Genomic DNA, 121,896 nt, shown 5'->3' with positions numbered 1-121,896 from the left:
TATAACCACTAAAGAGCTGGCTGTTTTTTATTCTAACACGATCCGATTCATTTTCCTATTATAACAAAGAAGGCAGAAAATTGAATTATTATACAACAAATCACTGTTCTGACGTCACAATTATTACGTCATGGCGTCAAACGGCATAGCGGCTCGCTGGAAAAGAAACCGATTGAAAACGTGCAAATATTTAATGCATGTCATCAAGGATGTACTTAAAATCCTTGGTAACGTGTTAGAATCGAAATAATATATCTCAGTGATTTGCTCTTGAATAAATCATTGTTTGTCGTTCAGATGCGCCCTCGTGATATAATTCCTTCGCATCTGAACTCTAAACAATGATTTATTCAACCACAAATCACTGGATGAGATACATTATTTCTTAAACAATCAACTTTAACGGCATAATATTTAATTATGAATGTGATTCTATATGCAAATCTAATTTATATATTGAATAAAGTTAAATACATTAGATGAGGTTTTTATACATTTGACAAATATTCAAAGAAAATACTTTAGTGAAATATTGCCATTTGATGTCCTTAATAGATCTTAAGAATTTGTTTTTAACATTGTACCCTCTTTTGTAAAAAGAGAGGGTACGCACATTCTATACACTTTTGATAATTTTAAATGTTTCGTCAGAATTTCATGAACGCTGTCCTATGAAATGCCCACTGATGCAGCTATCTGGGGAGCTGTATGTCTCGAGGTTTTTTGATACAATGACTGCTGCAACAATGTTATGAGAGGATGCTGACATGTTAGAGCGCCCTACACGAGGTAGATCTTTGATTCTAGATTCTGAGTTGATAAATACTCTTACCCGGCTTTGAATTGGTTAGAATCTCATACACTATGCCTGACTGGTACATTCAGAGAACGACACATCTTTATGTAGGACCTAATTTCCTTCCTACCTGGAACCTCCATGCTTGTGATAGAATACCACCTGTCTTTACGAGTATGGTGTGTACAAACGCTTGTACCTCTGCTATATAACGAAGCCAATTGTACTGCATGGCAATTGAAACCTAGAAGTCAATGAAACAAGAGCTGTCGGAGGACAGCAACGCTCGACTATTCAACAGCCTTGTCGATAGAATGAATACGAGTCGTAAAAGGGACATAATATAGTAAAAAAGCAAAACAGGGTTATGGAACCTGCATAGTGCTTATCAGCTCAGGACAGTGGACAAGTGTGTGAAGTTTCAATCCATTCCCATTAGTGGGTACTAAGATACCAGCTTACATAATAGGAATTTAACCAAAAACTCCTAAGTCGAAAAAGGGGCATAATTTTGTAAAATGCGAAGTTGAGTTATTGACCCTTTGCATTGCATGTCATATCATGACAGTGAACAAGTGTGTGCAATTTCAATCCTTTCCTATTAGTGGATACTGAGATACCAGCTTACATACAAAAACTTAACCAAGAATTTCTATGTTGAAAAAGGGGCATAATTTTGAAAAAAAGCAAAATAAAGTTATGGGACCTGCTTTGTGCATGTCAGATCATGACAGTGAACAAGTGTGTGAAGTTTCAATCCATTCCAATTAGTGAGTACTGAGATACCAGCTTACATACAAAACCTTAACCAAAAAATTCTAAGTCGAAAAAGGGGCATAATTTTGTAAAAAAGCAAAATAGAGTTATGGAACCTGAGCAATGTAAGTCAGTTTATCACAGTAAATAAGTTTGTGAAGTTTCAATCCATTCCCACAAGTGGTTACTGAGATACCAGCTTACATACAAAACCTTAACCAAAATTTTCTAAGTCGAAAAAGGGGCATAATTTTATAAAAAAGCACAATAGAGTTATGGAACCTGTGCAATGTAGGTCAGTTTATCACAGTGAATAAGTGTGTGAAGTTTCAATCCATTCCCACAAGTGGTTGCTGAGATACCAGCTTACATACAAAAACTTAACCAAATCGGGACGCGGACGCCGACGCGGACGCCGACGCAGACGCGGACGCCGACGCATGGGCGAGTCCAATAGCTCTACTATTCTATGAATAGTCGAGCTAAAAATCGTTCTTGTACCTGTAATAGTTTCTTCGGAATTGCGTCTATTTCAGAATTTTCTGAATTTCCCTCGTACATGTATATGAACAGACCATGTCCATTTATCTTGCTGCAGTTTTTTAAAGCTGGTCAATCCATTGAACAATTAGGTCACAGGGTCAAAAATGTGTATAAAAACATTTTATTATATTTCTGCAATGTATCAATTTCTTTCTATTTTTGCACGAACACCTTTGTAATGACTTACCTATTTAACAATCAAAGTAAAACTTGGTCACTTGTTTTCTCATCTGTCATTGCATACGTACCAGGCAGTTTCGTACATTGTTTTATGAAAGTTCACGTGCATTTTCTTTCAAAACGGTGAGTGAGTTGGGGTTTTACGGCGAATCGACACAAAATGGTCATATATCGCCGAGTCTTTCAAAACAAGCCAATCCAAGTACATGATTATTACGGCATGGATATCGAATAATAAAATAAGGTCTAACTTTACATGAGCCATTCTTTTAGTGGAAGGATCACATGTAGTTCTGACAATACAAGCAAGTTTGAAATATTGACATAAAACACATTATTCAATATAATAATTCTAGCTTTTCCTGTGTATAGATAAAATTTGAAGTAGCAGTTGCCCTAACCACACCGCTCCGGACGGTATTTTTGTTTGTTTTGGGTTTAACGCCGTTTTTCAACAGTATTTCAGTTATGTAACGGCGTGCAGTTAACCTAACCAGTGTTCCTTGATTCTGTAACAGTACAAATAGTCTAAAACATGTTCTTCGCAAGTAACTGCCGGTGCTAGGGGGTGAAAGGATCTTTTTACAGATTTTATGAAATGTTGCCTGTATCTCCACCACAACCAGGATTGACAACCTATCTCAGTACGACATGTTTTAAACTCTTCACTGGTTTGTGTGTGTGTTCGGGTTTAACGTCTTTTTCAACAATTTTTCAGTCATATAAACGACGGTTCACTGGTTTGTTGACATACTCTCATCTTTATGACTAAATAAACGAATATACTGTTGTCAGGTTCCACTTTGATTACATTCGAACTGCCGAGACAGATCTTTATATATGTACACCTAAATGCTTGGATCATGCTGAGTTACACTTGATACTATTTTCTTCGAGATGCTGATATAGGCTATCACTGAATGGACATTAGTTTCTAGCATATATTTCGACCCAGTTTCAAATATTGGATAGAAAGTAAATAAAACAAATGTTAGTTCTACAATTTAACGAATTTATTTAATATCACTATAAAAATATATGTAGTATGTACAAAAATACAAGCAAATAAATATAAATAACAAAATCATTCATTAATCTATTGAATCAATAGCTACTGGCACTAGCTGATCAAAAGAGGACAGAACTCAGATCTACAGAGCACAGAGTCGTTAGTTCGATCACCGGGAGAGTCGTATGTTCTCTGTGGTAGTTTGATGACCGTGCCAGAAATCATTTGTCCTACACTTTTCATCCATGTGAATATATGGGGAACAGGTCAATACTGTTACAAAAACTAGAAAAATTGGTTGGGTTAACATGTAGTTACATTACTGAAAAACTCTCTCTCCGTGCGTGCGTGCGCGCGCGTGCGCGCGCGTGCGTGTGTGTTCGGGTTTTACGTGTTTTTCAGCATTTTTTTCAGTCATATAAACGACGGTGTCTACTTGTAGCAGTGAGCTCAATGCCCAACTTTATAGTGCTGCCTCACTGGAATATCACGCAGTAGACACGTGACATGATACCCCACCGAGTCACATTATACTGACACCGGGCTGACCAGTCCTAGTACTATCTTCTTAATGCTGAGCGCCAAGCGAGGAAGCTGCTTGTACCATTATTTTACGTCTTTGGTATGACGCGGCCAGTGATTGAACCCACGACCTCCCGCACTCGAAGCGGGCGCTCTGTCACTAGGCTACCGAGGCGGTTTGAAAATCTGTTGAAACGGCGCTAAACCCCAAACAAATAAACATATGGCAAAATTACAATGTCCGAATGCGGTTAAATTATACAAAGCTACGCAAAACAATAAATGAGGATTTCTTAACAATGGTTTAGATACTGGAGGGAGAATACCCCTGTGACCACTACGCTTCCAGTAAATAAAATAAAATTGAATTTGTACAAATTACATGTAGCAATATAATAGCATACTATAATATATTAAACTAGCAGATAGATAAATAATTAAAGATAGTTCGGCACTTTTCCCCACATTTTGTCCAATTCTATTTCATTGAATCAAAAGCCAGTCTATTCTAAAGTTTTTATTAACATTATGATATTGGACGTAGGATATAGACTGACACAAAGTATTACACTGAATCATAAAAAAAATACAAAAAAGAAGAAAATAGTCATAGTCTTGGAGCCAGTCTAATATTGTCTGCAGTCTGAGAATATTACACGAATCTAATTACTTTTTTTCCTTGTGGTCATACACGTCCAAGTCAGATGCTACCTTATTTCTATTGTTCTTTCCCGGCATATTTGTGTTGGCGTAGGTTGGGTCGGCTTCGTTCAAATGGTTGTAAATATTCACAGCACTTTTTGCAGTGTTTTCATTTTTCTCGTTCAAAGTATTGTACAATTCATTCGATTCGTTGTCGGGTTTATCAGACAGTTTAGATTCTGGAGATAGAGTGTTTTGTGCTGAGCATGTGTCGTTTGTAGGTTTGTTGACTTTAGAATAAATGGCAAGTGAACTGTCTGTTTCGATATCAACCCCTTCGTCATTAAGGAATTTTCCGTCTTCCTTGGAAACCTTGTCAGAAGCGCTTTCTTCAAATCCAGCGTTTGTAAATGATTTGTCCATGGGTCCGCTGTTTAGTTTGTCGAGTCTGTCATTGACATTGTTTTTCTCTGTCTTCGCATCTTTGCTGTTTGCGGGTTGATTGTCCTTAATTGGAGTTGCCCGTCTCCTAGAACGGTTTTGTTTAGAGTAAATACGCATAGAAATACATGGAAGGTACATACGTATACGAAATATTCCTTTCATTGCACTTCACCAAGGGAGTATCTAATTTATACACAGCACAGTTTTAAGTATTGACAAAGTTTCTACCATTCATTTCTGCTGTTTAAAGCAAAGTATTCGTTCTGCGATATAATATAATTGATAGTATCTTAGAGATATCTTCCAAAACTAAATTAATGTCTAATCATACGAGTTGATTTTTTCTTGGAATGACTGTTTATATGTTTTTGTATATATACACCATAAAAAACAATTGAAAATATTTTGAAAAAAAAAAATGAATTCTACAACTGAAAAAGTTTAATTATATATAGAATAAAATAACTGAACTCTATTGTATTCACCTTTTGCCACAAAGAAACCCTCCAATACAAGACAACACCAGCAGAAAAATTACACCAGCAATAAGCCCTGCAAAAGCGCCATCTACAATAAAGAGAGAGGGAGAATGCACATAAAAAAACAAGGATCAAGATCAAATAGGAAAAACTATTTTCTTAGAAACTGTAGCAGTGTATGTGCATGCAGATGTATTCACGAGGAACATATACATAAAATTCATGGACAAAGTAACAACGCAAAATGAACGAAACAGATACTTGGTAGTACGCGTATATGTAAAACACAAACTGCTCTTGTAAAAGATTAAAATATTAAAAACAGATGGAAAGAACTATAAACGCATGTCTCAGTCCCTATGTAGAAGACAGTGCATCGACCGAAACACCAGTAAGGGTCTGACGAACCAAGCCAGAACATTATTTTAAGAGAAACTACCCAACTGTAAAAGTGCTGAACGTTAAAATTGCTTTGTGTCCCAAAGCAGATGTCACATAACCTCTTTAAATAAAACGTTTTATAATTTTACTTTTAAAATACAATTGGAAAGTAGCAATCTTACTCCTTTAGAAACAAAGGTTTGGAAATGGCAAATGCTTTATAAACCTTACATGACAATCCTAATATGTGTTCTGTTTTGTCCTGTATGTAAAGATCTTGTTGAGGAGATGTAGATGAAGTGGTTGCCGTTGATGTTGTGATAGGCTCTGTAAAGAAAAACCACACTCTTACAGAGGTTTCAGCAAAATAGAAATAATTAAAAAATCTTCTTAAAGAAAGTCAGTATTTTTGGGAGGACACTTATTTCGCAAAATTGTTTTTGTAATTATGAGGGATGGTACATTTTCATGCTAGTTGATGGATATACTGTGTTTTAGCAGTGAGGTATGATACATATTACATGAACTCATTGTATATCACTCACTACTCATTGTATATCACTCGCTGTGAGTGATACAGCTGTGTCAATCTTCTTGTAAATTGAATAATAATAATTTCTAATTGTTTGCGTAAGACATGATGAAAACTGTAGTCGCGCTTTGTCCGTTGTAGAATATTTTCTTGATAAGAGAATTACATAAAGTCGTATAAAAAGTAAAATGAAATGGAACCTCGGGCCGAATGCCTTCTCGTAACACCAGAAGACACGTTCGTAAAATATTTGAAATGTTCACACTTTTTCTAAGTTGCCACTCAAAACAAACAAATATCCTCTGTCTATTAGCTTAAAATGCCCACATTCCATACGCCATACTCGTACTTTTCTTTACCTACAGATATTTGTCTGTCTAAATCTTGTCTTAATCTGATTAAGTTTGATTTTTGTTTTTGTTTGGTTTAACGTGGCACCGACATAATTATAGGTCATATGACGACTTTCCAGTTTTGATGGTGGAGGAAGAACCCAGTTGTCCCTATGGGCATTGTTTCATCACGGGCAAGAACCTGATAGAACCACCAGCCTTCCGGAAGCAAGCTGGATGGTTTCCTCACATGAAGAACTCTACGCCCCGAGTGAAGCTGTAACCCATATTGATGAGGGGTAAGCGACCTAGGAGACTCCAAAATATGAGTAAGAGACAGATGAATGAAATATTATAATACCTATTGACCACGTGACAAGAATGCCACTCGAGTTCTCAGAGTGGTCTGACTGGAATTCTAATGTTACATTGGTCTGTGTATTGTAAAACGTTTTATTAAATCTTCCGCACAGGGTTGAATTAGGGAGACCATTTATTGATGAACCATAGTATATCTGAAAAAAAAAGAGATTAAATCGTCGGTATCCATTTATTAAAAGTTAGTGTTGAAGCTATATGAACACATTACTTGTACATGTTTTATAGCAAATATTTGAATTAAACAACATGATTACGAACTTAAGTTTTTTCCCGCAGATTTTGTAAAATGTACAAAGATTTAAATGATCTCACGTTGGCAATGGTATGTATTTAACGGAACTTAAATAAAAGCGTAGAAGAAATTCGGACTACTTTTATATATTCTTATTGCCTTTGAATTTGCAGAAGGGATAATCGTATGTTTTTATCATTTACAATTACGCTGTATTTATTGAAGGTCTGAAATTTTTTACAACAAAGGACATGATATTTATTACTGTGAAATACATGTATATATGATAAAATGTAGTTTTTCATATGATACCAAAAAATAGAATGTAAAATACAGACATTTTGATTTTACATTCTGTATTTCCGTAACATAGCGACATGTTTTGCTGTGCATTCCAATTTATGAGAAGTCCACCATAGATCCATGGCAAACAACCAAGGAACACTGGTAGACCTCTGACATGCAAGGACGGTGTATGTGCAGACTTTGTAATGCCCATATTACTACGCCTGGCAAACCAGTTAGTTACATTCTGCAAATTTTGTATAAACTATTATCTGAAAGGTTCAGAACGTTTGCCTACAAGGATCAAATTAATTTTCACAAAAGAACTTTTCCCTTAAAACTATAATAGTACTATTACAGTTTAAAGGCATGACCTCAAAATAACAAATATATTACAAAAAGTATATCAAAAAGTACATACGCTGAGATAATCATTTTGACACGAAGGTGAGTTTTCTATGTCCACATTGACGCTCCATGTCATGTAATGGTCCACAGGTACAGTTATATACCATACACAATGTAGGAGAACGCCATATCCGTTTGGATAATTTGGTGTACTGAACGAGTGATTTGAAGAAATGTCAAAATGGCCTCCACATGTAACGGGGACTGAAAAAAGAGACCAGTTGTCATTAAAACATGTATGATGTTGATAGTAATAATAAGTTTAACAAGAACCAACATTATGTTGTTCTTGAAATCAGACGACTAAAAATAACGGTACACAATAACAATAAGGACCGCATTCTATTGTAAGGTTTACGCTCATAATTTTCAACCCTTTAAAACAACCTCTGATTCCTTCGCGTAAAACGTGTTATGATATAAATTAGTTTGTGTGTGTGTTGTTTTTCTACACTATTTTTGATGACTTTGCGACTAAACGCATTTTTAAAACTACAAAAATTGGTTAGGACATGATTGTGAACTATTTACCACTCTGACATATAAAGTTTCTTTTACTGCTACAGTCAGTCACTTCTTCTCCTTGATTCCCATCCTTATTTGAGTAGGTGTAGCATTCTTTATATTTCTCTTCCAGACCTGAAAAAAGGAACTACATGAGCTGACTGCAAAGTGAAATCAAATGTTAGTTTTCTTGTAGAGAGGAATGAAATCCGAGTGATGTATTGCAACAGTATTCTAAGCACCAGTAGGAAGTAAAAGTAATACGCACGCACGCACGCACGCACAATGATTCGCCGCATGTAAAAGAGACAATGCTTCATTCGAACTAGGACCTGTCATTATGAAAATTTCCGTCGACCTACACTAGGCTCATTTCTCCCACACTGCTATAACATTGTAGTCCGATTATCTTGCGAATGCATTTCCAGTTTAATTTGAGAATATGATGTTACATTAGACTTCTCTTCAGTAATTCAATCCACAATGAGGTAACTACATGAGATGTATGTGTATAAACCTAACAAATAAAAATATCACGATGTGAAAAGTAACTGAAATCACATAACAATTTGTACGTCCGAATAATATATACTTCGTGTGTCCTCAAATGGCTCTCACGACATGCATACATCTCTACTTCATCGACAGCACGTAGTTCCTGATAACCCATTGAGGAATATTCCTCCATTCCGATATAAGAGCCTGTTCCAGTTCATGGAGATTCCGATGAGCTGCCGGTCGACTCCGTACGCGCCTGCTCAGCTCGTCCCAAAGGTGCTCAATAACATTGAGATCCGGTGACTTAGGCGGAAAAAGCAGCTGCCGACCGTTCTGTTGTTGCAGCAATATCGGGGTCGTACGAGTGGTATGGACCGGTGCTCTGCCTTGCAGCAATTGCGTGCCAGGTCCACCGGCTCGTAGGTGCAGGATTGCGACAGGCGCCAAGATGCCCTGCTGGTATCTAGCTACATTAAAGTTCCCTCGAACAACTACCAATTTTTTCTTGGTGTGTAACGACACTCCGACCCATACCATCGCGGAATCACCGCCATACTGGTCTCGTTTAAACACATACGCGTCGTTCGATCTTCCAGTTCGACGTTTTTAACTCGCATCCTTCCGTCGTTGTGGTACAAGTTAAACCGACTCTGGTCCGTGAACAGGGCACTTAACCACTTAGCCCGTGTCATCCTCTGGTGCCGGCAGGCCATCGATATTTTTGCTTCCCAAACATTTCCTCGTGTAAAGTGTTGACATCGTGCAGTAACCAGGCGCAAAACTGCTGGGCCGCCACGTTTTAAAGATTTTATAATTTTTGTACAGTCAAACAACTTTATTCATAGTTTCAAACTTATACATTGAACCATAATCGAGAAAACGGAATTTAAAAAGTGACGGATTAGAAATGGTCCGAAGTGTATGTGCTTCTATTTACAGAGAATCTCGTTTTCCAGGGGATCATGTGTTTTCTTCGAGATAACCGAAATTCGACCTAAAAGGCTATTTTGAGCACGTGTTTTCGGGTTTTCGAGAGTGGTGGGGGCGGAAAAAATATGAAATTTTAAATTTTAATCGCTACGACATCATGCATTCCTTTCTTGTATGGGTACTATCTTAAATGGCAAATTGATGAATAACAACTAGACAAATACATGATTAAACCAAATACTAGTAATATTAACTGGCCATTTTAGCATCCCGTGATCTTATCACCCTGATCAAACATTCAATCGTTTATCAAGAGCAAAGTTGGAAGAAATCGTTTTTATTATTGTAACTGTCCCCTATAAACAGACGTAATCGAACCGAGACTGCCATAATGTGGCTTGGTTACGTTCTATGCTTCAAAAGTTTCCTTTCACACATTGAAATAACGTGTGGTGGCTGTAAAATGTCTCCCCGTACTTGGGCTCAGTGCTGTAATACTGTCTGATCCTTTGTGATCATGGAGAGCATTTATTTTTACTATAATAGAATTCAGCTTAAGCCGGTGCTATGTGGCGTGAGGGGTGTTGCGTATTTCATTACATCTCATGAACAGACATAATCAAACCACAGGTGTCTGAAGCTCAATCAATAAAATATATATGCAGGTTAGATCTCTTGAAGAGATCGTAGATCTGTACTATTTCATAGTATATTAGGTGGGTGGGGTATGGTAATGCATATATCTATTGATAGAGCTTCAAGCGCCTGTGATCAAACCGATTCTCCTATTGTGATTGCGTTGTTGTGTTCTATGCTTCCAAAGGGTCGTCTTTAGCAAGAGTTCACTCTATGCGCTTATGAGAGATGCAGATCTGTCTAATTTTAACAGATTTTAGAACTAAAATATAAATACTAAGTTTGGTAAGATATATATTTTCACAAAATTAAGCAAAGTTAAAAAACGAAAATTTTGTAATACAGACCATTCGTTTAATTGTATTTATCATAATATTACGAGGGATGCCATATTTTGTATTGACTATATAAGGGAAAAATGATGACGTCATAGTGTCCAAAATGACCGCCACTACACTATAGAGATGTTGTCATTCAAAAGCTCTATCGTTTCTTTATCTGTAGTCCGACGTTCGTATATTTTTTGCAAACCCCGTTGTTTTATCTAGTCTGTCCCACGCAATTTTGGACCTCGACTTTGGACTGATATGAAGAAATGGAACGTGATCAAAGAACATAAAACATGTTTTTGTGAACTAAAAAAGTCACCCTCGGGAATTTCAAGGATTTTTGCAACAGTCGTCTGGTTTCCCGTGCGACTGAATTTCATTTTCTCTACGGGAATTCGCTGTTGTTTATTTCTGTTTTTAACTTCATTTTACATTTTTTTTTTCAAAAAAAGAAAAAAAAAGGAAGGTGCCTAGAAATATTAACCTTCTGGTATTAACGATGTCATTTTTGACAATTTTACATACAGTATAATTAAGTTATCGGAGGTCAAAAATTAGGTGGGACAGATTTTAGTTTTATCTAAATGGTGTGTACATGTATATTAATTTAATATGCAAATTTCCTTTAAACATCTGCGAGACTGGCGTATATATAGTTTTGGTATATTTATTACCTGTTTCTGTGGCCATTGTATCACTCCGAAAATATCCAATCCAGTAAGCGTAATCTTTGTTTAGTATATTACTATCAACGAGAAATATGCTTGGTCCTACTAGTGTCCTGCACTGTGAAGGGTCATTTTGCCAAAAGTTTTCCCTATGTTGCTTCCATGTTAAACGGTTATTTACAGCATGATACTGTTGATCTGAGAAAGACATTATGAATACGTTGAACATTTAGGAATATCTAAATTGCCAAATAACACTGATCCAATTTTTTAAAAACCTCTTTCTGTCTGACTGCATTTGCGATTTATCTACTGACTGGTAAGTAGGGCGTTTCTAATTTACTTAACATTTCAAATATGCTACCTTTAAAAAGTCGGAAAGATATCATTTATCGTTCTTTTTATTTAAATAGGTTGCATAAATTTAGGAAGTCAGCAGATTTAGTTTAAATACGTGTTTAATATAAGATCAACTATACTAGGAATCGATCTATGTATAAATACACGTGTACACGTGAAGCATCGTTTGCATGAAGCATTATGTCAATATTACTTTACTCGCACTATTCGTGTAACACGTAAGTTGCAAATCAAAATTATGACATTGTCTAGGCAGTGGAACTTAAAAATAAACTTTAAGTAGGCACAACCTATTTTAAATAGATATGTGTAGCTAAGTATCAAAGTACACAGTCTGAAAAAAATATAATTTTCTGAAAAAGAGTTATTTGTGCTGATAAAAATCATCCTTGGTAATTTATTTGGAAAAAATGGAGACAACACTACTGATTTACTTTATTGCAGGCTTATGTGTCGTACCACAGAATTTCACAAGGTAAAATATATTGAAAAAGTTACTGCTCGAAAGAGAATAATGTCTGCTACTCATATATATGCGTCAAAGTATGGGAAAAATATCTAGAAATATGAAAACGTCAAAGAAAACAATTTCAAGACTGTTAGATGCATGGCTGTCTTGTCCTGCATAGCATTTAACATAGACAGCTTACTTTTCAATTGCATTGGTATAACATGGACAGGATTAGGTTTGACAAATGGTGTTCGCTCAATAATATCACTTTTATAAACAGATTGTTTCCCTTGTGTAAAGAGGGCTTAGGGTAAATCTCCACATTGCCTATTAAAACATAGATATGACAAAAGAAAACTGTCATCGATCTAAATGATTCGTTTATGAACACATAATATTTATTTATTTTTTTATACTTTTATCCAGCTTTTTTTTTTTGACAAACTATAATTTAACATTACATGTTAAATTTTCTACATTTACAATGACAACGTTGAAGACATAAAATCACCCTATTTACATTAATAACTAGAAATGTGTCCATGGGACACAGATGCCCCCACTACATGACAAAGGACACAGATTTTTTCCTAGGTCAGGGGCCATAACTCTTACAATACTGAATGAATCTGGACACGAAACCCCAGGTGCACAACCGCAAATGCTGACCAACATTCCTTTAAACTTTGGTGACTCTAGGTCAAATACTTTTGGAGCTACGCGCGACACAACATTAAAATGATCAATTTTTAACTAAGTCAGGGCAATAAATCCTACACGACTGAATGAATCCGGACGCGAAACCCCAGGTGCACAATTGCACATGCTGACCAACATTCCTGTAAACTTTGGTGACTCTAGGTCAAATACTTTCGGAGCTACGCGCGACACAACATTAAAATGATCAATTTTTAACCAAGTCAGGGGCCATAACTCCTACACGACTGAGTGAATCCAGACGCGAAACCCCAGGTGCACAACTGCACATGCTGACCAACATTTCTGTAAACTTTGGTGACTCTAGGTCAAATACTTTCGGAGCTACGCGCGACACAACATTAAAATGACCAATTTTTTACTAAGTCAGAGGCCATAACTACTACACAACTGAATGAATGCGGACGCAAAACCCCAGGTGCACAACTACACATGCTGACCAACATTCCTGTAAATTTTTGTGACTCTAGGTCAAATACTTTTGGAGCTAGGCGCGACACAACATTAAAATGACCAATTTTTACAAAGTCAGGGGCCATAACTCCTACACAACTGAATGAATCCGGACGCGAAACCCCAGGTGCACAACTACACATGCTGGCCAACATTCCTGTAAAGTTTTGTGTCTCTACGTCTAATACTTTTGGAGCTACGCGCGACACAACATTTTCGGAAGGACTGACGGAGGACGGACGGAAGGACGGAAGGACGGACAAGGGCAAATCTATATGCCCCCTCTCCCAAAAAAGTGGGGGCATAAAAATGAATATATCTCACCAACTCCTGAACAAACTGCATAAAAAGCATTAGCACAACGAGCCGCAGCGAAATGGAAGCCATTCTGATTCCCATAAGTAAAGTACATGCAGAATTCTTTAGCGTTTTCTGAAAATTGTTACGAAACAGAGAAAATAAGTGAATGAAGTATTGCCATGCAATACAAAGTCCCCTATTGGAATGCACCTAATATTCTCTACTGCAGTATAACATAATGAACTGATATCTGTCAATGATATATAAACAATATTTGTACTATATATACAATATGTTATAACAAAACACTTGGATTAAAATTTGCATATATAAAAACCTACAGTTGTTTTCTTATGGAATTTTTTGGCCTATTATAAAAAAAGTTACCATAGTAACAACAAAGAGAAAAAAAACAAAGAAAAAAATTCTATACATTATAAGTTCACAAGAAACTCTTTACCAGGTAGAGACAGGTCAAAATACACCTAACAATTGGATGTAACATGCATGTTGTACCACGTACAGGAAAGTGGTCTCGATTTTTCCCTACGGCCAGTAATAATAAAGTTATTAAAAAGTTATAACAATATAATCTAATTGTAGTAACAACAAAGGGACGTAATTCTAAAAACACGGGTGCCTCATGGTGGTGAACATTTGTGCCAAGTTACATCAAAATCTCTCCATGCACGAAGAAGAAATGCTCCAGGCAAAGTCATTCTTGAATTTGACCTTTGACCTCTATGTGGGACCTTGGCCTTAGACCTAGGGACCTGGTTCTTGCTCATGACAATCCGTCTCATGGTGGTGAACATTTGTGCCAAGTTACATCAAAATCCATCTATGCATGAAGAAGAAATGCTCCGGACAAAGTCATTCTTGTGTCTGACCTTCGGCCTCTAAGTGTGACATTGACTTTAAACCTAGGGACCTAGTTCTTGCTCATGACACTCCGTCTCATGGTAGTGAACATTTATTTAGTAATTTTAAAATCCCTTTAAGGATAGTGGAGTTACAGACTGGACAGGAAAAAGCCCATTTAGCCTTTGACTTCAAAGTGTGACCTTGACCTTGCAGCTAAGGGCCCGGGTTTTGTGCATGACAAATTGTGTCATCTAGGGGAATATTTGTGCAAACTGATATTTAAATTATGTTTTGCATGACAAAGTTATAGACCGGACAAGAAAAAAATCCTATTGACCTTTGATCTCAAGTGTGACCTTGACCTTTAAGCTAGGATTCTGTGTGTTGCGCATGACACATTGTCATATCATGGGTAACATTTATGCGAAGTAAAATTGAATACCTTTGATGGATGACAGAGTTCTGGGCCGGACAGGAAAAAACCCTATTGATCTTTGACCTCCAATTGAGACCTTGACCTTTGAGCTAGGGGTCCGGGTTTTGCGCATGACACGTCGTCTCGTCATGGGGAACATTCGTGCCAAGTAATATTAAAATCCCTTTCATGGATGGTAGAGTTATGGACCGTACAGGAAAAAAAGCCCTGTTGACCTTTGACCTCCAATTGTGACATTGACCTTTAACCAGGGGTCCGGAATTTGTGCACGACACTTTGTCTTATCATGGAAAACATTTGTGCCAAGTGATATTAAAATCCCTTCATGAATGACAGAGTTATGGACCGGACACGAAACAGACCCTGTTTATGCCATGTTAACATATGACTGCCAAGTGTGACCTTGACCGTAAAGCTAGGGGTCTGAAAGTTGTACAGGACACATCGTTTTATTATGAGGTATATTTGAGCCAAGTAATATTAAAATCCCTTAATGGATGGCAGACTTATAGACCGGACAGGAAAAAAAGACATTTGACATCCAATTGTGGCCTTGACCTTTAAGCTAGGGTTCCGGGTTTTGCGCGTGACACGTCGTCTCATCATGGGGAACATTTGTGATAATTAATATTAAAATCCCTGTATGGATGACAGAGTTATGGTCCGGACACGAAACTGCGGACGGACGGACGGACGGAATGGCGGAAAAGCGCATTCCTATAGTCCCCAAAACTGGTTTTCAACCAGTAGGGGACTAATAAGCATCCTTTTTGCTATTATCTTAATGCATTTTACCACTGAAATTGGTAAAACAAATATTTACAGCCTCAAATTGTGGCAGATGTGTTTCTACCAAGCTTTTTAAACAGAGGTTCAATATCAAATTTTAATGATATGTGATTACTGCACGGATGCCATTTATGCATACAGTGTCACCTAGTATTTGTTTATATATAAAATTGTTATAGCTACTCTATGCAGAGACATCAGGCATTTTAACTTACTTCAGGCAAGCCTATTAATCACTCAATTCTGAACTTCACTACCACCTTCATAACTCTCGTGTCTGCAGCACTGATTCAACTGAACTTAAGAAATGTTGCCGTTAAACTGATTTCAAGTCTAAAAGCCGAACTCTCAGCGAAAACCTGTATACATGTATATAACTGCATAGATGAAGTGATACTATCAGTAAATACGCACCTTTATCTATGCACGGTGGTATGTCACACAACTCGGTTTTGTCTTGACTGACGTAGCACCTTAAGGCCTCGGAACCGTTCGGATTCCTGCAATAATTGGATGCATTTTGTGCTGACCCATCTGGAAATGCCAATGTGCTGTTTACTGTAATCGCTGTGATATTTCCCCAAGGTAAACAAGTGTTACCGCTCCTTGTTCTAGATACATTTCCTTGCCATAGACTTGAATTCTTGAAGCATATATCTATGAAATTCATCCAAAAGACACATGAGGTCACATTTATGACATGAAAATAAACTGACATTTTTTGTATAAGAACATCAAATCAACAATGCATCTGTGTGAACTTTTGTCTGATTTAACACGGTACAAAAAGGATTTATCGTTGGTTAAAAGTTCGATTGTCTACATGTTACATTTTGAAAATTTACACTCATCAAATAAATTTTTTGTATGACAGCAGTCGTGTAACTTGTGTTCAATCATTTTACACATCTAGACTGACATGCAAAAAGAAACGTTTAGCATGAACAAGATATTGATAACTGACGTATGCTTTACCGAGTATTTAGGTGTTCATTGAATAATATGGAACACCGGGGCTGTCTTATGTTAGAGAAATACGATGTATCTTCTCGAGCTAGATTAGTATCTTCTCAAGATCCTGTTATGTCTTGTTAATTGCTGTGTTATCATGTTGACTTGCAATGCTATCATGTCTAACGTATGAACTAATTTTGACAGGATCACGTATTATTTTGTTGAACGACCATCCCATTTTGTTAAAGCAAAATGCTATCATGTCCAGTGAACATACTTCCTTCTAAGGGTGATGTAACATTTTGTTAAACGACGTTGTTAAAGGAACGTGCTGTTATGTCCAGTGTATACATTGTCTTGTCAGAGTGACGTATTATTTTGTTAAACGACCATCCTATGCTATTATGGCCAGTGTATATACTATCTTGTCAGAGTGTTTTGTTAAACGACCATCCTACTTTCTCCAAGTAACATACTATTTTGTCAGGGTGACGTACTATTTTGTCAAACGACCATCCTATTTTCTGAAAGTAACGTGCTATCATGTCCATCAGTGTATAAACTATCTTGTCATAATGATGTATTATTTTGTGAAACGACCATCCTAGTTTCTCAAAGTAACATACTATATTGTCACTATCACTCTAACCAGACAGTAAATGCACTGGACATGATGGCATATTACTTTGTGAAAATAAGATAGTCGTTCGACAAAGTAGTATATCATAGTATGTCAATCTGACAAGATAGTATAAACAATAGACATAATAGCATGTTACTTTGAGAAAGTAGGAGAGTCGTTTGACAAGATAGTATGTCAAACTGACAAGATAGTATAAACACTGGACATGATAACATGTCGCTTTGAGAAAATAGGATGGTCGTTTGACAAAATAATACTTCACTCTGAAGATAGTATGTTCACTGGACATGACAGCATGTTGCTTTGAGAAAATAGGATAATCGTTTAACAAAATAATACGTCACCCTGACAAAATAGTACATACGTTAGACAAGATATCATTGCAAGTCAGCATGATAACACAGTAACCAACAAGATATAACAAGATCTTGAGAAGATACTACTCTTAACTAAAGAAGATACCTGGTATTCATCTAACATATAATAGCATGATTTACAACTTGATTGGTTTTGGGAAGTTGGTGTGTACTCGTTTAAGCACTGAGTAGACTAAATAAAATATCATTAATGTTTCAACGTTGTTTTGTATCATAGCTCGGTGATTTTTCTTAACAAATTTGTTGCATGTAAATCGTATACACTGAGTACAGGGTGCGGTAACTAAAAGTGTGCAGGTATTTAATACCCGCACGCTAGTTACCGCACTGCTGGATAGGAAAGTATGCCAGCGTGTCTGGAACAGTAGACAGCGAAGTTTATTTTATTGATTTTCTGCTCTCGCATTGGTTTATTTTACCCGGGCTTTACACATCACTCACTTGAACTGCTGTATATGGCAATGTGGAACGCCTACAACTACCATATATGGATGGCTATGATACAAAACAGAAAGAACATTAAAACTCTCGGGTGAACGATTTTTACTCGGGGTCTACGCCCCCTCGTACAAATCGTTTACCCTCGAGTTTCAATGCTCTTTCTATTACATAGAGTGGGAAATTTATACTGCGTCTTGTTACCCACTGGCGCATGACCAGAAAGAAAATACCACTGTACATGTTAAACCCTACCCCTAGGAACCACATGAGGGAAGTTCATCTCAGCTTTTTTTGTAACGTTGACGAAGGTATAGAATAAACGGAGTGTTTCTGCGATATGTTACATTGAAACAATGTGACCGGTTCACGGAAGATAAATTACCTCTTGTTCAGTATGCATAGTACCTATTTACCGAACTGCGCGTTTTAGGTGAGATGCGCGATTGAAATGTTTAGTACATTTTCCCATTCATGACCATGGTTAACATATACAGTGTTCTATTATCTTTCTGCTCTGCTGCCAGTGATGTTACCAACCGTTCATATATATGGTAAGACTACTATTTCCACCACATCTTTCGGACAGGTTACCGGGACAAGTCGTAGTACAATCGTTGTCTGTAACCACAGGAACGCCGCCAAACGTATCAAAGCAAAAACACTTTTCCCTCTGAAACGTGGAACAAAGGCTATGCAAAAAACAATTGTTTTCATTGTATCTATGATATTTCCCTTATTCTAGACTTAATATAGATAATTTCAGGAGTAATTAACCATTTATGAATATTATGAGTGTCGATGCAAGAACTGACAAATGTTTTATATTCCAAAGCATACTTACTAAAGTAGCACTGCAAACTTATATTACACATATTAAAGGGTTGAGCATACCGGTATTGTATGTACATTTTGTATTTTTCATACATTCTGTTTGAAATATATTTAGCGAACTGTATGACATTTTATACAAAAGAATATAATAATCTGTCATCAGTTGTAGATTGAGATGAGAATATCCAGTTCTTGGGTAATTTTTGGAGGTGACGAGACACTTTCCGCCAAAACATTTATCAAGGAGTCGGATATTCCGATTTTTCTTACATGCCATATTCTATAAATGATAGAATGGAAGAAATATAACGAATGACTTTGTTTATAGCACCGTTTTCTTATAAAAATGCACATAAACAAAGCCTTTAACCTTTCACCTGCTGTTGGCAAATGATACTGCCTTTGCGAGCAATGCAGACTAGGATCAGCATGCATCTCCATGCAGGCTCATCTTATGCACTGTTCGCTATGCAGTCAGTAAATTTTCAGTGAACACCACTACGAATAAAAAATGATATTGCCCAAACTGAATGATGGACCAGTCCATTTTAGAAATTTAGTAGGCTAAAGGTAAAGTTTCGTAGACCACTGGCAACGTCGAAATACTGTTTCTTGTCTGTCTAGTAAATGGGAAAAAATTCACTTTTAATACGTGCTGAAACTGTAACAAAATTATTATATGATCTTCCCATATGTTCGATTTGTGTTAAATCTAAAAGATATTTGCAAAGAGTAGACAGGGGAGTTAGACCACCAATGTCTTTGCTAACATATACATTGTGTACTAAAAAGTCAGCTTGTATTCAATTTAATGTATATTCAATTACATAATTTATATTGTTGTTTATAATCTAATTACTTATGCAGTGGAAAAGTCCTCAGAATCCAGACAACTCTTAAAATTAAAGATATTTAAGGCAATTTCCTTAGATTTAATAAAACAAAGTATTGAAAATCTATTTAAAATGAAACCAATTAATATTAGTATCTCTATTCACATGCATGCATTACATGATAAAGCAGTTCATGAAACATTTTGTAAATAATTACTTTTTAATATGACTTTCGAGCAAATATTAATGTTATCAAGTACCCAACCATCTGCAGTAACATTGTGAAAACATTTTTTTTTTGTTTTACAAACCCCCTTTGAATGTTCTGAAAGACACATGTTTGATGTTAACCCCCTTTTCATTCATGAGTGTCGCGGAATCTGTTTTAGACATACGCATATATAAATTTTGTTAGATTTTCTATGCCCTGAGTTTTAACATCTATGCTCTGAATTTTGACATGCCGATGCTTTTTGATAATGATCATTAAGATGGTAAAATACTAAACGTAGTCTACCAATATTTGCTAGAAATCTTAAAATATCTTTATTTTCTATTATTCAAAGCAAACATTTATGTAGTAGATTAATACAGCATATGGTCCACAGTAACTGCCTCAATATGTATCAGGCGTTTCTTAACAATTTCAGATGCAATATCGCAAACATGTGCTATGATAATTTTGAGAACTTTTATTCTGTGTTTCATTTTCCTATATAGATCTACAGTGCAACCCCTGAGGAGTAACACCCTTTGACTGTTATATAGAGGTTGTTGTTCTGAAGAGGTAAATTTGATAGTATATTTCAGCTTAAATTTTGATAACATTGTTATAGAGAGGTTTTTGCTTAAGAGAGGGCCACTCTGGAGAGAATGTACTGTACTGGTTATTTCAAACCAGAAGGTTTATGCTGGCATTAATTCAACCACAAACGTTAAAGTGACCAGCCTAGTATTCATTGCGCAACCAAAATAGACAAAGGGATGCAACTGATACAAATGTAAAATAAAACATTCATTTCAAGGAATAGAAATATTGTATGAATAATTTTTCTTTTTTACTCAATCAAAATTGAAGTCAGCCTTTACAGGATGATCTGAATACTGCTAGCACTTCAATGCTGAATGTACACGCTTTCTTTGAAAAAAATCTAAGCAAATTCACCAGAATAACTTCATATTAAATTTTGCATACTCATCGATTAGTACTGAAATAGAAGAATTCATAAAATGAAGCACTAGGTCTTTAGACATACATAACACAAGAGAAATATACACACTTGAAGCCCGAAGTAACTCCATCTGCTGCAGTGCTTCATGCATTCTGTCATTTGATTTTCCTTTAGTCTGACGGAAGTTTGAAATTCGTCCAGGTCATCAAAGTTGAAGCAACCTGAAATTATGTGAAACTACAAAATTAATTAAACTTCTTTTTAAATGTGTATCTGTAAATTTTATTTTAGGCCTTTTTCACTAAAAACCATACACACACACACACACACACACACACACACATACATACACACACACACGCACACACAAAAACAAAAAAACACCAGAAATATTCTATTCTTTTCTAACAAAATATTAACTGTTAACCGTAAAAAGGTGTATTCTATTTAAACAAGTCATGTTAGTTCGCCATCTATTCAAAAGGTCTCTTTTATGTCTTTGAAAAGAAAAAAAATGTGTTGTTTAAAATTGCAAAATTCTTGAATGATGCTTTTAAATTAAGAAAAAAAAATATTCCTAATTATGTATGTTTATCTGTTTATCTATAAATGTTTAGTGTAAGGTAAGCTATGGTAGGAAATGTATTGAATAGTTATCTCCAGAATATGTATTCTTATTTTGTCTTGGCCATATTTGTTTGTACGCTTTGTAAATGGTCAAACGCATTGTACGACTAACCAATAAATGAAATAAATAAATGTTATACCTAACCTTTTATCCAAACCCAAGGTGTTATGTACTTCCCCAGCCATATTGAAGTCACATGACGTTCTTGCATTGCCTCAATTATATCTTCCTCATATTCAGCAGAATTATCAATCAAGGTCCCTCCATTCCTTTTGCAAATGGCTTGCGCCTCGGGGAAGGAAACGAAGTCTGAGTACCATGTCAACTTTCTTTTTACTACAATTTGTCAGTTTGATAACATAAATTGCAATCATCATATTTATTTTTTCATTGAAATTAACATGTTACATGTACTAATAAAGAAGTATGTCGTGAAGCAGATATAACAGTTTGGACAGTCCGCTTTCCGTAGCTTAAATGTCATTAATTCAAGAAAGAAATACTGCATATTTCTCTTTCAACACACTGAGTGTTTGATTTCGATTACGAATTCCTACAAGAAAATATAATAAACTTTCATTAAAACACGGCAATTTTGACGTCACTTCGACATATTATTTAAGCGCCAGAAAGAGTGCTTCCGCATTTTATATACAAAGGGCTTCTCAGAATCTAAAAAAAAAAAATGAGAGAAATGTCTTACGCTTAATTTTCCCATACTTTGAATCAATTATTAGAATGGAAGAATAACTCATTAGACGTCCAGGCACTCCTAGATTATGTTGCAGGACGTGTTACCTCCAGTGTTTGAATATCGTTAAAACATGACTACGTTGACGTGACGTCGACCTACTGTAATTAGTGCTATACATACCCTATGCGTCATGCATCCCTAATGTACCCATTTTATATACTAGAAATTATTTAAAAAGTAAGCTATGTCCGTTAATCATAACACCACTTACATTAGTGTCTTAAGATTTCATTGAAAAAGAAATTATAAAAATTGAAAAATAGGGTGAAAGATGCACTATACATTTGCGCTCTAGTATGGATGGTATAAAATATCATTATCACCACCAGTCTGACTGGTAGAGAACAGGTTAACAGACATCTCTTACATTATCATAAAAGATAGATCACTATCACTTGTTTTCATGAGATACAGACTAAACTGATATAAAATAAAGCGCACCATGTTTTGATATATTTTACCTCCAAATTGGCTTAACGCCGCATATAATAAACCAATTCGCTCGGGCAACGCCCGCGTGAAGTACTTGTCTCTTCGTCATATTAAAACATTGTTCTGCTAAATATTTTTTGTTAAATACCAAATATTCGTGAGCATGAAATCGTTGTATATACAGGCTGACATACGCATTTTTTTCAAATTAATAAAGATATAGCATGACTTAAAATAAAATTATGGTTTAGATTTCGAAGAGTTAACATGGCATGCGCATGTGCAAGTTTCAGTGAAACAAATAATAATAAATACAAAAGAACAGTTAATCCAATGGTGTCAGAAAACAAATAAAAAAATAGATAAACACGTGTTACCTCTCCAAGCAAGTTTGAAGCCACGTGCATTTTGGCGGTCATCACTTACAAAGCGGATTTGTATTCTGTTGCTAACTGTGAACATGTTCTGTGGGAGTAGGGGGTTACATTTTTTTTCAAGACCGGGCAATGTCGTATTGTTCGAAAGATCTGTCACCTGGGGTGAGAAAATGAGCTGTTTCAGATAGTTGTATCGAATTTTCACATAATTGAGCCGCACCATGAGAAACCCAACACAGTGCGTTTGCGACCAGCATGGATCCAGACCAGCCCGCGCATTCGCAAAGTCTGGTCAGGATCCATGCTGTTCGCTGCAATAGGATCCATGGTGTTCACTGCAATAGGCTTTGGAAGCAAACACCATGGATCCTGACCAGATTGCACGGATGCTTAGGCTTGTCTGGATCCATGCTGGTCGCAAAAGCACTATGTTGGTTTTCTCATGGTTCGGCTCAGATAATTATAGATTAAATAAACTGAATAATTACACGTTTCTCCGTGAATTATCGAAATATTGAATACATTATATTTGGTTTTTTCAAGGTGAAGAATACTAAATATACTTTTCATTAGTAAGAAACTAGAAATTGGGTAAATTTAGTCAAAACTTGAAATAAAAAGGAAATTTGAACACCGTGAAAAGCTTGCATCCGGTGTTCACTCATGAAAGATGTTTCAATCTTACTCTGAAACAAACAAATATCATCTGCACTTTTACTTATAAAATGTTCAACTAAAGTTTTCGGGCAAGTAAAATACAATGCTAGGAAAGAAAATGTTCGAAATGTTTTATCTAACAGTTGTCAGCATACAGAGGTAAATGAATAATTATTTGTAATAATCAATCGAAGTGGTTTAATCAAAGCCTTGAGATGTCTGGTGGTTGCGGGTTTTGCTAGAGTTATTTTCATTTTAAATGCCAATCTATAAATATACATGTATTTGAAACAAATACTAATGTGCCTCATATCTAAGATAAACTCTGCCTGACCTTACATGAACAGCTGGAAGTCAGTGATGTAACCATGGACTGGAATACCTAATCATTGACAGATCTTATATAATCTAAATGGCCAGTGTGAATGGATAGAGGATGAATAAGAACTGCTTGATCATTGATAATTCATCCGCATTGTTCATGAATGGGACTACTTTGTGTAGCACATGAACAAATTCCTTTGGATGTGATTTGGAATCAAATAAAGATGCTACATGATTGTCAGAAATACACTTAACTTTGGTAGCGGGATAAACCCGAAACCAAAAACTATGTAGCTCTTTCTCATACCTACATGCTATAGATGGCTTTGCACGTGACCATTATTTTGAAGACTCCTTTTTGAGCGCTAAAAATACTACCGTGTAGTTATGTAAGCAAATTATGTCCGAAGTTACGTATTTTCCAAACTGTGATGCGGCGGCAAAGGTGAAAGCGGCAATATCTATCAGCTCTTGCTATTTGTCACATAAACAGAATCAAAGCCTTGAGACGTCTGGTGGTTGCGGTTTTGGTAGATTTATTTTCTGTTTAAATGCGTATCTATAAATATACATGAATCAGAAACAAATACAAATGTGCCTCATATCTAAGATGAGCTCTGTCTGACCTAGCTTGTGATGTAACCATGGGCCGGAAAACTTTATCATTGATGGATCTTATATAATCTAAATGGTCAGTGTGAATGGATACAGGTTGAATCAGAACTACTTATTCACTGCTAATTCATCCGCATTGTTCATGAATGGGACTATTTTGTGTAGCACATGAACATCCTTTGGATGTGATTTGGAATAAAATAAAGATGTGATTGTCAGAAATACATTTGTAAATCTGCGACATACCTCGATATAATCGCCACTACACCTCACATCGAAATCTAGAAATGTAAGCACAAGCGAGGTCCCCTCTGAGGTAGAAATTGTCCAGTTGCAATCGCTATTTGTTGGATACTGTCTACCGTAGTCAGGGGAGGTTAATACGCCAATACGGTCAGTGTAGGTTTCTCCACAAGCCGAAACTAAAACAGTATTACTAATGAAGTCAGGAATAAAAATGCATATCTTTATATAAATATAGTTCTTGACTAAAATGAGCAGTTGCTTTTAAATGCTATAAAAATCTATTGAAAAAAGTTTGTAAGTTTAAGTACGGTGTCCGTAAAGTGAAATGTGAAACTTTAATTATTTCGTTTTTACGAAATGAGATTTCGTTTTGACGAAATGATAATACGCTTTACGAAATCTTATTTCGTAAAAAACGGAATGTATTTTCGTAAAAACGAAATATAAAAGCTTCACATATCATTTTACGGGCACGGTATTTAAGCACAAATACTGGAAATACTACAGCTGAGGAGAGAAGAAACGCATAAAAATGTTTACTTACTAAAAGACAGACAGCCAAACAACAAGACGGAGATCTGCAAAAGATGTGGAAACATACAGAAACAATTATAAAACTACACCCATATTTCATCACAAGTAGGCTAAGATGATTTTTTTCATAGTTGACATCACGTTATATTGCGTCATTGAAAATAGGCATTGTGCTAAAGGGATCACATGCGGCAGCAAAACTTTTCATCTGCGTTGCTACTGATTTCAGGGGAAGAGCTATCAAATCAAAATTTCGAGTAAAGTTAGCTAAAACTTCTAGCACGACATTTCGACGCAGTAGTATCTTTCCTTTTTATACACTGATCTTAGTCATGTAGGGTAGTCTAATTTTCCTTGCCATATAGGCTAAAACTGGGTCGAAAACTTCCCGGACTTAAACATGGTTAAATATGCGCAAACGAGGCCTGATCATCTTATATGAACCTCTACGACTACCAGAGGGATACACAAGTTAACTAATCTTGGCCAGGAAGTACACAGTTACATGTAACATGGTAGGAAATCTTTCGAAATTTCGAGATATGAAACTTGAAATTTCGACTTTCTAACTCCAAACTAATGTCACTAATGTCTCTCGAAGTTTCGAGACAGTAACGTCGAAATTTTGATGTGAACAAACCTTTTAATGCTTTGCTGTAGGTTACGGGTTCTTAATTACGCACTTGATTTTAATTAGTCTTTTGTTACGATTGAACTATACCTTCGTTTTGCATAACATTTGTTGAAAACTCAAGGCATAGAATAAGATAAATATTGACAATCTATTTAAACATAACCGGTTAAAATTTTAACTCTGCGTAAAATATACATATCACGTTAAGTTTATATTTCCTGACGATTTTGTCCGATGAAGCGTTGTCATAACTAAATATCTTAAAGGAAGTAAGGTAGATATAATCAGACATTAAAAGGTAGATACTCCCATTTGAACAAGGTTCATATTAAAACCCATAGGTTCTTAAAATTGCAACGGTCATTACCTTGTCCTCGTCATTGAAGACGGTATGTGTGTGTCTGTGTGTGTGTGTGTGTGTGGAGGGGGGGGGGGGGGGGGGGGCAGGGATATTAAAACCAATAGGTTTTTAAAATTGCAACGGTCATTACTTTGTCCTCGCCATTAAAGACGGTGTGTGTATATGGACGGGGGAGGGATGGAGAGCATTTTGATGTCGGGAGCATATAGTTTTACATATGTGCGTGCGTTCGTACATGTTTCTTTATGTGTGCACAAAATCGGTATCCATCTATAACTTTGATTCATATTGTCAGATTTTAAAATACCAGGGCACAATCAACCAACATAAGACAACATGTCGACCTCTAGGGTAAAGGGCAATGTCACACTTATAGCTAAAAGTTTAAAGACATTTTTGCCTGATATATAACTGTTTATTTAAGCATGGGTATTCAAATAATTTGGCAGAAACATGCACCGTAACAAGACGATGTTCCGCGCTTCAATTATTAAATAGTACCGCAGACAAAAGTCAGAGCCAAAGACTGCAAAGTAGGCCAACCTGATATAGAAACTGTTGTGGAAAGGAGTTGTAGACGAGTTGTTTGTCTTATCCGTCAACAAATACATTTTAATGACATGAAATATATTAAAAATGGAGGTAGGTTAAACGGACTGAATGGGAAGGGTACGTTAGAATGGAGACGCGTAATTGGGAAGTCGGAGTGGGGGTGGGGAGCGGGTTGGAAGGCATAAAAGGTGGGATAAAGGATAAAGGGAACACATACAATATACAAGATATTATATATAACATATCAAACAAAACGGAGAGATAGCAAATGAGAAAATGAGAAATAGGGGTACCACATTAGAATGGCCAGTATCTTATACATTTAAACGCGTTTGGGGAATGTCAACCTCACACTTATTGTAAGACAGTGTAAAGATCAGTTCCCACTAAGAAAAACTCTAACATGAGACAAAATACCAGACGGTATAAAGCAAAATATATAAAGGGTGAATCTGTGCCCAGTTGTTCCAAACTTTAATAGGCGATTAAGGATGTAGGAACGATTTTTTTCTAATGTTAAGATTGTTTTTTCATACTCTTTGAGCTTGAAGAACATTTGTTTCCAAGACAAACAAGAGAAGAAAAAACATAGGTCACCGAACTCCTTTTAATTTTTTAGGGCATTTTCTTCACCCGCTATTTAAGCATTTCTGAAATTTTGTAAAATTTGATGGATATTCCGATATAACTTGGCATAAATGAGCCGTGCCATGGGAAAACCAACATAGTGGGTTTGCGACCAGCATGAATCCAGACCAGACTGCGCAACCGCACAGTCTGGTCAGGATCCATGCTGTTCGCTTTTAAAGCCTACTGCAATTAGAGAAACCGTTAGCGAACAGCATGGATCCTGACCAGACTGCGCGGATGCCACTATGTTGGTTTTCCCATGGCACGGCTCAAATATTCACCATTACTAGATGATTCATCGCTTGAGGGACTTTGATTCCAAGCTGTTAAGTCAATGTCCATCTTTGGGTGTCAAAATTTTACTTCATTTTTGTAGTTTCATTTAGTTACATAGACGGATTTTGAAATAACTTGGCAAAAACAGTCAACACAATGAGACTATGTGTCAAGTGCAAGACTTCTGTAGCTCAAAGGTCAAGACAAGGCATAGAATTTAATTCATGATTTCTTGTCTGGTCGTTTATATTATCACCACATAAAAGTGTGAAATTATTCTCATAACAAACAATGTAACCAAACGCGATCTATTTAGAATTTATCTGGTTTTATTTGGTGAGCCATGTAAGGTATTTTCCACACCCATTATTAGCTCACCTGAGCACAAAGTGCTCAAGGTGAGCTTTTGTGATCACCCTGTGTCCGTCGTCCGTCGTCGTCAACAATTTGACCGTTAACTCTCTAGAGGTCACAATCTTAATGAAACTTGGTCAGAATGTTACCCGCAATAAAATCTTGGAAGAGTTTGATACTGGGTCATCTGGGGTCAAAAACTAGGTCACCAGGTCAAATCAAAGGAAAAGCTTGTTAACATTCTAGAAGTCACAATTTTGGCCCAATCTTCATGAAACTTGGTCAGAATGTTACCCGCAATAAAATCTTGGAGGAGTTCGATATTGGGTCATCTGGGATCAAAAACTAGGTCACCAGGTCAAATCAAAGGAAAAGCTTGTTAACATTCTAGAGGGCACAATTTTGGCCCAATCTTCATGAAACTTGGTCAGAATGTTACCCTCTATAAAATCTTGGAGGAGTTTGATATTGGGTCATCCGGGGTCAAAAACTAGGTCACCAGGTCAAATAAAAGGAAAATTTTGTTAACATTGTAGAGGCCACATTTATGACTGTATCTTCATGAAATTTGGCCATAATGTTAATCTTGATGATCTCAAGGTCCAGTTTGAATCTAGATTATGTAGGGTCAAAAACGAGGTCACCAGGTCAAATCAAAGGAAAAGCTAGTTAACACTCTAGAGGCGATATTCATAATCATATCTTACTGAAACTTGGTCAGAATGTTTAACTTGATGATATATAGGTCAAGGTCAAATCTGGATCAGATAAAATTAAAAACCTGGTCGCTAGGTCAAATCAAAGGAAAAGCTTGTTAACACTCTAGAGGTCACACTTTTGGCCCGATCTTCATGAAACTTGGTCAGAATGTTACCCTCTATAAAATCTTGAAGGAGTTTGATACTGGGTCATGTAGGGTCAAAAACTAGGTCACCAAGTCAAATCAAAGAAAAAACTTCTTAACACTCTAGAGGTCACAATTTTGGCCCAATCTTAATGAACTTGGTCAGAATGTTATCCTCAATAAAATCTTTGACGAGTTCTATATTGGGCCATCTGGGGTCAAAAACTAGGTCACCAGGTCAAATCAAAGGAGAAGCTAGTTAACACTCTAGAGGCGACATTTATGACCATATCTTAATGAAACTTGGTCAGAATGTTACCCTCAATAAAGTCTTAGAGGAATTTGATATTGGGTCATCTGGGATCAAAAACTAGGTCATCAGGTCAAATCAAAGGAAACGCTTGTTAACACTGTAGAGGCCACATTTATGACTGTATCTTCATGAAATTTGGTCAGAATGTTAATCTTAATAGTCTTAAGATTCAGTTTGAATCTGGGTCATGTGGGATCGAAAACTAGGTCACCAGGTCAAATCAAAGGAAAAGCTAGTTAACACTCTAGAGGCGACATTTATGACCACATCTTAATGAAACTTGGTCAGAATGTTTATCTTGATGATATATAGATCAAGGTCAAATCTGGGTTACATGGGATCAAAAACTAGGTCGCTAGGTTAAATCAAAGGGAAAGCTAGTTAACACTCTAGAGGCCACATTTATGACTGTATCTTCATGAAACTTAGTCAGATTGTTAATTTTGATGATCTTTAGGTCAAGCTGGAATCTGGGTCTTATGGGGTCAAAAACTAGGTAACCGGGTCAAATCAAAGGAAAAGCTTGTTAACATTCTAGAGGTCACAATTTTGGCCCAATCTTAATGAAACTTGGTCAGAATGTTACCCTCAATAAAAATCTTTGACAAGTTCGATATTGGGTCATCTGGGGTCCAAAACTAGGTCACCAGGTCAAATCAGAATCAAAGGAAAAGCTTGTTAACACTGTAGAGGCCACATTTATGACTATATCTTCATGAAACTTGGTCAGAATTTTAATCTTGATGATCTCAAGGTCCAATTTGAATCTGGGTCATGTAGAGTCAGAAACTAGGTCACCAGGTCAAATCAAAGAAAAAGCTAGTTAACACTCTAGAGGCCACATTTATGACCATATCTTAATGAAATTTGGTCAGAATGTTAATCTTGATGATTCCTAGGTCGGGTGAGCGATACAGGGCCTTCATGGCCCTCTTGTATATTTTTTATTGTTACCATTTTGTTATGTGAAACGCTTCAAGTAAAATTTCTCCATAAGTAAATCAAATGAATCAAAGAATGCAAGCACGTTATAATGGTCCCCTCGAGTTACGTATTATCATGATAAAGATAGAATACTTTGTTACTAGATCGAAGTGATCAACACACTTACCAATATTAACTTAAAGATTTGCTTTGTTGATACCGAAATTAGAGGACTCGGGTTGTGGCGAGTGATTGTTATAAATGATATGATGACGATATAGCATTTTAACCGTGTCAATCCATTCAAATGTTTTAGATATCCTACCTGATAATGTATAAAGTGTTACAGATGATAATGTATTTTTCCATTAAACAAACAAACATATGAAATAATTGCTAAAGTACCTAATAGTATATTAAAAGTAAACTAAGTTTGAAAGAGGTGGAATTGTGAACTTACAAAAACAAAATTAACCAAACATCCAGTTTATATGCATTTTAGCCTTTGCTTTCTTTACATAAATTGCCGTTCCATATTTTATGCTTAGCGCTATACGAGCCGTCTATATTCTAACACATGTTTGCTGGGCTAATAAGTCAAAATTTGACAAAAAAATCCGTAAAAATGTCAGATGACATGCAATAAAGTTTGCCTCCTTTGTCGGGCAGTAGTTAAGACTATTGACCGACAAGCTATGCAATAAACGTATACTATTACACCTAAAGCAAAATCATCCACTTAAGATTCAATATTAACCATAAGTACTCAAACGCAAAAGTATAACCAAGATGAACCATTAATGCATAGATTCGACAAGTTAAAATAGTTGATCACTGATTTGTATTCGTTTTGTCAGGTGGCTGATAAATAACAACTTCTTTGCGATTCTTAAATACGTGAGTGTCCATACAAGCACTCGAGATGTAATTCGATCTTCCGTTATAATAAACTTTAAGATAGTCACGTACTTAATAAGTATTATAAAGATATTCAATGCCCAAGTTTACCTTTATTTATTTATTTCAATTGTAGAAAGTCCTCTTAAAATCTTCACTAAACGTATAAATTGATTTATGTCGAGATTTCATAATTAAATGCCATGCTGTAACTGTCGATTCTTAAAAAAAACTTTGAGTAATAAATGATAGTAAACATTTACGCTCTTTTAGTTTTTATTTTATTTTAAACCTCGTGACAGGTTGCACTCATCCGCGCTAGTCCTTAGTACATTCGTTTATAATACTGTATGTGTACGAAATATAAATGTTGTAGGCCATATATTGCAACAAATTCCAGAAAATTGCAAAACGTTTACTATTGATTAAACTACACGGGGATGCAAGTTATTAATGGGGAAAAAACGACTTTGCGGGAGGACAACTTGATGACATCTAAGATTAAGGATTTGCTAAACAATACATCTGACTTGTTTATCTGAACATTTAGGATAAAAGTTTTTTGGTAAGTGCATAGGTAATAGTCTTGAGTACTGCAAGTAAAAATTAATGCTTGACACTATACTCTGTAACTTCTGAAAATAAATAAGTTTATCCTTAACTGGCTGTGCACTGAAAAAATCTTATTTGTTACCTGTATTTTAATATAAAAATTCAATATTTACTTTTCCGATACACATTTTGACAAAGTTTTGGTTTGGTATTATATAAAGTACATGGAATATTGCCTTTTGAACAGGGTAATAACAAAACCTAAAAGTCACTTAAACGTGTCATATTTTCTTTGAAATTGAGATTAGGCATAGTCTCTACGGCACCGGTTCATTTTCTAAAGAAATAAAATAACCATTACATGCACCAGTATACTTTGCTTTGAAAACATTTGTGTGGTTGTCGGAATCATCAAAACACATGAGCTAAATTTATACTTTTAAGAGGTCAAGTCAAGTTGAGCGTTTATTCTCAAAATCACCTCGCGACTCAGTATTAAGATGCCATCTTTGTGTATTTGCTTTATTGCTTCTAATTATCGATTTCCTATATTAAAGGTCTGGAAATACATTTGAGCCGCGCCATGAGAAAACCAACATAGTGGTTTTGCGACCAGCATGGATCCAGACCAGCCTGCGCATCCACGCAGTATGGTCAGGATCCATGCTGTTCGCTAACAGTTTCTCTAATTGCAATAGGCTTTGAAAGCGAACAGCATGGACTGCGCGGATGCACAGCCACTATGTTGGTTTTCCCATGGCACGGCTCATTTATCAAAGAAACTGGCATCATTTCTGTTGAAATTACCAGGATCTTAGCCTAATACGATATGTACATACAAAATGGAGATTTGAAGAATAAACCGATAAAATGACCAGTTCTAGATTTTGTTATAAGTGTATAGTCGAAACTGAAGTAAGCAGCTATGTGACGCAGTAAACATACCTATAAAACGAAATAAATGTAAAAAGAAAATTGATACTTTTTCTGGTTAAAATTATTTACTGTTAAAACACATAACGTTTGGGTTAATTTTTGTTGTCATTTTTTTGTCATAATTATTGTTTTCAGACTACTTTAACCACGTATTTTAAAGCAATTTTTACTTATCATAGATATTGTGCCAATGTTTTTCCTTCCGCCTTTCGATGATTGTTTAACAGGCTGTTGAAAAAAATCTATTTCAACCAACCATGAATAGTTTCTATTTTTGCTTGATCTGAATTAATTGCAAACTTTCCTTGTTTGGACTAAGCATAACAATATTTTCTACATATAATTACATAAGAACTAAAACATTGTAAAGGAAAATGTATAAAATAATTACATTTACCTTCATCAGAAACTCCATTGTTTTGGTATGTCAGAGATTTCAAGTTTTAAGCAGGAAATAAACTTGTGATCAGTTTTCATTCGATCTTTTCGGTAGGTTGAACATGCAAATATTTTTATCAATCATTGATCATTAGAATACATCCGTAAACACTAAATGTATAATAAGTGTATGATGGTTTCATCCGTGACGGACTGAAACAACATCAATGGTTTAATTTGTTAAAGAAAACAAATTTGATTAAACATAAACTCAATTGCCAAATTTCACAATAAAAGTTACTTAAGAATAATTTGTTTACTCGAAAATGTGTGAGAGCGGATGCAGTGGTCCAGAGGTAACACTGCCTGTATATGTAACTAGGGGCTCGTTAGTTTGATTCCTCGCTCTCACAACTAAAATACAGTACAACTTGTAGAGACCACCTTAGGTAATGACAAAAAGTGATCTCTTAACACGAATGATCGATCTCTTAATAGAACATAATTTGTTCTTTAACAACACAACTGAGAACTGAAAAAGTGGTACATCAATGCAAGTGGTCTCTTATTACAGGTGGTCTCTCGAGCAAGTTAGACTGTATTCATCATCGGGTTAAGAGTACCGTGCTTTACACCTGTTACGCTAAAGAAACAGTGAAACTTCTGGAATTGGATCGTCTTCTGTACATAACACTGACCTTCTTGAGGAAGCGTCGCCTATTTGAATTTTCTGTGGCCACTATAAACATGCTTACAAGCAAACATTGAACGTGAGTGTATGCTAGTTTATGTTTTAGTAACCTCTTGTTGCGCATATGGAAAATATGTCATTTTGGATATTTTCAGACAGAAGATACTCATTTATAGATATTGCCCTGGTTCTTTCCTTGCAATGTGTAAAGTACCCTACACGGAAAGATTTAAAGTCACATCCGAAAGAAAGTTAACAGTAGTAATTTTAGTTGGAGGAGCGGGAATCGAACTCGTGACTCTTGCTTTCATAGTACAGCGTCTTACCACCGCCCTTACCAGAAATATCCAAGAATCGGGAATGATTGTAAACCCAAACCCAACACCATCTTAAAGATGATCTTTAACCAGGGTTCATAGCATCATAAAATTTATCATTCTTTTATAGTTTCCCCGTAATTCAAGGAAAATGTTGTTCAACTACAAAGATTATGTTGACAATACATTTAATTATTAAAGCATGGATAAATATTTACATAGTTTGATATATGAACAAGAAAATGCATCGGTAATTGTGTTTTTCATGTTACAGAGCATTTTGCTCTTGGTGGATTTTAGTTAGAAATAAATATTATTCATTGGAGGCTTTAAAATGTTTCATTTTCAGATTTATCGTAAAATTCTCGCCACACATGGAAATTATCACTCTTCAAATATCAAAATAGTTTTAATTCAGTTTTAATTTTACAGGAAAGGCTTACAAATCATAAATCACAAAAGCTTGCACGTGGAACTTTTGCTAGATGATGCGCGCCTACTAACACCGTCAGGATCGCATAAACAGTCCTTTAGGATACTTTGCACGATGTTTACGCACTCATAAAGGTCTAGATTGTTCCGCTTTGACACAGTTGTCGTAGACGTCCTTGCCTTTTCAATCTGTAAGTAAAAATTAAACTTTTTTTTAAAATTTGTTATTATGTACACGTCTGTGTCATATATGATTAAAACGAACTTTGAGCGCCTAGAAGAAAAGAAAACCCCGTCGCTATTTTCAGTTTAACATTGGAAAGACAAGAACGTTTATTTTAGACGGATCTTAGCAAAACTTTCAGTTGGACGTACATTATCAGATGTCTTGAAACCTTTACCCTGCTACATTTCTAAAATGAACTGGTCCATCGTTCAATTTGGACAATACCATTTATTATTCAAATGGGTGTTCGCTGAACAGTGCAGGCTAATCTTAGTTTGCACTGGTCGCAAAGGCAGAATAACTCGCCGCCAGCAGTCTAAAGGTTAAATAGCGTGTATGCTTGTGGAAAATGGTAGAGCTATAACCTAAGCGTTGAGAGTCGTCCCGTTTCTTACTTTTTTGTCCACAAGTAGTATATTGAATTTGGAATCTTTTCCAGCATATACATTTAAACAGACCTTTACTTGCCTCCAAACACACGCTGGGTGATCAGATAAAGGAATAATTGTGCTTTTAAGATATTTTATGTATGTTAAGGATTAATTAAGAACAAAGCTTTTGGCTGTGTAAACTGGCACAGCAGCCCGAGGGACTAAGAAAAGGTCTACTCACAAGGTTTTTGTACACAGTCCTTCTATCAGTATTTATTGACTTTTCAAAAAAGTTTATAACTCCCGTAGCCATGGCCTCAGCAACAAGTTTCGTGGCCGCGTTCAAAATTTCTTCCTCGGCAAGATCCTTGTCTCTCATTCTCTCATTAGTGCTATCGCCCATCGAATCGTGTAAAGCCAAAAATGTTTACCACCATTGCCATGCACGTTTTTAATTCACATGATTTATAAATCCTCAATAACTTGTTTCTGTGCCTTTAAGTTCTGTATGACGGCGAATACAACTGATAATTCAATCAATTATTCATATAACTATCTAAAGCATATAAAGCTTTTGTTTCCATAGTAATTCCGCATTTGATAGACAGATATAAGCTTTTATTGTAGCCAGGAAACACGGTTTATTAGGATATGTTATTAATTAATTAATCTATTGTTTCTGGCAGGTTTAACCAATAAAAACTATCAGCGTACATTATCCAAAATTCTGAAGACCTTTACACTTTGGTACTAAGCTTTTGTTTTGAAGAAATGCATCAACATAACAGAACTGCCATACAAGTGATATTTGGTCTTGTTAAAATACATAGGAATGTCTAGAAGTGTTTCATAAACATGACAATTTATGGCGATATCGACCAGGAATACGTCCCGATATATAAAGTTGTATACATGCTTATTAATTATTATTGTCATTCCATTGAGTATACTCGAATATTTACAGATTTATGATCCAAAATAAATAAATTATAAAGGCTTTATTGTAGGTTTGAAATGACTGTCAATAATGTTTAATTATTTATTATTCAATGACAATAACCTGATAAAGGTTTACTCTCAATAATATCTATTACTTGTAATCTTTCGATCGAGTAAACTTCACCGCTCTATGGAAGAGTACCAGTGCCACATTCGTAAAACAATAATTGGAGTTACTTTCTCCTAATTAGAAGTTAGGACTAGATTATTCATAATTAAAACTGAGCAGTCTTTAATTCGGACTTATATAGTAACTCCTAAACAGGACGCAGTAATTTAGAATAAATCGTTTCATTTTGGAAAATAACTAAATTTGATCATATCCATGAGATGTATGATAGATTTTAGCGACTGCATAAACTGAACATGCTGATTATGGTCACTAAACTGACGCCAACAGTCATTCCGACGGCGACAGAAACGTTTTAATGATTGTTACATAGAACAGCAATAAAACGGCGGAAGCAAGACCATTAATTAAATCTAAGACTTACATGTAGACGTCGACGTGTATACCGACGACGACATTACCGACGGCTGCAATGTTGATAATCAAGTTAATGATCACGATGCAAACGACCACAGTATTACAATAAATGAACGTTGACAACGTTGATACATTGACGCTATATCTACGATGACAGCAACGTGGACGAGGATTCCACGACTGCATAGATGATAACAACAGATAAACGGATTCATCTTTCAGTCTGAGTCTTTAAGTCCTAATAAGGATACGCTAACTTCCTTATTAAGAGAAATTATCAGCCCTAATGTGGAGGAACCATTTCCTATTTAGGTGTCATTACGTCCTAATTATGTGTTACTTCGTCCTAACGAGAAAATACTAGGTCCTAATTATTAGATACTCACTCACGCACGCAAACTCTATTCTCTTCACTAGAATATAAAAAAATGTCGAAGAAAAACATAATTTATAACTATGCCTTCCACTTTTTTTGGTACCTGGTGTTTCATTATATGCACTGATAAACAACCATGTTGAAGGATTTTATTTATTTTGCTGGATTTAACGTCGCACCGACACAATTATAGGTCATATGGCGACTTTCCAGCTTTGATTGTGGATGAAGACACCAGGTGCCCCTCCGTGCACCATTTCATCACGAGCGAGCACCTGGGTAGAACCACCGACCTTCCGTAAGCCAGCTGGATGGCTTCCTCCCATGAAGGAGCGACGTACGTATGTTGCTCTTGAAGCAGACAGTTAAATTCGCGTACGATCACCACTGTTTAAAATAATTCTTAAATCATATCTAGATTAAATTACAACAAAAAAAAAAATAAATAAATAAAAAAAATACACGTTACCATTTATGTCATGTTAAATAAGAAAACGAAAACACACTTATTTCAGTATCTAAGACTAAAACGATGTCGTGTCCATATATAGTCGTAAATACTTACATATCGGACGCCGATCACGTGACGAGCAAAAACGAAAGTAGGTTGTATGTACCCGATATGATTAAAAGTCATGTGTACTATATATTGAGACAATATGGACGCAACATGTCTTACCAAAACCGTTTCATTTAAAGATTTGATAGACAAGAAAGATGTATCAGTCACTGGATGTGGAACCTATTTAATAGGTATGGATTAACTCTCTATACATTTATATGTATATATAGGCAAGTTTAAACAGTTTAATAATATTAAGCTATCTAAGTAGTTTATTAACACAGTGAAGGAAGTATGCATTCGTATGTACAGAGTTTACTAGATCTATCGGCGATTTGATATTTTAAAGTCAACTTTCTATTTCTTAATCTGCTTTATCTCTGCGATAAACTGATCCCATGAAACTAACACACTTGTGTTAATAAATTACATTTGTAAATATAAGTTATTTATCTTAACCCAAAAGGACTTTCAACAAAGGGAGATGTTGCTATAGAAACAACGGATGATGACTTGTGTATGATACTGTTAACCTTGACATTGCAAGAGAATGGAGGCTGCACTTTATCTCCTGCCAATACAGATCTAGTCTGCTACATGAACTCATCCGAAGAGCCCCTTTCCGCAGAAACACATTTGATAGATGGTTTGCATATTAAATAATTAATTGGTTTTGTAGTCACCTCATTCAAAACAAATTATCTCAAAATAATTATCTGGATTTTTTAAACATTTTTAATTTTGATATTGTAAGTGTTATCTTACAAATGTTGTTAGGGTCCTCTGTGGCCTCGCTGACTTTGAATCACTTGCCCCTTACTGTTGTGGGTTCGAGCCTCACTCGGGGTGTCGAATTCTACATTTGAGGAAGCCCTCCAGGTAGCTTACGGAAAGTCAATGGTTCTACCAAGGTACCCTACCGTGATGATATAATGCACTGAGGCACCTGGGGTCTTCCTCCACCATCAAAGCTGGAAAGTTGCCATATGATCTAAACTCACAAAAAACTGGCTCTAGAAAATAACCGCGTCTCGTCTGCTAGATTGTTCAAGTAATTCATATACGATTTTGGTATAAACTCAACATGAAGTAGATTGTGTTTAGTAACGACTGAGATAAATATTCAACTTCAGGTGCAAAACTTGAGGTTGCAGATAAGAAACTAATGTTTATTGATGGACCTATCCCTAAACGACGGAGAAAGCTGCCACCGACACCTGGCCTTGCATTTGGCGACCCGCCAACAAAACCAACGAGGAACTCGAGCACCAGTTCGGTAACGATTTAAAATCATAATTGGCAATAAATCCACGTTAGATACTTAATAATATCAATCAAAACCATAAAAGCCAGATATGTTTAAACTTCAAGATTAATATATATTCAAAGTTAAATAGCAATCTTGCAATATTGGAGCGTCTGAACCGCAATTGTGAGGTCGAAGGTGAGAGTTTCATCAGAGGCGGGTCCTGTTACTGAAGAGAGACCGGTTGGTTACAAAGTGTTATAGTATGTTCGGTCGTAACATTTAATTTGACAATTTACAGTAACACAACTATTATTCGGAAAACCAAATATTTTTGTAGACAGGGAAAACAGAGACAAAAGGATCATCAGAAAGTAGGTCTGCTGCCGATGCGACAGTTCCAAAAACGCATGATGATAAAGTCGAAGCGGAAGAGGAAAGTGCCGACAAGAGATGGCTAGAAACGAGCTGGTGCATGCTCGATCTGGCTGACTCGGAACAGAATTTGTTTCGCAACCTACAGACACCTGAACAGATCAGTATACTGTCAGCGAGCTACTTTGCCAAACAACTTCGGATGTTTACTGATGCAACTATCACCCCCAAGCTATTAGATGATGTATTTAAATTGTTCATGGTAAATGATAACAATTTTATGAAGATGTTATTATCTTAAACAGTTAAACAAACGCATTAAGAATATTCATTATCATATACTTTGTGTTTATTTGGTTTAAAGTATGCTGTATCAGGTATTAAAGCTACTCGCCCACAAATCGGATGAAAATTTTCAACATGTTCATTTCTGTCAAAATTGGCATAGAATGTATCTATGATACTAAAAAATAGTGAGCAAACTTTATTGTTAGATTAAGGTAAAAATGCAAAAGTGACATTGACTTTTCTCCATTATTTCAATCTTCTGCACAGTTTGGTTTTGTTAATTATGAACTATCTTTCAGGAATCATGCCTCAATAAGTTTGTATCTTTCACTTTCACATTAGCCACATTTAAAGGATTTTAAAGAAGAAGGAATGTTCGCCTAAAATGAGTGAACGAATCGCTTTAATGCAAATGAAAAGTATTAATATGAATCGGAAATACGGGGCTTACACTTTACTGTACATGAAGCGGATAATGCAATGAAAAAAGTAGAAGCTTTAGTAAAACCAAAATTTAGCTTGTCCCAAATAAGATCGGAAGATACGGATCATTTGCTTTTATTAATTCACCGTTCATGCATCTATTTTTATGTAGTGACCAAAGAAATGATGGTGACGAGAAAAATGAACTTCAGAGGGGTTAACTAAACCCCATAAAAATGTTAAGTTTAAATGTATGTTAATATGAAATAAGGCAATGCGTCAACCGGGAATCGTTACAGTCCATCAGGTTGCCCAGAAATATGTATTTGTATCCATTTAAACGTAGATTTTTGGAATAAAAAACAATACTGTCCATAATTGCACTGGTGTGCAAGACATTGTGGTTCAGATAAGTTACGTGGACGCTTATTAAGCACAAATTTGACGCTCTGTGCACGTGCCGGACGACTACTTTTTTTTAAATCGATAGTATATCTAATTCGGTATATATCGCATTTTACCGTAGAGGGATCGCGACGAAAATCTGTAGGACCGATTCCCTAATAATATATTAATTATCCTCCAAATAAGTTTCAGGCACAATGTCATTTAATTATCTTTAGCAATTTGTTAAACATTTGGCGAAGAATAAAATGTCAGTTTCAGACTATATATCTCATCGTATTCTCTTGCGTCACTTTTGTAATTTGAGCTTAAAGACCCACCTTAACCTAGTGATCTACCTTTTTCCCCCAACATGAACTTCGTACAAATTATTCTGATGATACTGGTAAAATACAGCTATTCTACAAGATGTATCAATCAAATCAATTTATGACAGGTGGACAATTTAGGCTCTCCCTGATTTAGTGTGTTTTCACAACTTATTCAGTCATTGTCTTTTCAGTATAGTTTTTAAAACATAGAATAATAACTATCTTGCACTGTAGAAACAAAGTGTGGTCTAAACTCACCTTAATACATCAAGTACTGTGCTTACTACTACATTAATTTGATTTTTTTTTATATTATTTGGATATTAAACAAATAGTATTGGCCTTGTGTATGTCACTGTCAATTTGTAACTAGATACTTGTCATTTCTCTTTTTTATGCAAACCATATATAATTACCATCATGGAAATACAGTTATTTTGTGGGGCGTCTTTAATAATTTTAGTATTGGTGTTGTTGTTGTTGAAGCAAAATCATGAAACTATTTATATTTCAGGATACTATAGAATACTGCAGGGATATATACATGAATTATCTCTCTGATATATCGCAAGCTCTAGCCAAAGTCCCTGACAGATCAAATACACGTCCAATGCACGGACCTGCCGTTAGGTTCCTCACCGAACTCCTCAAACAATGCATTGTAAGTTAGTTTTTATTCTTTTATCACCTTGTGTTCAGGAAGTTTTATTTTGTGTTAAAATATATTTTGATGATAAAGAAGTAAAGATATAAGTGAAGATTTATCAATAATTATTCAACACAAACATTACACCACGTGTAAACAGTGTTACATTTTTGTATAGAATTTAATCAGCCATTAAAATTGAACTGCCTTACCAACAGTCTGTGTCCGTTCCTTTTTCAAAACCATTATCTTTTAAAACAGTTATTGATGGGATACTTACACTTGAACTTGCACAATGTATTTATTTTCGCTCCACACAGTAGGCCCTATGATTTATTATAAAATAATCAAGACTTCGGCGTTGTTTATCGTTCGGTTTACAATGGTTCAGTGTTCAGATTCTCAGGAATTCAACATTATCAAATCATCTGAAGAAGACCGGTCGTAGATCGGACGATAAACTACAAGAACGTCTCCTTATTTTTATTCTTAAACGCTATTTGAAAGATTACGGTAAAAATATGCCTAACTTCATTTATCTGAGTAGTAACGTGGTAATTTGCCGTCATAACTGACGTCAAAATGTTCCCACGCGTCAGTTGTTGTTTATCGCAGATTTCATCACTGTTGTTCTCCTGTTTTATTTAAGTAAATGACAAACCAGATTATGCTAGCTTAAGAACTGTTCTGCTCAATTCAGACAGAACTAATCACCATGTTCAAACACAAATATAACATTGTTTCTTTATAAGGTTGCGTTTGTCACACAAATAATAACGATACCTTACTTTTCTGAGCAGACTAGACTTAGTACAAGCGTGGTTTTATATCAGTTAAATGCTAATAATTAATCGTACGTAGGTTCTTGTAATTTTGAAAATAACAAAATTATCATAGTTTATGGTTATAAATTGTTTCGTAAATTTAGTGAAGTAATCTTTCAGTGCATCTTTATTTAAATACATGAACAATAACAGAAACAGAGAGTTCAGCTGAGTTTTTGACATAGGGGCCTCCGTGGCTAAGTGGGTAAAGTCGCTGATATGAATCACTTGACCCTCACATGTGTGGGTTCGAGCCCTGCTCAGGTCGTCGTGTGATGGGGCTGTCCAGCTGGCTCACAGTAGGTCGATGGTTCTATCGAAATGTGCCCACCGGTGACTAAAATAGGTGACCAGTAATCACGTGATTGTAAAGACCGCAAGTTTCGAGTGTAATGTAACCTTAATTCAAACCCGGTTGGTTCTTGGTCTTTATTCGCAGGTTGCGCTGTTTCTATTTCGTTAGTAAGTAAGTTATTGAAGAAGGAAAACAAGAATATAAAAGGGAAAGAGTATTCAAATATCGATAAACAAGTAGTTTCTTCATTTTCTGTCTAACAAGAGCTTTAATGATTTGTCTTATATAACCTATTTTTATTTTCTAACGAAGGAAACCTTCAGGTGAGTTAAAAGCAAAGATGATCGCAATACTGATATTTGGTGATTGTACTTAAGATCATGTATTGTTTTGGTGTTTGATGCCTTCGTACAAGTTGACACTTTGCAAGGATTGTATTGTACAAGTAAATATGCAATGCAGCTGACTAAGTTACTTTGTTGTGGCAGTTTTAGTTTGCATGACAGTTAACACGTAGCAAGGATGAGTTACTTTGTTGTGGTGTTTAAGTTTGCATAGATGAGATTTATCAAGAGATAAGTTACTGTAAAGTTACTTTGCTGTGGCGTTTTAAGTTTGCATAGCAGTTAGCATGCAGATGGGATGTATCAAGATTTAAGTTACTTCATTGTTGTATTTAAAGTTTGCAAATGTACATAAAAGTTAATTGGCAGATGAGATTGTATTGAGATTTTAGTTTCATTGTAACCTGACATTGAGATTCAAGCATTATTTTATGAAAGAAATTCATGCTATCAATAAACCATTATCATGGTTAGTTTATAAAATAGTAGAATTAACTCTTTTTATGGAAATAAAACCTGGCTATAGCAGTCTCTATTAAATATAACGCATTATGTGTAAAACATCTAACCATAGTTATTTATCTCGTTTTTGTAATGGTTTAGTACGAGTTCGCAGTTTAATGCAATATAGTTATGTCTGACATATAACGTAGCCACCTCTACATGATCACATTTAAGTGTCAATAAATATGTTATTATGGATATGAATACATCAAGGAAGATATATTTTACCTTAGTGTAAATGATGTGTACGTTGATTTACTTCAGTGTTTATCATTGTAACGAAGTTATCAAGGACGGTTGCCTATTTACACATGCAATTTCATGCGCGGATCCAGCCAATTTTTTCAGAGGGGGTCCGAACCCTTACTATGACAAACATGTGTCTTTATACACTATATATTTTTGCTATATAATTTGATGTGATTCGTGTGGATGTAAGCCGTATATAAGTGCAAGGTTATCAATAAGTTTTTGTTGAACAGACTCAAATAGAAAAGTAGCCGACCAGCTAGGGTGGTCCGGGGGCACGCCCACCCGGAAAAGTTTGAAATTCAGCGCTTCATTTCCTGCATTCTGGGGCATTTTAGGAGCGTATAAGAACACCTTTTCCACGGCAATTTTATATATAATAAAATTATAAACCCCTTACTTTCACATTTTCATGAGCTCACCTGTTAAATTTAGGAAAAATAATGAAATTAAACTTTCTTAAAGATAAAATTCCTTGTTTCTTTGAGATAATTCACATAAATACGAATTACGTCAGGGTCGTATGCAGCAGCAGCCACATACACTTTGAATGCGGTCCTAGTGTTGCCTTTCGAAAAACCATTTGTTTCCTTCTTCTCTTCTTTCCTGTTTTAGGATGTTCCAGGGGGATGGGGAGTCCGGAACCGCGCATGAATTTACATCAAACCTAAATATCCTAAGTCAGAATGTGCACGTATTTGTAATTTACAGTTGAATATTAGGAGATTTAAGTCTATTGGAGAAGGCATGTACATATAAAAAGAAAATACTAATGTTTAGATGAACCCTTTCACGTACACATATGATATATGGTAATAATAAGTGTCGGCTGAGTTTAACATGTGAATCTACACGTCGTAATCTTCAATAACTATACGTATTTATTTATCATGTAAATTATGCCAAAATAAGATATAGTGTTATCATGAAACATAATGTGTTCTTAATACAATTTAAAAGTAGAAGATATAATATGGTTGAGATTTAAAGAGGCATGCCTGTAAACGAGTTAAAATCCCTTTACTTATCAATAAGCTGAAACTTGTTTGAAAAATTTAATCGGGTTGATATTTTTATGTTACAATTACATTCTGACTATACTGTTCATTGCTCTCTGGAGAATTTGATATATTAGGTGCTGAAATGAAGAAAACATTCATACATTACTCGTATCGTTACCATAATTATAACTTTTAGTAAGGCATGCAAGCGATATTAACGTTTCAAGTGCATCTGTTAAAAATTGATTCAAGTGTTCAAGCTTTATTTTTCCAATACGTCTCAAAACGTTAATTAAAACTGATGTTTTACTGCAGTGTATGAGATGGACATAGTTATTTGTTTCTAAAAATGCTGTATGGAAGAATCTAATTCGAAGTTTTGTTTTGCTGGACCATTGTTAGAGGGCAAAGCTTGTTATCAGGCTTTTTAAAGTAGGACGAAACGTCTTCAAAATCCCGCAAATCGTATATATACTAGTATTTTGTAAAAATATTTTTTTCCAGTTCGCTATTTAGCACGGTTATTAAGTCAAAATGTTAAGAGCCAACACTATGGATAAGCTTTCTCCTTACTGACAGCACATGTGTCTTTTCTAAACAGATACTGAGCCGAAGTAACAACTTTGGACTTGCCTCATACTTGCATTAATCTTGCAATAAGTTTAGGGGCGTGTCCATTTACATAATGGAATACGCTGCTTTAAAAGTAAAACTTGATGTGAACCCAGGCGTTATTACCATTGCTTTTGTGCTTTTTACTTTTGAGTGTCGTAAATATTTGCAAATTATATGTCAGAGAATTGGATGTTACTCAAGTTTACCAGAATTTGACTGTTTTAGGATCCAGTTGAGAGAGTCATTCTTATCTTGGACCTACTACGCACTTTCAGTCATTTTGACAACAACCTTGTTACCATGGTACGTTACCAGACAACTGCGGCAGTTCTAGGGAGTATATCAGCGTATTTGGATGTGGTTGAGGTACAACAGTGTGGTGTAGATATCTTGGCAAAGATTGCTACATATAAACCAACTCTAGATAAAAAGGTAACTTTAAAATGGGTAAAGATCTACATATTGCTCACCTCTGCTCTTAATAGAGACTTATTTAATGATGTCATGATTTCGATAAATAGGTATTAAAAAGCCGGATTAAATCTGGCAAAAGTGTGATTGAGCAGAAAACTCATTCCTTTTATGAACGAATAAGATCATTGTTTAAACCTTTGCTCTTTCATTTTTTCAATCTATTGTTTTTCAACCTCAGTTGAAGCAAGTAATCCAGATAAACAGCGGAATACATAGACACAAGCTAACACAAAATGTCGTCCGTTGTAAGCTTGCGTAATTTCTTAGTACATGTATGTTAAGTAGATCCCTGTACATAACAAGTGAATGAAGTATTGCCATGCGATACAAAGTTCCCTACTGGAAGGCACCATATTTTCTCTACTGCAGTATAACGTAATGAACTGATATCTGTCAATAATGTATAAACAATATTGTACTACATATACAATATGTTTTATCAAAACACTTGGGTTAAAATTTGTATATATAAAAACCTATAGTTGTTTTCATATAGCATTTGTTTTGGCCGATTATCAAAAAGGTATCATAAAAGTTATTTATAGTAGAAAAAAAAATCTATATTAGTCTACACAAAACTCTTTACCAGGTAGAGATAGGCCTAAATACACCTAAAAATTGGATGCAACTTGCATGTTGTACCACAGAAAACTGGTCTCGATTTTTCCCTACGGCCTGTAATAAATAAGTTACAGTATAAGCTATTTATAGTAATAATATAGGGACATAATACTAAAAACAAGAGTGCCTCATGGTGGTGAACATTTGTGCCAAGTAACATCAAAATCCCTCCATGCATAAAGAAGAAATGCTCCAGACAAAGTCATTCTTGAATTTGGCATTTGACCTCTAAGTGTGACCTTGACCTTAGACCTAGGGACCTGGTTGTGAACATTTATGCCAAGTTACATCAAAATCCCTTTATGCATGAAGAAGAAGTGTTCCAGACAAAGTCATTCTTGTATCTGACCTTTGGCCTCTATGTGTGACCTTGATCTTCGACCTAGGGACCAGGTTCTTGCGCAGGACACTCCGTCTCATAGTGGTGAACATTTGTGCCAGTAATATTCAAATCCTGTTTTGCATGACAAAGTTATACACCGGACAGGAAAAATGTCCAATTGACCTTTGATCTCCAAGTGTGACCTTGACCTTTAAGCTAGAGTTCTGAGTTTTGGGCATGACACGTCGTCTTATCATGGGGAACATTTTTGGCAAGTAATATTAAAATCTCTTCATGGATGACAGAGTTCTGGACCGGACAGGAAAATAACCCTATTGACCTTTGACCTCCAATTGTGACCTTGACCTTTAAGCTAGGGGTCAGGGTTTTGCGCATGACACGTCATCTTGTCATGGGGAACATTTGTGCCAAGTAATATTAAAATACCTTCATGGATGGTAGAAGTTATGGACCGGACACGAAACAGACTCTGTTCATGCCATGTTAACATTTGACTGCCAAGTCTGACCTTGACCTTTGAGCTAGGGGTCTGAAAGTTATGCATGACACACTGTCTTATTATAAGGTACATTTGTGCCAAGTAATATTAAAATCCCTTCATGGATGGCAGAGTTATGGACCGGACAGGAAAAAGGCTCTGTTGACCTTTGACCTCCAATTGTGACCTTGACCTTTAAGCTAGGGGTCCGGGTTTTGCGCATGACACGTCGTCTCATCATGGGAAACATTTGCGCCAAGTAATATTAAAATCTCTTCATGGATGACAGAGTTATGGACCGGACACGAAATTGCGGACAGACGGAAGGACGGACGGACGGACGGAATGACGGACGGATGGAAAAGCGCATTCCTAATGCTGTTCGCTAACAGTTTCCATAATTCCAATAGGCTTTGAAAGCGAACAGCATGGATCCGCGCAGGCTGGTCTGGATCCATGCTGGTCGCAAACCCACTATGTTGGTTTTCTCATGGCACGGCTCATATATATTCATTTCAGGCACCACTGAGAGAGGCTGGTCTCGATTTAGCTATACGGTCTGTCAAATACCACAACACGAATCTGTCGCTGTCAAGGTCTGTTTGTCGCATGCTGGCTAACCTTGCCTCTACCCTGATAAATGTTTTAAACAGCTGGCTGGATACAGGTGAGAACACTAAAGGATATAAAGCTGTATTTGACATCTTTTTAATCCACACTGAAAATAATGATGTGCATACGTTTGTTAAAAACATATTTGACGCAACATTGTTTTATCGCCCGAATATCCCTACGTGCGGTACAGTCAGGATCCAGATTAAGCCATTGTGTTATATTTTAATGACCCTTAAGACCACACAGCCAACACGCTGAAGCACTCGATGTTTTATCGCCTTACAGCAGACAGCATCCTGATGCATTCGTTGTTTTTTCCCTTCGAATTGGCCTACTTGCTACATAGCTGATATGCACAGGCACTCATCGTTTTATCGTCCGAATGGTCCAAAATATCACACAGCCAGCGTTCAGATATAGTCACTATGTAGCTTTAGATTTTTGATTATCACTGTGTAACTGTCGCGGCTTAATGAATTTTCTTTCAGCTGTTGTTGTTGTTTAGCTTATAATAACAGTTTATGATCATTACACAGCTTGTTTCTAATTTTTCACATGTTGAAACTTGACAGAGCCACAAAATGTATCAATGTATGAACATTACCAAATTGTACAGTAAATACAGTCGATAAGTGTATGATTAACCATAGTATACAAAGCATAATAAATTATATGCTGAATAAAAATAAAGATCTATTTGTCTGTTTTGTAGTTATACGAAGGCTTTTAATTATATTGTAAGGGATTATCATTGGCTAAGATTAATTCAGATAAATGAGGGAAAATAATGTGCGTCCTAAAATCAGTGTAAACGATTAAGTAAAGAATTAAGATAAAAATTCGCTAAGTGAAAGCTTGGTATATGTGTTAGGGGTTCGTCAAGAGGACTGCCTGTCACCTTTCTTGTTTTTCTTTGTAATCAATGATCTAGAAGATACGTTAGTGCTAAAGAGGTTTCATGGCATTACTCTAGGAATGTTCAAATTATTCTTACTATTGTATACTAATCTATATCGCCATTATATACGAAACAGCACATGAACTCCATTATGTTCTAGATATGTTAAAGGATTATTGCGACAAATGGGAGCTTAATGTAAACGCAAATAAAACAAAAGTAATAGTTCTAAAATAGGAGGAAAGAATAGTAGAAATATTGGATTTGTATAAGGAAATGTAGAAACTGAAAGAGTTAATAAACTCATATATTTAGGACTTGTTTTTTACCACCAGTGGATAATATTCTAAAACATATGAAGCTTTATTAGGCCAGGCACTAAATGCAACTTCAAAGCTTAAAATGCATATATAAAATTTTAATATTTTGCCAGTGTCGCATACAGTAGATCTTCTTGATAAGATATTATTACCTGTTTTAAACTATGGAGGTATGGGGCATAATATGATCAAAGAAGTTTGAAATATTCATTTGCAGTTTTGCCAAACATTTCAGGTGTACGGTTACAAACACATAATTCGTTTATAAATGGATATATGGAGAGTTAGGAAGAGAACTTTTACTAAACCATAGACTGTGTCAGATAATAAAATTTTGTTTGAAATATTGAAGTTGGAAAGAAACGGATATATTAGAAAAGTTTATGACATAATGGAATACGAGATAGAACTTATAGCCAAATAAATTGTTTGGCCAAATAAGTCAGTCAATATTAGATCAATTAGGATTTCATTATGCCTGGCTAAATCAAGGAGTAGGAAATGAAACTTTACTTTTGTCCAGCTTCAGTCAAAGTATCAGAGATGATAATTTCACGCAACACTGGAACGAATCTTTAGACAATTCTTCAAGGGCCTCCTCTTATAACCTGATTTCAATTTTCGTTTTTAAGTCCAATTTAGATTGTTAGCGCATAGGTTAATAATAGAGACAGGTAGATGATACAAGCCGAACAAAATTCCAAGAACGTGGTAATGTGTAATATATGATGTACAAGAGGATGAACTGCATTTTGTGTTAGAATGAAATTTATAAAAAGGCCTTAGAACGAAGTATTTACACAAATATTATTGAATTACCCAAACATACCAACATTTACAGATTTGTTATCCGTTGAAAACTCTTTGACAAAAACTGTGCACCTTTGTTTACAGGGCTTTTGAACATCGCAGAATTATTTATTATTCTTAACTTTTTTCTCTTCTCTGACATTTATCTACACTGTTACATGTCTGATACAGCCACCCATCTAATAACTAGCTTAGTATGTAGTAGATATGTTTAGTACGTTACAAGTGTACTGACAGAACTACTTCGGGTGAAGAAAATCGTTTCTATGTCAGATTGCGTAGATATACATTTGAGTGTAGGTGTATATGTAGGAATCATTTATTCATTTACACCGCCATTGTATTATTCAAATGTAATATGATTATATACCATGTTTACTCATGGTTTGTAACCTTTTGTTGATAATCTACTTTCCTACCTACCTACCTACCTGCATGACATTGGTACAAGCACTGAGTTAGATACGTACATACTGGTTGGGCCAAAGGTTATTCCATTCTTACAGTTATATAGAATGCGAAAAAGGGACGGAAATATGGGTCATAGAGCACCAAGCCTGTCACATTTTTTTTTAAATACTACCTGATAACATCGGTATAAGAATAATTAATTTGATAATAAATTGTCAAATGCCTCTCAGTTAGTACTGATGTTTAGCGAACAGATTAATCCGCACAATCTAATATTATTAGGTAAATCTGTGTGATAAATCGAAAATGACCGAAATATCAATTATTTTTGTTTAAAATTACGTGTTTTATGATTTTAAAGTCTTCTTGGCATATTTTGTCAGTTATAGATTTTATATGAATATTTCTCAACACTGTCTGGACTCCAGTTGCACTTTAATGCTCTGCAAAAGTAAAAGTGTTTATTGTTTTTAACGCCATTCTAAAAAGACGCCAGTTTCAAAGCGCATGCTCAGTGAATGTCTTGTTTAGAATTTTCTCAACAGAACTCTTTTTTTTCAGACTCAAAGAAAATACATCTGTTTTTGTTTAAAGTTTAGTAGGCATTGTATTTTATTGGAAGAAGTCAATTTGTATTGTACGATACTGTATATTGCACTGTTACGCGCATATAGCCAATCTGCGCATTTGGTAAATCGCGCAGCGCAAATAACCAATTTGTTATCTGCGCAACGATTTGTAAATCGGGCAACCTTATATATTTCTTATATGCGCAGGGCAACTGTCTTGCGCGTTTGGTAAATGAGTCTGCGCTTTAACATATGGATGATATCTCCCGATAAAATTGAATATCATTAGAGTGTTAGACTTGTAGGCCTACATAAAATTGTAAAACTGACGGTGATCAGGCACGCGTAAAGATGTGAATTTGTAAAGAAAAAGAAAAACATTTTTTAAAGTAAATGAGCGTATTTATGCGGTAATTTCAATGAGATTCTCACGTCCCTGGTAGTTTATGGCCTATAAATTTCTGTTGACGACAGTATTAAGAGTCATTTGTCATAGGTGTTAAAAACATTAAAATGATACAAAATATCCCAAGTATATTTAATAACACAAGTATTTTTTTATTTATGTTCATACTTTTTTTAACTTTTAAACGCCGTAGCCTGTGCGGGATGTCGATCCTGTGCTAATAGAAATTCTGGAAATTACTCTGATAATATGCATATCTGCCATAAACCATGCTAACTTTTACATTGTTTAACAATTATTGCAAATCTTGGTTTTAAAAATGTGTCATAAATTTATTTCAACATCATTAAATTCATGGGAGTCGGTCACCTGGTTTCAATACCTGCAATATGATACAATATGCAATAAAACTCAAACATGCGTGAAGGTGTGATTTCCTTAGGATAGCCACATCGTCCTCTCTATTCTTTTTATAACTAAAGTATTTTACTTCATTCGATCACACGCAGTCATTTTATACCGAATATAGAACATAAAGGAGACTTACATAACAGACTGAATTGCCACACACTTACCACATTTCACCATATCACTTTTCATTTCATCATATTGAAAAAGAGCAATTCTTTTTACCGACGTGAGCATATCTCTTGACATGGCCAAGATTAAAAATAAAACAAAAATAAGCAGAATTAAAAGACAAACTTACAGATCTTTTATACTTATACAATTGTTTAATGTTTTATAGTGAGATAAATAGAATGAATAACTAATAAAATTCCTCAAAATGTGAACGAAATTTTACATTTTGTAGGTGTGCAAGATATGTGTCCTGCGCTAATAGAAATCTGAAAATTACTCCAATAACTTGAATATCTTTTATAAACCATTTTAATTTTTACTTCGTTTTTCGATTACAATCTAAAAATGTAGCTTTTGAAAATCTGAATATAATGTTTCATTCGTAGCCTGCGCGGGATGTTGTTCCTGTGCTTATAGCAATTTCTGAACTGACGTTGATCTTTCAAACATATTTCAATTCTAAAAGATACTATTTATGTAACTTCATAAAAATGTTTTCGGAGTAGTAAAAAAAAAAATAGAAAGAAGCGTGATTTCCGTCATAACGAGAAAAACCCTATAGTTTTAGTCTGTAATCTAAAATCAAAGTAAAAGTTAATATGATTTATAAAAGATATTCGAGTTATCAGAGTAATTTCCAGATTTATTATTAGCGCAGACACATCTTGCGCAGATAAAAAATGTAATATTTCGTTCTCGTTATGACAGAAATCACTCTTTTTCTATTCATTTTTCTACAGTATTCATTTGAAAGTTACATAAATAGTATGTTTTATGAATGAAATATATCTGAAATACAGTGTAATTTCAAACTTTGCTATTAGCGCAGGACCGACCTGCCACGCAAGTTACAGGTGTAACATTATAGATCCATTTTGATTTGTAAAAAAACCTTATAGTTTTAGTCTGTAATCGTAAATCAAAGTAAAAGTTAATATGATTTATAAAAGATATTCAAGTTATCAGAGTAATTTCCAGATTTATTATTAGCACAGACACACATCTTGCGCGGATAAAAAATGTAATATTTCGTTCTCGTTATGACAAAAATCACTCTTTTTCTATTCATTTTTCTACAGTATTCATTTGAAAGTTACATAAATAGTATGTTTTATGAATGGAATATGTTTGAAATACAGTGTAATTTCAAACTTTGCTATTAGCGCAGGACCGACCTGCCAAGCAAGTTACAGGTGTAACATTATAGATCCATTTTGATTTGTAAAAAAACCTATAGTTTTAGTCTGTAATCGTTAATCAAAGTAAAAGTTAATATGATTTATAAAAGATATTCAAGTTATCAGAGTAATTTCCAGATTTATTATTAGCGCAGACACACATCTTGCGCAGATAAAAAATGTAATATTTCGTTCTCGTTATGACAGAAATCACTCTTTTTCTATTCATTTTTCTACAGTATTCATTTGAAAGTTACATAAATAGTATGTTTTATGAATGAAATATATCTGAAATACAGTGTAATTTCAAACTTTGCTATTAGCGCAGGACCGACCTTCCACGTAAGTTACAGGTGTAACATTATAGATCCATTTAGATTTGTAAAAAAACTCTATAGTTTTAGTCTGTAATCAAAGGCCTACTCTTTATTCAATCGATTTTGTACTATAAAATAATAATAATAATAATAATAATAATATAGATAAGATCTGTAAGAATTTTCTTTTAATTCTGTGACTTTTTTATTTCATCTTTTATCTTAGACATGTTGAGAGATATGCTCCCGTTGGTAGAAAGAATATTATTGGGAAATTTCAAGATATTTCAATATAATAAAAACGATATTTTGCTAAGTGTGTGCTCGGGTGAAGTAGAAAAATATCAAAATAGCATAAAACATACCAGGGGACGACGTGTGCAAGCTGGAGGAAATCACACCTTCACGCATGTTTGGGTTTTATTGCATCTTGTATAAGATTGGAGGTATTGAAACCTGGTGACCGACTGCCGTGAATTTACTGATGTAGAAAAAAATTTATGACACCTAATTTAAGTACCGAGATATTCAGCATTTGACATCTATATTTATTAATAAATTGACCAACTGCATGATTTATCAAACACGAAATGCAAATTTTTGATATATAAAGTTACATTTGTTATTTGCGCTGCGCATTTGGTAAATCGGGCAGGTTAAATTTATCCTGCGCAACGATTGGTAAATCGTTGCGCATATAACCAACGTACAAAAATTTGTTATATGCGCTGCGCGTTTGGTAAATAGCGCAGATTGGTTATTTGCGCTCAACAGCACCACTATATATGCGGTATTGCACTATCTCTGCGGACAATATACAACATTATAAAAGAATCCGAAACGACAGGTAACTGTGTAAATGATTCTTGCTTCTGTTCATTCAAGAGACTACTGGGCTCCAATTACTCGCCTATCACTGCTGCGGATTAAGAATCTTCATGAGATATGTATTTGTTTATTATATGTGGTTGAACCTGTGTGCCCGTTTGTGTTCAAGATAATGTTCAGAGTGGCATTTATAGCAATATGAAGATCGACCTTGACATAAGTCCGTTTGAACACAACAGAATAAACAGATAAATAACTTTAACTGGCCTTTGTAGAAAGCCCCGCTGACAGCAATGTTGCAAACATCATAGAGCAGTGTGAAAACCTTTTGGAGTATGTCTTCAAAGAAGGAATTCCAGTTATCCAGTTGATCATGAAAAATTTTGGAAGAGATCTTGGTGTTAACACAGAGGGAAGGAAATTCATATTTTATTATGCGAAACTACCACAGCTACAGTAAGTAGACATATAGATATTTATTAAAAATGTTTCATTTTGACATATGGACACATTTTTAAGAGTAAACTATGTGAAAGCAAGATATTTTGCGAAAAGACGCTTTAGTTAATAAATGTCGTAATATTTTTGTAAAAATTATATCTGGAATAGTTGTCAAATTTTCAAGTTCGTATGAGAATTGTTTGTTTTCATTGACGGCAGAGATAATTTTACAAATCTAGAAAATATATCTCAAATCTTCCTATAATGTACATGTACTTTAATCCTTACAGTCACAAAAGATATCACTTATCACTCAAAAATATTGTCATGGTCCTTAATCTTCCAAATAAGTTGAAAAGTATTAAAGTTTTGAATTAATACATATATGATACAGACTGAAGAAGTCAAAATGGTCCAAAATGCTTGACGAGAAGACTGAAGAAGGTGATCAAGAAACAGAATCTATACATGAACAGATTGGGGATACTTATGACAATGTTAGTGTGTCACAGACGATATCACAGAATCAACTTCTCTCGGGAGAGGTGAAGACAGAAGAGCCTCAAAGCATACTGAAGAGGGTTGGTTCATATGAAAATCTTAAGTCTAGTGAAAAACGCTTAGTGTTTGCTGACGATACAGTCGGTGGTTCTGACACAGAAACAACATATTCCTCGGTTAGCGAAGATGATTTTGAACAATCAGTAACTGCAAGTGTAGCTGTGCCTTCAGAAATTGATGGAGATTTTTCATCTAATGTTGTTCAACATTTGGTAAGGAAAACAATAAAGAGACGGAAACGAAGTGTTACAGATAGTTCAGAAGCAGGTGTTTCTGACAGTGAAAGCGAAAGTGAGTTTCTACAAAGTCTGTCAGTGACACAAAAACGTGATGAAACTGACAGCCCTGTTCAAAATGTTAGTGCTGGTGCTAGTGGTGTAGAGAGACAGAATGGAAAAACAAAGAACAATAATTCTTGCGCAGATGACAGCATGATGAGGCAGATTAGCAAAACAGATGTAAACGAAACTCATTTAACCGATAATGGGTATGAAGTTGTAAGATACGAAGATGAAAAGGAAAATGTTAGTACGGACATGAGTGAAAACAGAGTAAACGAAATTGTAAATGACAAAAGTGATTTTCCAGTAAAGCACAAAAATTCTCAAGATGCTGGTAATGGCAATAGTAAGATAACAAATAACGAAGCACCTAGTCAGTCTGAAAGAGAAAGTCATTTCAAGGATGATATGGGAAAGTCTGCGGTTATAGATGTAACATTTCTTGGAAAACTTGTTCGGACACAGGTATATTCGATGTAGTTGGTAGTTTTGAAAATTATGAAGGATTTACAAAAGGTGTAATAATATTTAAATACTTTCAGGTTCATATAATGTTAAAGTTTCGTTGGTTCGGTCTTATATATTATGACATCTTGATGCTTAAATTGTGAACAGGTTTTGTAACAAATTGGGGTAGTTATTTAGGTAATAAATTTTGGGTAGTTATTTACTGTAATTCAAAGAATCTTTTTTTTCGAAAATGTTGAACTTAAATACATAGAAAGTAGTTTTGAATCCAGTTGATTTAAATTTAAGACTTATGATGCCCCAAAAATTGACTTGTTAATGCCATGCCGCCATCACCTAGTGTTCTTTTATTCATACCATACCAATTCAAGATGAAATTATGTTACAGATAGTTGTATATGTTGGTTCGTTAGTATTTCGAGGTGAGGATTCAATGGTTCTTATGGTAATTGATAAACCTATCCCCAACCTGCTTGAAGATGCATCGGCGCCACAAGGACTCGTAGAATTCGCGACCAGCCAGTATGGTACCAACATGACTCTAATGGATCTTGAACCTGCAATAGTCATTAGCGTAATTGACGCAGTTAGATATAGGTGGGTACATATTACAAGGTTTTGCTTAACACATTTAACGTAAGTCGGTTAAAATGCTGAGAATAAGATTTAGCGCAATAAACAGCACATTGTGTTTTAATAGCTTTTAATGTATATCATACACTCCAGAGAGATTCAGATTGTTATTCATGTATTTCCGTAAAAGTATCCAATGCCTATTTTTCATTGAAGCATTTTGTCTCTAGATATAATATTTACTTCTAATCTAGAAAAATTTAACTTTACTATCTATATGAATTAAATTTGTATGTAGAGAGCTGCGTTTATAATAAGATGTGGTAGCACGATGTAATACTAACTTTAGCTATACATGTATCCAGTGCGGTCTATTTTAAACCTAATGTATGATACTGTTCATACACATTACCTTATTATATTTAAGTTCACATAAACTATATGAATTGTACATTTTTTCATATATGAGCTTTGAGACTAGTATATGTTTAAGTAAATTTTTTAAGAACGGTGCTTAAAACAACAAAAATATGCATTAGTTTCGTACTATTATAGTATGTTTGTTTAAAAGTGCTTATAAAGTATCTCCACAATTTAAAACGTTATCATCTATCTTCAGGTCTGTGACGAAAGATCTCGTGCAATCTGCAGTTCTGAGTTTAACCCGGACTATGAATGAAAAGCTTCAGACAGCTACCCTGAACACAGCCATGTTATTCTTTAAGGCTATGTTTTCTGACGAACACCTTCGACCTATTCTTACAGGTAGGTACCATTATAATGATGTATAACTTTATCATATGAACAGCCAATTTTTTAAATGATCAGTGTCTGGATGTTGAGTATCTTTTTATTTATGTTGTGGCACGATTGAGCAGAATTAAAAACTTGAATTTGAAGATTGAATACTGTTTAAGCCGGTGCTAGGGGGCGCGGGCAGTGTTGCTTTTTCCATTACTGCCCATGAACAGACTCAATCAAACCGAGTCTGCAATTTTCACTATTTGCCTTGTTCTCGGTGCTTCCGAGGGATCTATTTTCCAGATTTTATTGAAATATGAAACGTTTTTCAATTATTAAAAATTTCTACCCCCAGACTTTTGAAATATTTCAAAAAAGTCAAATCTAGCTTTGCAATTTGTGTGGGTTCACTTTTGGCATTGTGACCAGATTCCTCCTGACTTGAAGAAATAGTCTGATTTTGTTTGTAATTCAGTCTTTGCGTCTATCATTTCAAATATTTTCTCCACAAGTTTCAATTTATGCTGTTAAAGAGGCTTCAGTAAAAATTCAACATATATGTTGTCATGTGTTATTTACTGACTGCTATTTTGATTTAAAGTCTTGGTTTTCATTCACAGATGAAGAATTTTTGAAAGAGTTCAGACCATGTTTCCATAATGCTACAGAAAGAATGGAGAAATCTCACAATGTGGAAGACTTACGTAAAAATCTTACTGCTCAGTGTGTTTAAGTTTGTGTAAAAGAGAGAACCCCATTATGTATTATAAAAATCAACCTTGGTCAGTGTTGTCTAAGCGCTTGAAAGATATATTATGTGAGTGACCACAGAGACAACAAATGTAGTATCAATGATTTTACTGTGTCTTTCTGTAGGAGTCTGCTTCTCGCATGTTGTGAAGTCACACATGTCTTCATTTATACTGAAAGTAATATACTGCTCTTGATTTAACACAATTGGTCTAAACATTATAGGCATATTTCACTGTCATTCCATAGGTGTTCGAGATATAATTAAGCTGTTTTTCTTTACTCTAGATTTTCCAAATTTAATTGATTGCATTGTCCTTATGATACTTATACTTTGTTTCGAAAGTGTTATAACGCACATGCGAAAATAGGTGATACATGATGCTTCGACTTTTGAAGACTAAACATTTATATAGAAATACTGAAAAAGAGATAAATCCTGTAGAGTATTAAACTGTTCGTTAGAATAGATACGAACTATTCGTCGTAAATGTGTTTTAAGTGCAAAAAAAATGTTTAAGGAATGGCAAAAAAGACGTTCCGAAAAATGACATACAGCGACCACAAGTGCGGTTATTATGTCTACAAATTGTATGATCTCGAAAAGCAATACCATAAAGACAGATATCAGCCAAGTCAAGAGTTTCTCTTCGAACTTTTAACTTTCTAAAATATTGGAGTGAAATTAAGAAAAAAACAAGGTTCAAAAGTTTACACTATACAAATCAACAAGTAAAGGATATGCTCCAGGAGGATGTGTAATAAATTGCACGAATTGATTTTGGACAAACGTTATTACTGTCTAATGAGGTTATTTTCTACTGAGATGAAACATGTAGGCGTGAACCATTTTTCTACATGAAAACAGACTGACAATGAACGTTGGGAACTGGAGATTGTTAATCATAAGTCTGTTGCGACAGAATTCATGGCTGCGTCACGTATAGAGGGATTTGAATTAAAAAAAAATTATCTCTGAATTTTGAAAAAGAAAGGTATAAAAATTCTGAACATTGTTTTAGAGCAACATGGGCCTAGCCTATTTCCAGAATAATGGCTGGATAATTTGTGTTCCATTAAGATTTCACATCAAACCGTACGAAAAAGAAGATACCAAATTGTTTAAAAACTGGGGAAATCATTTTCGTAACTCAAGAAACCTAAATCTGGGACGATGCCGTAATGGACACTGACACATGGAAACTCCATAACAGTTGACTGCAGAAACCCACTGTAAATATCTAAAATGACACAAAAAGTAATCTAAAGTTCATTTTAAAAAATGGAACAATCAAATATAAAATGCAACTTTACAGTCTCAGAATGGCTATTTGTGGTCGAATCATTTTTTTATAGATCAAGTATTTGTTACGAGGAACTGTAGATCAATGTACCTATATTAATGTTCAGTGCTAGCTTTGGCTGAATTAAAATTATAGCCATCAGATTTTCAGGAACAAAAATAATAGCCAAAGCCTGCGCGCGAAAGCGCGCGGAACAAAAAATAATTTAGATTTTCAACACTATTTTAATTATTGTTCTAAAAACTATTATTAGTTTAATACTGACATCAGACTCAGTGATCATGTCATCATATCATGCACAAACAAAGGTATCTTTAGTAAATAATCAAGGGGAAATCAATTCGAGAATCATATTTAATATTTTCTACTTTATTTTTCATTGAAGTCGAGTTTAAAAGAAAATATCGATTGTGATCTTTTTTCTTGTATTAATTAAGGTTTTGCAAAAACGCATTATGTTTGTATATATTGTTCAATTGTAGCATCTCTTGTATTAAATACATTATCTTAGTGAAGTTTATATGGTTTATCGTGATCACGGTTTCAAACTGTCCACTATGTTCTATCACTTTTTCTTATGCAGCTCAATATTGAAGGTATCAGTTTAGAGACGGTCCCAGATTGAATTCTAAAGCCTTTACATCGCTTTTTGTGATGAAAATTATAGAGTTGTATAAATTACCAAAATGATTGTATCAAACTTTACACATACTTATATAATCGTTAATCCAACACTTGCCATACAGAATTGCAAATGAATGTTTTACATTTATAGAAATTTCATTTTTTAATTTTTTTTTCACAGAAAACACTTATTTAACCCTTATCATACTGGACACGATTGATTCTGCCTTTGCGACTAGTGTACATCATGATCAGCCTGCACATCCGTGCAGTCTGATCATGATCTGCCCTGTTCGCTATTCAGTCAGTATATTTTTGTTAAGCACTTCTTTTAACAGTTAATGGTATTGTCCAAATTAGAAGATGGAAAAGTTCATTATAGAGATTTAGCAGGGTAAGGGTTAAGCATACGTGAGTCGAGAGATTGTACTGTATATATCGGTCATTTCCGTCATTCAGCATTTGTTTAAAATAATTTCGTCTTGTAACGTCTAGATCGCTTTTCTTTTTCTAAACGTGCTCTGAACAATTCTTACATCAAAATGTAATCTCGACAGAGGTCATTTTATCTCCGATTAAGGTGCTTATCAATTTATTTTTCAATTTCAAAGATCTGTCTCTTCAAACATGCAACCTAGACTCGCTTGCCCTAATAATGTGGTAGAATAGCTCCAATCAGAGCAACTTAGACACTTATGCACTAATAATATAGTAGAACCGCTCAGATCTTAGCAACCTAGACTCGCTTGCACTAATGATGTAGTAGAATCGCTACAATCTGAGCAACTAAGACTCACTTGCACTAATAATGTAGAAGAATAGCTCCGATCTGAACAACCTAGACTGGCTTGCACAAATAATATAATAGAATTGCTCCAATCTGAGCAATTTAGACTCGCTTGCATTAATAATGTAGTAGAACCGCAACCTAGACTCGCTTGTACCATTGATGTGGTAGAACCGCTCCAATCTGAGCAACCTAGACTCGCTTGCACTAATAATGTAGTAGAACCGCTCAGATCTTAGCAACCTAGACTCGTTTGCACTATAATGTAGAAGAACCGCTTCAGTCTTAGCAACCTAGACTAGCTCGCACTAATAATGTAGTAGAACTCCTCAATCTGAGCAACCTAGACTCGCTTGCACTAATAATGTAGTAGAACCGCTTCGATCGGCGCAACCTACACTTGCTTACACAAATAATGTGGTAGAACCGCGCCGATCTGAGCATCCTAGACTCGCTTGCACAAATAATGTAGTAGAACCGCTCCGATCTGAGCAACCTTCACTCGCTTGCACAAATGATGTGGTAGAACCGCGCCGATCTGAGCATCCTAGACTCGCTTGCACTAATAATATAGTAGAACCTCTCCGATCTGAGCGACCTAGACTCGCTTGCACTAATAATACAGTAGAATCGATGATATCACCGTTATTTTCAAATAGCGTTGAGATTCTTATCATCTGAGACTTTTTATTTTCTGACCATTTGTACAATAATCCAAGCACAGTCAATAAATTAGTATTTCCCGCGAAATGTAGGAATATGATTGTTATAAAGAAACAGACTTGAAGATGAGAAGCTGTCGTTGTTTTATAGCTATTTCAGGGGTTATATCTGTCATTAAACAGGGCGAAAGAGAAGACATGATATTATGCTGTGATATATTTGCTAGAACATAAAACCATTCACATAACTCATCTAGATTTGGCAGGAAAGCAGGGTAAAAACTATATTATTAATGTGAAGAGTTTAATCTAATTTGCTTCAAAGAATCTTCCAGATAGCCATATGATATCCGCTTATATTCTATGTCAAAGACATCAGCAAAACGCTTGTTTTAACCCAGTTAGTGGCAATATCTCCTATAATACAAAGCTGATTTTAAAAACATTTGCAGGGAGGCAGCTATGAGAAAATATAGACATTCACACCATTGACTTATATCGGCTCAATGAGACTAACAAATGTGGATGCCAAAAGACAAAAATCGCTGTTTTTAATTAACCCAAGGACAATAACTGACGATACTATTTTGACAGTTCATAATTGAGTTTTAATGTGAGTAAATACAAGCACCCACACCAATTTTCTACTCGACGCGACTAATTTATTATGCATGGTTGCGAATGAACAGGCGGATGGACGAAAGCGCGGACACTCAAACAGTGCGACAACAATATCCCTCTGCATTTGTTGGACGTTTTTCAGAAAGACAAGTCTGCACAGAACACGTTTAAGATACCTTAACAAATATAACTGACCGTTCCAAGGGAGGCTGGGGTTCTCTAGCTTATACTTACTATTTTAAATGTTATACATTGTACCTTGTATTTCTTAGTGTAATCTTTACTCGTTTTCTTCTCCATATTTTCTATTGTTACGTTTTAATTAAAATGTATTTATGGTGGGTATTTACATCAGATATGTTCTATCTTTCCAATACACTGTCCATGGATGGCTAGTTTTGCGGTCTGTGATTCTACGTAAATTGTCTTTGCCCAGTGCTTTCAGAGATTCTTCACATATTTGCTATTTTGATATACAGTCTGTGATTTTGTTTTTCATTAAAGGCGTTGTACCAATTATAAGACATATCATAAGGGTTTTTTCCATCCTTTTATCAAACGAAAGTGATTAACAACGGGAATCAAGATGGGGTAGGGATGGGGACAGGTTTCTGATGACCCCTTAAACCTGTCGTATATTCATCTTATGTAGATCTTGGTCATTGTTTTAATATGTTTGACCGTTCGTTCAACGATTTTTGTATTATTCTAACCAAAATATAATTGGACCCTGGATAACGAATCCGGTGGATTTCAGACATTAGCAATGTTCAATCAGACATAAGCCACAATGAAGTTGTTCTTTTGTTCAGAAGAAACATTTCTCAGGACCTTTCTAGGTACATCTTCATCATCAAACTGAATTTCTGGATCCGCTCCTGCTATAGCTCTATTGCTATTCTGTTATTCAGAAAATACATCTCAATTGAAAATTATTCTTTATCTGTCCATACATCTCATTTGAAAATTAGTCTTTATGTGTTCATTTTGTGAAAGATATTTTCACTTATAATAAAAATGAATATTTATCTAAATATTAAAGGCCCGCGCATTTGATTGATTACTGATGGCACAAACACAGGCAATGTGTCTGCTAACCTTGCTTGTAGACTCTTGGAAAAATATATCCACTTACCGTGTAGAAATACGTTTTTTCTCTGTTTATATAGGAGGAAGAGGCAATGTGGCAGTGGATGGGGGGGGGGGGGGGGGGGGTATTGCGCGGCGATAGAATACGAAGACAAAAGAAACTAAAAGTGATTTGAGAGTGTGGGGATGGTCAATATGTGAATGGGGGAGGGGTGGAAGGGAGAGAGTAATATGAACTAGATTTGGGACCTTACTTCATGTGTCTCATCACCACCTACCAATATGATAGCCAATCAGATTCTGTTTACGGTTTACGGTGATTCTTCCCCATCCAAAGCCACTGTTCATATGCAGGTAAGGATAATAAGGGAGAATCTAGAGTCCAAGATCTACTTCGTGTAGGGTTGCCATAAATATCAGCATCTTCTGATAACTCCACTGCGGTAGGAGTCATTGCAGCAGAAGACTCGAAATAAAATATTATTTAGTTTCAAATTACTGCATCAGTGGGCATTTCGTAGGGAAGTGCTCATGAATTTCTCAGGTGAAATTTTCAAAGGTATATGCAAGGTGGGTACCCCATCTTTTGACCAGTAGGTAATTGACGTCGCCCTGAAACCGGTTTACGGGCATCTGCCTTATTCATGACAATGCATCTGCATACAAGAGCAATATTGTGCAGCAGTATTTACACGACCAGCAGGTCAAGCAATTGCCACACTCTCGATATTTACCCGACTTAAGTCCCTTTGATGCTAACCGGACGTCGCTACAATTCCAGAAGTGCCCTTTTTAGGGTAATGTATCAGTGTCTGCATCGTATACCAAGGACAGACTACTCTGTGGCTTTCAGATCATGGATAGCCCGGACAGAAAAGTGTATTTCTGCTAAGGTGAATATTTTGAGGAACTTGTGTAAACAACATGCTTAAATACATGTGTTTCTATATTTAACATGGACAGTCTTAAACTGTAATGAATCCCCTCGTGTACGAAATTCTGTGGCCATAACTTTGATGTTAACTGAGCAGCCCTGCCCATAATCAAAGTTATATAAACTATGTGGCCATATAAGTCTTTGTGAGTTAATAAAGAGTTGTGAAAAAATATAGCATCGAATGTACTTATAGTAAACTGTTGGGCGGACGAACAGTGATCAAATTAGCTCAATATTGAACATTTTATATTCAAGAGAGCTTAAAAAATAACGAAGAATGAAGTAGATAATATATTTTATTATACTAATACAAATATAAGGTCTGTAGCAAATATGATAAAATGTGATACATGGTAAATTCAAAGGGGCATACCTCTTGATTGATGTTAATTGTTTTCTAAAAGTCCTTTAATTTTTTAGTCTCTATGAAAATGATACTACAGAAGTAAGGAGGTAGGTTACCTTAATAAATGTATGTGCGCATGCCCAACCGGAAGCTAACGTAAATATTTACGACAACGTTTATGACAATGTAAATGTGTTTGTATATTTATTTTTCTGGAAAATAATCATTTACCTGTGTCTGATCTGATGCTTAATGGTTTACTAATGCGGAATTGATTAATTAATTAATTAATTACCACAGAAACGCTACAAAACATTGTTGCCTGAAAATGACGTCATCGATGTCATTATGTTACGTGTCAATCACCGCGAAACGTTAATAGCTTTTATCTAGAAAGTACGTTATTTTTAGCATTTTTTTTAAATTGAACTATTTTTAAACAGTCATTATTTGCCAAAATATTTTATGTGTCTTTTTCTCCGAGTAATGATCAATATTTTGCGGTATTTGTGTAGTTATGTTTAAATGTTATGAGGAATATAAGAAAATGGATTATGGTAACTGATGTTATTGGGAATATAGCTGGGTGAAAATTTATTTATCATGACCATTTTCAAATAAAAGTTGAGGCGTTTGATTTGTGAAACCTTTTTCTCTATTTCCATTGATAATTTGGTACTTATATACGTAAACTATGCTCTAAAACTGTTCAAATTTCAGTAGAAAATAGTGATTTCTTGAAATAAATTAATGTTACCATGTAAAGGAAATCTATGTATCTAAATGTAAAATTCAAAGGCGTTGACACTGGTCTATTTAAGGAACACAGCCTCAGCTTTTTATCTGTATTTCAATACCAGCCATGGGAATAATAATTGCAAGCACAATGATTTTTCTATAAAAAGTCAGACGAGGAGTACTACTGTAATTATTTTAACCTTTGAGATATGTTTAAATAAATGCAAATAACGTGAATATATAACTAACAGAAGAAATAAAATATTTTGAAGCTACATCAAACAAGAAAGGTGATTTCATTGTGTTTTTTTTTTCAAATAAATTGTGATAAAAAGCAAGATATAAGATATTTTAAAAATTTCTGTTACCATAGTTACTTCAAACGTTAAGATAAATAGGGTACCATGTAAAGTGTTTAGTATTTTGCTAATAACATAACCATAATATTTCGTGTTGATTATTAATTTTACAGAATGGCACTGGAGCCGTCGGAATTCCCGTTTTTGATACATATTTTTTAAAAAATGAGAGAAAATGCGTTAATATGGAAACATGAGCCCCGCGACATATGCATTTAAAGTTTAATTAGAAAGCTAGCGGGCATACTGATAAAATTAACAACTATGCAGACTTCTACAGATAACAGTGAAACCGAAATACATTGAAAAGTCTTACATATCTGTATTTTCCTTCTTCTTTCAATATAAAATACCTTTGTATGGTCATTTACTTCAAATCTGGATAAAACTTGTACTCAAAGAGACAAAGATAATCAAACTTGAGATTGCAGCAGTTAAAACATTAATTTACACGAAATACAATAAATTGCTACGGTTTAAATAATTTGAATTTACCCTGGTAACAAGGTAGCCTACCTCCTTAAGATTTGGTATACTTGATTATAACGGAATTACATGTGCAGCGAATAAAACATGATGCAAATAAACAATGTGTTTTTAACTTTGGCTCTAACTTTATAAACAAGTACTAAATGATTTTAAGCTATTCTATTACACATTGTGAAAGGTAGAAGGTATCACTTGAAAATGTTAACAATTTTGTTGATGACAAATATTTTATATAAATATTCAACGTGTGTTAGGTTTCTGAGCATATGTGTTTATTCCTGCAATTAAAAACAAATCCGTTTTAATGCCGACGTTAACTCGGTGATTTGTAAAAAATTATGAAACACAAAGAAAACAACTTAGGGAGAGGGTTCATATATAACATCTAATACCGACTATATGATATTAATGTCTTGATTAGATCGTTTTAAAGCATGTTATTTAAGCTTTTCTGAAACTTCTAATTTAATATCCATGTAGTACCTCTTGTAAAAAGCCCTACCGATCTAGCCATTGATTAAGATGTAATCCCAAATTTTGATTTGATAACTGTGAGAAGACCCTATCTGACTGTGAAAAAGTTTTCAAATACATGCGTATTGTGTGAAGTCAGAAAATGTTTTACTCATATAAAATAAATTCAGATCCACTGTTTAGGCTGTTAAGTGTCCTATATCAAACATTTTATGTAAAACACGAGGAAACCTCTTAACTTTTTACCTCGAAAATTGATCTTTAAATGAAATAAGTTCATTGTTCCTTTCAAGTAGTGTCAAACAGGTGCATCGATACAAACCTGGAAGGATTATTGTTTGTGTCATTGATTGATTTCTAATACAATGTCCTGATCAAGTAATAATTATGATATGTTTGACTTGTTTGCAACATTTACCTTCACTACTTAATTAAACTAAGCTTATGAGTTGACATTTGGTACAGTTTTTTTTTACATGTGATATCGCTAGGTGTATTGATATGTTAAATATCTTTCAATTAGAATACTAAGAACTTATTTTAGAGAAAAATGCAGCTAAAGAGTTTACTCCATATTAAATGAAGCTTTGTACAAACTAAATATTTACGTTATTCCCGAGACTAACATTTAAAGCATGTTTGGGTAAAACAACGATCTTGATAATACTATATAACCCAGTATCTGCATATGCATTTTTATGTAGAAAAACATTTTTAGTCACGCAGAAAAATGCATAGATCCGACCTGTCAATAAAACCAATAATATTGGCCAAGGTGTAATGTATTGTCCGTCGATCCGTTATCTTTGTTGCTAAGGCGCTATTGTATCTCACAAGCTTACCGTAACTACGTACCTGTAGATTGTGAAGTTTCTCTTAACGCTATATGTGAAAAAAGATATGCTTTACATATAAAATGTAAACCTTACATTGAAAAATATGAAAAGAAGTGATCACATAAATTACAAAAACTCACGTAGAATGTTCATTTATCAGGTTCATCATTTCAAAAAATTACAGCTATTTTTATTTGCATGTCAGACAGGTGTCACAGGATTTTCATTAGGCGTTGCGCCCGAGAAAAGGAAATACATTTAAGGTAAATAAAACTTCTTATGTAAACGGCTATCTGCAAATTTCGGCCACACTCTACAGATTTGATTACGAATTATGATGCTAAATATCCGTGAACCTAATTTGTTTTTTTACTTAGGAATGTTAGAAATAATGTTGAATGCATTATTTATTTTTCTTGCCTTATTGAATGTACCAGATAGTGCAGTCATTCAGTATTCATCTCCATTTGACAATGTTTTTCTACAATAATAAATCATTTTTATCTTAAAACTATCCCGATAGTTTCACAGACGGTGTCAAGTTATGATCACACTTGTAATTCCACATCCAAAGAAAGATTGTATTCTCTGAACCAACTGCTGTTTTGAAGAGAAGAAAATGAAGTTTGTTGCGTTACCGTTAATAAAAAAGCATTGATTGATTAAATAATAAGATAAATTAATTACTGTTATTAATACATATGTCGTGTATTGAAAACCCTTTACAGCTACTGTTTTGGTATTCCTTCTTTTTAATGAAATCATGTATTATCAATTACACCTTAACAGGTACCCCCAACTTGTAATTAGCACTGATCTGACAATCGATCTGTTACTTTGAGTGACAACCGTGATACCTACTGACACAAGTTTAACCTTTTCAACCCGCGCAGGTATATACATAACTTCTGTTCATATTGGATGTTGTAGCGAACAGTACCAGTCGAGTCTCATATTGAAATAAAATGCAATGATACTCATTTATTTTTATACTGGTACGTATTCGCAAATATAGAAAGGAATGAACTTTTGAATAATAATCGGTGACGTAAAAACTAACATAATTATTATGCACAAAATACAAAATTTACAATGCGCAAGTACTATTCAACAGAAAATTTATACTGTGTTTTTCAACTTTCAATTTAGATATAATTTATTTATAGACATATCCCTGGTTCCCAGAACACAACTGGGTCGTGATTTTTTTGATGAAGCGAATTATACCTTATACCATATGTGTGTGTACACCCAAAATAAGCAAACTTATGTCTATATGTAAAGACCTTATTAGCATCGACATTTAACAGCACTATTTCACCAGTTTTCTTCACAGAATTAATGTAACCTGAAATTTAATTATTTAATGATTCATTTAGCGTATGATCTGACAGGATTTTGATTTATTTTTATAATAATAGTACAAGATTTAGATTCTTTATTAAAGAGATCCTTCATAGCGGTAACATGCGTATCCGCCATTTTTGATGAAGCTTGTGAGACATAGCAACAATATCCAAGAGTGTAGGGGTGGGGGGAGAGGGTAGGCGTTCCCTTTAGGACAAATCGGATCTATGCATTTGGTGTGTTAGCTGTATTCTAAAATGATGTTATTATGTGTTATACACATCTTGAGGTATGCTCCTTAGAATAATTCAACATGATAAAACCAAACAATGCGCATAATATATCAAATATATGTCAGTGGAAAACTATGTTTTTTTTCTATTGGAATTTGGGTACTGTATAAGCAAAAGTAGTCTTTGAAAAACAAATATCCCCTCGACACTTTGTAACAGCAAAAAATATTCCTTGAAAAACATCAATATATCCTTTGTTATAAGCTTATGTGCATTTATCTAAAAATAATTAAAAAATAATTGATTGTAAAAATAATTCATATTTGCGTATTTCAGTTAAAAATAAAACGAAATGTAAATTATAAGCATAGGTTGACAGATTGACAGGTATACATGTTGTCGTGCTGAAAAGTTATTGTATTGACAGGTCGACATGTAGTCGTGCTGAAAAGTTATTGGTATTTTAACAGGCTTACATACTGAAAATATTGACAAGATCATAACCTACAAGGTGCCTGAATACAATTTGTAAGATCAGTAGATATATTACACAGTAATAGTAATATTTTGGGCTAAAATTATTTAAGGAGTTTGTGTGATCATGTAGTAAAATACATCTTGAAGCCTTGAAACAAAACAACGTAATTTATTTCTAGATGTTTACAGCATTTCCGCGATTTATTCCTTGTATGTATAGTATTGTTTACTCTATTTGGACATGATATTTTATCTAATGTTATTTAATGTTGCATGATACTTCTAAAGTAACTCGTAAACTAAGTAAACTAACGATGGCTGTTATATAGAAAAAGTCTATGGGCAACTTCGGAAAAATGAAGATTTTTTATCTTACAATGTTACGTATGTAAACAATTTTTCTTTTTGGTATCTCTCACATCCGGGGTCATAAACGCCGTGGTTATTAGTATGCATCGACTGTGTATGGCTATTCATGATATGTAAATACTGTGGAATCATTAATATTCGTGGGGTGCTAATTTTCGTGGATTTCGTGGTTGAGTCAATCCACGAAATTTAATCCCAACGAACAAGTAAAATTCCCATTCATTTTATGTTCAAAAGTTGAAATCCACGAATTCTTATCCCCACGAAATTGCCGTTTTGACCAAAACCACGAAATTTCATGCCCACGAAATTAAATGATTTTACAGTATTTGTTGCCTAAGATAATCTCTTCATAAATCTTAACATCCATTTTAGTAATCCAAACATTTGTCAGAAAAATGTAGGTTCTTCAAAAAAATATAAAAAATCTAAATAAATACGTTGCTTGTTAAATTTAAAGAAGTCGTATTATACGTCACACAGAGACGTTGACAAATCAAAACTGTCGACTGTTAGCCGTTACAACACCCCAGTGCCTGCACCAGTGTTAACTTGCAACAGTTTTACGAATCGAAATGGCTTTTAACAGTTACCAAAGGAACATGTCTGCTGTTTCAAAATCGAAGCAGTGGTTTAGGCGAAACTGACGATTGAAGATTTTTCTATTTTTAGCTCTGGGTGGTCATCTCGGAAAATTGAATATTCTTGGCAGATGGTCACTAAAGAAACATTTCAATGGAATTATTTCAAAATCGGCGAAAACGTTTAGGAGAAGAGGTTGTTTGAAGATTATTTTATTTACAGCTCGGGCGACTTTAGTTTTTGAGCTTTTGATTTGTGTTTTGACGAATCGGAATAATTGGAACAATTTTGACAAAGGCTCACCCGCCGAAAAACATTCTGTAAAAATATTTTAAAAATGTGCTGACAGTTCCTAGTGAAACGACGTTAAACGTTTACCTATATAAAATAAAAGGAAATGTAACTACACCCTTGGCGGCATGTCTTTTGAGGAATCATGTCACCAAAGATACAAATATTGTGATATTATTTTAAAATCGGACCAATATCATAGAGGAGATGTCGTTTGAAGAGTTTTCTTTCTTTGCGCTCTGCGCACTTCGACAAATCAGAATAATTGCAACAGTCTGGTAAAGAGTCAACCAATGATCAATTAAAAAAAAATCATTATTTGACCAGCTGTTTTAGACAGCAGGGTTTTAGATTTTCCACAGTATACATATAGGGAAAAGTTACCACGTCCCCTGGCGGTATGGTTTATACGAATCGGACTTTAGGAGGATATGTCGTTTGAAGTTACAATTATGGCCATGTTTTTGGAGAATCAAAATAATTGGAACACATTTTATAGAGCATTTATGTAAAATTATTTTCTAATCGGGCCAGCAGTTTCTGCCAAGAAGATTTTCAAAGTTTCTACTATATACATATAGATAAAATTACAATTCCCCTTGGCAGACATTGTTTTTTCATATATCGGAGTAATTTGAACAATCATGATAGAGGGCCAGCCAAGAAATATTCCTGTGAAATTATTTCAAAAATCAAACTATCAGTGGAGTTAGATATATCGTTTGACGACCTTTTAGCTCTGAGGGCCATGTTTTTTTTAAAAATCAGTATTTATGTAAATTTAACACACTGCAGGGTCACCCGTGGAAATTTTGCGTAAAATTATTTTAAGTTCAGACCACATGTTCTAGCAAGATTTAAAATATGTCACTAAACACATACAAAAGTGACCACATATTTGTTGACGAAACAGAATAATTTGGTAGTGTCAGCCATGGAACTATTCTATGTAATTATCTCAAAGTTCGGTCAGCAATATTTGAAGACTACAAAATTCAAGTAGGGAAAGTAACCATGGCCCCCAGGCGGCCATTTGTTTTTGACGAATTTGAATAATTTGAACACATTTTGTAGAGTGTCGGTTAATGATTTTCCTACTTTACGCTTAGGCTTTCCGTTTGTGCCACCAAGCGGAAGCGTTTTAATTAATTTGGAAGAGGACCACCGAAAGAAAATCAAGGCTAAGATTGATTAACTTCCACTTTCAGAGGAAATGCCGTATGATTTAATTGCACTGACGGACTGGCAATGTACAGAAGGCGGAAAAAGCTAATCTTTTAGCATGTGTTATGGTGGAATTATTACATAATGTAAATTACTATAGTTCATTTAAACTGTAAAATGTTTGAAGCTAAGACAAATATTTTTTACTACCTTGATCCAATTTGTGAGATTAAACTAGGCAGAAATATTTTCATACTAGTAATTGAAAAGTCGAGTACAAAAATATCATTTTAGTGTCTACACAATGGACAGCTTTTGAGAAGATTAAATTGCATTTGTTGTCATAATAACATGGCCAAAACCAAACCAAAATTTTGACTACTAATTGTTATTTTCATTGGCGCGAATACAAGTTAGCAGCATTTCAAAATTACTAGAATCTTCATCTGATATTTTGTATTGAGGTTTGTCTTCCATGCAAAATTATCTCAAATATTCCTATTTTTAACCTGTCAATCTGCCAACCTATTAAACGGTCGACTTGTTGGCTTTTCCAATAGTCGACTTGTCTACATTTGACCTTCTGTCAACCTGTCGGCATATGAATCTGTCAGTTTTTCCCAAATACTAACCCAACATATCCTACAGTGGAATAAATATTTATACAACTGATGTTTTCCCATTTTTCGTAACTGTTAGCAAACGTGTCAAAACAAAATACTAAATACTTTTACCTAAATTTTAAGGAGTGTTGGTTTAACCTATGTTTTTTGCAGTAAGTTCGAAATTTTTGAACATTTGCTGTGCTTTTGTGATTTGTTACAAATCCACATATAGGAAAAGCTATGACAGAGAAATAAAATAACCTACAATTTGGACAATATCATTAATTAGATAAAAGCTATTCCGGTAAAATTACACAGTTCTAACTATCATAACTTAAGTTTTGCAATTTTATCTAACATCAGAAACGTAAAATATACACTGTTGTTAACGTGATAATACACATAGCTGCATTAACATAGCTTATAAACTGAATAAAGGAATAGTATATCTAAGACATAAAAATGAGTTCTATTTCCTTACAACACTTATGAAAACTGTATATCATATAACAAGGTCATAGTTAGATTTTTCTAATTTTTCATTGATCCTTTGATTGAAAAAGATACGTGCATTCCTAATTATGTCATGTGCGGACAAAGTTTCCACAAAGAATTAGTGTTTCCAGTGTTTAAAATAATATGATACGATATGATATGATATTATATGATATAGAACTAGAATTCTGTCAATTGGATACGGATGCCCCCACATACTGTGCCATCCTCTAAATAGCAGATAATTTTCACATGAAAAATGTTCGACTGAAAATTTGAAGCAAATTGTATTCAGATGAGGTTGTGCATCTTTGAATTAATTCTTTCAAGTGTATGAGGAGGAAACATCAAATTACTTCACCACGGCCTATTTTGTGAAATGTGTGGAATGAAGAAAGGACCATAATTCTAGAAAAATAACAACAGACAAAGGTCCATTATTTATGGTCATCATCATATAAATGTCCTTCATCTATGAAACTGTTGGGCATATCCTTTGAAAAGTGCTTGAGGAATTGGACACACAACATTTTTCTCTACATTCTTTATAGCAAAACTATAACAGGGTCACGGACATCAGCAACGCTATATGCCCCCATATAAATGTGGGAGTATAAAAAATGAAAAACTACAGGTCGCCCAACACGACTGAAATGAAAATGTCACAGGCTCGGTTTGAATGAGCCTCTTTAATATACGTGTAATTTTACTTTAATTGATAGTATACTTAGCTATAGTATATCTTTAAAAAATAGCCCAAAATTTCCAGATATTTTGGACAATAATGAAAATATGTAAAATCATTAGATAAATTGCTCACAATGATACCTTAAAATGTTACATAAAGCATAAATATCTCAGTAACAGTAATATAAAACGTTTACAAATACCACAGATATAGACATGTTCGCCATTTGATTTGTGTGTGTCAAAACACTAAGACTAGCATTATTTCTTTAAAATTCGTTTAAAAGGAGAAATCTGTAAACTATTATTTTCCTTTCAAAAGTTATACGTTCTCAAAGAATGATCAAGGAATGCTGTCACACAAAGGGCGAAAGCAGCTTACACATGGCCATTTTGGGTTAAAATGAGAAGATTTGTATTTGGATCGGTTTGCCAAAATTTCGTTTTTGTGAACACGAAAAAGACTAATTTCTCTTCAAATGAACTAAAGTTGGTGGAATTAACAGAATACCTAGAGATTGGTTTTCACGAAAATCGTCTCCAACCACAACTTCAGAGAAAATCAAGGAACCATGATAATGACATACCGATGATATGTATAACAAAGATTGGCAGTAAGAACGTCTGTAAAGTTTGGTAGAAATCTGATCAATGGTGTAAGGAAAGTTTATATAATATGTTGCATAACATTTGACTAAAAAGGGTCGTAACTCCGCTGAAAATCACTTAACCGAAACATGCCGACAACATACACACTGATTACTCCTGTAAGATTTGGTTAAAATCCAACCATTATAACAATATATGAGAAGTGGCTAAAACATTATTTCACTTGATGATCCAAGGGCAATAACTCTACTTAAAATCATTGAACTGGAACTTACTTGTGGTATGCACAAAAAAATTTTATTGTTGGGTTTAACGTCGCACCGACACAATTATGAGTCATATGGCGACTTCCCAGCTTTGATGGTGGAGGAAGACCCCAGGTGCCCCATTCGTTCATTATTTCATCACAAGCGGGCACCTGGGTAGAACAACTGACCTTCCATCCTCACATGAAGAATTCAACGCCCCGATTGAGGCTCGAACCCACATTGATTAGGGGCAAATAACAAGATTTGGCAATTATCATTTTTAAGAAGTTTTGTGTAAATCCTCCTGTTGGGCAGAAAATGTAAACAAAGACAAATCAAGGGTCATAATTCCACTGAAAATCATTGAACTGGAACATGGCGGAATTATGTATAATTAGGCTTGGCAATGATCACTCATGTAACCGTCTAATAGTATAAGAGAAACTGCCAAAACATCAGAAAATTTGAATCCAGGACCATTCAAAATCGCCGAACCGCGACATGCCAACGATATGCACAACTAGGTTTGCCAATGATCACTTTTGTGAAGTTCGGTGTAAATCCGCCTGGTGGTTTCGGAGGTGTTGCGTGGACAAACTTGTGACAGACAGACAAACAGACTGACGGACAGCACACAATCAGAATGTCTCCTCCACCACACGCGAGAGACATCACTATTACGATCCTTAGGTTAACATACATACAACAATCAACATAATTTCTAATTGGTCACCCTAATTGGTATTTTCATAAGTTAATATAATGATGACTAAAAATCGCATAATGAATTTATTCCATGCTTTTGACAGATCACCATACATAAAACAAAATATATTTTCGTGAACGCACTCAATCGAAACAGTGTTTTTTTTTTAAAACATCTTTTCAGTCCATGAAATTCGCTCGAATAATTTGTTAGATACAAAATGAGATATGTCAAAGTTGGTCGGAAAGTAGTTTCAGTTAACCAGCCGAGTTGAAAATTAAGGCAAATGCTTGCTAACAGTGCCTACCGACGTCACAAAATTGCTGCGATCAATAGTCACTCTTTAATCAGATAATAAGAAATTAAGATTAAGGAAAAAAGAAAAAAAAATGTTTCTCGTAAATAGGCGGTGATTTTGAAATGAACGCAGCTACGCTTTTCTATGATGATTTTGATTTGTTAATGTTGTTTTCAAAGATTTGTCGCAGCGTGCCTCTGACTGGCTGGAATCTACATATATCGTCATGTTTAAGAGATTAAACCTGGAAACCAGGGTAGACCTGTGGTATTCGAAAATGGCTTCCAGATGTATGCTCACAATCCCGTAGCACCAGAACGGGTGTGAAAAGGGCTTTGTACACACATCCACAGCCGCCTTGAAGAGCGTTACAGAACCAGATTTGGAGCAGACAGGTTTGATGGCGGCCCCGTTATTGTATAGAGGAAGATTTCCATGTACACAGAAACAGATGTCGTAAAATCATTGTTTTTAAACTCAGATTTAAAAAAAAGTGACGTTTTTTCCTACTTTTTCTTTGTTGGAAACTTATTCTATCCCGTAAATACTGACGCGGTGGGTACTAGGCAGCAGCAGATTATCTCATTTTTCTTTTCCCTTATCTCCTTATCAAAGAATCATCCAGGTAATAACTTGAGCTAAGGATAATGCCCACTGACATACTGCACACAGCAAGATCACCCTAACATAGTACTGCACAATGAATTATGATATGACCTGCAAAAATACCAGACTTTATCCCGATCGAAAACGTGTAGCACAAGTAACACTCTTGCAATAACAGCAAACTTTTCGAGGTCCTGTTGCGATTGCTACGCTTGCATAGTGGTATTTTCAATGTTATATTACAACAAAGCGAGTCAGTTCGTGTTCGTGTACTGTATTATTTGCTTCATAAGGAGGCAATACCAGATATAAATGTATTTAAAGGTTGTTTTCGTTGCTGTTGATCTAGTGTTAAATCCAATTGTTGGAAAGAATAGATTTATACTTTCAGGGAAGTTATACATCACACTTATTTGTACGACAGATGTAAACAATTTTTTAAAACAACATCAATACAATAGGTGACCAGTTAGAATTTTTATGCAATGTATATACAATTACGTTTTCAGTCATGTTGGGCGCATTCTGTATCTTTTTTGGTTGTTGAAAATATACCAATTAATTCGAACTTGTATTTACAAACATTCAAATTACAAATTCATAACTCTGTAAAATATGCTAAAACAATATACATGCACTAATAAGTGTTTATAATAAAAATTATATTTTGATACACAGTTAAAGTAACATTATTATAAACTAATATATCACGGGATTAAAGCCAGAACAGTATAAATACATGTTCTACCGAGGATCACTTTTTGAGACGTTTTAATAACATTTTAAGAGCTCTTTCATTTGCCCTAATCTCTGGCACCATATTATGTATAAGAACCGTGCCATGAGAAAACCAACATAGTGGGTTTGCGACCAGCATGGATCCAGACCAGCCTGCGCGGTTAATAATTTCTTTAATTGCAATAGACTAAGAAAGCGAACAGCATGCATCCTGATCAGACTGCGCGGATGCGCAGGCTGGTCTGGACCCATGCTGGTCGCAAACCCACTATGTTGGTTTTCTCATGGCGCGGCTCAATTATGTTAAATACAGTTTTGATAATTCCACTGTATAAAACTGAAATCATCAAGGAAAGGAGCTTCTAAAAAATCTGAGTTGTCGAGTTCTACAAAACTGGATATATTGAAAGAAAGTATTGACTCAGATATTGAATAGTTTATAATAAGTACAAAAGAGTACTTTTGTTTTAAGAGGTACCATGTTGTAGCAACATATGTAAACATATTCTTTGCACTAATATCTAACATGGATAATTAAAATTTGTGGAGTAATTGTTGATACAATTTTAAACATATTTCGTAATTTTATACAAATTTATTGAATATTTCTATTTGTACTTAGTGCACATATTTCCTACGTCTTTTTAAATTATGTCATAAGATTTGGCAGTTTTGTTATAAGGGCACTTGTGACAATATGGCATCCAATAAAATTAACATTATTACAATATTACACCTTTGAACCCTAGAATTAAATATATATATTATTGACTATAATATAACCAAATCTTACATAAATATTCTCATTCAATGATAAGATTTATGTGTCTAAAACCTTCTTTTGCGTTTTTCTCCACTATTTGAAAAATGGTGTTATACGGTCTGACTTGAACCCCCAGATATATTTGAATATTACAGTATAATTTTATAAACAACAAATAAAGAAAAAACCCTAAGGAATTCCAATCAGATAATTACTAAATAGCCAAACACACATACAGTATAACCTTTTTTTTTTTTGGTAGTGTATTTCTACTCTTTTTCCAAATTTTACGTTCAGATTAATAGGTAGAAAGTTTATGTGTGTGTTTAAACCGATTTGAGAAAACAAAAAATATACATTAAAGGTTGAACGCAATACTGTAGTAATTCAACATAAATTTAAAAACAATGCAGAATATAGTTTTAAGTTAATTATGATGATAAAAATACATTGGTTTATATACAGAGCCGTTGCTAAAGGTATTTATAAACAATGAAAAGTGTATCACTCATCCAAAACTGATTGATATCCGATATAACCACCTCTAATTAAGGTAAACTATCTAAACGGCTCAAATCCGAAAATATTTGTGACAGACATATATCAAACAATTATTAATATTCCGTATATGCGATATAATGTACGATACAAGAAAACAAAACAAATGAGGAAAAGTAAAAACTGTAAATCCATGACTGCAAAGATGTGTATTAAACATGAGCGATAATGATATAAAAATAGTTGTAGACAAACATCGCACTGTAGAACAAATGTGTCTTACATTTCATAACTGGCTACATCCAACAAGAGGCCATGATAGCACTTTAAATCTCAAAATAATTTTCAGTGCATGTAAGTCATAAAACCAGAGCCGGTATTACTCCGCATGCATTTCCGCAACCCTGTGGTAGCTTTTCTTCTTTAAATAAAAAACTAAAAAATGGCTCAATATTTCATAAAAACTTCAGGTAGAGAAGGTTTAAAATTTGTCATAAGATTAAGTAAGCAACTTTATTACAAGGTTGAATGCATTACCCTTTTCATAATGCAATATTAACTTTGGCAACTCTTCGTGATATATTAAAATTGTGGAACTTATGAAATCTATCTTTGTGTTGGGTTCTCATATAAAGTTTAACAATTTTCGTACTAGAAAGAAAGTAATACAGTATTTAAAACACATAATTAAAACAAATGCATACATAACATGAATTTAAAAACAATGCAGAATATAGTTTTAAGCTAATTATGATGATAAAAATACATTGGTCAGCGGTAGCCGATTTATATACAGAGCCGTTGCTAAATGTATTTATAAACGGTCGAAAGTGTATCACTTGTCCAAACCGGATTGATATCCCATATAACCACCTCTAATACCGTGTTCAGACTACGTTTTTAATCCTACATTAACTTGGGTTTATTTTTTAAACTCGTTTGCGTCCACACTATATGTGGTGTAAAACGTGAATTTTGTAAAGGTCAAGTGGTTTCTGTAATGTAGCATTAAAACTACCTCGGGAGGTGGTTTTAATACTACATTAAAAAGTAATGCTACATTATTTTACAAATGTGAACGCAAATGTGGGTTATAACTGGTTTTACAATCCCAAATCCACATATCTTACCTTTTGGAGGAAGAATACCATGTGTTTCTCTTTTGTATCAAACAATCGATGCTGTGACTGGCAAAAGTAATTGGACTGTTGTTGAAACAAAAACATTAAATTGCGATATGGAGTCATGCTGACGCTCAAAATGGACAATAGATGGAATGAACAGAAATTCTTAGATGAACACAGAAGTTTAGATATTGATGACCCCTTCTTGTTTCTGTTAGCCTCAATTCTTTGTAACCTTTTTTGCTTATTGCAAGATATTTGTTAACTTCCAACGTTGCATGTATATATTTAAACCACATTTCTTTGCCTAGTGTGGACGCAAACTAGATTATATTTTGATGGGTTTTGAATGTCAAATACCAATTATAGCCAATTAGTGCCTAATAAAAATAAAACCGTTCTGCTAGTGTGAACACGGTATAATTGAGGTAAACTATCTAAACGGCTCAAATCCGAAAATATTTGAGACAGACATATATCAAACAATTATTAATATTCCGTATATGCGATATACTGTACGATACAAGAAAACAAAACAAATGAGGAAAAGTAAAAACTGTAAATCCATGACTGCAAAGATCGCACTGTAGAATAAATATGTCTTATATTTCATAACTGGCTACATCTAACAAGAGGCCATGATAGAAATTAACATCTCAAAATAATTTTCAGTGCATATGAGTTATAAAACCAGGCGCGGTATCACTCCCCAAGTATATCAATTACTCAAAGAAGTGTATCTTTAGTACAAGGCTCGCCACTTTAGCTTTTAAATTGTATTATACAGGCATTTCCGTACACTAAAAATCACTTACTTTTGTGTTGAGTTCATTTAATACAGGAATGTTAAATATATTGCGAATAAGGAAGCATGCCAAATTATTGATATTATGGTGATCAGCAATTTACACTGAACTATTGTCAATACCTCATATAAAGGAGGAAGAAAACAACAAACAAAATAAATTTGAAAAGCAAAAACGGAAAGAAAGAAGTCTGAATATTTGTCAAGTTTCACATATTTATATACAATTAAGTTTTGGATCATCTTGAACGATACCTTGAGAACATACACAATATAGATAACTTGTATTCAAATTATAGTAAACTTACAAAAATAAATGATATAAAAATGCACTCACATAGTTGTCTCAATATTTTACATGGTTTAAATGGTATATAATTTTGTTATAATGATGTTTTTTTTGTTTGTTTTTTTGTTTTTTTTTAATCTGATGTATATTACTTTTTACAGTCTTTTCAACATTCTTTAAATCATTTAAATAACAGAACATGTTTCTCTTAGATTTAATCTATATTTGATAACTAATGATGGTCAGCAAGGTAAATACAATTAAAATTTAAATATGTTTCATGCAGGTTTCTAATATTACTGAAACACTCGGTGCTCTCTTCCAAGTATTTTCATTCAATTCCATAGCATGTCCAACATCCGACGGACCATCTTTAATTAAGTTAATGTTCCCCTAATGACAATACATTTTCGTTCGTTTACGTATTTCCCATATGCAATTTCGGCATGTTTCGGCAAAATATCTTTCATACCATTTGGAGAATGAATGCCGAAATTGCATAATGCAAATACGTAACTGATTGTCATTACGGCTCCACTACCGTAATTAATATAGATAACATCTTTCGGATTTTTTAAATTTTTATATAAAAAAATGTAGAAGATCAGCTACCTATGTACATCATAACAACAAATGTGAACAATACATGATACAATGGCATATTGTCCAATCTTTGTACAATTTGTAAAATACGCATATAAAGAAATAAAACTCCATAAAGAAAGATCTAGCGTAACACTAGTATGTGACTGATGTACGATTAATTCAAGTTCTTCAAACCTTTACGTCGTTACAACTCTCTTTTGTCATTCGGTCTACAGGTTATTTGCACTCCCTATTAGAAAAAAAAAACAACATTTAGTTATTATCCTTTAAATATGTGCTGTAAATGATATAACTTTTGATCATCTTCATTAAGTTCAAGTGCTAACAAATGAAAGGAAAAATCTTACACAACAATTCTATTGAACAAAGTAGTCGACAGACATCATGCAATAGTGCAGTTGATTCTTGAGACATGTGTAAATAGAAAAAAAATGTCACAAATCCTGAGATACACACAAGAAAAAATTCCTGTGAGTATAGTCTGATTTCTTATCTAAATATATGACAGGAAACCTCCTTTCTACGGAATAACTGAGTCTTATCGTCATGACATATTGCACAATAATGGATGTTAATTTATCGTCACGACATACTGCACAATAAAGGATGTTAGTTAGAACTACGGAATAACTGAAGCTTATCGTCACGACATATAACACATGAAGAATGTTTATTAAAATTATAGAATAACCGAAGCTTATCGTCAAGACATACTGAACAATAAAATTGCTAGTTTATAAACTACAAAATATTAAGAGACTCATCGTTACGCCATACTGTACAGTGAAGGGTGTTACTTTAAACTACAGAATAACATAGGCAAATCGTTTCGATATATTGCAAAACAGAATTACCAAATTATACAGACTCAGTGTTACTATTTCCCCACTACAAATGTCAACAGTTTGAAATACCTATTCTAGCACATTCATAACACAATTGTTATATTCATTTGCTGCAAATATAATAGCTATTACCAGTGCCTTCTTTTTACTCAAACCATATTAAGTCATTTAATTCGACTGCAGATTTCGCCAACTAACTTTCGCCGGGCTAATTCGCGCATTCAATTTTAGAAATGAAACACTAGCAATTAAAAAACTAGGCGGTCTTATTTTGCGCATCGGTCCTAGCGAAATACGCGAAAATCCGTCCTCGCGAATAAATGATTTCACAGTATTTCAGCTTCAAATTTAACAGTTTTGTAATTACAATTCAATGTAATCAAATCTTTGCACTATTCAGTTATCGGAATTCCATATACATGTGATACTGACCACCTGATTAACATGACGTGAAACTCTTCTATCTTGCAGGTAATCATTTGTTTTGTAAACCAAAGTGAACGTTTTATGTCCTTCCAGTTTTTACATAATGTAAAGATTCATTTTGAAATTTTGATTAGACCATTGTTGTTGATTTTAAATATACAAATTATTCAGTCCAAGATGTAAAGTTTTATTTATCCCGTATAGTATATTTCGACTATCCATGGTCTATGTCGTTGCGATATAAAAATCTCTTTTAAAATCGTTTTTAAACTAACTATAATAATTGACTTTCTAACATAGTTCCAAAGTTAATAATAGGATTTTATAAAATGAGCAATATTTCAAACATTTGTAAAACTTTACACCGTAGGAATTTAGAATTAACGAAAAAAGTGCAGTTTATCATTTTCCTTAACATTAAGTGAGACTAATTTAAAGAAATATATAATCAAAATGACTATATTCTGTCAAGTACAACAGTTGCTGCAATATGGTTCAGATTATTACTACTAGTGTGCAAAAGTATTATCCTATGCATTGAGCAGTTTTGAAGTGGTGTTCCGGACACAAAATACAAAATACAGATTTGACATTTGAACTCACTTTGTGATATTGACCTTTGGCCTACTCGATATGTTCATGTACTCTGCACATGGGCTCATCGCCACCAATCTATTTGCCGTGTTTAACGTCAATACCATGAATGGTTATTATTAAATTATGCTCCGGACTGCCAGACGGACAGACAGAATGATGGCCAAACGCACAAACCATTACATCATACGTTCGTTTTACCATAACGGATGTATAAAAAGGTTATGGAAAATACTAAAATGTTATGCTCTGGACAAGAAGTATGACGGACATATTTTGATTGCACTGATCTTGACTTTTGTCCTACTCACCGCCACCCACCAGTATGCCAAGATTGAAGTCAATACCTTGAATGGTAATTAAGATTTGCTCCGCACACGAAATACGACGGACATATTAGACGCTTCAGCTCCATTTGTAACATTGACCTTTCACCTACCATCCGGTTAGTAAATTCGGCACATAATTGCATCGCCAACTCCATGTAAGCTAAGCTTTAAGTCAATACCTTAAATGGCAGTTCAGTTACGCTCCGGGCACGAAACATATTGGACAAAAGTTACATTTGAGCTCCATTTAAGTAATACCTTGACATTTGATTTGCCAACTTTGATCATGCATTCTGCTTCGTTATATTGTCTTTTTTATTACCTACCAGCACGCACCATCATACGTCAGATTTTTCTAATAGACAGTCAGTATTGTTTTAATCAATACCTGTATCTAGTTTTAACTTACAGATCAGAGAATGTAAAAACAAATTCAGGGAGTGAATCTTATTGAAATAGTGTAAGTTCTGATGTTATGTAATACCTGGAGGGAAATATCCCTTCGACTGTCATTTCCTCGAGTTTTCCTTCGTTTTCCTTTGTCTCAAATTCCTGTCCGCAAATTGTAACAGTTTTCTCCTGACATGTCCCATATGCAAATTCTTGGTTCTCTTCTGGATGCATTTGTCCATCGTCCTTGTCCGAGAAGAAGTCTGCTAGATTTCCATTATTATATAATGTTAAAAGTTAACATAATAGTTTAGCAGTTTTAACTGTATTATTTATCCCGTTTGTCATAAAGTACACTAGAAAGAAGTAAAAGCTGACTCATTATTGGATAAACGTATGTCACCGTACTTACACGGAATATCACTGTATAACGAACTTAATTTAGATATTATATTTTCTAGTTTATACCTTTCTTAATTCAGTTCCAGATGTGAATAATTTCTGTGAAAGTTAACAAGTAGAAACATACAAAAAATACAAAGTATTTATCTTAAAAATAAATAAGTATATTATATCGGATAATCCCTAGTTCTTCTAAGAAAAACTTTATGCAGCCACTGTAAAAATATTAAATTTTTGCCTGACGAAAGTGTCCAATCTATGTTGGAACTACAATAAGTTGAAAGACATTATTAAGATTCCGAAATAAATGTGTCTGTATAAAACTTGTAGCACTAGAGTATTACCCCTTGTTGAGAACGGGACACATAATTATTATGGGTTTTCACAACTCAAAATAGGTATAACAAGATACAGTTCTGCCAGATTAATTTTATTGGCCATAAAAAGTATACTTGGTGCAGGTATTTTTACTAAAAGTATTGCCATAGTCCCATATATGTACATGAAATCATGACATATACATTTTATATATTTTGGGAGTTTGTTCATTATTCTTATTCAGTTTTTGGAACTAGGAAATAATAAAAGTGAGGAACAACACGACAAACACTGAGTCAAGCTTAACTAGATTTAATAGACCGGTTTCGGTTATTTACCATAAACTTCATCAGGATAAAATATTAACAGAAATTCAGACATCAAGTATTCAAAATCAGGACGGCTTTTTTTGTGAAATGTTACTAAAATATTTTTATTTGCAAATCACATCTAGAAAACTTTATACTTCGACACATCGAGACATAATTACATAGAATTTTGACTGACATTATTTAAAATTTTCTTCGACATAACCTAAGTCGGAGTCTGTCGAATTTAGTTGAAACAGAGAGAAAATAATTAAATTAAAACGAAACTTTGAGATATCTTGAATTTTGGGAAAAGTGAGTGCGCGAGATTGAATTTCAACTGTATATAGTATGTAAACTAGTGGCCATTTATTTTTACAAATCTTATCAACTTGAACACGTTTCGCAGAGGATCACCAAAAAGAACATGTGTGTGTATATGTTTTATATTTTTAAGTTCTACCTCATACAAATACGAAAACTGGTGGTCATGTTTTTTTGACAAAAAAGGTTATCGAAAGAATATTCCTATGACTTCTTTTTACAAGTTGACCCCGAAGTTACTGACGAGAAGATTTTTAATTTCCTACATACACATATAGCAAAAATAACTACGCCCCATAGCGGCTGTTTTTGACGAATTAGAATTATTTGAATAATGCCAACAGACGGTCACCAAAAGAACATATCTGTGAAATTGTATTGAAATCAGACCAAGGATTCAGTGAAGATGTTGTTGGGATTTACTGTTTCTTTTTCTAACTCGGGCAGCTAGTTTTTGACAAATTGTAATAGTTAGAATAATAGTGGTAAAGATTCACCCAAGGAACATTAAATTTCATGTGAAATTATTTCAAAACCCGACAAGTAGGTATTGACAATGAGATTTTACTTTCTCACTGTATACTTATATGGATACGTGACCATTCCCTCTGACTGGCATGGTTTTGAAGAATCGGAATTACGTAATTTTGAAAAAAAGGAAAGATTTTAACACTTTTAGGAGAGAGTAATCCAAGGTTCCTTTGTTTGAAATTATTATGAAATCAGGCAAACAGTTTCTGACAAGGACAGTTTTACTGTTTCGTCTACGTACACATAGTGAGAGGTGACCATATAGATTTTGAAAAAATCGGAATAATTTGAACATTTCTTGTTAAGTGTTACCCAGGATAAAATGTGTGCAATTATTCTTACAACAAGACAGCAGTTTCTGAGAAGACGACTGTAAAATTTGCTACAATATACGTGCTGGAAAAAGTAATCACGCCCTCTGGCAACCCGTGATCTTTTTAATGAAAGCTGATAATTTAAAAAAATCTTGGTAGGTCGCTAAGGTCACCAAATAAGTATTAGTTTGAAAGTATTTTAAAATTGAACCAACACTTAATTACAAATATATTTTGAAGTTTATGTTAATATATCTAGGGAATAGTGACTTCTCTACCTGGCGGTCATGTTTTTCTTGTATCACAAGTAATTTTGAAGAATCTTTGTAGAACCAAATGAACAGTTCAGTTAAATTATTTTGAAATCGGATAAGTGGTTTAGGGGATGTTGCTTAAAGAAACATTTATTTTCTATTTCTAGCACTGGCAGTATCTATGTACAAACAAGCGGAACCGTTTCAACAAATTTTGAAGGGGACCACCCAAAACATGTCCTAAACAGCATCAACTTCCACCGTCCAGTTCAGAGGAGATGTCGTTCCAAGAAAATGGCTCACAGACGGATGCCGGCAGGTGAATGATAAAAATAGCTCACACTGAGAACACTGTGCATCTTGTGTTTGACCTATTGACTCCTTAAATGTTAGGGATCATCAGCTTTACAAGCACACTCATTCTATCAAATTCTTGGTCAAATGGTTCTCAAGTCATTGAGGAGAAACCGTTTTCAATATTCAGGTCCCTTCTGATTTTTACTTTTGACCTATAAACTCTCAAAACAATGGAACTCATCTACTTCATAAGCCAAATGATGCCGTCAAGTTTGAAGGTTTTTAGTCAAGTGATTCTAAAGTCATTGGGCAGAAACAGTTTTCAAGGTTCCGACTCCTTTGACCTTGACATTTGACTTAATCGACCACAAACATAATAGGGGTCATCAGCTTCATAGCCAAACATGCACTGACCTTCGACCAATTGACCCCAAACACTGTAGGGGTCATCTACATCTTAAGCCCTATCATTACCTAAAAATTATAGGGGTCATCTTCTTGCTAAGTACTATCATGCCATCAAGTTTAAAGGATTTTGCTCAAATTATTCTCAAGTTATTGGGCAGAAATCGTTTTCAGCTTTTGACCTACTGACTCCAAAAACTATAGTGATCATTTATGTTTTAAGTCCAATCATGCTATTAAGTTCTTGGTCAAGTGGTTCTCGGGTCATTAGGCGGCAACCGTTTTCAAATTTCTGCCCCTTTGACCATGAACTTTGACCTACTGATCCCAGAAACTGTAGAGGTCATATAGTTTACAAATCTAATTATGCTAGCATGAATGAAGGATCTGGGTCATGTGGTTCTCAAATTATTGGGCAGAAACCGTTCGCTCTACTGACAGACGGATTGACAGACCGACCGACTGACCGACATACCGACGCAACCAAGTGCAAAGCAATATAGCCTCACTTCTTCGAAGTAGGGCATAAGAAAATATTTCAATCTCGAATTCTGTTTTTCACATTTTACGTAAGAGAGAGAAAATAATGTATGTTCTTATTATAAAATGAGATAAAAATGATTCAACAAATTTTTTACTCATTTCTATTATTCATATTTATTTATGATTATAACATCAATGTTAATACGTAGAAAAAACAATTCCAATTTTCATACAATTAAGATAATCAAGAGAAATTTTATATCAATGATAGTGAAATACTTTGTCGGGTTTAACGTCACATCAACACAATTATAGGTCATGTGGCGACTTTCCAGCGGTTGGTAGTTGAGGAAGACCCCATTTGCCTCTCAGTGCATTATTTCATAACGGTCGTGCACCTGGGTATAACCACTGACCATCCGTCAGCCAGTCCGATAGCTTCCTCACATGAAAAATTCAACGCCCGAGCGAGGTTCGAACCCACATCGGTAAGGGTCAAGTGATTCCATTTCAGCGCGACTTCAACCACTCGGCCACGGATGTAATTACACGATCTTCACAACGTCAAAAATTAATGTGAAAAACATTTCGTTAGATTTCCCTGACAAGAAAGAAATGCGTGAACAAATTGAGAACAAAGAATTATTTTCAACTAAATAATCAATACATTGTTATAAACGACTTGAGTCTCAGACTTAAAAATAGTTTCAATCCAGTATATGTAGTTGTACATACAGATACTTCTTTAAAGTTTAGTGCACGCACAATTTTAACCAAACTGTTTCAGTCCAAAATAAGCAACAATTTACATTTAATTCGACTAATTCCATTAAGAATTATCTAACATTGCTATCATTATAGAATTGATGACTAATGACTAAAAAGGTTTGTTCAGAGTGTTTTAATCAATTAAATGTTGTTGTAACAAAGAAACTGCTTGGTAGTAATTTGCACGCCGACCTTTAAACTATTTTTTCTTGTCGAAATAGGTCAAACTTCACGTTTATTCAATCAAGAGTTATCTTACTTTGTTATGTCATTAGGTTAGAAACTTAGGTTAGGCTTGGAAACCTTGTGATAAGTTTCGATCCTATAAATGCAATTGTTAGTTAGATATGGTTTTGCACGCAAAACATCAACTAATATGTGGCACTGACGCCCACGCGAGAAGAATCGCTGTGACAGTCACTCTTTTTCGAATAGTCTAACTTATAAGGGTTTTCTGTTTGGTCATATGTATTGCATAAAACTGGAATACTATACAATAAATCAATGAGTAAATTATTTCATAATAGATACTTTTATCTCAATTGTATAATAATAATAATAAAATAATAATAATAATAATAATAAAATCTTTATTTAATGAAGGTAACATACAAAGTGTTCATAACATGAAAATAAAACGTAAACTTATTTTCAGTATGACCTTCAACAACAACAATACACATGTATACAAACATTTACGATTTCACAAAATCATATTTAAAAAAACTGTATCAATGATCAATGTATTAAATACGAGTAAAAGCTTCCCATTCATCCATCCGACAGACACTCGCATAATTATAAGAATATCAAAGAGAATAAACAAACAACAGCAAAAAAGTAATAATAATAATAATAATAATAATAATAATAATAAAATAACTGACATCATTATATGTAAAAACTGGAATAAACTATTTTTTTCAAGCACTGGACTGTAACATGAACAAATGTCGTTTGAAATTATTTTTGAATGTTTGTAATGTAGTAGATTCCTTAATTTCAGCGGGTATTTTATTCCAAATATTAACGCTGAAGTACGAGAACGAATCATTAAGATAATTTGTACGAGGTGTTATACGCAAAACAAGATATTTGTGGGCTTTTGATCGTAGATTATGCAATTTTTTTCAGTCATGTAGATAGGTACCATGTTATGCATAGATTTGTAAACCATCGCTGCTTAATTCTACTTAATAAAAAGACAGATGTGAGAAAGGTTGATGATATTCGCTAGCTATTTTCAGTCGCCGTATGCTGTCTTAGTTATTAAACATAATCTTTTGAGTGCTACTGTGTGAAGGTGAAATAACAATTATAAAGCTTCAAGCACTTTTTTTGTCAGGTGAGGAGGGGGGGGGGGGGGGGCTCCGTGGCTGAGTGGTTAAGGTCGCTGACTTCTATTCACTTGTCCCTCACCGATGTGAGTTCGAGCCTCACTCGAGGCGTTGAATTCTTCATGTGAGGAAGCCATCCGGCTGGCATGCGGAAGGTTGGTGGTTTTACCCAGGTGCCCGCTCGTGGTGAAATAATGCACGAAGGGGCACCTGCGGTCTTTCTCAACCATCAAAGCTGGAAAGTCGCCATATGACCTATAATTGTATAATTGTGTCGGCGTGATCTTTAACCCAACAAGAAATCAAGCGATTTTGAATCTTGTCTTTCGGTTCAGATTGTTCAAATACGTCAGGATTTATCAAACGGAAATTTTAAACCGAACACATTTTGAGATCAAAAGAAATACATTGGAACTCACATTTTAAATAAACATTTTTTTCCATAAGATAAATCTCTAGCAGAATTATTATTGGAAATGTTGTAATAATGTCATAAAGTTTGCTTTAATGAATTTGAACGCAATTAAGGGTCTAATCTCATACAAAGAAAAACTATTGTTCACGTCGTCTTAAACCGGGGTATAGATCACACATTTATCCACGCGACTGCCTTTGTTACTCGAGAGTTAGTGTACATTTTTTGTCATTGGTTTTGCCAGAACCTCGTTATGGTCGTCAGTGGTAAGTTTGAAAATCTAAAATTGTCTTTTTCTTTGACAATTTTCAGTTCTATATCTAATTTTTGCAACAATAGTGATATACTGAAGAACGAAGTATTCAGGCCTGGGAACTATATCACTAAAATAAATTTCTGATAATTTGTATTTTGATTTGAAGTATTACCTTGTCCCGGAGATACCCCTTCGAGAGTTTTTTCATCAATTGCCCCTTTGAACTTTTCAGCCTCTGGTTCAAGTGGCCCGTCGATTTTCGTACTTTCGAATTTTCCTGTGTCAATTTCCTCGGTCCATACTGCGTGTATATATCCGCCATCAATGCTCGTTGAGTGCTCAGCGATATTCCCATCATCTGTCAAAAAATAATAAATTATATAAGCTGTTTTCTCTACATTATTTATCTAGTTTGTCATTTAAAAGAATTGAAGATGATTAAAGCTATTTGCAGATATAAATATGAATACAAAATAACTGAGGGCAGCACTATTACTTTCTATGAAATTTCACAAGAACAAAAAATGTGTAAATAGTGTTCATTTTTTGGGTCTTTACCTAAGTTTATTTTATACTTTATTATATTTCATAGTTTTATACACACAGGGAAGGAAAGTACTCAATAACATGGCTGAAGAAAAAAAGTGTATATATCATGATAATTATGCCGGAACTACAAAAACAAGAGGGTGATGATGACCCTGGATCGCTCACCTGAGTAATATGAGCTACATGTTTCAAATGCCAAACTAATGCTAAAATATTAAGAAAGTAGATCAGTAGGTCACATTTATAGTAACAGAAAGCCAGTTTTAAGATTAGTGTGCAAAACTGAACATGTCATTCAAATTTCAAGACTGTATTTTAAAAATCAAGAAAGTAGCTCAGTAGGTCTAGGTCACAGTTAGGTGAGCCATAATTACTTGGGATCATCAGGTAGTTATAATTAAAGAGTCTAGCAAATATGATCAGATAATTTTTGAAGTATTTTTTCTATATAACTCATATAACAAGTGATCTGCTGGGCGGGGCCTCTCTTCACCCCAGAGGCATTTTTTGAATAATCTTGTTAGAGATCTACAAGGCAATGCTACATACAAAATATCAAAGGCCTAGGCCTCGAACTTTCAGACAAGAAGATCTTTAAAGATTTTTTCCTATATAGGTATATATAAAACTTGGGACCCCCTCGGGCAGGGCCTCTTTTCAGCCCTGGGGCAAAGTTTGAACAATTTCGGTAGACAACCACTAGGCAATGCAAAGTACCAAATATAAAAGGCCTAGGTCTAGCAGTTTCAGGCAAGAAGATTTTTAAAGCTTTTTCCAATATATGTCTATGTAAAACTTGGGCCCGAGGTAGGGCCTCTTTTCTCAACAGGGGCATAATTTGAATAATTTTCATACAGGACTATTAGATAATATCACATGTCAAATATCAAGGCTATATACTTTGCAGTTTTGGACAAGAAAACATTTAAAGTTTTTCATTTTTGTTGCAATAGCAACCACAGTCCTGTGTGAAATTCAAATCTTTGAACAGTTTTGAAAGGGGGCCATCCAAGAATTATTTCTCTGAAGTTTGGTGTTTATCTGCCCAGTAGTTTTCAAGAAGACTATTTTTTAGAAAATGTTGACGGACGGACGACGGACTACGCACGACGGACTTTGAGCGGTCACAAAAGCTCACCATGAGCATTTGGCTAAGGTGAGCTAAAACATAATTTTTATACTTCGTATATATGTGTTTGTATATAGCTTGTAACAATTGAACACTATTATCGCATGTTGGACAAAATTTTGACGATGCACGAGACGGTAAATCAAACATTTATGGTATGCACATTTTAACCATGGAAGCTTCATGTATTACTAAATAACGGTGCGGACTTTTTATCGTTGCACTTGGTAATAATAATAAATTATGTTAAAACTCAATAAATAAAATTTCTGTTTTGAGTTATTATCGATAGAAGTAATGTGTTCTAAGAATTAGAATAGCTTAACCAGAACCATATCATAGTCAAGGGAATTCGACCTTGAACTATGCTATTTAGGCTTTTAGGCAATTATAACAAGTGAATGAAGTATTGCCATGCAATACAAGGTCCCCTACTGGAAGGCACCTAATTTTCTCTACTGAAGTATAACATAATGAACTGATATCTGTCAATGATGTATAAACAATATTGTACTATATATACAATACGTTATAACAACACACTTGGATTAAAATGTGCATATATTTTTCATATTGAATTGTTTTGACCGATTATAAAAAAGTTATCATATAAGTTATTTATAGTACCAACAAAGGGAAATTAATCTTAAAAAAAAAAATCTATATAATATCAGTCCACGAGAAACTCTTAACCAGGTAGAGATAGGTCAAAATACACCTAAAAATTGGATGTAACATGCATGTTGTACCACAGAAAAGTGGTCTCGATTTTTCTCTACGGCCAGTAATAAAAAAGTTACAATAAAATCTATTTATAGTAAAACAAAGGGACGCATTTCTAAAAACAAGGGTGCCTCATGGTGATGAACATTTGGTCCAAGTTACATCAAAATCCCTTAATGCATGAAGAAGAAATGCTCCGGACAAAGTCATTCTTGTATTTGTTTTTGTAATTTATATTTTATTTCCAGAGGAACTCCTTTTACATGTTCACATAATATAGCATGAATCTTTCAGTAAATCGATAGCATAATATGTTGAATTACAAGCAGATGACTGCACATAATACATAGTGACAAAGTCAGTGAATAACAACAACAACAGTCGTGAATATTCTATTGCCAGCAAAGATATCATCTAATATTATAGATATTCCTACTTACAGACAGAACAAGATAACTGAAGGGAGATAAAAGCTGTTATTTATGATACATATTTTCTGACTAAGTTGTTTGTAGGGCTGTATTAAAAAGCTAAAAAATTATAAAACAAAGTTTGTTATTTTTATTCTTTAAAATTTTAAATTATCTTTACAGTAATATTTCTTATTCTTAATAACAATTTACTCATGTCTTTTCTAATTTACCTAATCCATTCTAAGACTATGTATTAAGAAAACATATTTTGCCAGTGGTCAGGTTATAAAGTACAGTGAATATCAGTATCTTCAGTTTGTTTAAGACAATAGAAATATTCACCGAGTTTAAGAGAGAAAAAAAAAGACCGCAAAAGGTAACAGAATCTGGTTTGTAAGACAAGGTTGTTAGTTGACACTGTAATATCTTGAACACAATGCAATAGGAGTACTCCAGGAAAAACAACAACAACAACAACAACAAAAAATAGAAAGGAAAAGAAAATAGAAAGGCAAGGGGGTTTAGCGCGTGAGTCTTCTATCTGTGTGACGGGTGTTTATTTGGAGGGAGTGGGCAACCTATTTTTAAACTGGTACAAATAATATAGAAGCGCTTTAACTTTCAATCTTTTGATATAAGCGCATAAAAGGTAGAAAGAAGGAGCATTTATATAAATCTGGTATAACAGTAACCACAATAATATATTTTCAAATAATTTCTAATCTATCAACGGGAGAAAATGTCTCCATTGACTTTCGAAATTTTGTAACTTAAAAGTTTTAACTGCATTGTATTTATTTACTTTAAATAAGTATTTAATACATTTTTTCAGTCCTTTCAGGTTTGGCAAAGCATTTTTCATTTTACATGAATAAATATATGATTTACATGAGATAAGGACAAGGTTAAGTACATCTGGAAACAGTCTGTTACCAAATAAAATATCAGTATTTGTCCAGTTTGCACCTAATGTAATTGATGAACACTTACTTTGAATCCAATTTCTAATATTTAACCAGATTGTGGTTATAAATGGACATTCGTAAAACAGATGTAAAATAGTTTCTGAAGCTCTTTGACAAAAGGAGCATTGGTTACCATGTACAATACCCATTTTGAAACAAAGATGATTAGTTCCTAAGATTCTGAGATTGATTCTGTACTGTAACCACTGTAGTTTTGGATCTGTTGTAACTTTAAAAGGTAGACTATACATCTTTTGCCAATCAAAGTTAACCATATTTATCTCATTTATCCATTTTTGCTGAGATATCGGTTTGTGTTTTGTTACCACGAGTGAGTTGTACATAAACCTACATCCCTGTTTTTGTTTAAGAATAACTTTAGACAAAAGAGGTTGTAATGGAAAGTTTTCCTTCTTCGCCTTATGTGAAACATGCAAGGTTTGTAAGTAAGCTCGGATTGCCAATACAATATTATTATATAACAAGAAATTGTTTCCTTCTATTTCATATATTTCTTGAAACAAATCAAATGATAGCAGATTTCCGTCTTTGCCCATAAAGTCATTTACTAAAAAGACACCTTTACAAATAAAATTTCTAAAACAGAAAGGCTTTCTGCCTATATGAAATTTATGACTATTAAAAATGGGTTCTGAAAGAAAATCTTCCCAATTTGCTGGGGTCTTTACAAAAAGTAACTGGTGTATTCCTGAGAAAACATCTTTCCAAAATGGATTTTTAACTTCTGAAAATTTCTTTTGTAAAAAGTGTGTGCCATATTTTTCAATAGAATGAATCCATGGATACATGCTACTAACTAAATCATAATAAGAGGAGTTACTGGTCAAATACCTTCTAAACCATGAACATTTCATGGCCATTATGAACTTTTCATCAACAAATACTCTTAAGCCTCCCCCTTTAAAGTCTTGTTTTACTGTATCTCGTTTTACCTTATCTGTGTTATTATTCCACAAAAAGTTAAAGAACATATTTTCTATTTCTTTTATTATATCACGTGAGGGGTAGGAAGACTAGAAAAAAGATGATTAATTTTTGGTAGTGCTAATGTTTTCAAAACTACATTTTTTCCAATAGGAGTTAAAATCCTTTTAGACCAAATTGTCAATAGAGTTTTAATTTCTTCAATTTTTGGGCCAAAATTCAATTGTACAATCTCTTCTAAGTCTGTTGTAAAATTTACTCCCAACAACTTAAAGGTACTTTCCCACTGCAACAATAAATCTGGACAAATACAGTTATTACTGTTCCTTAAAGCACCAATCCAGACTGCTTTAGTTTTATCTACATTTACATGGAGACCTGAAATTTCTGCATAGAACTTTAACATGTTTACAGTATTTCTCAGTGACTTTGCCGAAATATCTAACAAAACTGTAGTGTCATCAGCATATTGTGACAGTAAAAATACCTGATCAAATATTTTAATTCCTTTTATGTTCTTATTTTGTTTTATTAAAATAGAAAGTATTTCAGCACAGAGAATGAATTGATAAGGAGACAGAGGATCTCCTTGGCGACAGCCACGATGTACATAGAACCATTCAGATAGATGACCATTTACAGTTACACAAGACTGGGTATTTTTGTAAAAAACCGGAATCCATTTTAGAAAATCACCACCGAAATTGAAAAACCTTAGTACATTATACATAAATTTCCATGATACAGAATCAAACGCTGTTGCAAAATCAACCAAGAGTAGCATCCCTGGGATATTTTGTTCTTGTGTACAGCTCATTACATCATAGATTAGTCTAATGTTATCGCCAATAAATCTCCCTTTCAAAAAGCCACTTTGGTTTTCACTTATCACTGTATCTAGAACCTTTTTCATTCTATTTGCTACACTAGCAGATGCAATTTTGTATCTAACATTTAACAGTGAAACAGGTCTCCAGTTTTTCAACAATAATTTATCTTTATCACCTTTTGGAATGCATGTAATTACTCCTTGCTTTTGTGTTATTGATAATTCTCCATTTTCAAAAGAGTAGTTCATTGACCTTACTAAAAATATACTTATATCAATCCAAAAGACTTTATAGAATGCCGCTGTGAAACCAGAAAGTCCAGGGGATGAGTTATTAGACATGTTCTTCAAGCTATAAAGCATTTCCTCTTGTGTCAAGTGACCCTCAAGTTGATTTTGTTCTCCTTCAGACAATCTTTTTACTTGGTAATTACTTAACAGTTTGTTTAGGTATATATCTCTTGTATTTTTTAAACTGTATAGGTTTTTGTAATGGTTCCTAGTCTCTAATAAGATATCATTTTGATCCTGTAAGAATGCGCCTGAACTAGAATACAGGGAATTCATATGTTTTGATACAAAATTTCTATTTTCAAGATTACAAAAATAATTTGAAGGCTTTTCACCTTCTAAAATCCACTTTGCTCTTGAACGAATGAGTGATCCTTCTAATTTTCTTTTTCTTAATTCTTGTAATTCTTTTTTCTTTTCCTCCAATAAAGTCTCATCTGAATCTGACAAAATCTGCATATTTTCAATTTCTGTAATTAACCTTTTTCCCGGGTTTCTGCTTGTTTTTTTTTATGACTACTATAAGCTATGGTCTTACCTCGAATTTCCATAAGAAGTGTTTCAAAGAATAAATTATCGTTTATTGTGAATTGAATATCATAGTCTGAAATGTTCTCCAAAGGTTCGTTATTTAATTGGTATTCACTAGCATACTGTAACCTAACTTGTTTGATAAGATGTTTAATTTCTGTAACATATTCCAAATCTTTGAGTAAAGAGTTGCAAAACTTCCAATAAGATTTACCTTTAACAAATTTGTTCAATTCAACTGACATACTAATCAAAGAGTGGTCTGTCCTGTATCCTGGATAAATATTTGTATCTACTATATCAACTAAAAGATTATTACTTACTAGAAAGAAATCCAACCTTGCCTTCTTAACAGGATTTTTTTAAACCACGTGAACTGCTGTAATTCTACATGCTGATCTCTCCAACAGTCAACTAAATCACACTCATATAGCATCTCTAAAACCTTAAGTCTTGCCTGGGGATTGTTAACATGTAAATAATTAAAACAGTCTTTTCTGGATTTAAAACCAGATTAAAATCTCCCCCAATTATACAACTATGTTGAATTTGAGATACTTTCTGTTTAAGCTGATTATAAAACTCTGGGTCATCCTTATTAGGACAATAAATACAAAAACTTGAAAAGTCTAAATCGTTTATTTTACAATGTAACTCTATTAAGTTTCCCGAGTTGTCTTTTTCTAATGACACAAATTTGTAATCAAAGTTGTTATTCACTAGAATACCAACCCCACTAGATTGACTGTTATAATTACTGAAATAGCATTCAAAGCCCCACTGACTTCTTATAAGCTTTGTTTCTTTATCCGTGAAATGACATTCTTGTATTTGACCCTTGACCTCTAAATATAACATTGACCTTAGACCTAGGGACCTGGTTCTTGTCCATGACAATCCGTCTTATGTTGGTGAACATTTGTGCCAAGTTACATCAAAATCCCTCCATGCATGAAGAAGAAATGCTCCAGACAAAGTCATTCTTGTGTCTGACCTTTGGTCTCTAAGTGTGACCTTGACATTAGACCATGGGCCTGGGTTTTGCGCACGATATGTTGTCTCATACAGGGAAATATTTGTGCCAACTGATATCTAAATCCTGTGTTTCATGACAAAGTTATAGACTGGACAGGAAAAAATCCTATTGACCTTTGATCTCAAAGTGTGACCTTGACCTTTAAGCTAGGGTACTGGGTGTTGCGCGTGACACGTCATCTCATCATGGGGAACATTTATGCCAAGTTATATTGTAATCCCTTAATGGATGACAGAGTTCTGAATCGGACAGGAAAAAAACCTTATTGACCTTTGACCTCCAACTGTGACATTGACCTTTGAGCTAAGGGCCCGGAATTTGCACATGACACGTTGTCTCATCATGGGTAACACTTGTACCAAGTAATATTAAAATTCCTTAATGAATGTCAGAGTTATGGACCGGACACGAAACAGACCCTGTTCATGCTAATTAAAGTATGTTAACATTTGACTGGTAAGTGTGACTTTCACCTTTGAGCTAGGGGTCTGAAAGTTGTGCATGACACATCGTCTTATTATGAGGTACATTTGTGCCAAGTAATATTAAAATCCCTTCATGGATGGGAGAGTTATGGACCGGACAGGATAAAAGCCCTGTTGACATTTGACTTCAAACTGTGACCTTGACCTTCAAACTAGGGGTCCAGGTTTTGCGCATGACACGTCGTCTCATCATGGGGAACATTTGTGCCAAGAAATATGAAAATCCCTTCATGGATGGGAGAGTTATGGACCGGACAGGAAAAAAGCCCTGTTGACCTTTGACCTTCAATTGTGACCTTGACCTTTGAGCTAGGGGTCCAGGTTTTGCGCAAGACACATTGTCTCTTCATGAGGAACATTTGTGCCAAGTAATATTAAAATCCCTTCATGGATGACAGAGTTATGGACCGGACACGAAATAACGGACGGACGGACGGAATGACGGAAAAGCGCATTCCTATAGTCCCCGAAACTGGTGTTCAACCAGTAGGAGACTAATTATCCTATAATGGTCTAAAAATATATTCCCGGGATTTTGACATATTATCTAGGATATGAATGAAAGATTGACGGATTAAACTACGATTTCTAAGATACCACACTGAGATATAAGTGCACGACATTATATGCGTAGTAATTTTGTTTGTTACATTCCTCCAATAACGAATGAAAACAAAACAAAGTTAAAGAAAACAAAAACAATGTTATATGTTCCAAAAAGCAAGCGTAAACCTAACATATAAATATATGCATGTACTACATATGCTAGCTCAAAAGCCTCAAAAGCAAAAGAGCTCGTTATAATTCTATATATAGCTTTACTAGCTTTCATGTTTCTTCCAGTTATATTAGTGATGAAAAATCTATAAAATATATTACCATCTTGAAAAATTTTAGGGGTTTCGCAATAATGTATTGGTCGTAGTCTTCGATGGGCATATTTCTTTGGAATAGTTATAAAAATTTGAAATTCGTGTGGTGTGAATGCGTGTGTGTTTGACTTTGGCTTCTTTTAACACATTTTTTTTCAGTCATAACAAACACGGTGTTTACTTGCAGCAGTGATCACATTGCTCAACGTTATAGTGTTGCCTCTGAATATCACGTCATGTTACCCCACCTGAATGGACAGGCCTAGCACCATCCACTTAATGTTAAGCACCAAGCATGGAAGCATGAACAACTTGTGTATGACGAGGGCAGGGAGCTACCAAAGATCTCCCGCACTCAAAGCGGACGCTTCAGTGTGGCTGTGCAATACAGATGGAGATTGAATAAATTAGTATACATCAAAGTTTATTTTCTCATCTCAGTCATAGCTGTTCATTGTAAATCTGAAAATTCTTGCTATTTGCAGAAGACATTGATTCTTCTTGTGTTTCTTTTCTGTTTTGCGTTCTGTGTGCAGGATCTATGTTTCCGCCGTCCAGGTCACTCTCAAGCTCGTTGACTACATCTTGAGTTCCCATATCATCTGACTGAATGTTTTTCTCCATTTGATTTTCAAAGTCGTCGTTTACAGGTATGTCGTTTTTGATTTCTGATTGATCTTCTGCATTGTCAATTTTTCTATAGGGATGTGGATCTATATACTCATCTGCTCTCGTATATGGTTCTTCTTCAATCAGCTCAAGATATGTATTGACTACATCGGCGTCTCTAATATAATCATATTCGCCTGAAGTGTTTCGTGCGTACGCATATGATACTGTCGAAGTAGTTCTATACCATGCCATGAAAATACAATATGTTAAACTGTATATTAACACTAAAGACAAATCACAAATACGTACTAGAAAACTGCCTCAAAATTCAGTGTGAACAAAGCTTTAAAAACACTAAAGAATGATAGAAAAGTTGGAAGGAGGTACAATGCAATCCATTCTCTTTTCTTTAAAAACTAGTTAAAGCTATCTTATCAAAAAGTACGCATCTCAGGAAGCTAGACGCTTAATTCCTCGTGTGATCTAAAGTCTATCCGGGCCTAGATACATTGTTATTATATACTCAGCGTCACTGAAAAGTTACCACCCTAATGGCCCTTATATTTTAAAAAACGCATTGGACTGTGTTAAAAGCGTAACACGACTACATTTTGACGCAACTGAGACGTCACTGGTGTAAAGATTTGTCACATTTGATTAACTCCATTTGAGGCACGGGCTGCACGTGCAAAATGACTTTTTCCAGCAATGTCGACATGTACAAAAATTCTATCGCAAATAATTCATCGCACTTGAAAGTTAGTCGACAGACTAAAAGGAATACGTTAAAAAATCCAGAATATCTTTGCTAAGAATGCCACGTTTAAGGCACGATCAACGCCATCAGGCCATTGCCATGGTTGACGCCGAACTTTCATGTCGTGGAATTGCACGACGTATGTGCTGTTCTCACCTGACAGTCATGAAATGGGTTAGGAGACATGATCAGACAGGGTCTATGAGTAATAGACCGCACACAGACCATGAAAAAGTGACGTCGATATTGTATAAAAAAGTAAAGAGGTATTAATATTAAGTGGTAACTTTTCAATGACGCCCAATATATTTCATTGTCGTTGCAAATCAAGGAGGTAATGCATCTGTATATTATAAATTAGCTTAAACCAGTGCTAGGGGCTTGAAGGTTGTTTCATAGCTGTATCCTCCTACCAACCGAGACTGCATTTTTTTGGCTTGTAGTGTTATAAAAATACATCTACAGGGTCTTCTATATTTTATTAATCATACATTTTTCCTCAGTATTTCTGATATTACCTGTAATTCAGTATGTTCAAATTTCACTGTGACGTCAAAGTAACTGCTTAGAACTGATGTTAATAATTTACTAAAACCCATATATTTTGACTAGGAATCCTTTCTAGGAATCAATGCAAGTGTCAAATTGATCTATCCTAATTAAGATGTCAAATATTTTTCTAAATAAAACGCGAATCCATTAAGTTCTGGAAGAACTATTAGAGGGTTTGAGATTTCAACCTTCGCCTTCCCCTTCAACGTCTCTCATATATATTTGGGGTAAACCGTCACCGATATGCGTGTATTTTATTTACATCAGACGTTGCTACTAAAGTTTTCCATGTACTATCAAGTAAGCCTAAGACTTCTCTCTATTATTATGTGAAATAAAAAGGTTAATTTAAGGATTTCTGCTTATTAAGTTATTCGATTATCCATATGTTTAATTAGACTAAATTTAATGCGAAACACTATCAACAAGTATGAGAATAATGAAGTTTTGTATGGCTAATGATTTTAACTAAATACATTGAACTGAACCTGGAAGTATGAAGTTCTCAACTGATTTTGAGAAACTTTGAGATTTTGTTCAAACTTTAACTTCTACGGCATATTTGTATCCCCAGGCGGTATCGATAATACCAGATGGGCCTTTTCGTCGTATGAAGGGAAGTTTTGAACGTCCGGAGATATGATATCACGAAAGTCAAAACTTCAGTCTTTTTGCATCTACTCTGTACACATACTCTGTATCAAAGACTGAAATCTGGATTGAAGCACATGACATGACAGTCATTTTACTTGAAAAATGAGTAATAACGCGCGATTATCATTTGGTGGAACATTTTATTTTCACTTCCAAATAAAATCAATCCGTTTCTGTCTGACACTTAATACGACAATTGCGTTTTAATTATAAACATAAAATGGAACTAGTAAGACGGAAAATTCTTCTAAAGTATCAGACAATTTTAGATCTATAATATCATGATGCGAGAAGTTTCCTGTTAGCCGTATGAGATAACTCCATTCTTTACATGTACGGACCCAGAGCCTGGCAAAGGGGCATTATGGGTCAATTCCCCCCTTTTTGATTCTTACATTTTACAAAGAAAATCGGTCTTTAAACTCGGTGTGACCCCCCTCCCCCCATCCCTAAAATGGTTGACCCACTCTTTAAAGTTGGAGTCCCTCTAACCAAAATTCCTTGATCTGTACATGCTTTACTTATAAAAAAAGTTTTCAAACAAATACGTGTATATGCCCTTATTATTTTGTGCGACAATTTTCGTCGCCACCTAACATTCATTTTTTGACTGTTTCGCTAGACAATTGGTGACTTCGCACGACTATATTGTGCTGTCTGAGAGTTTGGCATTATACAGAGTCGTACAGAGTGTCATGATGCCAAAATGTATGATATCACGAGGGTATCTTACATTTGTGTCAAATCGCTTCTTAAATATATTCATACATTGTGTATATTGGCTCATGTTATCAACGCGTCTTTTATGGAATTCGATGTACAAAGTACCAATTCAAAGTGAAAGTAACCTTTAAGAAAAACTATGAAATACTAGTCAACAGCATGATGAATGAATCTGTCCTTTATATTTTATGGTCATGCTTTTTGTGTTCAACGTATATCGAGAAATGCATTTGTAATAGTTGGTGTCTCATTTTTTTGTTTAAAAAATATTAACTGTATTATCTTTCAAGAACACCATCAACAATAGAATACGTTGATATGATTATCAATTTTATTTCCTCTCATGTATGATTTACAATCGTGCATTGTATACTGACATCGTTTCATATAAAACCTAAATGTTCGGAGCAATACCAACGAGGTTTTACATTGTTCACATTGTTTCGCTCTTTTTTTATCGTAATCGAACCAATATCCATGCGATGATTATATTAATTGAAATGTTTTTATTTAATTTTCAGTTTTAAAACCTCTTGTAAAAGTCCTGCCTTTTCGGACAATTGATATCAAAATGCAAGAAAAAAAAAAACGATCATAATTAGGGATAAATTGAATGGGCGGATTAAAAGAAGTAAGGTTCATTCTAAAGTTTGAAATCTCAAGGAATTTTAATCGAACTTCAACTTTATACGTTAACTTCGCAAGAGACGTTGAAGGGGAAGGCGAAGGTTGAAATCTCAAACTCTCTATTATCTGTTTATTACTGACGTCGAAGCAAACTAGACTGATTTAGCATGTACATTTTCTCTTAAAGACATAAATTCTGGATTCCCTTCTTATGTCCTTATTTTGATATTTACATTCAATCTAAAACGGGAACTAGTTCACAGTTTTGCATAACGTCAAAAAAGTTTGGTGGTTCATTGATAACCATTAAAATCTATAGTTAGTATCGAATGACTATAAAAGTTTTTAGGTATTGTATTAGATAATGTGATTACAAGTAAGTAAGTAAGTGAGCGAGTAAGTAAGTAGTAAGTAAGTAAATAATTAATCACTGATATGTTTACTTTATTTAGATAATGTAAAAATTTAAACCTAGCAGCTCTTCTCTCGTCCAATTCTACAGTCTGAAATTCCCTGACCTCCACATTGTTACGTGTCTGATTACGCATAGCTCTGTACTTCCGATAAACATGAAGACTACATATTCCTACAAGAAGAAACATATGCAATAAGGTATAAATAATTTTGAATTAAATCACAATAGTATTATCAATATTGTCAGAAGTAAATCGTGCTATCAGTCTTGGTAAAAAGTAGTTGTTTTTAACAATTTCAGCTGATTTGTAGACTTCTTATGTGTAGCTCAGGTCTCTCTACCTTCACTGTGACGTAACCCGATCTTCAGGATAAACATAGTAATTCTAAGTATGCCTGATATTATAGTGGTATTTTCCCGAACCTATTATCTATCAGTATATATACAGTATATTTTGAGTATTTTATTTCCAAAGAATGACTTACGCTTGAAAAGCTTCAAACAAAATGTAAATAAAAGAGAAAAAAGTTAAAATGCAAGTTTTGTAAGATATGAATGACATCCATGGTCGAAAAAATTGCAACATTTTGCCATATAATGATTTGCAATGCACCTACCCGCCCGCATCCCCTCTCTTTCTCCATGCCCCTCTACGATACGCTCAAATAAAATATTCCCGAATCATCCTTACTACGCGAATTACGACGACTTCTTGACCCAATGATATGTTTGAAGTATGTTTTCTATTCTAAGTTTTCTCGGTAATTAAACAAACTCAATACGTTGTATACCGTAACAGAAGGGCAGATGCAGGTCGGTCGGTCGGTCCGTAGACCAATCGGTTTCCGGATGAGAACTCAAGAACGCTTATATAGGCTTAGGATCATGGAAGTACATTAGGGAGGTTGGTCAGATGACTCCGATTAATTTTGAGGTTAGTAGGTCAAAGGTCAATGTCACAGTGACCCGGAACAGTGAAACCGTTTCCGGATGTGACTCAAAAACGATTGGACCTAGGATCATGAAAGTTAATAGAGTGGTTGATTATGACCAGCAATGGCCCCTATTGATTTTGAGGTCAGTAGATCAAATGTCAAGGTCACAGTGACCCGGAACAGTTAAACAGTTTCCGGATGATTACTCAAGAATGCTTTGGCCTAAGATCATGAAAGTTGATAGGGAGGTTGGTCATGACCAGCAGATAACCTCTATTGATATTGAGGTTAGTAGGTTAAAGGTCACAGTGACCCGGAACATTTAAACTGTTTCCGGATAATAACTTAAGAAAGCTTGGGCCCAGAATTATGAAAGTTGATAGATAGATTGATTGATCATGACCAGCAAATGACCCCTATTGATTCCGAGGTCAGTAGGTCAAAGGTCAAGGTCACAGTGACCTGGAACAGTTAAACCGTTTCTGGACGATAACTTAAGAACGCTTCGGCCTACGATCACGAAATATTATAGGGAGGTTGATCATGACCACCAGATGACCCCTATTGATTTTGAGGTCAGTAGGTCAAAGGTCAAGGTCAAAGTGACCTGGAACATTTGAAGTATTTTCGGACGATAACTTGAGAACGCTTGGACTTTTTATCACAAAACTTAATAGGGAGGTTAATCATGACAAGCAGAGGCCCTCGATTAATTTTGAGGTCATTACGTCAAAGGTCACAGTGACCTAGAACAGTAAAATCTTTTTTGCAAAATAACTAGAGAATGCTTTAGTCTAAGATCACATTTTAATACGGAGGTCACTAATGACTGGGGAATGACCCATGATTATTGATTTGAGGTCAGTTCGTCAAATGTCCAGTGCACTGTGACCAAATACTTTCTGTTCTTGTGCAGTTACTGATTGCGTGTTCTATGAGCTCTTGTTCTAAATGAATAGCGACCAATTATAGCCAAAGTCACAAGCACCCTTTAAATTCAATTTAATGAAACCACATTTACAACGTATACACGTCGTTGAAATCTTAGACATAAAATTACATTAGAACCTAAAATTTTAAATTATGAAAATTATTTTGAAAAGTAAATGTGACTGTTGATACATATCATTCAAGACCGAGTATAACAATGAAATCTTGTGATGATATCTTAAGCATTTGTGATGTCATATTTAATGTCCATGAAGTTCCCCTTGCAAGTAGGCCTACCTATTAGCACATTGAAAAGAAAATCCATCCAAAATCAAAATTGGACTATTTAGGGAAGAGCTTACCTGAATGTAAAATAGTCGTCAAATACATGTTAATCGCACGGCTTAGAAACCGTTATACTTTCTTACATAAATTCTGACCAGTAATTTCGGAGGAGAAGATATTAAAATTTCAATTAAAATTTTGATGGCGGAAAACAGACGACGGACGCCGGACCATCCACTTTTACTAATAGCTCACGGTGAACCCTTTGTTTAGGTTAGCAAAGCACTGTAAAGAATAACGGTTTTCTTGCATTCGGCATGACATTTTACTAACAGTACGTATATGAAAGCATTTTCCGCCGTTGTTCAAAGGGAAAATTTCATAAAAATATTTCAGCAAATAAACAATTCTAAAGTTACCTTTAATTAAAATGATTACTCAAATTTTATATTTCACACATACATGCCGTTTAAATTATGTCACGTAACGTCATAGAATCTATGGTCTCATTAACGGTAAATCAACCTTTTAGTCAATATGTGTTTTTCATATTTTGCATATATTGCACTCTTTGTACGGTGTGTTCCCGTGGAGTGCCCCGATCCACGCATACCTATGGACGGGGAAAATAAAGATGTATAAAAAAAAAAAACCCTTTTAGTCAACATAAAGCAGAACCATGTTTTGTACATTTAAACACGTACATGTTTAATGTTATTCGAGTGCGGAATAATTTCACGAGGGCGGTAGCCTAAGTGAATTCTTCTACTGGGCGTATCATGAATTTGCAATAACTTTGCGGAAAATGACGACAGCATGCGCAATAATACATCATACAAACCAATGCTTTTAAAATAAGATGTACTGCCAATGTTTAATCATTTAACATCCGTAAAATGTAAAGGGTTCATCTGTGGATTCCCCGCGATTTCTATAAAAAAAAAGTACAAAAGTGCATTCTGCAATGTCTGAATACATCTACGCGACAACCGCAAACGTTTACAAATTTCCATTCGCCAAATTATTTCTTGTTATATTCATTGTATATAATGTGATCCCAAATAATTGTCGACAATAAAGATGAGAAGTATATTCTCGCAAGTGGATATGATAAACTCTTCCACGGTCAGCACCAAATCACAGTAGATAGACTTTATTTAATCATTATGTCTACTACAAATGTATCTGGATATCGAATTAAGTATAATAGTAAGCGATATGGAAAAATCGTGGCATTAACATGACACCATAAATGTAAGACGCCGCTTAAGAATTCAGTTTCTACCAATGCAAAAATAATGACTTACTGATAAAGATTTAAGTTTGTGGATGTATTGGAACTATGACAAATAACCGAAATACGTAGAAATAAATCCGAGGAAGAGAATATGAGAATTACTTTGCTCGATAGATTCAAAGGTGGTTAATCAGAATTTTGTCAACTACTTGATTTATTAAAAACCTATCCGGCTGATCATTTACATTTATATCTGTTCACCGAGTTCTTAATATACATCAGATTTTCGCGGAAGTATTTTTAAAATTTGATTTTTCCTATCCTGGTTGCCAAACCAAGATAGCGTTATTTTTATATAGGTATAAATTTTACAAAAAAATAATGTGAAAATCAGCATTACTATATTAAAGTCGTTGTCAAAGATTTACATTGACAAGTACATAGTTTGCCAAAATTGATTAGAAATGCAAGTTTGTTAAATTATTATTACCTCCCTTTGTTTATCTTGGTTGCACAAGCAATATAGAATGAAAAATGAGGAATGTTTTTTTAAAGTTTCTACTAAAATTTATACGGGCGGGCAATGTGAGTGTGTGTGTATGTTTGTCGTGCGTGCGTGTGTGTGTGTGTATGTGTGTGTGTGTGTGTGGGGGGGGGTGTTTACGTGTGCGGGGGAAAGAGTGGGTGCGGGCATAAGAGGTTTGGGGAATAATGACACGGGATACTCAGAAACAACAATCGAACAATAAGATTTTTAATACTACATATATAAAGGGGAATAGTGACCACAGTCCCTGGCGGCCATGTTTTTTTAACGAAACAGAATACTTTATGTATGTATAATCTTCATAACTGGTCACCCAAGAAACATTTGTAAGAACATACGCCTCACTTGTTGATGGGCAAATATAAAGAATCGCAATAAGTTCATACTCCAAAAACACGTCTGAGAAATAAGGAAAGTTCTGACAGATTAATAATGCTGGCAAAATGAGATTATATTTTCTCTTTCAACGAACATTGTCGTTAGTTAACAAAAGATGATAAGTAAGGGTAGATTTCAACACACAAACACAGCCTCAGAGCCACGCATTTACAAATTAGGCCCACAACAAAAAGAAGCTGTAACGGAAAAATGTTATAGACGGGTTGCTTTAAAAATCTAACAAGTACATTTTAATTTTATACAAAATGTAGAAAGAGGGTTTAGGAAGGGGTAAGGCGTAGAAAGGGCGGGGGTGAAGGGGAAAGTGGAACAAGGATGAATATTCAAAAGGGAATGCTAAGTTCCTTTATCACAGTTACCCTATAAAGTAAACCACAGCAGCGCAGACACTCATGACATACACACACGCACGCACACACGCACACACATATCTTACTTACATAAAAAACAAGCAATTTATGTCAATACATCGAGAATCCGGAGTATTCCGAACAAAATTGTTCCTGTTCACGTAATGTAGTCGGGTAGAGATTAAGAGTGCACTTACACTGCCTAGCTATAGATACTGTTCTTATTGCGAAGTGGTAGAGTGTCTGCCTTACGTGTGAGGGGTCCTGGGATCGAGTCCTGGTCAGAGCTTAAATATATTTGTTCTGCTACGGCATGTATTTGAAGGTTATCAGACTGTTCAAGATGTTCTATATCTTTAGCGAACAGTATAATGGATCATTGTTTAGCAATCCAGATCTACAATGAAATACATTCAAATAGAAAATGTACCGTTTGATGTTTCTACCCTACAAGTCCAAGAAGAGTGACATTTTCTAGATCACAAACTTTTCTTTAAAATGAAAATACTAAATGCTCATAACTATACTCTTCTGGTTAAAATATTGTAAATATATCTGGTTTTGAGAAATATATGGACATTTGCCTGCATTTCAAACCTTTTTCACTTCATACCTATGTTTTGAAAATATAGGTTCTATCTTTATATACAATAAAGGAAGGGTAATCTAAACTAATGTCTTAAATATTAACTACTGTCTTTAAGTTTATACAGTCTCATCTATGAAATTAGTATACAAGATTCAGCAAAACTCTGCTCATTTATGCAATTTTACATCTAATCTTTATAAAATAACAACTTAGTATCCTCTGTTTATAAGCCTTAATTAGTTTCCTGTTCGGAAATGAAAAATAAATATATGAAAACAAAAGTGAAACGACTCGATAACTTCAGGTTTAGCAGTATATCACAAAACAACAGAAATTATTAGTAAACGAACAATATCTTGACAAACAACTTATCTGTCCAATACATGTTTTACTGTTCTAGATTTTGTTACATAAAATATCCTAAAGGAGTTGTCCGCCTTTAAAAAAGAATGCCATTTGTAAAGAAATAAATGTAAACAATTGTCAAAAACGATGTTTTACCTAGTTATGTTAAGTTTCAACACTGGTACATTGTTGCAAAAGCATCAAAACGAAGACATGTACCTGCTTTTTAAAAATGGTGAGTTTTTAAAGGCGCTGATCTGTCCAGAAATGTAACCCAATCATGCAGTCCTTTTCCGGAATTCAATATATATATGAGTAAATTGACAATGGTTTTGTAGAATATTATACATATTTTATATGTTATTTAATTTTCATGTAAAACAATTGTTTCTTTCTATGATTTGGTGATGTTCAAACTTTTTTCTGCAACACGGACCCAGCTCTTCAGATGTTTGAATTTTCAACAAATGGAGAACGTTACGCAATAGCGGCCAGCATATTTTTTTTTTTACATTTTGCACAAACAAGCCTAAGAAAATGACTGCTGCATTGTCTTTGAAATTGTCGAAGTTTAACAAACATATATTTTATGTGTTTGGACCCCATCGAGTTCAGATAAAATCTGAGGAACTGGTGTGAGATGAAATAGACTTTAGTAATCACAATGTTTACTTAATTTCTACAATATATCTAGTAAAGTAACCTTTTGTTCTTTTTTCTATGGCCTGTATAGAAGAATTCTCTAGCTTGCAATATGTATCATTTGGCATCAACTTGGTTGGTATTCCTCTTATGATTTGTCTGCTATCATAGAAATAATAGGAGCAATAATCAGTCGTCCGTGTTAACCCTTCAAGTCGGATCTAAAATACAAAAGGATATTAGAAAACAAAAGCTATTTGCTGCAAAATACATTTCATAAGATGGCGCTCTGTATTATATTTGGCATAAATGGCAAAAACAAAAAAGCAGACATAAGGGAAAATTAATAATCAGGAAATTACATCTTCGAGTAAAAATGTTGTCAATGAGAATATAATAAAGAGATAATAGAACTCTTCTATTCAATATCAGTTCTAACAAATATCCAGAAGTTAATATTTCAGAAGAGAAACGACATAAATCATTTAAAAGATTAGGTTGCTGTAAAACTGTTTTAATCAAAGTATGGCATTAAAATTTGTTAAGTAAATTTTAATCTGTAGCATCAATTTAACATTTACTAAACTATTAAACAGTTAACGAACTAAATTTATTTTTTGTGTTGCTGTGTATACAAAATGCTAAACTAGCAATTACATTTCCCTGTGTATATTACATTATTGATTTAAATTTGTTTATATTAGGACAAGTTCAATAACATACAGGTAAATATCTTTTCCTTAATCATATTAAAATGGAGATACTTATAAAATTTGATATTTTGTTTTAACTTAATCCGTATTAAATTTAGTACAAAAACGTTTGCTTCTTTCATTATTTCTAAATCTACCCTCTTCAATAGCTAATTTATGTGATGAACATCTAAGACTTGTTATATAGCTATGTTTTACATTATTAACTATCAACATAGATACTTTTCTTAAGAAAATTCATAAATTGTAACTTTCGGACTAAGAAAAGGTTGCCGAGTTCAGAACACCATTGTTGCAATTTTTTATCAAATATTCTTTGCATAATAGTAAGATACATATATATATTTTTTTGGTAACATTTTCATTAGTCCACAAATATAAAAAACCCTAAGTCTGACAACAATATATTTACATTGACTTATCATTCAACTGTTTTCCATTTGCATCAACCTGTATAAAATGTTGGGAACTTTCATAATTCTAAACCAGTACCTAATGATTCTGACTGATAGTGTTACCTAGAACAACCGCTGTTGTGGTATGTTGATGTAAATCAAGAACTTGTTTTGAAAAGTTTAAATGAACTTTTTCAAAGCCAGGTGTTTTGTGAAAACACCATACATCTGAACCATATGTAAGGACCGGTAAATTCATACAATTAAATAACTTTATTTTCTCTGTAACATTCAAAGCATTTACATCAAATAACTGGACTGTGTCTCCAGGACACAGTGTGTGACCCCACTGGTACATTTGAAACAAGTAAGGGGCACTAATTCAAATGTTTGCAGTCTTAAGGTGTATAGCCTCAACAAACATTTCATATAAAGGACTCATTATTTTAGGCCATATACATTTTGAGCTATTAGCATCACAAACAAAAAATCCACTATTTTGAATATTTTCCAAGGGACATATCTCTGTAATCAGCAATAGAGTCTCAAGAAGACTGCCAAATATGCAAGGTCACATCATGGTAAAGACTCATGCAAGGTTTCATGAATTTACATCAAATACTTTTTGAGCTAGGCACGTCATTAGGTGAAAATTTGCATTTTTGACTATTTCATGGGCCATAACTTTAAACATAGGGGTTGGGCTAGGAAAATAAGAGATGCGCAATTTTATATCATGATAAAGACTCAAGCAAGTTTTTATCAATTTATATCAAGTACTTTTAAGCTAGGCGCGTCGCAAGGTGAAAAAGGGCCATTCTGAACAAAATCTAGAACAGTAAAACATGTATTGGACAGATAAGTTGTTTGTCAAGATATTGTTCGTTTACTAATAATTTCTGTTGTTTTGTGATATACTGCTAAACCTGAAGTTATCGAGTCGTTTCACTTTTGTTTTCATATATTTATTTTTCATTTCCGAACAGGAAACTAATTAAGGCTTATAAACAGAGGATACTAAGTTGTTATTTTATAAAGATTAGATGTAAAATTGCATAAATGAGCAGAGTTTTGCTGAATCTTGTATACTAATTTCATAGATGAGACTGTATAAACTTAAAGACAGTAGTTAATATTTAAGACATTAGTTTAGATTACCCTTCCTTTATTGTATATAAAGATAGAACCTATATTTTCAAAACATAGGTATGAAGTGAAAAAGGTTTGAAATGCAGGCAAATGTCCATATATTTCTCAAAACCAGATATATTTACAATATTTTAACCAGAAGAGTATAGTTATGAGCATTTAGTATTTTCATTTTAAAGAAAAGTTTGTGATCTAGAAAATGTCACTCTTCTTGGACTTGTAGGGTAGAAACATCAAACGGTACATTTTCTATTTGAATGTATTTCATTGTAGATCTGGATTGCTAAACAATGATCCATTATACTGTTCGCTAAAGATATAGAACATCTTGAACAGTCTGATAACCTTCAAATACATGCCGTAGCAGAACAAATATATTTAAGCTCTGACCAGGACTCGATCCCAGGACCCCTCACACGTAAGGCAGACACTCTACCACTTCGCAATAAGAACAGTATCTATAGCTAGGCAGTGTAAGTGCACTCTTAATCTCTACCCGACTACATTACGTGAACAGGAACAATTTTGTTCGGAATACTCCGGATTCTCGATGTATTGACATAAATTGCTTGTTTTTTATGTAAGTAAGATATGTGTGTGCGTGCGTGCGTGCGTGTATGTATGTCATGAGTGTCTGCGCTGCTGTGGTTTACTTTATAGGGTAACTGTGATAAAGGAACTTAGCATTCCCTTTTGAATATTCATCCTTGTTCCACTTTCCCCTTCACCCCCGCCCTTTCTACGCCTTACCCCTTCCTAAACCCTCTTTCTACATTTTGTATAAAATTAAAATGTACTTGTTAGATTTTTAAAGCAACCCGTCTATAACATTTTTCCGTTACAGCTTCCTTTTGTTGTGGGCCTAATTTGTAAATGCGTGGCTCTGAGGCTGTGTTTGTGTGTTGAAATCTACCCTTACTTATCATCTTTTGTTAGCTAACGACAATGTTCGTTGAAAGAGAAAATATAATCTCATTTTGCCAGCATTATTAATCTGTCAGAACTTTCCTTATTTCTCAGACGTGTTTTTGGAGTATGAACTTATTGCGATTCTTTATATTTGCCCATCAACAAGTGAGGCGTATGTTCTTACAAATGTTTCTTGGGTGACCAGTTATGAAGATTATACATACATAAAGTATTCTGTTTCGTTAAAAAAACATGGCCGCCAGGGACTGTGGTCACTATTCCCCTTTATATATGTAGTATTAAAAATCTTATTGTTCGATTGTTGTTTCTGAGTATCCCGTGTCATTATTCCCCAAACCTCTTATGCCCGCACCCACTCTTTCCCCCGCACACGTAAACACCCCCCCCCCACACACACACATACACACACACACACGCACGCACGACACACATACACACACACTCACATTGCCCGCCCGTATAAATTTTAGTAGAAACTTTAAAAAAACATTCCTCATTTTTCATTCTATATTGCTTGTGCAACCAAGATAAACAAAGGGAGGTAATAATAATTTAACAAACTTGCATTTCTAATCAATTTTGGCAAACTATGTACTTGTCAATGTAAATCTTTGACAACGACTTTAATATAGTAATGCTGATTTTCACATTATTTTTTTGTAAAATTTATACCTATATAAAAATAACGCTATCTTGGTTTGGCAACCAGGATAGGAAAAATCAAATTTTAAAAATACTTCCGGCGAAAATCTGATGTATATTAAGAACTCGGTGAACAGATATAAATGTAAATGATCAGCCGGATAGGTTTTTAATAAATCAAGTAGTTGACAAAATTCTGATTAACCACCTTTGAATCTATCGACCAAAGTAATTCTCATATTCTCTTCCTCGGATTTATTTCTACGTATTTCGGTTATTTGTCATAGTTCCAATACATCCACAAACTTAAATCTTTATCAGTAAGTCATTATTTTTGCATTGGTAGAAACTGAATTTCTAAGCGGCGTCTTACATTTATGGTGTCATGTTAATGCCACGATTTTTCCATATCGCTTACTATTATACTTAATTCGATATCCAGATACATTTGTAGTAGACATAATGATTAAATAAAGTCTATCTACTGTGATTTGGTGCTGACCGTGGAAGAGTTTATCATATCCACTTGCGAGAATATACTTCTCATCTTTATTGTCGACAATTATTTGGGATCACATTATATACAATGAATATAACAAGAAATAATTTGGCGAATGGAAATTTGTAAACGTTTGCGGTTGTCGCGTAGATGTATTCAGACATTGCAGAAAGCACTTTTGTACTTTTTTTTTATAGAAATCGCGGGGAATCCACAGATGGACCCTTTACATTTTACGGATGTTAAATGATTAAACATTGGCAGTACATCTTATTTTAAAAGCATTGGTTTGTATGATGTATTATTGCGCATGCTGTCGTCATTTTCCGCAAAGTTATTGCAAATTCATGATACGCCCAGTAGAAGAATTCACTTAGGCTACCGCCCTCGTGAAATTATTCCGCACTCGAATAACATTAAACATGTACGTGTTTAAATGTACAAAACATGGTTCTGCTTTATGTTGACTAAAAGGTTTTTTTTTTTTTATACATCTTTATTTTCCCCGTCCATAGGTATGCGTGGATCGGGGCACTCCACGGGAACACACCGTACAAAGAGTGCAATATATGCAAAATATGAAAAACACATATTGACTAAAAGGTTGATTTACCGTTAATGTGACCATAGATTCTATGACGTTACGTGACATAATTTAAACGGCATGTATGTGTGAAATATAAAATTTGAGTAATCATTTTAATTAAAGGTAACTTTAGAATTGTTTATTTGCTGAAATATTTTTATGAAATTTTCCCTTTGAACAACGGCGGAAAATGTTTTCATATACGTACTGTTAGTAAAATGTCATGCCGAATGCAAGAAAACCGTTATTCTTTACAGTGCTTTGCTAACCTGAACAAAGGGATCACCGTGAGCTATTAGTAATAGTGGATGGTCCGGCGTCCGTCGTCCGTTTTCCGCCATCAAAATTTTAATTGAAATTTTAATATCTTCTCCTCCGAAATTACTGGTCAGAATTGCACCTAACTTGGTATTATCATTCTGACAAGGTCCTAATCAGTTTTGTAATGGAGGCACTTGGTCCCTTTAAGGGGCCGCTAGGGCTAATAATAGAAAAAAATACTTTCATGAACCACTGGATGGATTTTCACCAAACTTGGTCAGTAGCATGATTGTAAGGTCTTATGATTGTATTCAAATTAGATTAGGCCTTTTTAAGAGCCCGCTAAATAGAATAGAAGAACATTTATACTTCTTCTCATGAACCGCTTGATGTTCATGATTATAAAGTCTTCTCTCAATTTAGTTTTCAAATAAGGGCACTTGACTTGACCCCTTTTAGGTGCCGCTAGGTGTAAAAAAAAGCCTTTACATATCTTCTTGTCATAACCAGCTTGATGAAGCCTCACCAAAAGTATGTTGCTTCACTGTTAGTCATCTCTCAATTTTGTTCAAATCAAGGCACTTGGCACTTGAGTTTCAAGAGATAAAGATAGAAAATAAACTTTAAACAACTTCTTCTTATGAACTGCTTGATGGATCTTCATCAAGCTTGGTCTGTAGCTTCATTGTCATGCACTCTCCCATTTGGTTTCAAATGTGGCACCTCGAAGGGGAAATAAGAGCTGAAAATAGAAACAAATGTTTAAACATCTTCTTCTCGTAAACCGCTTTATAGATCTCGATGACAATAGGTATGTAGAATCATTGTAAGTTCTTCCACCGTATAAACAATACCTCGTAGCGCATTTTACCATGCCCAATACCCCGGAGTGCAGGGCACAGGAACACTACAGTTTAAAACAAACTAGAAATGGTAGACTCCTGCGAAAAAGCGTTTATAAAGAAAGGTAAAATGACGTAAGTATGAATTTTTAAGACTCACAGAACTTCTGATATATTTATTTTTATACTTTTATATGCATTTATTTGAATGAAAAGCAAGGTAACGCTCGGTATGAAAAATGAATTGCCTGCATCACTGTGTATTCTGTAAACCATGAGAAATATTTGGATAAAAGTATGTTTGTTGCAGTATTAGTAGCTTTTTATACAGTGTAAGAGAGTTAAAAATAGTTCTACGTACAATCTGAAATGACCATTTGGACAAGTGCTCCATGAAACAAGGAAAATGCGTATTTTATATTGTACATATATTTTCGTAAGCACGGGAGACATTTCGCCAAATGCAAGTTTTGCCGTGTATTGTCTGATTTTAAGACTATGTTGAAAATCTATTATACACGATGTATAGAATCGGACCAAAGCGTTTAATTCTACTACATTATTCGGAGAGAAAATGTTTACTCTAAATAACATATTGACTTGAAACTTGCATGTTGTGACGACAAAAATGCTTACAAACGCGTTCCTGAAACGATACTGATTTTTGATAGAAACAGCAAGTACTTTAAATGGTATATATAAAACGAATTGTGTCCTTTAAATCTCTAGATTTTCTGACAAACCTTTTGTTTCAGTTGTGACAGTTTTTATGTGTGAATTTATACATTATAGGCATAAAAACGCTATTTAGGTGCGTCCTTTTCCGCAGGAAATCTCAAGCATGTACTAACGTATACGTCTCTGAATAATATCGATTTTTCATTCCCTGACTATAAACGTTGTTTTATTTTAAATTTAATACATGAAGATGGAAGTCCACTGTATGGTTGCATAAACCTAAAAAGTAAGACTGGAAAAATAAACAGTTTACAACAGAGCTGTAAGCAACCTATGGAAAGAAACATTCAAAACCCAGTCGATGAATTTATGCCAAGTACTAGCATTAGTCCGATTACACCAGCAATTGCAAGATCTCATACCGTATGTCCGGGTAGCGATGAGCTTTTTGCACAACCCCAGAAAAACTAGAATGTAGCAAAAACTCCTCCTAAACCTATAGAAACATTGTTCGAGAGAAGCGAGTTAGAAACGTTGACGAAAGAAATAGTTCTTATTATGCCTAGTATGCTGGTTCACAACTTTTGAAGGTGAATAACAATCTCTTTCAGTTTCATGCTCAACTACTTCTTGAGATATGCATGACACAAATTCGGTCGGTCGTACGGACGGACAGACGGATGTAGAAGTAACTCTAAGTGTTCCCGTCCCCTGTTTTTTGAAGTAGGGGCACACAATCAGAACGTTTACTTTATTGGTCAATAATATTCTATGTTTTCTTGGACCAGATCTAGGCTAGGTGAGCAATACAAGGTTCTGGGTCCTGTTGTTATAAGATATATAGCACAAGCTTTCATGTATTGAAATACTAGTAATGATGGCAGATGTTTTAAAGAATGATAGTATTCATTTGAATTTTCTGGACTAATAGTACAGGATACAAAAACTACTTCCATATTTCTAGGTAAGGAATGAGCACGATGTGTTGTGATTTCTATTTTTCAGAAGTTTCAAGATAATAACTACAAGAAAATATGTTTATCCGCCAAATCAGTGTCTTGACGCACAATCTATAACTTCATCTCTAATAACGGACCTTCATGATGTAGGGAGAAGTCAGTTGATACTGAGGTGGGTTATTTTTTTTTTATGTAGAAGTATATACTGCATACGTGCAGTCAAACTTGTGAACAATGAGCACTGGCCACAAGCTGTTAAGGCAATCTTTAGACATGGTGTTTTTATTAAAAGGTTTGGGTTCCATTGTACATGAAATTGCTTTATTTTCATTTCTTGTCTTTAATAACATGGTGATATTCTTTTTGTCTTTCTTCACCGTCAAGTAGATGGGTAATTGTTGCGCAGAAATTTTAAATTGATTTTACTCATGTTAGCCATTTAAGTTTAGTAAACTGGAATATTGCATATTAATTATACATTTTTACTTTTCTAGTGCATATACTGGTATCTTTTAAAACGGCAATTATACAAAAAATGTGTACTTTTCACACACATGAATAGTTAGCATCTCCCTTCACATTTAGTGTTATTACTTGGCGTTATTTGGCATTATTTACTGTTTTCGAGTATGCGATGAAACGGTTCACGGAGGGTCGGGAAACAGTTTTGATGTTCACTTGACAAAAAGTTACATGCTATGTAAAGTATGTTGCGCAAAAAATCGAAAGTGAATATTTAATCGCGAACTCGGATGACTTTGCCGGGAACCCGAATTGATCAATTTTTTCAATGTTTTGTACCGTAATGCCATTCTCGGCTTATTTTTATAATTCATTTGATAAATAAAACGACGTAAGACACAGTTAAGTGTTTCCTTTAACTCCATGGCTATGTGTGATTTTGGGTAACGGAGACTTGGTCGATTATTTAGACAAAGACTCAAATTGAAAACATTCAAGTGCTTAGATCATTCCAAAGAGTAAAAGAAATAGAGAGTATTTGTTTATTTCGCTGTAAGATTAAAATACCTTTCACGAGTGAACACCAGATGCAATACTTTCACGGGTAGCTTAGCCACGAGTGAAAATGTAAGATATGGTTTCATGAAAGAAATATATTTTGATCTTACATGTAAAACAAACAAATTTTCTTTTTATTTCATGTTTTGACTAAATGTACCCATTTTAAAGTTTCTTCCAGTGGAAAATATATTTGATATTTTCTCTGTGAAAATAGAAGATATATTTCACTCTTAGCTGTGGTCTCCAAAACTGATTAGCTAATGAAGGGTTATTTCAATGTGTATTGGGAACGTTCAGCGTTACATTTTAATTTTCCTTTTGATTAATTCATAAAATAAGGTACAAAAAATGTAGATGTGCTTTACTTTCAGAGACATGTGTTCGACCTGCCACGGAGCAGCTCGAAGAACATCGGATTTTGAAGCGAAATGACATTCCAAATCCTTATGAAGTGGCCAGAGGTTGTCAACCTATCCGCTATCATCATAAGTGCGATGAAAGCAAAATAATGGTTACAAGAGTCGGTATCAACGAATAGCTTTAATTAACAGCTAGATATAATCCATGAATAGTGAACCACTGCTTACTTTGTACTTTGGTAATAACATGCAGTTGTTTGAAATAATCAGTTTGTTTGATAGAACACATATAATTATATTAGATAATAACTGCGGATAAAAGCATACTGCTGATATCGAAACTGTGGTATAATTAAACTTTCTACATATTTACATATAAAAATTAAAATGCTCACGCAGTTTCTTATTCAATATATGCCAATTGGGTCTTATAAAACAACAAATTATAATCAAAGTTTCTTCGATGCATCTCTCCGCTACTATAAAAGATAAGGAATCCACTGTTCTTCAATAAAACGACTGTTAACCAATATAACTTTTTATAATGTCCTGTTTATGACACATATGTTTGTAAACATGTCCATTTTGTTTTGAATGTGTTACCACAAACGGTACAATTAAAATGTGCATGTGTGTCCTTTCATATGTTGGTTTAAACTCGAAACATTATAACATTTTCTCTTACATACAGCGCATTCGTACGTCGGTCCGTCGGAATGGACATTTAAATATCTTTTCAAGCTTGAACGAAGTGTATATTAGAGTACTGATCAATGTGCCTTAGAGCCGCTGGTTATTTCTACATTCACATCGCCGCATACTTCGAGATGAATAGAACTTGGCCGATGTTCTTGATTCAATAAAACGACTGTTAACCAATATAACTTTTTATAATGTCCTGTTTATGACACATATGTTTGATTTCGTTCTTTATCATATGATTGTATAAAGAACATCTTGAACATACTTCCGCCCTCAGGACATTGGGAGATCTGCTAATGATGACATTTCATGTGACTTGAAAGATATTGTTGAGCCTTATATTTGTCTCCAAAATATTACAGACTATATTTGTAGATGTTTCGTCGTCTTTATTCTTTTTTACATTTGTTTAGTGTCGAAATGAGTGGATGTGTGTTAATCTAAATCACTTTAATTATTGTATGATTTCCCAAAGACCATGCAGTAATACTTAAAAATACCTCGGTGACTTCTTTCATGGAGTAAACATGCCCATTTTGTTTTGAATGTGTTACCACAAACGGTACAATTAAAATGTGCATGTGTGTCCTTTCATATGTTGGTTTAAACTCGAAACATTATAACATTTTCTCTTACATACAGCGCATTCGTACGTCGGTTCGTCGGAATGGACATTTAAATATATTTTCAAGCTGGAACGAAGTGTATATTAGAGTACTGATCAATGTGCCTTAGAGCCGCTGGTTATTTCTACATTCGCATCGCCGCATACTTCGAGATGAATAGAACTTGGCCGATGTTCTTGATTCAAAACACATGCTTTGTGACGCCGATTCGTCTGCAGGAAATTCTGTTGATGTAGTCCAACCATTGCTTGTTGACGATGAAAAAATAATATTATTTTCAACATCTCAACTTACTTCAAGATGACTTGAAATGATGCTTTATTCATTCAGTGCAGCCGTACTTTCTTCATTGTGTGAAGCCGAATCGTCTGCTGTATCTTCAGCTGCTGTGGTCATAAAGGTGTCTGTCGGCGATAAAAATCGTTACTGTAATATCTACAGGGATGAGAAACAAATATCAGACAAAGTTTGGGGCAGTGGGGTGGGGAGGGGAGGAGGGAGCACGGGAGGACGTAACAAGTTAGAGAGGATATTTGTTTGTTTTCAGTGTAAGATTGAAATAGCTTTCACGAATGAACACCAGTTGCAACATTTTCATGAGTGGCATATCGACGAGTGAATACGTAAGTTATCACGGATGAAAGGTATTTTGATGTTACGTGTAAAACAAACATATTTACTTTTTATTTCATGTTTTGACTAAATTGACATGTTTTAAAGTACTTTACCAGTGAAAAATATATTTGATAGTTTTCACTGTGAAAATACCAGACATTTTGTTCTCTAATACATGTATTTCAATAATTCACTGAAAAGCATGTTACAAATGAAATATATCCCTTAATATACTTTGCATTGGTATCTTCTATAGAATTTCTGAAGTTCCATTGACCGTTCAGCATTAAGAAAACTTTCCCAATAGGCGGTAACGCTTTTTTGCCTTAATTGTGGACGTATACGCATAGAAAAAAATTATTTTAATATATGAACGAGCAACGAGAGAAAAAGTAACAACCTTTGACATTACACATCTTTAAACAGAGAAACATGCATAAAATGACCTCAAAATAGCAAGATATAGAAAATGTAGAAGGATATTGAACATGTAAATAAGGGAAAATTCTGCAACCTTAATCATGTTAAACGGATGTATCGAAAGAAGTATATTTTCTGAAGGTGGTATTTTTACTGCGATCGACGCGATGAGAAACGTTTTCAATGGGACTTTTAGTTTAACGAGTATTGAACGTACTTAATATATATGAGTATGTTTTGTCAAATGTAATAATAGTCAGTTACATTCAGTGATTACAGTAACAATTTCATAAATGTTTGTCCTTACATTTATTCAATGATGGTGACTTTGATTTTATAACGGAAAAACAGGTACAGGTATGGTTGTAAAATGATAGGCTTTGTAGCTCATTTGTCAAAGATCTGTCCCGCCAAGGATTAAAATCACGGCCGTGTCATGGGTTTTGTCCCTAGTTATTACATACAGAACACTGTTTATCGAAGAAATACAAGTCTCCTGTTGTGTATAAATGAGGGGGTGAAAATGGCCACAAATAAAAATCAAATAGTGACATGATTATAACAAGAGGAATGAGACTATGTTATAGTGAATCGTAGGCTAGGTTTATAACATTACTGTATGTAAGAAACGCAAAATTTGTTGTTAGTGCAGAAACAGAAAATAAAGCCAGAAAGGAAAAGCCCTGGAAACAAAGGTCACAAGTACACTGCATGAATAGCAAGATTGCAGTTGAAATTTTTTTTCGATAGACTGCGTTAAAGTCCTTAGTCGCTCTATTTAACACTGAATAATCTTGCTCATTCGATACAATGAAACAAAATAAAAATCCAGTGCACAAAGTTTTTTAGTCGATGATGATATTTTGCAAAGCAGACCTTTTAAGCTTATATGTGCTTTCGTCTTTCGGAACTGCATATGAATGCAACGTTTCTGACGTCATCTGTGTTTGTAATTGCAATATGTAACGACAGAAGAAATATTTGAATACAATGGCAGTTTGTCTTTTAATCATTATATTTGCAGCCCCCCCCCTTTCTAATGTAAAATACATAAATACCATCAATATTAACCGAGACATAGATGTACACTTAGGCAGTTAAGCTCGCTAAACTAAACGTGTACAAGAAATAATCACGCTTTCTGGACTCCGGTGCAATAAAGGAGACTGGTGCTGTTGTCATTCCGTTTTGATTCAATTTGCATGTTGCTGTAGCTGTTCAAATGACAGCAAGAACAGTATATTATTACAATGTAAGTATGTATACAAGAAGAGGATGTTGGCACCAATGAAATAATGCGAAAAAAATCTGTGTGAACACAAACATTCCAGCTTACCTGTCAATGGTTTT

General features: G+C 34.4%; 4 protein-coding genes across 6 annotated transcripts; 1 reads left to right on the top strand and 3 right to left on the bottom strand.

Annotated features, from left to right (window-relative positions):
- Positions 1-3,270: 3,270 nt before the first annotated feature.
- Positions 3,271-33,456, bottom strand: LOC123528640 (uncharacterized). Of its 2 annotated transcripts, XM_053521911.1 has the most exons (16): positions 33,346-33,456; positions 25,686-25,719; positions 25,142-25,317; positions 23,300-23,456; positions 21,881-22,072; positions 21,217-21,329; positions 18,810-18,942; positions 16,272-16,514; positions 13,793-13,900; positions 11,494-11,685; positions 8,454-8,561; positions 7,936-8,126; positions 6,978-7,131; positions 5,984-6,079; positions 5,378-5,459; positions 3,271-4,977 (listed from the first exon to the last, which is right to left on the bottom strand). In XM_053521911.1, exons 1-16 carry the CDS (start codon positions 33,361-33,363, stop codon positions 4,473-4,475), a joined length of 2,502 nt encoding a protein of 833 aa, XP_053377886.1. In that variant the 5' UTR covers positions 33,364-33,456; the 3' UTR covers positions 3,271-4,472. The 2 variants fall into 2 exon arrangements, with proteins under 2 accessions (XP_053377886.1, XP_053377887.1); XM_053521912.1 differs by lacking the exon at positions 13,793-13,900.
- Positions 33,457-34,517: 1,061 nt separating this feature from the next.
- On the bottom strand, positions 34,518-36,312 carry LOC123530192 (uncharacterized). The gene is made up of 2 exons (XM_045310938.2): positions 35,605-36,312; positions 34,518-34,955 (listed from the first exon to the last, which is right to left on the bottom strand). Exons 1-2 carry the CDS (start codon positions 35,764-35,766, stop codon positions 34,788-34,790), a joined length of 330 nt encoding a protein of 109 aa, XP_045166873.1. The 5' UTR covers positions 35,767-36,312; the 3' UTR covers positions 34,518-34,787.
- A 1,487-nt stretch (positions 36,313-37,799) lies between these two features.
- LOC123528642 (uncharacterized) lies at positions 37,800-59,793 on the top strand. Its single transcript, XM_045308518.2, has 12 exons — positions 37,800-37,978; positions 38,254-38,433; positions 38,921-39,063; positions 39,374-39,670; positions 41,350-41,496; positions 45,539-45,745; positions 47,749-47,896; positions 54,439-54,619; positions 54,999-55,911; positions 56,303-56,511; positions 57,107-57,252; positions 57,849-59,793. The coding sequence occupies exons 1-12, from the start codon at positions 37,885-37,887 to the stop codon at positions 57,959-57,961; spliced, it is 2,778 nt and encodes a 925-aa protein (XP_045164453.2). The 5' UTR covers positions 37,800-37,884; the 3' UTR covers positions 57,962-59,793.
- An 18,164-nt stretch (positions 59,794-77,957) lies between these two features.
- On the bottom strand, positions 77,958-103,939 carry LOC123530306 (uncharacterized). 2 transcript variants are annotated; one of them, XM_045311077.2, is made up of 5 exons: positions 102,945-103,939; positions 99,025-99,398; positions 89,953-90,138; positions 83,463-83,634; positions 77,958-81,013 (listed from the first exon to the last, which is right to left on the bottom strand). In XM_045311077.2, exons 1-5 carry the CDS (start codon positions 103,073-103,075, stop codon positions 81,001-81,003), a joined length of 876 nt encoding a protein of 291 aa, XP_045167012.2. In that variant the 5' UTR covers positions 103,076-103,939; the 3' UTR covers positions 77,958-81,000. The 2 variants fall into 2 exon arrangements, with proteins under 2 accessions (XP_045167012.2, XP_053377885.1); XM_053521910.1 differs by having other exon boundaries at positions 83,463-83,631.
- Positions 103,940-121,896: the final 17,957 nt, after the last annotated feature.

This window comes from Mercenaria mercenaria, chromosome 13 (genome assembly GCF_021730395.1).
Source record: "Mercenaria mercenaria strain notata chromosome 13, MADL_Memer_1, whole genome shotgun sequence".
Lineage (NCBI taxonomy): Eukaryota > Metazoa > Mollusca > Bivalvia > Venerida > Veneridae > Mercenaria > Mercenaria mercenaria.
The sequence above is the reverse complement of the archived record's forward strand: the minus strand, read 5'-3'. Positions and strand labels throughout refer to the sequence as shown.

Bases quoted from the DNA above. Each gene is read 5' to 3' on its own strand.
- LOC123528640 (XM_053521911.1), bottom strand. The intron at 25,318-25,685 runs GTAAGTAAACAT...ATACTGTTTTAG, and splicing joins GTTTGGCTGTCTGTCTTTTA to TTTCGGCTTGTGGAGAAACC. The intron at 22,073-23,299 runs GTAACACGTGTT...GACAAATTGTAG, and splicing joins CTTCAAACTTGCTTGGAGAG to TAAAAAGAAAGTTGACATGG.
- LOC123530306 (XM_045311077.2), bottom strand. From the start codon at position 103,075: ATGTTTCTTCTTGTAGGAATATGTAGTCTTCATGTTTATCGGAAGTAC. The intron at 99,399-102,944 runs GTTTAAATTTTT...GGCATGGTATAG, and splicing joins GACGAGAGAAGAGCTGCTAG to AACTACTTCGACAGTATCAT. The intron at 90,139-99,024 runs GCAAGAATTTTC...ATTTTTTGACAG, and splicing joins ATCAATGTCTTCTGCAAATA to ATGATGGGAATATCGCTGAG.
- LOC123530192 (XM_045310938.2), bottom strand. From the start codon at position 35,766: ATGGGCGATAGCACTAATGAGAGAATGAGAGACAAGGATCTTGCCGAG. The intron at 34,956-35,604 runs GTGAGTAGACCT...TTTTACTTACAG, and splicing joins GGACTGTGTACAAAAACCTT to ATTGAAAAGGCAAGGACGTC.
- LOC123528642 (XM_045308518.2), top strand. From the start codon at position 37,885: ATGGACGCAACATGTCTTACCAAAACCGTTTCATTTAAAGATTTGATA. The intron at 47,897-54,438 runs GTGAGAACACTA...TGGCCTTTGTAG, and splicing joins AAACAGCTGGCTGGATACAG to AAAGCCCCGCTGACAGCAAT. The intron at 57,253-57,848 runs GTAGGTACCATT...TTTCATTCACAG, and splicing joins CCTTCGACCTATTCTTACAG to ATGAAGAATTTTTGAAAGAG.